Source organism: Quercus suber, unplaced genomic scaffold (genome assembly GCF_002906115.3).
Source record: "Quercus suber isolate HL8 unplaced genomic scaffold, Cork oak 2.0 scaffold_376, whole genome shotgun sequence".
Taxonomy (NCBI): domain Eukaryota; kingdom Viridiplantae; phylum Streptophyta; class Magnoliopsida; order Fagales; family Fagaceae; genus Quercus; species Quercus suber.
The window spans coordinates 46,414-190,592 of NW_027069828.1; the positions used below are offsets into that span (position 1 = coordinate 46,414).

At 33.2% G+C, this 144,179-nt stretch overlaps 12 protein-coding genes, 2 long non-coding RNA genes, 1 other non-coding gene and 2 pseudogenes across 19 annotated transcripts; 9 read left to right on the forward strand and 8 right to left on the reverse strand.

Moving 5' to 3' along the window:
* Positions 1-7,755: 7,755 nt before the first annotated feature.
* Positions 7,756-8,594, reverse strand: LOC136062053 (uncharacterized; annotated as a pseudogene).
* A 54-nt stretch (positions 8,595-8,648) lies between these two features.
* Positions 8,649-13,046, reverse strand: LOC112012254 (protein RETARDED ROOT GROWTH, mitochondrial). The gene is made up of 7 exons (XM_024044633.2): positions 12,647-13,046; positions 12,165-12,276; positions 11,019-11,178; positions 10,604-10,752; positions 10,207-10,358; positions 9,412-9,526; positions 8,649-9,067 (listed from the first exon to the last, which is right to left on the reverse strand). Exons 1-7 carry the CDS (start codon positions 12,940-12,942, stop codon positions 8,927-8,929), a joined length of 1,125 nt encoding a protein of 374 aa, XP_023900401.1. The 5' UTR covers positions 12,943-13,046; the 3' UTR covers positions 8,649-8,926.
* An 11,634-nt stretch (positions 13,047-24,680) lies between these two features.
* On the forward strand, positions 24,681-26,738 carry LOC112022410 (cell division topological specificity factor homolog, chloroplastic). Its single transcript, XM_024055002.2, has 2 exons — positions 24,681-24,881; positions 26,022-26,738. The coding sequence occupies exons 1-2, from the start codon at positions 24,795-24,797 to the stop codon at positions 26,625-26,627; spliced, it is 693 nt and encodes a 230-aa protein (XP_023910770.1). The 5' UTR covers positions 24,681-24,794; the 3' UTR covers positions 26,628-26,738.
* A 2,843-nt stretch (positions 26,739-29,581) lies between these two features.
* TRNAW-CCA (transfer RNA tryptophan (anticodon CCA)) lies at positions 29,582-29,653 on the reverse strand. Its single transcript has one exon. It is a non-coding gene; the product is annotated as a tRNA-Trp (tRNA).
* Positions 29,654-29,797: 144 nt separating this feature from the next.
* Positions 29,798-36,371, forward strand: LOC112009065 (mitotic checkpoint protein BUB3.3). The gene is made up of 9 exons (XM_024041411.2): positions 29,798-30,168; positions 31,868-31,950; positions 32,335-32,586; positions 32,883-32,955; positions 33,804-33,884; positions 33,959-34,040; positions 34,524-34,624; positions 35,465-35,576; positions 35,919-36,371. Exons 1-8 carry the CDS (start codon positions 29,933-29,935, stop codon positions 35,547-35,549), a joined length of 993 nt encoding a protein of 330 aa, XP_023897179.1. The 5' UTR covers positions 29,798-29,932; the 3' UTR covers positions 35,550-35,576; positions 35,919-36,371.
* Positions 36,372-40,199: 3,828 nt separating this feature from the next.
* On the forward strand, positions 40,200-43,603 carry LOC112026312 (eukaryotic translation initiation factor 5A-2). The gene is made up of 5 exons (XM_065760632.1): positions 40,200-40,440; positions 42,221-42,343; positions 42,804-42,860; positions 42,940-43,014; positions 43,180-43,603. Exons 1-5 carry the CDS (start codon positions 40,318-40,320, stop codon positions 43,279-43,281), a joined length of 480 nt encoding a protein of 159 aa, XP_065616704.1. The 5' UTR covers positions 40,200-40,317; the 3' UTR covers positions 43,282-43,603.
* A 418-nt stretch (positions 43,604-44,021) lies between these two features.
* On the reverse strand, positions 44,022-49,853 carry LOC112009068 (isopentenyl phosphate kinase-like; annotated as a pseudogene).
* A 588-nt stretch (positions 49,854-50,441) lies between these two features.
* LOC112009066 (eukaryotic translation initiation factor 5A) lies at positions 50,442-52,553 on the forward strand. Its single transcript, XM_065760636.1, has 5 exons — positions 50,442-50,534; positions 50,906-50,986; positions 51,447-51,503; positions 51,583-51,657; positions 52,131-52,553. Exons 1-5 carry the CDS (start codon positions 50,442-50,444, stop codon positions 52,230-52,232), a joined length of 408 nt encoding a protein of 135 aa, XP_065616708.1. The 3' UTR covers positions 52,233-52,553.
* Positions 52,554-53,634: 1,081 nt separating this feature from the next.
* LOC112009069 (isopentenyl phosphate kinase) lies at positions 53,635-59,901 on the reverse strand. The gene is made up of 12 exons (XM_024041414.2): positions 59,782-59,901; positions 58,754-58,987; positions 58,388-58,485; positions 57,495-57,537; positions 56,852-56,913; positions 56,668-56,724; positions 56,164-56,199; positions 56,004-56,081; positions 55,056-55,122; positions 54,881-54,943; positions 54,055-54,158; positions 53,635-53,967 (listed from the first exon to the last, which is right to left on the reverse strand). Exons 1-12 carry the CDS (start codon positions 59,840-59,842, stop codon positions 53,863-53,865), a joined length of 1,008 nt encoding a protein of 335 aa, XP_023897182.1. The 5' UTR covers positions 59,843-59,901; the 3' UTR covers positions 53,635-53,862.
* A 530-nt stretch (positions 59,902-60,431) lies between these two features.
* Positions 60,432-61,975, reverse strand: LOC136062054 (uncharacterized). Its single transcript, XM_065760649.1, has 2 exons — positions 61,643-61,975; positions 60,432-61,207 (listed from the first exon to the last, which is right to left on the reverse strand). Exons 1-2 carry the CDS (start codon positions 61,973-61,975, stop codon positions 60,677-60,679), a joined length of 864 nt encoding a protein of 287 aa, XP_065616721.1. The 3' UTR covers positions 60,432-60,676.
* A 10,916-nt stretch (positions 61,976-72,891) lies between these two features.
* On the forward strand, positions 72,892-81,839 carry LOC111993378 (probable WRKY transcription factor 3). 5 transcript variants are annotated; one of them, XM_065760657.1, is made up of 5 exons: positions 72,892-73,211; positions 76,510-76,835; positions 79,352-80,052; positions 80,152-80,310; positions 81,177-81,839. In XM_065760657.1, the coding sequence occupies exons 1-5, from the start codon at positions 73,031-73,033 to the stop codon at positions 81,457-81,459; spliced, it is 1,650 nt and encodes a 549-aa protein (XP_065616729.1). In that variant the 5' UTR covers positions 72,892-73,030; the 3' UTR covers positions 81,460-81,839. The 5 variants fall into 5 exon arrangements, 4 of the variants coding, with proteins under 4 accessions (XP_065616729.1, XP_023880982.2, XP_065616728.1 ...); XR_002880970.2 differs by lacking the exon at positions 72,892-73,211 and having other exon boundaries at positions 76,496-76,835; positions 81,177-81,529; positions 81,616-81,839; XM_024025214.2 differs by lacking the exon at positions 72,892-73,211 and having other exon boundaries at positions 76,496-76,835.
* A 2,980-nt stretch (positions 81,840-84,819) lies between these two features.
* LOC136062057 (uncharacterized) lies at positions 84,820-85,816 on the forward strand. Its single transcript, XR_010623881.1, has 2 exons — positions 84,820-85,506; positions 85,593-85,816. It is a non-coding gene; the product is annotated as an uncharacterized LOC136062057 (long non-coding RNA).
* Positions 85,817-95,515: 9,699 nt separating this feature from the next.
* LOC136062044 (uncharacterized) lies at positions 95,516-96,814 on the forward strand. The gene has a single exon (XM_065760637.1). The coding sequence runs from the start codon at positions 95,516-95,518 to the stop codon at positions 96,812-96,814; it is 1,299 nt and encodes a 432-aa protein (XP_065616709.1).
* Positions 96,815-110,772: 13,958 nt separating this feature from the next.
* LOC111988185 (protein GAMETOPHYTE DEFECTIVE 1) lies at positions 110,773-116,573 on the forward strand. Its single transcript, XM_065760650.1, has 6 exons — positions 110,773-111,303; positions 111,387-111,464; positions 111,560-111,640; positions 113,970-114,124; positions 114,214-115,334; positions 116,174-116,573. Exons 1-6 carry the CDS (start codon positions 110,890-110,892, stop codon positions 116,296-116,298), a joined length of 1,974 nt encoding a protein of 657 aa, XP_065616722.1. The 5' UTR covers positions 110,773-110,889; the 3' UTR covers positions 116,299-116,573.
* A 13,582-nt stretch (positions 116,574-130,155) lies between these two features.
* LOC111988179 (probable protein S-acyltransferase 22) lies at positions 130,156-138,128 on the forward strand. The gene is made up of 9 exons (XM_024019961.2): positions 130,156-131,214; positions 131,327-131,440; positions 133,722-134,123; positions 134,464-134,532; positions 134,618-134,689; positions 135,302-135,430; positions 135,653-135,733; positions 136,074-136,262; positions 136,971-138,128. The coding sequence occupies exons 1-9, from the start codon at positions 131,173-131,175 to the stop codon at positions 137,748-137,750; spliced, it is 1,878 nt and encodes a 625-aa protein (XP_023875729.1). The 5' UTR covers positions 130,156-131,172; the 3' UTR covers positions 137,751-138,128.
* Positions 138,129-140,208: 2,080 nt separating this feature from the next.
* Positions 140,209-141,294, reverse strand: LOC136062052 (uncharacterized). The gene is made up of 2 exons (XR_010623873.1): positions 141,110-141,294; positions 140,209-140,534 (listed from the first exon to the last, which is right to left on the reverse strand). It is a non-coding gene; the product is annotated as an uncharacterized LOC136062052 (long non-coding RNA).
* Positions 141,295-142,527: 1,233 nt separating this feature from the next.
* Positions 142,528-143,817, reverse strand: LOC111988180 (uncharacterized). The gene has a single exon (XM_024019962.2). The coding sequence runs from the start codon at positions 143,646-143,648 to the stop codon at positions 142,665-142,667; it is 984 nt and encodes a 327-aa protein (XP_023875730.2). The 5' UTR covers positions 143,649-143,817; the 3' UTR covers positions 142,528-142,664.
* Between the last annotated feature and the right edge of the window lie 362 nt (positions 143,818-144,179).

A 144,179-nucleotide genomic window follows, 5' to 3' on the forward strand; every position in this document is an offset into this window, starting at 1 on the left:
AAACCCATAACATACCTGTTGGGTCTTGTATTGTGTGATCACCACATTTCACGTCCACTTTAGATATTAACAAAATCCATAAGTTTCTTGCATTTCTATAGAAAAATGAAAAGAGGAAAAGTTATCAAATAAATATAAACTACTATTTATACTCAAAGAATTATGATCCTTCAATAGGTACATTTTCATTCAATATGCACATTTTTGGTCAATAAACACATTTTCATTTAATAGGTACATTTTCAGTCAATAGGCACATTTTCATCCAATAGACACATTTAATATATACTAGCCTCTGAGCACGTGCGTGAAGGCTCTTCTATTTTTGGATAAAAATTAATAATTTTCATTTATTATAATTTGGGATTTCTACTTTTTCCAATCACACACACAAAAAAAAAAAAAAAAAGAAGCTAAGGGTATAATGATTTTTTTTTTTTAATTAAAAAAAAAAAAGGAGGACAGAAGAAACAAATATATCGTGATGAAGTAAAAATAAATAAATAATACATGGGGTGAGTTTTGTAGATTGGAGAGTTTTAAAACTAACAAAAAATAATCCTATTTTGTAGGGAGTTAGTGAGTAGAAGTAGAAATTTAAATCAACATTAAAAGTAGAGTTTATTTAAATTAATTATATTTATAAACTCTTCAATAATAACTCAATCATTGGTCACCTTGAAACTTTGCAAGGTATACAAATAAAACGCAATCCAACCACTGCTATTTCAAAATACATCCAATAAAAATTTTCAAGTGATGTTACACCAAACCTTTGAAACTCTCACAATTTTTCACGTCAGCATAATATTTAAATAAAATTCTTTTTGTTTACTCTAAACTTAACAATGGAGTAAAACTCTATCTCTTTGACAATTTCATCTTAAACTCAAACTCATCATTATCATTTTTTTACAAAATTATTTTGTTTAATCCAAACTATAACAAAGAGCGAATCATCTAATTCTTTAATATTTTTTTAGTCTTTCAGAAGTTTTAAAATCTGAATTTTTGAGTTTTTTTTTTTGCACTGTCTGACAAATTTTTTGAAAGNTAAGATAAATGAAAGAGGAAAAGTTATCAAATAAATATAAACTACTATTTATACTCAAAGAATTATGATCTTCAATAGGTACATTTTCATTCAATATGCACATTTTTGGTCAATAAACACATTTTCATTTAATAGGTACATTTTCAGTCAATAGGCACATTTTCATCCAATAGACACATTTAATATATACTAGCCTCTGAGCACGCATGAAGGCTCTTCTATTTTTGGGTAAAAATTAATAATTTTCATTTATTATAATTTGGGATTTCTACTTTTTCCAATCACACACACAAAAAAAAAAAAAAAAAGAAGCTAAGGGTATAATGATTTTTTTTTTTTAATTAAAAAAAAAAAAGGAGGACAGAAGAAACAAATATATCGTGATGAAGTAAAAATAAATAAATAATACATGGGGTGAGTTTTGTAGATTGGAAGAGTTTTAAAACTAACAAAAAAAAATCCTATTTTGTAGGGAGTTAGTGAGTAGAAGTAGAAATTTAAATCAACATAAAAGTATGAGTTTATTTAAATTAATTATATTTATAAACTCTTCAATAATAACTCAATCATTGGTCACCTTGAAACTTTGCAAGGTATACAAATAAAACGCAATCCAACCACTGCTATTTCAAAATACATCCAATAAAAATTTTCAAGTGATGTTACACCAAACCTTTGAAACTCTCACAATTTTTCACGTCAGCATAATATTTAAATAAAATTCTTTTTGTTTACTCTAAACTTAACAATGAGTAAAACTCTATCTCTTTGACAATTTCATCTTAAACTCAAACTCATCATTATCATTTTTTTAAAAAATTATTTTTGTTTAATCCAAACATAACAAAGAGCGAATATCTAATTCTTTAATATTTTTTTAGTCTTTCAGAAGTTTTAAAATCTGAATTTTTGAGTTTTTTTTTTTTTTTTTTTTTTGCAGCATTTGAAATTATCTAACAAATTGTAACACAAATTTAAGTCATATAAGAACAAATCATGCAATGGTGTAGTTTCTTAATCAATTTAAGATTTTGTAAAATTATTTTAGTCAAGTTCCTGTGCATAGCACGGATTAGCGACTAGTCATACTAAATACACAAGAAGGATAACAAAAATCTTTACATAACTCGAGCTTTTCTATTCTCCTTATAATTTCCATTATTCCACTTTTCCATCGTCTCTATTAGTGTTGTCATATCCATGTTCTCTCTTGCGTCAATTTCTTGCATCATTACCTCAATAAGCTCATGCTTTGTTTGTTCATTTCTTAGACTATAACTTGAGCAATCCCTCAGAAGCAACAACAATTCTCTAGCCATGTCCCATGTACACTCAACTATAGTAAAAATCTCATTCAGAGATGAATACATTCGTCTTCTCTTCTCCATTTGGCAGATAATGTCTAAACTATAAATCTTAAATCATTTGCATAAAAGTTCAAATCCAACACTCTTTTAAGAAGCTTATGATGAAAAGGATCATAGGCGAAATAAGGAGAGAGGTAAATGAGAAAAGCAGAAAAAGCAAGTGATACAATGGACGACAACTCTTACTGTGATAGAAAAATGTTTAGATTGACTACATTTGTAAGGAATAACATGATGTGAAAACTAATTAATGACCCCAACCATCCTTTTTTTCTTAAATTTTAATTCCAAACCATCTACGGTATGTTTAAACAAAAATAGGAATTTACTCAATCAAAGCTAAACAAAAGCTTCACACGAGGCTAATTCTATTGTTCAGAATTAAGCAGACACAACCACAGCTTCAAAAGCTGACAAACAGGCAACAGGATGAGAGCAAAGGAGCATCATTCTCTATTTGTCCTAAACTGTAATACCCCAAAATGTACAAGCTAATATCTAGGGGAAAAAAAAAAGACAAAACTATCTTAAAAGCTTCAATGTTTCAAGCTTCCACACCTGAGATATTACACTTAGCAAAAGAATTCTATTATAACATGGATGAATTGCAAAAAGAAAACTAGTAGAGAGAGGATTAATTGCTCGAAGCCCGCTTGAGAATGCTAAAACTGAATCTTGAATTGCTTTGATCCCAATAAAGTCCAATCTCATCGCCTTTCTTCAGACCCCTCCTCCACACAAAATCCGTAGTCCATTTTTCATTGAGGACATAACACCCATTACTTGGCCACTGTTTGAAGGTCAATTGATGTTCAGACTTGGTATCACAATCCCAAACAGCAACTCGTACCCCATTCTTGATGCCTTCAATGCGCCTCGCATCCCATTGTGGCAAAATATGCCCCTTCACCAAATCTGCTGCTAACAAGAGCCTAGCCAAATGGCCAATATCACTTAACCGAATCCTCTTCTTGATAACCCAAGGGTCATGGCCAAGCTTCAACTCCAATGACACACCATTAGGCCCTTTTCCTTTTTCAACTTTATGGCTATTAAGTCGCATTCTTTTGATTCCACAAGCTGTAGATGACAGAGAGAAATTGGCCAAGTTTTCACTTGCTTTCCTCTTATTAGTTATGCAAGAACCATAATCCAACTTCAATTCGGTTGAAACCTCTGCATGTTCATGATGGGTTTTGGTTACAAACACGTTTCCTTGACTGACTTGGAGTTGATCACTCTCAGGAATGGGTATAAAATTGTAGAAGATAGGTTCTTTCCCTGTACTTTCAGAAGCAGAGGAAATAATAACCTCATCAGTTGCGAAATTTTCTTTCTTGGCCTCAAATATTTCCAATGCAAGTTCTCTGTTTTGGCCATCTTTTCCTTCTTGGGTTTTCTTGGTTTGTAGCACACTCCTAGGCTTCACGGCTTCAGTGATTGAAGTGCAGGGCCTTAGGCTTAGAGTTAGAAGACCCTTCATTATGTTGAGAAATAAAGAAAGAAAGGGTTACAGAGGGGTTTTGATTCTTGGAATGAAGAGCAATGAAAGGTAATGGCAGAAAGAAAGGTTTATAGAAGAGGGTTTGTGTTTATTGGAATGAAAGGAAGTGATATATGTAAGGTAATGGCACTTATATTATATATCAGTTTGAGCCTTTTGGGACAAGAAATCCAAAACTATGTAGGATTAAGGTTTCAAATCTGATTGGAATTTCCGATTGCTGTGAGGAGTAACATCAGAAATCCTTTGAATTTTTGCCGCCTATATTGTACAGTGAGGTCTTTTTATGTTGTGGTCGAATATATAAAGGCTGGGTTTATTTTATTTTATTTATTATTTATTTTTGTTTTTCCCTTTTCACTTGCACAACAAATAGATGAAATGGTGAAAATTATTGAATATTCTGAGAGTACCATAAATGCGTACTCTCTCTTTTCACATGAATTGTGGGTCTCACTATAAATTTAATTAGTGAGACTCACAGTTATGCGAAACGAGGGAACACACATTTATGGTATTTCGAGAGTACCCAATAATTTCCCATGAAAGGGTACATCATATATAGTCAAGAACCCGAGGCAGTTGAATAGAAATACATGGAATATAAAGGATTAGGGAGGATATCACCAAAAAAAAAAAAATCATTTAAAGAAGGCCAAAATACATTATTGCTGAATCAATGTTTTTATTTCCTCAAATTTCAAGTGAGTATTATTGGTATTTGAAACTTAAAAAATGAACAGCATTGAGTTTCAATTCCTATATGACTAACGGAGAAAATTGACATGTCATTTTTAAAGTAACATAACATCATTTTTTATTAAGAAATTAAATTTATTTTTACATCTAAAATACCCATGACCCATTAAGATATTTGAAGCCCCAATAGTAGACCCATTTCATAATGGATCTTCCTCAAATTAAATGCCAAAATCTCTAATATGAGAATTGAGAAAGATAGAAACAATAATAAAAAATGAAGGTTGAGGATGTGATCTTTTCCACATATGCACGTGTGTATAGCATTATACATATTAGCCCATAAACAATTTAAAAAAAAAAAAAAAAAAAAAAAACTCAAGTCCCTTGTAAATTAGGACTCCAAAATCCGAATAAATACACAAAAACACAACCCAAACTTCCTAACCTCAAAGATCCACACTTCAGGAGGCTCACTGCCATTTGTATTAAAAAAAAAAAAATTGCTTTTACGCCGCCAGCTGCAACCGAGCAAGTGGCCATGACAGCCACCAACAAATTAGCCCCATTCGACATTTACACCACCTCTACAGCTCCGCCTCCGTTGCAATCTTTGGTCTGGTATGAGTTTCTCACTCTCTATCTATGTTCCGTTGTCTGCATGTCTAAAGTAAAGTAGTTTTTCACTTTTTTGGACTTCACACACTACAAGTCTACAATTCAATAAATGTTTGTACTTTAAGTTTGAAAAGGCAAGACACCACCACCGATGACACTTCATTGCACAACACAACAACACTTAATGGTTTCCAGCTAAGCAACAATCTAATTCAAACCAAAAATTAAATAATAAAAAACCTAAAGCAACCACAGATTGTTTCGCACGGCAGCCTAGTTAACACTTCAATTAAATTTATTATTTAATTTGATAAAAGTAAAATTTTAAATTATTTGTTTAATTAATAGTATTGGCTTGAATAATTAAATTAAATTATTGTTTTTAGACTTGTAAGCTTCATAACAAGACGGACAATGAGTTTTTGAGTAAGTGATTTCTAAAGAATTGAGTTCAAAATCCATTATAAATGATTTTAATGCCATGAAAGATGACACATCTTTATTAATTTATAGTTAATTTGTCAAATAAAGAATGTTTTCAATCATTATTTTTGTTAATACTTAAGAATTTTATTATGTTTACCTTGCCCCTCCTGGAATAAATTCCTGACTCCGCCACTGTTTAGTCTTGTGATTGGGGTCATGGGGCATTGGGGCTTGTCTATTGAATTAGGGGGTGGATGGGGCATGGGGCCGAGTAGTGCAAATGTGCTGTGTGATAGTGCTTGTGCAAGTGTGCAACTAATAATTAAGAAATATGGCTGTGTGTTATGTGTTAGTTGATTAGTTCAACTAATGATTATAAAATATGTAATAAATCACTCTTTTTTAGACTTGGACTTGAGCTATACTGCCTATATATTTTTGTGCTGTGCAATTTATTGACTTTTTTTTTTTTTTTGTTAAGTAATAGTGTGATATTCCAAGTATCAAACAACCATAGTAATTAGTTGAACTAATTAATTTTTTTTTGTTTGGAATATTAATTAACCAATAATTAACTGGGGAAAGTAACTAATAAAAAATAATTAATAATTTAATTAACCAATACATTATATTAGACAAACAAATTAAATTATATTAGGCTAAACAACAATTAATAATTTTTCTATCAAAAAAAATAATAATAATTTTATAATTAATGAAACAACAATATAACAAGTTATAGTTTATAAAAGACAAACAAATTAATGAAACAACTAAAAAACAATACATTTAGGAAAAATTCCTGAAACTGCTACTAGAAAAAAATTATGCTTCATTAAGAAACACCCTGAAAAAAAATCCTGGAGTCGCCACTGCCCACCATGACAATATCTAGTAAACAAACTACCGCAGCCAGCTCGCCGTTTATAAGGGTACCCAACAGCTCCCCTTTCATAAGGGTCCCCAGTGCCAGCGGCAACATCATCTGATATTATAGTTGCCGAGGACCAATAAGCATTTTCTGAATTATCTGTATAGTTTACAGGGTAGGAAACAAGGTTTCCATCGCTCTGCATCCTGAGATAAAAACGACCACTTGAGTGGTCTGATTTCGACACGCTTGACACCAAATCCTTGCCATTAGACACATTCTGACCTCCTAAGATGGTGTCAGTTGGGTATTCAAAACTCTCCCAAATAACATTAGAAGAGTTATCATAGAGCACAAAATTACCAGAATCAAGCATAGAAGCTGAAGCTGCAAGGAGTGACACATCAGCTACAGGATTTTGTTCACCTTCCTCCGGGCGAAAGAGCAGCTTTCCATCCCTTGTTAAGTCCAATGTAGCTTTTGAGGTGACTGGTGAGTTATTTCGATATGCAGTCCAGACAGTTGTGTTTTGTGGTTGATCAACCAGCCATATTCCAATAGCGAAGCCGTTGCCTTGTGGGTAGAAACCAAAGGCAAAAAGGCCAGAAGGTGAGAGCCATGAACGGTTAGCACTAGGGGAGAGCGAAGAGCCTAAGGGGATCATCACATTAATGGAATTGTTTGGTTGGGCTCTTACATCAACAGCAAGTAGAAACGTGGATAGTAGGAAGAGAACATTTATAGATTCCATGGGAGAGTGAGGGAATTGAGATATGAAATAGAAATACCAAGCAATCCTACTTTCGGAATTAGGAAAAAAAAAAAACCCCAAGTTCAAGTAGAATGAAAGAAATTTCCAAGCAACTTCATTAAATTAGTTACAGCTGCCCAAGTACCACTCACTTTAGGGAAAAAAAAAAAAGACCTTTTAAAAACATAAAAAATAATAAATAAATAAAACATAAAAAATTATAATTATAATTATATTAAATAATTATTATAATAATAATCGATAAAAAATTTTGTTTCTTTCCTTTAATTTTTTTCTTTCTACCAAACAAAATAAATGTATATTTATTTTTATCATTCTACTTTTTAATTCATCTTACTAAACATACAAGAAAGATAACAAAAACCGTAGCAAAAATCTTTCTTTCAACCAAACAAAATAAATGTATATTCATTTTTATCATTATACTTTTCTATCCATCTTACTAAATACACAAGAAGGATAATAAAAATCTTAACAAAAATCTTTTTCAAACTCCAACTTTTCTATTCTTCTTATATTTTCCATTGTTCCACTTTTCCATCATCTTTATTAGTGTTGTCATATCCATGTTCTCTCCTGTATCAATTTCTTGCATGATTGCCTCTATAAGCTGAACCTTTGGTTGTTCATTTCTTAAACTATAACTTGAGCAATCCCTCAGAAGCAACAAAAATTCTCTAGCCATATCTTTAGCCCTCCATGTCCCATGTACACTCATCTGAAGTAGCCCTGGCATCACTCCTTCCCTTAAAATCAAACCTCTATATCTTTCTTTATTGCTTTGGCATAAAAGCAAGAGGATTCCCACTGCGTGCTCTTTGCATTGTGGAGAACCATTCTCCATAGTTTTGACCATTGCACAAATGACACCATGTGTGCCAGCAATTTCACAAAGTGCATTTCTTTGATGAGGAAACTATATTCTCAAGTAGCCCCATTACCTTTTCAACCAATTCCGATGACTTTTCCAAGTTGTGGATTAATTGAAGGATGGAAGATAATAAACCAGAAGAGGCAATTGATGGAATAATCTGGTCACAAGTTGAGAGATTGTGGACTCTGGCTATGGTGTCGAGCTTGGCTTTCATGCTAACGCTATTCATGTTGTTAACACCTCCATTGAGAAACTGTATTAAGTGCTGGATGGTCCCAGATGAAGCGATTGCTAGCTTGTTTGGTAATAAACTCAAGCTTATGTTTGAAATAAAATTAAATGAACAGTCCTTATGACATATAGCCCTACAATCCCCCCCTCCCAACATTCTGGGTAAAATTATAGGCATAAGTGATAACAATTATATATAATTAGCAATTAGGCCCTCCAAAGCACCTGTCCAAGATCGAAAATGAACTGCTCCTCAATATAGAAATCTGAATACAACACATTATCAATCATCAGTTCCCTTTGTTGCTGTTCCAATAATTTTACAATTTTAGTTTCTATTTCTCTATATTTATAAAATCAGTATAATAGAATGGGGAATAGACAATTTCCAATGGTAATGTATGAATACTTATTGCATAGACAAATAATGAATGGAATTGCTCAATCAATTGATTGAATTTTGCTATTACTTGAATTAACTGTTACAAGTTTCCTAATCTGCTTGCAAAATTAAAGAGGAACTGTATTTGAATCACGAACAATCTCGTATATTGATATGCAATTCTCAATCGTCAATAGGCCGATGATGCACCATTCCAAGAGATCTGACTTCCTGTTTTGGAGGACTTCTTGAAGGAAATGAATGTTATGCTGTTTTACCACAAAAAAGAAAAAAGAAAAAGAATGTTATACTGCAAAAGGAGAGTTCCAAATTAAAGCATGATTTGTTCCATCAATTATCAGTTAAGTTGCATCATACAGGTGACATAAGTATGGTGCTAACTATAAAGAAACAGCTCTTCTAGGATCACACAATGCCCCAACAAGTTGTGGGATCGGATGTTCTTACAATCACCACAGATTTCATCCTATTTCAATTTCTTTTTACCTCTTGATTGTGTACTCTCTCTTTTTTTAATGAAGTAATTAACCATAGAATTCAAAGGGACCGAGTTATACACTTGCATCAGCGAGGGATATAAGGGCAGACATACCTCTACAAATTTTAATTTAAAATCCAAATTCCCAAAGCGTTGAGTCACCTCATACTCCTCCCGAAGATATTCATATATTTGGGCATATTTTGCATCCCTCCAGGCAATATCAGATCTGAATAATGCGAGAATAAAACAAATATGAGGAGCTGCAAGATTCAAACTTATGAGCCAAAATCATGTACTCAAAATGCTGTAGAAAAGATATAGGAAAAATGTGAATATACATATACTTGAACGTATTCAGAAGAAAGCTATGTTAAGAAACAGATTTTGAGGTTATCCAATCTTTGTAAAGTGAAATTATAGTACATTTACAAAATTCTCAATTTAGTTAGGGTGTTGCTTTGGAAGCCAAAGAAGAAGTTCTAATGACTTCAAAGTCAAGAATCATCATCAGCAGAAACAGCTTTTTGTTCAAGCTTTATGAGCCCAACTCAAACCTAATGGCAAGTTTGTTTAATGAGATAAGAAAAAGCTAGAGTGGGCAGAACTCAAGTAAAGAACTCGAGTTCTTGTATAAATTCAACCAATAAGCGCTTGTGATATTGATATTTCATACTTCAACTTTATCCAAGTATTGAGTTTATTGACCTGTAATTTCTGCTCACTTGGTACAACTTCAACCAACTGAACGGACAAAGCCAATTATAGCTGTTGGGTCTATGCAGTCACAGCCTAGAATAGTAAAAAGTGATATCCCGTAGGCACTCATTATGTGCACAGAGAATAGAGATAACCAGCCACATACTGAAGAATCACAAGAAACAACAAATAGCATCACAATTACATTACCTATCAAAAAGACCAACTTTGAGAATTACATCAGCTAGATTGGAATTAGCCTTCCCAACAAGTTGAAGGAGCTTCTTCTTATCCATGGTAAAAGTTCCAGTTTTCTCCATTCCACGATTTATTTCTGCAAATTCTTGAACCATGCCATCAACCTGAAGACAGATATTAAGGTCATTGAAATTTGAAATTTAGTTTCAATCAAACTTCCTCGCAAATTGATAAGCTGTTCCAAGCAATACAAATTGTGTGGCATATGGACAATTAATCTACATCTTGAATGCTTATATAGAATGGTTCCAACCTAGAGAATCTGTAATGCACCAAAAGCGGTTTAAAAGAAAGAAAGCAAGCAACCCAATGCTCCACTAAAGACGTCACAGAATATATAAGAAATTACCTGTGAAACAAAATAATCCAAAGCAATGCTTTGGCCAAGCACGCTTCCAATAATACGGACACCATCAGTATCCAAAGTTTTAAGAACAATGTAGTCTGGCCCTCCCTTCATGTCCTCATCTAACAGTGGCTTCTCTTTTACAGCATAATCTAATATAAAGACACATAGAGAGCCAAATAGTAAATTACTCACATAGTAGCTAGAAATGAATAAATAAAAGCTTTGGGGAGAATATTTAGGAACTAACATGATGATGAAGATAATGGACACTACAAACTACAGGAAAGCAACTGACATGATCATATAACTACAGAGCAGTAGGTCTTGAGAATAATAAATGAAAACAATTAGAGCATCCTTGTACTAAAGAGTTTCATGTAGTTAAACACTTAATCCCATTCTTAAACAAACTTACCATCTTTCCTCATCTCTGGAAGCAATCCAGAAGAATGTCTTCTAACTAGGTCCAGGTAAGTTTCAACTTCATGATCCTCAATATTAAATAAAACAGCAGATCCATACTGGAAAACAACCATATAACGACAGCTGTTCAGGCTTCCGTTGACTCCAAGGCCCTACATGAAAAGTCTCATGTTATCAAAACAAATGATAAACCAAACATCCCAATCATATTATGAACTTTAATTAGAGTTTGGGAAGATTTTCTTATTAAAGACTAGGTACCATACGTACAAGTCAAGTTAAAATGTGTTTGATGGGCACAACCACATACCTTACTTCTGCTGCATTTACTGGCCAATTAGAAACACTAGATATACATTTCAGGACCCCCAGGGGTGGGTGCTGCATGGGCAGCTTTTTTGTAATTTGGAAAATTATGAGCCTAAGATGTAGCAATCCACCAAACCCCTTAACAAACATAGGCATCTAGGCCAAACTGACAGGGATATTTAATTCAACTGATGAAAGTTTAATATCAAACACTCAACGTTATATATTTCATAACAACTGAGAAGACAGCTTTGCCCAATGAATAGTTATGAACTTTAATATCTGACCATTTGATCACCCATTCAATGAAATTAGACAACCAAATACTGCTATAGTAATTAAAACTAGTCCTATGACATCAAGCAACATCAGCTTTGTACTCATTATTTAAGGTAAAATGTTTGAAATTTCTTGATGCAAAAGGAGATTAGGCAGCATAGCAAGAAGTTCTATTTGAGGCAGATAATTTAAAGGTGACGTTGAGGTTCCATTTTATTATAGATAGAGCCTCAGTGCAACAGTAAGTGCATTCCACCAAAAGCGACAGGTCACAGGTTCGAGTCCGGGAATCAGCCTCTCTAGGCTGTTTGCCATGACCTCTCCCCAAAAAGTGGGAGCTTTGTGCACTAGGTACGAACTTTGAAAAATCTTAAACAAAAATTGGTATAATTGAGTAATCCTGCCTCATATGATTGCCTATAAGAAGGAAAAGTGGATGCATTGCCCGAATAACCAGCATAACATTTTGCATCACGGATTCTAGTTTCTATAAACATAGTAAGAACTTGAAACCAAGTAAAAGCATCCAATTGTTTCTTGATCATCTTACAGCATTTTCTGAAGGGAAATCACAATATCTGAGGGCAATATAATTTGATGAGCGGGAGGAAGGAGGGACTACGTTGCTTAAATTCTCAGCTTGCATACTCTTCAGATTGATACTGCGAAAACCATGAATCTCAAATCAAAAAGAACAAAAACACACCCTTCAAAAAAGTAAAAAGTTCATAAATGAATATATTATAGAGCCAACCCCTATAGAAATCAATTATTTTAACCTTTACATACATAAAATTCACACATATAAGCAAAAACAAAACAAAACATAAAACCCCAGATACTATGATTTCATAAAACCCAACATCAAACACACACACACACTCACACTCACACACACATAAACACAAACACATGGTATTCAATCTTGAATGCATAGAAAAACACAAGATGGAGTCAGACCCACATAGGCAAATCACAAAAGGAGCCAAACCCAATTGAGAAATCAAGGAAAAGGTTGAAACTTGAGCGAACCTAGTACAAAGAAAGTAAGCTTTAATGGGAATCTTTCCAGTTTCCTCGTCTTCCTTAGCCACAAACTCGTTAGTGTACCCATAATCGTAGTCTGTGGTATCGACCAGGACCCGAGATGGGATTGCGGAGAAGGGTCTTGTTGAAGTGAGGAAAACGCGAAGAGTTTGAGTTGAAGGAAGAGAGAGATGGAGAGGTGTGAGTATGAGAGGAAGAGAAGTTTTATTAGGTGTGAGACACTTTGTGGATGCAGTGGATATGTGATTGAGGAGAAGGGAAAAAGCTCTCCATCTCCCCATTCACTGGAAAAAGAAAGAGAACTTTTTTGGGAGTTTGGATTTAAGGACTAAAGTGACACTGTGTTCTCTCTATAATGTATACGATGATGTTTTACCAGGTTCATGGGAAACCTCACTGGCCGTTTGTATCGCTTGCTTCATGCCTAACATTTTTACTTTTCCTCCCTTTTTTTTTTCTTTTCTTTTTTTTTTTTTTTTTTTTTTTTTTTTTTTTTATTTTTTTTTTTTATTCATTTGTTGGAGCTCAAATTTATGATTTATCACCAAATTAGATTGGGTTAAAATTCAATATATTTTCTTGTCAAACAATTTTACTTGCTGCTACTTGATTAACTTATTAATTTGTCATTAACATTCTCAAAAAAAAATGCAGTATTAATTTGTCATTTATATCTTTTTTGTTTTTGAGAAATATTTGTCATTTATATCTATATCTATAGTTTTATCTATATTTTTATCTAAAAACCAAAATAAAAAATTATTGATGTGACAATAAACTAATTTTTTTTATTTTGGTTTTTTGTCAAGATAGCAACTTTCATCCAAAAAATAGCGGTGGTAATTAAATTGACACGACATTAAAAGGTTAAGAACCAAATTAACGTAATTGAAAAATTATAAACTAAATGGAAACATGGTATAAAAAATAGAGATTAAGTACCCGTTTGGATTGCATTTCTAGTCCCCAATGTTTGGCGTTTTGGCCTTTTGTTTTTCTTTTTTCTTTTTAAGAAATCAGTTTTCACGTGATTATACACTGTTCAGTGGATCCCGTGCACTATTCACAGAATCCACAAATCTCTTTTTTCAACAAAACTTTCATTAAAAATGAGTCTCTCAATACTATTCATTTAAAAATTATTTTACTATAGTGTTTTCAGTTTTCAGCAAAATAAATTGTATCCAAACAGACTCTAAACTATGTTAATTAAAATAATTATAACTCATTGTATTTTTAGATAAAGCAACCTAGCACTAAACAATTTCTTATTAGATTTTATCTTCTCTAAAGTCTAAACACATTTTTTAGGAGATCTACTAAACATATCCTAATTAAATTTTGCCAATTTATTTTCTACATATTTATGAATTAACTTTTTATCATTATCACTTAATTATCATACATTCAGCATATATAAAATATTTGACAAAATTGTAGCTTACACTCCTAAAATTTGGGTAATTTGGATTTTACCTCTTAAAATGTCAAAATATAGACTAGTACCTCTAATGTTGTGTTGCATTTGGAAATAACTCATTCTTTTAATAATAAGACTTCTTGAGGTGGTTTTGTTTTAGAGGGAACGCATCATCAACTGAAAAAAACAACATTGTTTTTTTTTTTTTTTTTCAAAACAAAGCCCCCCAAAAATCACTAAACCTCAAGCGAAAACAACATATATTTGCATATCATTTTTTTTTTTTTTTAATTCTTGTGAAGCAAGTACATGATGGTTTATATCTCTTTCGTACAAACGTGATGTTTGGGAATCATTTGAATGGTTGTTAATTGCACTTGGGAGATTAATACACATATACTTGGAATATGCTGGTGACTCGTGAGCACCCACTGATTTAGCTTAGGTGGCTCGTTCTTTTATTTGCCCAGTACACTAGTGACAATGATCTTGGTTAGGTTGATCATGGTGAGAATGCAGTTGGTGATGAGGAGGATAATATTGGTTAAATGACTAAGTTAGAAGATAATTTTTTGAGTAGTGTTATGGTCTAATAGAAGATAGCGTACATGATAGATACTAGACATAAAATTCTAACCCAATACCAATTGAGAAATATATACCTAATCTTAACATCATCTCACCAAAAGCCTTATAACTTAACTGATTAGCAGTTTATAATGTTTCCAAATGAAACACCCAAAGTTCAAATCCTCTCACCCTAAATATTGAACTAAAAAAAAATCATCTCAGTACTAAATTACTGGGGCAATTTTGATATCCTAGGCACACCTCCTTATTCTAAGGATGAGGAGCAGCCAATATACCCTGAATTTAGCGCTAAAATTGATATGCCCAAATGCCTAACCCAGTATTTGAAATGTGGATGGTTTTTAATGACCAATTTGAGTTCAAAGAGGTTGTAAGGGCTTATCTATATCTATATCTATATATTACTAAAAGCTGAAGCGTAGCGTTTAATGCTGCTGCTCTCATGTTGCGCCATATCAGCTGCCACGTCATTTTTTTTTTCTTTTCTTTTTTAAAATATAATTTTCTTACAATTTTTAAATGATTTTTACAATTTTCAGCCCTATAAATGCAACCCACTACTTATTTATTTACTTCCACTATCACCCTATAATAAATCTGTATAATTAATCCAACCCACCTCTTATTTATTTAGTTCCACTATCAAGCCCAACCCAAAGCCTTTTCAGTTTAGCTTTAGGGTTTTGTGTGAGCATTTTCAACTTAAAGGAAGAAAAAAAGAAAAAAAGAAAAAAAAAATACAACGTTGAAGCCTTTCAAGATTTAGGGGTTTTTTTTTTTCCAATTTTCCTATAATTGTTTTTAACATTTATTTTTTTAATATTTACACTTCTCCAACCTTTCTCTCTCCCTTACCATTTCATCTCCCCACTACTTCTTCAATCTTTCTCCCTCTCTTACCTTTTCATCTCTCCACTACCCTCTACATTAATATCATTCTTCCTCTTTCCCTTTATCTTCCTTTATTTTTCTCTCTTCTTATTCACACTCTCTTACTATAAATTTGTCACTATCTCTTCTATTGTATGCATAGTTTTCCCTCACACACAAAAAAAAAAAAAAAAAGGTTCCCTCTCTCTCCATCTCCCTCTCTAAATTTTTTGGTGGATTTTTTTATTTTTCTTGCATCTCTACTTTAGGTTGATAATTTTTTATATTCTTTAAAACTCTATTTTGGGTTAATGCGATTTAGTTTTGTTTTTTAAATTGTGATTTAGTTTTGTTTTTTAAATTGTTTTTTTTTTATTCTCTTTGATTGTTAAATGTTATCCTATTGCATTCTAAAGAATTAAATATAGCATATAAAAATATAATATTACTCTATTACATAGCATGATTTGGATAATTTGGTATTTATTATGTTACATAGTATGAATTTTTATAGTGCTCAATTTAGATGTTAAATTATGAAACTTTACTAATTTTTGTTTATTTTCTAATCATTTGTGGTGGACAAAGAACTCTTAATAGTTGTATTAGAAGTACTTTATAATGCCATTTATTTAAAGAAAAGCAAAGGTTAGTCAAACGAAAATAATCAGATAGGTAACAAATTTTAACTTTTGCAATTTTATTTTAATTATTATTATTTTATAACAATGCATGTATAGAAATTTAATTTTAGATTTTGCTAATAATTGTTTATTTGATAATATGTTTTGGGCGGCTGAAATTATAATTTCTACAAAGAAAATAACCTTAATAGATTATCAAAAACAAAATTTTATCCTAATATTGGTTCAATTAATCATTGTTAAGTTTTATTAATTTTTTTTAGTTTACGTTTTTTTAGGTTTTGGATTGTTCCTATATTACATTTATGATTGTTCCTATAATAAATAAAAATATAATTACGAAATAATTACTCATTATTAGATTAGTTTAAATTGAAAAAAAAATTTAATAAAACCAACATAAAAATAATTATCACGCGCAACGCGCGGGTTCGCGGCTAGTTGTTATAAATGGTGAAGAATGAATTGTGAGGAGTGAGGTATAGGTGTGAAAATTGTGAATGTGATACTAACAAATAAAGAAATTGGTTTCTCCTCATGTGAAAAAAAAAAAAAAAAATGTACGCACCTGTCGAAGGGCCTTTTTATGATTGTATGGCAAGTGCAAGGTGGGTTGCTAATGTGTTCCTTAACACTTTGTTTGGTTACAACTTGCAACTAAGGAAAAAGAAAGGAAAATAAATGAATAAGAAAAGAAAAAAGAGAAAGAAAGGAAAGGAAAACACCTCTCTCACATGTGTTTGAAAATAACAAGAGAAAAAAAAAAACAAGAAGAAGAAGAAGAAGAAGAAGAATTACTATGCTTTCCTTTGTTTGGTTTGTAAAGGGAAGTGAAATGAAAAGAAAGATATATGTTTTTATATTTCTAAACTTGTTTGAACTTAAGAGAGATAAATTTAAAATCTTTTAGAGAAATATAACTACCATGCTTAAAAGGAGACTTAAATTATCACCTAATCAGGAAACATATGAAACATGTATTTTCTATTCATGTTACTTTCTCGTTCCCAATATACATATGAAAAATATCATTATTATCACTCTCACTACCACCAAAATGGACTTCATAAGCACTATCATATTCCTTAATAACCTCATTATTCACTTCTGCCCCCTCTCCCTCCTTTCTATTATTTGTATCTTCTTGCCCAAAGTCATCCAAGAACATCATGTCAACTTCATTGTGCCCTCTAATAATTTTCACCATTTGCACAACATCATTGTCATACACTATATAACAAATGGTATTTCAACACAAGAAACCCTAATAATAATAATAATAATATAACCTATCCTTTAAAAATCCTTCAAATTTGAATATTTAAGGAAAACATCAAATATATTTATTTGTTTACAATTATTGGAATTCAGCCGGTTAAATTTTCTAACTAAATTCTTGTGAGCAAGTTTATAGTTTAATTTATCATATCTAATAATATTGCTCTTTACAATGATTTTTCTTTTTTTCTTTTTTTATAAAATAAAAATAAAAAACCAGATAGAGTAATATTATATTGCCTCAAACTCAATTGTTTTTATATCTTCATTTATTAGTTGGTCCATTAGAGAGCCTTGGGCCTCCTCTACATACAAACTTTTCATTGCACAATGAATAAATTGCTAGCGGCAGTTAGAGTCGCGGAGCTGTTGATATACCCACTCACATCAAGCAATTTTTGTTTTTAGCAAGAACAATCCTTTTATATATATATATATATATATATAACACAAACATACAACAACACGTCAACTCCAAAACTGCTAGCGGCAGTTAGAGTTACGGAGCTATTGATATAGCTACGCACACCAAGTAAACTAGGCAATGTGGGACAAAGCCCACACACAAGTTTTTTTTTATAACACACAAACATACAACAACACACCAACTCCAAAATTGCTAGCGGCAGTTAGACTCACAGAGTTGTTGATATATCCACGCGCACCAAGCAAACTAGGCGATGTGGGACAAAACCCACACACAGGTTTTTTTTTTAATAACACACAAACATACAACAACACGCCAGCTCCAAAACTACTAGCAGCAATTAGAGTCGCGGAGCTGTTGATATACCCACACACACCAAGCAAACTAGGCGATGTGGGAACACTACAAGAAAAAATGTTTATTACAACGAAAAAAACCATTGCAATAACATTAGAATCATTGCAATAGTTGATACAAGATGTTGCAATATAATTTGAGGTAATAGGTTTATGCAACAAAAAATTTTGTTGCAATAAATTCCAAATATTTTAATAATAACTTTAATGCAATGATATATGTATTGTTGCAATAAACAATTTACTATTTCGAATATCTTGTAAGTATAGGTTATTACTTCACGAAACTTGTTGTAATAGATTGTAAATAATTAAACAAAATAAGTCGAATTAAATTACTACAATGATATCTTCATTGTAATAGATAATTAATTCATTTTGTCATTGCGATTGACTATAAAATAATTGATACCAAATTATCGTAATGATATACTCATTGCAGTTACGTGTTTGTCATTACAATAGATTGTAAAAAAATTAATATCAAATTATTACAATGGTAACTTTGATGTAAGGATGGCAATTTTTGCCCAACCCGCGGGTACCCGGTCCAGCCCGATCCTAATGGGTCGGATTTTACCCGGTCCGATAAGGAATAGGGTCGGGTTTGGGTCTTTTAAAAAAAAAACCCGAACCGGGTCCGGGTTTTTATGAAAACCCGGCCCGAACCCGGACCCGACCCGACCCGGTTATATATAACTACTAAAATACCCTTGTGTATATATATTGTTATAAACCCTAACATCTCCCTTCTTCATTTCATTTCAGCTCACTTGCAGCCGCCTCTCCTCTGTACCACTCTCACTCACACAATCTCTCACTCTCTCACTCACAAATCACAATCTCACTCACTCACTCACAAATCTCAATCTCACTCACTCTCAATCTCATCTTTGGCCAACTACCCAACCTCTCACTGCTGGTCTAACTCTTGCTGCCATCCCAAGCTTTCACCGCCGTCCCAAGCTGTGTCAGTGTCACCATTCACCGCCGGTCTCGGTTTGTTTTGTTTGGGTTCATTATGGTTTGGGACCTTTGGGATCGTTAGGGAGTTTGGGTTCCTTTTTTTTTTTTTTTTTTTTTTTTTTTTTTTTTTTGAGAATCTAGTTTGGGTTTGTGATTTCTGTGTTAGGATTTTTGTTTGTGTTTGTGTTTGTGATTTTGAAAGTAAAAATAAAAAATCTGAAATTTTTGTGTTTGTTTTTGGTTTTTAGTTGCTACTCTGTTCCGATTGAAGAATATGATCTGGTTTTTGATTTTGGGTTCTGATCTAGTTTAATGAACATGATCTTGGTGTCTTGGGGTTTTTTTTTTTTTGGGTTTCTGATGAGACTGATCTAGATTGATGAACGTGATCTTGGGTTTTCTTTTTTGGGATTTCTGATCTTGGGGATGAACGTGATCTTGGTTTTCTTTTTGGATTTCTGATCTTGGGCGGGCCGTGGAGCCCGACGGGGCGGGTCTGGGGCGCAGGAAAAAAACCCGTTTATTAAACGGGGCGAGTTCGGGTTTTTGAGACAGACCTGCGGGTCGGGTTTGGGCATTAGGAAACCCGGCCGAACCCAACCCGTTGTCATTCCTACTTTGATGCAATAGCTATTAATTAGAAATTTTCGTTGTAATAGATTGCAAAAACAATTGATATCATTTTATTGTAATGATTCTTTCATTTTAAGTTATTGCAACAATTTTTTCTTATATTAAAGCTTCTATTGCAGCTGAAAATTGTAAGTTATTACAACTTATTATTGTTGATGCAATAATTTAACACTTTTAAATTACTATTGCAACCATTTTAACTTGTAAATGCAATATTTTTATCTAAAACTGCTATATACATATTTTGTTATATTAACACTTGATATAATAGACATTTTTTGATGTAGTGGAAGCAAGAACAGTCATAATCCTTAAAAGTTGCACTGTCAAAATTGGTCTTAAACTCATTAAAATAGTTGCTTCTTTGGCTACATCACGTTGTGGCATGTTCTATTGTTCAAACACCCCTTTGATTTCTGTCACACCATATCCAGCTCTAAGCTATCATGAGAAATGGACATTCTTTGTGCCCCAAAACATGCCACATCGGGGTTGTATGTCTAAAAATATCTACAACCTAACTATAATTTACAAACTAGTGTTAACTTGGATATAAACTTAAAAGATATTATTTTATTCACTAAGCTGACATTACTTACTCAAATTATGAAATTGTGTTTTTAATACTATGTACGTAGGAATCATTACCCTATATTATTATTATTATTATTATTAGCAATAATATTTCAGGATCTCTGATCACCTTTTTTTTATATCAGGTTTTTGAACTGGATTCTACAACTAACAAGTTTCATAGTTTCATTCTTTCCACTCTTCAATCTCCTCCAAATACTAAGTCATTTAATTTAATAGGATAACTTAAGGTATTGAACACAAGAGACCGTACCTAAGTTTTGCCACTATAAGAGCAATTACATTAGTCTATGCAAAGTTGTGCCACTATATGCACGGTTACTATAGCATGTGCATTTAATATTTTAATAATTTCTGGTTCACTCCTTTTTTTTTTTTTCTCTCTTCTCCATTTGCAAAACTAACCCTCCCTCTCATGTTCTTTCTTCCTTTGATACACATACTCCCACAAACCAAAATCAAAAATCAACTAAAAAGTAAAAAATCAACCACAAAATCAACAAAAAAAATCAACCACTGGAACAAAATCGTTGGCTCGGTGATCGGTGATCATGGATCATGGATTGGAGAGGCGATTTGGATCAGTGATGTGGATCGGTGTTGATGGAGATCGGTGTTGATGGAGATCAATGTTGATGGAGATTGGTTTTGATGGAGATCGGTGATGGGTTGACGGAGATCGGTGTTGATGCAAATCAATGTTGATGGAGATCGATTTTGATGGAGATCGGTGTTGATGGAGTGCTTGTAATGGGTTGACGGAGAAAAGGAAAGAAAAAGATTCTCCAAAAAAAAAAAAAGGAGAAGAAAGAAAGGCGGAGATAGAGATAAGGATGGTGTGAAGAAGAAGGGGGTGTATTCAGAGGAAAAAGAAAGGTGTTGATGTAGTGCTTGTGATGGTTGACGGAGAAGAGGAAGGAAAGATTCTCAAAAAAAAAAAAAAAAAAAAGAGAAGAAGAAGAAGAAGAAGAAGAGAAGAAGAAGAGAAGAAAGAGAGGCGGAGATAGAGATAAGGATGGTGTGAAGAAGAATGGGGTGTATTCAGGGGAAAAAGAAGGATTAGGTGGGGGTAAGTGAGAAATAATAATAAAAAAGTGAGGAAAAATATTATTTTAATAAGAAAGTGTGTATAATAGATAAACTATTGCAAGTGTTTTGTAAAAGTGATAGTATAAAATAGAAAAAATAGGTTTTTTTGTAAAATAGACGAAATCTTTTGTACAGATTGATGTAATTGCTCTGAATAATTCACTTATTCCTAGTTTACCTAGCTCACTTTTATGGTGTTTAAACACAAGTGTTACTTATCTACTTGCTCTTCTTCGTCATTTTTTTTTCTTTCCCAACTTGTTTTTTGTTAAATCAAAGAGTTGCTCCATCCCTGAAAGTCTGTGTTGATTTTTAACTTTGGTAAAGGTGTTGTTGTTTAAACACCCAACATTTTATCCTGATCACTCTTTATTTTTTCTCTCTCTCTCTGCAGGACTGAAAGCTAGGGATGGTGAGCACAATGAGTGACTACACCTTGTCCAAGATCATTTGGTTGATCAGTATGGGTAGAGTTTAAAATTTTTACATGTACTGTAGAGTTTAAAACATATGGGTTGCATGTTTTGTTCATCATGTGCATGTGCCTTTAGGTGTGCGTGTGTTTCTTTCTTCTTCTTCTTTTTATTAATTAATTTATTTAAGGATCACTTTATGCATAGACGGCTTAAGATGAACTCATTATTGTTGATGCAATAATTTAACACTTTTAAGTTACTATTGCAATCATTTTACCTTGTAGATGCAATATTTTGTCTAAAACTACTATATACATATTTTGTGTATTAACACTTGATGTAATAGACATTTTTTGATGTAATATGAACAACAAGTTACAAGAGAAAGTCTTATTCTTCTTCCATTAAATCTTCTCTTCCAAATGATTTGTGGACAGAAGTTCTTGGTTATGTTGCCTCAACATCGTTGACTAACTTATTCAATGTCAAATTGAGCTGCAAATATTTTTCCATTAAATCTTCTCTTCCAAATGATTTGTGGATAGAAGTTCCTGGTTATGTTGCCTCAACATTGTTGACTAACTTATTCGATGTCAAATTGAGTTGCAAATATTTTTTGGAGTTGGCAGAGGATTTTAAAAGATTATAATAGATTGCAAAAGAATTAAAATTAAATTATTGCAATGATAACTTCTTTGCAATAAGCTATTAATTCGAAATTTTCATTGAAATAAGTTGCAAAAACAATTGGTATCAATTTATTGTAACGATTTTTTCATTTTAAGTTATTGCAACAACTTTTCCTAATATATTAAAGCTTCTATTGCAGTTGGAAATTATAAGTTATTGCAACTTATTATTGTTGATGCAATAATTTAACACATTTAAGTTACTATTGCAACCATTTTAACTTGTAGATGTGACATTTTGTTCAAAACTACAATATACATATTTTGTTGTATTAACACTTGATGTAATAAACATTTTTTGATGTAGTTGAAGCAAGAACAGTCATAATCCTTAAAAGTTGCAATGTCAAAATTAGTCTTAAACTCATTAAAACAGTTGCTTCTCTGGCTACATCATATTGTGATCAATTCCATTGTTCAAACACCCCTTTGATTTCTGTCACACCATATCCAGCTCCAGGCTGTCATGAGAAATGGACATTCTTTGTGCCCCCAAAACATGCCACATCGGGGTTGTATGTCTAAAAATATATACAACCTAACTATAATTTACAAACTAGTGTTAACTTGGATATAAACTTAAAAAGATATTATTTTATTCACTAAGCTGATATTACTTACTCAAATTATGAAATTATGTTTTTAATACTATGTATGTAGGAATCATACTCTATATATTATTATTATTATTAACAATAATATTTCAGGATCTCTTATCACCTTTTTTTTATGATTGTATGGCAAGTGCAAGGTGGGTTGCTAATGTGTCCCTTAACACTTTGTTTGGTTACAACTTGCAACCGAGGGAAAAGAAAGGAAAATAAATGAATAAGAAAAAAAAAAAGAGAAAGAAAGGAAAGGAAAACACCTCTTTCATGTGTGTTTGGAAATTGGAAGAGAAGGAGAAAAGAAAAGTGAAGAAAGATGTATGTTTTTTTATTTCTAAACTTTTCTGAACTTGAGAGAGATAAATTTAAAATCTTTTAGTGCTTGTTTCCCTTCAATGCTGCTCAACTTGGTGGACAGCAAAAAGTGTGCCCAAGGGAATTTGTGTTCACACTTTTTCAAACGGAGAAAATGATGTGTTTTCCCTTAATTTCTTTTCTTTTCCACCCCCTCCCCCTTTTCCAAATATAGCGTAAGAGTCTATTTGGAACGAAGGGGAATGGAGAAGAGGAGAGGAAATAGGTGATTGGAACCTCCACACCCCTCCTCTTCTCTCCCTCTATCTCCTTCTATCCAAACATATGGCAAAATTTCAGGAAGGATTACATATTGAAACTAGTGGACATAAAAGAAAGTATAAGAGCATACTACCAAGCAGGAGTTTCTATGGACAAAGCATTCAAAGCTAGGCATAGTACAAATGAAACACTCCAAGGAAGTTTTTAAAATCAATTTGAAGGGATTAGAGATTACTATGAAAAACTTAAAGAGCTTCAAATAAGGCAGTATTTGCCATGAATTTATGTATGCCTTGATTTGTGTAGAAAGGGATTTACTTGATGGATGTACACTAGTATTAATCTCTAAGACTTTTTATGGACAACTAGATTAATTATGGACATGAATATAATAACCATTTTGAAAATGAAAGTCAACTTGGTGGGAAAAAAAAATTCAACTTAATTGATCAAAATGAAAATTGTCCAAAACTCTAAGGATTAAAAATATAATTTAATATTGTCAAGAGTCTTGTAACTCAATTGACATATCTTAATATTTTTAAGAGTGGCGTTTATAATTCAAATCTCATATATCAAATAAAAAAAATTTAATCTAAACTTGATCTGGTTTATTTTTGGGAACACAAAAAAAAAAAATTGATAAAATAAATTCAAATCAACGTGTTAACAAAAGGTTGTTTTGTATTATTGTACACTCCCACTTGTCTCGTTTCAAATTTTCAATGGACATCATTATTATGTTTTACAATTTCAAAGATCGTTGCCAATATTAGGTGATAAATTAAGAATAAAATTGAAAACATAAAAATAAAATTGTCGTTCAAGAACAAGTATCAAACGACATCGTTTTCCCCCACAGTGGCAAACACACAATTCACAAACATCACTGTTGTCCAGCTCCTGAAAATCAACGAAGACCCAAAAAGACAGCCACCGAAGTGAGTGAGTGAGGGAGAGAGAGAGAGAGAGAGAAATGGCGATTTGTGGGGATCTAAGGGTCTCTGCAACACTGGGCTCGTACCATGCACACCCTCTTCGAAGCTCTTTGCGCCCTTCTAAGGTTTCAGCTCTTTGCACCCTTTTATTGTTTCTCACTGCTAATTTTCTCTATGTATTTTTGTCCTTTTTTTTTCTTGAATTCTATCTGGGTTTCATGCAATTCATTCTATATCTTCTTTGTTTCTCTGTTTAATTCATGTGAAAGGGTCAAGAAAGAACTGAAAATGTAGGATCTTGTTACTGGTTTGAGGGTTGGAGTTTTAATTTTGAGATTCCTCATTTTATTCTACTTTTCCTTGGGACTTCTTAGGTACCAAACAGAGCTTTGATGATTTGAATTAATGGGTTTTTTTTTTTTTTTTTTTTAAAATAATTTCTGGTTCATATGGTTGTAGCTGAAAGGAATGTTGTATATTTTTGTTAGTGAAGTCAGGGTCTTTTTGATATTTTTATGTGTTATTCTTCAAATTTCAAGTTGAACACACCCACCTGGAAAGAGTATTCAGAGTGAATTTAGAATTTGCTAAGATATTTTGTTCACAGCTAGTCCCAAACCCTGAAAAAAGAGGAGGGTTGCTATAGGTTTAGATTTAGACTAAAATTTAGACACTCTATTATGAATAAATCCACTACAAATACACATTAGCTGTTGGGGCGTCTCCTAAGGTCGACCCTGACTAGATTGTTGATTGTTGAGGAATCGCAGCCAATCCCAAAATTTTGGGACTAAAGCTTGATTGATTGTTGTTATTGTTTTCTGATGGCAGTGTAATATTTAGGGTAGACTAAAGAATATTCTTAACTTGATGAATATTGTGATTGTCATAGTGACAATAATAGTATTGATTAGGTTTTTATTAAAGTCAATATTTTTTCTTCTTCTTCTTCTTCTTTTTTTTTTTTTTTTTTTGGGGGGGGGGGGTACATTTAATGCTATTGGGTAGTACAACTGATTTAATTTTGTAGATGTATGGAAAGTGCATCATTGTTTATCCTTCTGTTTGAGAAGCATCATTATTTTGCAATTTACTGGCAGTCATGGTTCTATGGACTAATAAGGGCGTTGGGGTGAAAGAGATACAAGATGTTCTGTGTTTAAACATGGACATGTTACATATCATGTGTATATAGAGGGTTTATAGATATTATGCAAAGACTTTGACCTGCTTTAAGTCTTCAAAATGTTTTTGCTGTGTAATAGGTAGAGTTCTCTGGTTTCCTGAATGGAGGATCCAGCATATCTGATATCACATCCAAATGGCCCAGCATGGTACTTGATAACCACAATATGCGTGGTCATTCCAAGCAAATTCCGCATGTCACTGGAGATTATAAGCTGTCGCCAAAGTCCATCAGCCAAGCAGCTGAGAGCTTCCTCCTTGATGCCATTAACATGAGCTTCCTTGAGCGTTTAAACTTGGCTTGGAAGATAGTGTTCCCATCACCAACATCTAGGAAGAACTCTAATGCTAGGATTGCCAAGCAGCGCTTGAAGATGATTCTCTTCTCTGACCGATGTGCAGTTAGTGATGAGGCCAAACAAAAGATTGTCAAGAACATTGTGCAGTCTCTATCAGATTTTGTGGAGATAGAATCACGGGATAAAGTTCAGCTGAGTGTCTCTACCGATTCAGATCTTGGAACCATTTATTCTGTCACAGTGCCAGTACGGAGAGTGAAACCAGAATATCAAGATTTGGATGAGGCTGGAACAATAACAAATATTGAGTACAAAGATACTGGAGACACGTCAGGTTCTGTGGATGTTAGGTTTGATTTCTTTATTCCAGATGAAAGGTCCTACTGATTTCTTAGCACAAAAACACTGATGATTGTTGGCTGGTATCAATAAGTTCGTATTTGGATCCATAGCTAGTGAACCAATTTCTGTAAATATATGCTACTTTAAAAGAGTGAAAGTTTTGATGCTTTACAGTCTGTAGTCTAATTTGATGTTTGGCTTAATGACTCTCGGGTGCATATCTGTTCATTGCACATTCCTGTTAGATTTTATTTTTTCACATTTTGATTTCTAATGTGTGTATTTGCTCATCACAGTTACATTAGATTTTAAATGTGCCTGCTTCCAGCTACAATACTAGTCCAACAAATGTTGGTTTCTGGTGTTTATGTCTTTATGAAGGTCTATTGAAATCCTTGAGAGTACTTTGTTACTAACAAATTGTTAGGTTCTATATATATACCTCTCTTTTCTTGTGGTCATATTTTTGGGTTTTTATCATCCATGACTTTTAGCTCAAATAGCACATGTTCTCTTTGTACGAGCACGGGGAAACCTAAGGTTGTGTTAGGTAAGTTTGTGTGTTCAAGGCCTAGTGGCTATTGGGAATGTACAACTTACCAATAAATAAAAATATGGCAATTGTGAACTTATTAATTTCTAGGGACAGTTGGGGTTTATCATGATGGCCAGTATCAGCGTACAAATGTACAAATCTATATAATGGGTGACAGTTTTTCACATTGACAATGTCTATCTCCCATTTGCTGAAAAGCTGTGGACCAATAAAGTGTGGCACTTTCTAAATACAGTCAAGATGAATCCATAGCAAGAATAAGAGATTTGGGGTTCAATGTCTACACCAAAAACTAATTGGTGTTTTGATTTGATGATAAAAAGTTATCATAAGAAGCGGACGTCATAAATTGAAACTCTCTTAAAAAAAATTCATAGCAAGTCAAGGTATAATTTCATGTAGGTGGTCACAAAACAAGGAGGGCCTTGGAGAGGAAATTTTTTTAAGTATCAAATGATACCACGTCAACCATATAAAAATCCAATAATTGAGATACATATGTGTAAAATAACCATCTCATCATTCCATCACCACTTTCCGGAGCTAGAGCTAGCTACGGAGCATCCAGTTTCTTGATAATTTATGGGAATTGCACACTTTGGTTGAATGATATAGCCTACCATCCCCCCCTTTTTTTTTTGTACGTGCATCTTCCTTGCGAATAAGACAGTCAATTACAAGAACATTGTGCAGTCTCTATCAGATTTTGTGGAGATAGAATCACGGGATAAAGTTCAGCTGAGTGTCTCTACCGATTCAGATCTTGGAACCATTTATTCTGTCACAGTGCCAGTACGGAGAGTGAAACCAGAATATCAAGATTTGGATGAGGCTGGAACAATAACAAATATTGAGTACAAAGATACTGGAGACACGTCAGGTTCTGTGGATGTTAGGTTTGATTTCTTTATTCCAGATGAAAGGTCCTACTGATTTCTTAGCACAAAAACACTGATGATTGTTGGCTGGTATCAATAAGTTTGTATTTGGATCCATAGCTAGTGAACCAATTTCTGTAAATATATGCTACTTTAAAAGAGTGAAAGTTTTGATGCTTTACAGTCTGTAGTCTAATTTGATGTTTGGCTTAATGACTCTCAGGTGCATATCTGTTCATTGCACATTCCTGTTAGATTTTATTTTTTCACATTTTGATTTCTAATGTGTATTTGCTCATCACAGTTACATTAGATTTTAAATGTGCCTGCTTCCAGCTACAATACTAGTCCAACAAATGTTGGTTTCTGGTGTTTATGTCTTTATGAAGGTCTATTGAAATCCTTGAGAGTACTTTGTTACTAACAAATTGTTAGGTTCTATATATATACCTCTCTTTTCTTGTGGTCATATTTTTGGGTTTTTATCATCCATGACTTTTAGCTCAAATAGCACATGTTCTCTTTGTACGAGCACGGGGAAACCTAAGGTTGTGTTAGGTAAGTTTGTGTGTTCAAGGCCTAGTGGCTATTGGGAATGTACAACTTACCAATAAATAAAAATATGGCAATTGTGAACTTATTAATTTCTAGGGACAGTTGGGGTTTATCATGATGGCCAGTATCAGCGTACAAATGTACAAATCTATATAATGGGTGACAGTTTTTCACATTGACAATGTCTATCTCCCATTTGCTGAAAAGCTGTGGACCAATAAAGTGTGGCACTTTCTAAATACAGTCAAGATGAATCCATAGCAAGAATAAGAGATTTGGGGTTCAATGTCTACACCAAAAACTAATTGGTGTTTTGATTTGATGATAAAAAGTTATCATAAGAAGCGGACGTCATAAATTGAAACTCTCTTAAAAAAAATTCATAGCAAGTCAAGGTATAATTTCATGTAGGTGGTCACAAAACAAGGAGGGCCTTGGAGAGGAAATTTTTTTAAGTATCAAATGATACCACGTCAACCATATAAAAATCCAATAATTGAGATACATATGTGTAAAATAACCATCTCATCATTCCATCACCACTTTCCGGAGCTAGAGCTAGCTACGGAGCATCCAGTTTCTTGATAATTTATGGGAATTGCACACTTTGGTTGAATGATATAGCCTACCATCCCCCCCTTTTTTTTTTGTACGTGCATCTTCCTTGCGAATAAGACAGTCAATTAGGCCCAAATTGGAGCTTGACAAGCACCCACGGCCTGTCTGTGTTAATCTGTAGTTCCAACTTAAAAAAATAAAGAAAACAAACCAAAATGGGGAAAGTGAAGTGGGGAACCAAAATTTGTACAATGCAACCAATCAAAATCTACGCTCTAAAAAAAAAAACATATTTTTCATGGGTTTTGAAGCCTCGTATCACGGTGTTGGTATGTACTTTCATTCTAAAGAGGCTTTGTCCATTACTGCCTAGCCCACCACTATAATATCCCAAGCCCAAGCCCAAGCCCAAGCCCAAAAGATATAAAATTTGGGGAAAAAAAGTTGGGAATTGAACCCGACGTGAATCGAACACGCAACCTTCTGATCTGGAGTCAGACGCGCTACCATTGCGCCACGGATCCACTTGTTGTGTGAATTCACCAAAAATAAATATTAAACTATAAAGCCAACGGCAATCGAGGACGATTTCGTAATTCAAACTCGAATTTGATTTGATTTTTCCACAATTCCACATCGAGCGGGAACTTTTTCTCTGTACTCTTTCACACTCTCTCTTTCATTCATTCATTCATCTCCTTCAAAAACCTCCGATTTTAATTTCACCTACTCTTCTTGATCCAACGGCTGAGATTCAATTTCCACATAGCACCGAGCACCGAGTTCACTGTTCCGATAAAAAAATGAACGGAACAGCAACCGGTTTGGAAATCGGAGACGCCATTTCTAGAATCCGATTCGCTCCGAAATCCAACAACCTCCTTATTTCTTCTTGGGACTCTGTGAGTCTTCGATTATACGACGTCGTTGGATCTGCGCTCCGATTAGAAGCTCCAAGCGAGGCTGCGCTTCTAGATTGTTGTTTCCGGGATGACGAGTCTGTTGCTTTCGCCGCTGCCTCCGATGGCTGCGTTAGAAGGTGCTTTTGGTTTTTTTATTTTATTTTATTTTTTAGTTTTTGGCATTAAAAGTTCATTTATTACTTCGAAATGCACTTTACCAAAAAAAAAAAAAAAGAGACTTGTTAATGGTGTGTTTAATTTTGGTGAGTTTTATTTATTTGTGTTTAATTTAGTACTTAGTGGTGTTGATTAAATTATGCCAAATGGCCAATTGCTTATTTCTGGTAGTGTATTTGCTACTATTTATGAAAAGATATAGTTTTTTGGTAACTTTTATGCTAGGAAGCACGTGCACTTCATTTAAGGTGTCGTCTAATCAATTCATGTTATAAATTTTCAAAAATTGCTCGTGTTACTGTATTGTACCTATACCCATGTCTGTACTTCCTAGCTTTTATGTTAATTGTGTTACAAAATGCTAAAACCTAGATTTTTTTTACAAAAGAGCTAAAGTCAAAAGGCGGTTTCCAAAAAAAAAAAAAAAACTTTTTTCAACAATTCCCAAATGCACATTAAGGAAATATTATTTTTTTTAATATAAATTTAGTTTATACTATACATTAGGTCATAGATGTTTGGTATAGGACTGTGGATCAATTAAATTATTCCGGGCACAGGCTATTATATTCCTTCCTTTCATGTAAATGTGGGTTCTTGGATTCACATGTGGAGGTGGTATCTCATGTATTAGCTGGGTAGGGTCCAAACAATGTAAGAGAGATGCTGCATATAGCTAGCTGATACATAAAATAATTTTTACTCACATGTGAAGGTGAGGCCTGCCTTTATGTGAGAGTAAGATGTAGTATAGTACACCAGAGGGTATCTCATGCATTTGGTATATTATACCTACTCTCTCACAACATATAGGTGGCCACATCTGTAAGGGTTCATAAGTTGTTAGGGAATGCTGCATATGTCAGATGCATGGCATAATTATTGGTAGTACACTGATTAATTTCATCCGAAGATCAATATAATTATATAAAGAAAAATAGTAATAAGATTTTGTGGATGACGTTTTGGTTGAATTCTTTGTACTCAAATTAGGAAAAAGATTAATACACTATTGATTATCTTTGTAGAATATATAAATGAATAAATAAAGGGGATTCTATTTTTAGGGTCTTGATGCCTCTATTGTCACCCCCTTCATTTTTTAGGGAACTTCACATATATACATACATAATGCGTATGTATGTTGAATAAGAGAGTATTTTGCAAAAAATGGAAGTGGATTAGGGTGGTGAAATGTGATGAGAAGACATGATGGAATTTTATCAATTAGACTCATCCACCATTCTTGGAGAGTACATGCCAATCACACTTGTGACCACCTAGTATATCTTTAGTGTAACTCAGTTATCTTTGGTGAAAATTATATGGCCTTTCTTACACATGCCTCATCAGTCTTGGCTAGTAGCATCTATCTGCTTACTATATATGAGTGTGAGTAATTTGCAGACTCTATCTTTTCTTATTAATTAATGTCATTTATTATCATGTGGGCTGATGGGATTCCCAAATGCCATTCTGTTCTACATTTACCTTTCATGTTTCTTAGTTACCTTATCTTTCTACAATGTTGTACTGCATTTTCAAGTATCACATTATAATTTTTTTTTATTTTTTATTTTGCAACATTGTTGAGTTGTATTGAAAGTTATGCTGATTAGACATTATGTGTGGACTCATAATGGGGCAAACTGTTTTTAGGTATGACTTGCATTCAGGAGTTAATGATACAATTGGAAATCATGATGATATAGCGACGAGTATTGGATATTCTGATGAAACAGGTAAGCTACTATCAGAACCTCGGTCATTGAATTTTTGAACTTTACATGTTTTTCAGTTACTGTTTTAGTTTGCCATCGATCCTGGAAATTTTCAGCATTTTGCTAGGTGATTTTTAGTGTTGAATAAGTCATTTTTTTTTTCTGATTTCTCAAAGACGTATTTGTGTACATGCTTTCTCTTGCATTTATGTAAGACTTGTTATAAAGGAGTGGCTTTATTTATGGGATAGTTCAACCAGTGTTTAATTCCATTTCTTGGAATAAAAAGGGCAACAGTGTAAGTTAAATGGGTGGCTTGGTTGTGAGACATGAGAAAAGCCTGTAGTATCATTCAATCTATCACTCCTTCGGTGTTGCTTATCCCTTTTTTAATGGTCACTCTAGGTCAAGTAATCTCTGCTGGCTTGGACAAGAAGATACTATTCTGGGACATGCGGATGGCGAAGGCTATTGAGTGTTTGACAAACCTAGGTGCAGAGGTGGATTCCATGTCACTCTTTGGATTGAATTTTTTGGTAGCCATTGGATCATCAATACATGAGTATGACTTGCGTAAGTTGGACAAATTGGTTCAATCGAAAGAGTCACACTTGAACATTCGAATTAGATGTGTCAGCTCGATTCCTTATTCTAAAGGTATTATTACAGTAATTAGCTTTTTTTTTGGTTGTAAACCATGTAGTTACTTTGGCTGGAGACAGCTTCAATGGAAAGCAATGTCACTGTCAAAAGTACCAAATACTGGTATATTTATCAGCTAACTGAATATTTGCATACACCTTGTATCCTTCTTTTAAAAAAAAATAAAAATCAATTCAGGGTTTACAATTCCTAAGGTTACCAAGTTTTCTGGATTCCCTTCTAGATCCACTTTACAACCACACCAATATGATACCTTTTAGACATCTCTAAAGTAGGGTTGTTCATTGCAGGATACGCAGTTGGATCAGTGGATGGACGAGTAGCAGTGGAGATGCCCCATCCATCCAATCCAAATGACATTAGGTCGGTTTTCAGATTATAGTGCTTCAGTTCTGTAAGTTATATGCTTTACTTCTTTCAGAAATTTCAACTGGAAGTGATATGCTTTACTTTTTTCAAATTGTAACTGGAAGACCAATATTTTTATTTTAATTAATTATTTTTTAGTACTTAGAGCGTATGATGAACTTGCTTGCTTGCTAAGAGTCTAAAACTTAGAATATGGTCTCTTTTTAGTCTACTCATTTATCCAGCTTTCTTCTAGTAGTATAAAAATTCTCCTTCCTTAATTCAAGAATTTTATAGCCCTGAGATTATTCCTTAAGTATTAGTATCGCTTCTGCAAAATGTGACAGATTAATATGATCATCAGGTATTTATCTGTGTTTCATACTCAAAACTTAAGAAGCTTCACTGTCAAATGCTCTATATATACTTTATTTCTGTGTTCTCTTATCAAAAAAAAAAAAACTTATTTCTGTGTTCTGAATTACAGTTGCATTGTACTTTTTAGTGCTCAGATTCACTGCTTAGAAGTTGCAGGAAAGAAAGGATGTGTAATATTATTTACTATCTGAATTACTCAAGATCCAATTTGATGAACAATTTCTGATTTCCATGTAACCAAAATTTTGTCAACTAAATGCAGGATAATTTCACTAACTGGTAGAAATACAGAACTATAACTACGCCATAGAGAGATTTTTATTGTATGAGTTTGCTTTCAGATCTCAGAATATGTCCTAAAGTTCGAGTCTTGAGCACACAAGTTATTTTGTATTCCTGAACCAGGAAGAAAGCTTTTTGGGTGTGTAGCATAATTCTTTGTTATCAAACTTTCTAACAAAATGCTGCATCAAATTCTCTTATAGTTACATGTTCCGCTGTCATCCAAAATCAAAGGATGGAAGATATCATCTAGCATCGGTGAATGACATTGTTTTCAATCCATTGTAAGTGTATTCCTATTTATAGCTTACCATCTTAGAATTTGACGATTTACTGATTTTATGTTTTTTTTTTTTAGCATCTGTGGTGCTTTTGTTACTGGTGATAATGAGGGTTATGTAACTGCATGGGATGCTCGAAGCAAGAGAAGACTTTTTGGGGTATTATTTCATTCTACTCTAATAGAACTTCCACTTACTGCTACTTGATGTGAATGTAGTTTATGTTTAAATAAATTACTTGTGTTAATGTAATTTTTGGAGAATTAGCAATTTAGCATAACAAGTCACATGCTTTACCATATGAATTTGCATATAATTAGGGTATTATTTTATAAAATTTATTCCTTATAATATCCTTCGATTGGCAATGAAAACAGCCTGATAAATCCTATCAGGAGACCCAGCAGTACACCAGTACCCACTCTAGATTTAAAATTTTAATATAATCTTTTTACAAGTTTTACAGAGCAGTTTGCCTCCTGGTCACAAGGAAGCAAGTAATTATATATTGTCATTTTCTCTCATACCTACGTGTTTGCAGGTGCCAATTATAATCTTGATATACCTCCTTTTACTCTGATGTACTTTTACTCCTAATATATGTTAATATTTTATATCAGTCTAATCCTTTTTTACTTTCAGTTGCCTAGGCTCCCAAATAGTGTGGCATCCTTATCGTACAACCATGATGGACAACTTTTGGCTGTTGCATCAAGCTACACTTACCAAGAAGCTGAAGAAATGTCAGTTGTTCTTCTGTTAACATTTACCTTTTATTTTGTTCTACTACATATGAAACCTTGGTTTATACCAGCATATCATTATCTTATTTGTCATTTCTTAGTCATTCAAAACTTTAATATTACTTGTTATAGTAGGTTTTGAATGTTTGTATTGATGTCTTAGCATTCTTTACAGTCATGAAGCACTTACAAGCCATAGATTATGATTTATGACTGTTAAAGAAGTGTGTAACGAGTGAAAAAAAACTGTGGAAAAAAGAGGATATGCAGAGAGGGGATGTTGTAGCTGTATCTGATGCAATGTTTGTACAAATATTGCTGCTTGCCGTGAGGTCTCTTTCCCTTCATAATTTGACCAGCTTTGGTGCTTGAGGTTGAACCGTTGAAGCTTAAATTTTCCGTTATATACACCAAAGGCTGCACATTCTGATGTGTCTAATCAGCATTTTGTACTGAACACCTTGATCGATCCTGATCTATATCATTGATTTATTCTTTCCTTTCTAATTCATTTGATCTTTATCTGCCTTTCCAAGCACTTCAACTTGAACTAATATACATCTATTTACTGCTGTCATTTGGTTTCTTTGAACATCTCAAACTGTCTCAATTGGTCCTCTCTTTTTTTTTTGGTCACTGATCCAGATTATTTGATCCCTGAGTATCCACCCAGCTATCAAATGAGCATTACTAATTGTAGTGCATATTGCATTGCTTCATAATCTAATTGACAAGTATACTTGAAGTAACATGCAAGAGTAACCAACATGAAAAGTGAAAACATTTTGCTTTGTGATCTTGCCTCAAGTGATTAATATAATTTGTGTGAAACTGTAACAGAGAAGAGCCTCCTCAAGTATTCATTTACAAAATCGATGACAGCTGCATTAGATCAGTGTCTGCTGGAAGTTCAAGTAGGAATTGACAGTACTTGGTACACTATGCAATGAAGGTAATGATTCATATCTATAGTGATATCATGGACTTTATCACTACTTTTTTCTTATGTCAAAGTTACTCTATAGCTTCCTGGCCACCATGCTTAATTGTCTTATTGTTTTTAATCCTGCAACCTTTGTTATTCTGTTCTTACTGGTGCCTGATTCACTATTTGATTATTTACATTTTAAAACCACGATTTAAGAAAAATCTTACCTTCCCAATTTCCAACCTCTCCGCCCTACAAAACAAAAACTAAAGAAGTAAGGAAATGAAAGTGACATACAACTATACAACTCCTTATTAGATTGGTTAAGTTTATTTACAATACCCCTTTATTTTTATGAAATTCCAGATGGGCCACATTAGGTTGAATCAGACTTACTTCAAATATCTTGGACCCTGGAATCAAGTCTTTTGCACTCCAATCCAACTGCTGCTAACTTTGCATAACAAAGTGTAACAATATCTTTTGTCTCTTGATGGCTTCCTTTTGAAGAAAGCAAGGCTCTCTCTACCTGAGGGTGAGGAAACCCTACTCTTGGTGGAGTCGTTTTTGTTATACTAATTATAATCCACAGCCACATGAAAGAGAGGTAGCTAAAAAGGTAGGAATTGCATATGTTGTAGAATGTAATGTAATTGGTTATGTAATTGCTTTGTATTGTAGAATGTCGTTTAATTGTAGAATGTAACTCATACCTCTATTGCCACCCCATTCTTGAAGTCGTAGAAAGTACCATTTGAGATCATGTTGATTGACAATCATTTTTTAAAACATAGTGGAAACACTTGAGAAAATTTCCAATTTTTATGGTTCTCAGCGGCTTGACTATTGCTTCTGATCTACTTATGAGCTGAATTTTTAAATAATGACACCCCCTTGCTGAATTTTCAGGAATGAAATATTTAGTATAATCTTGACTATGAGTAGAACATCTTAACCTTTCCATAAGCTCTTTGGTTTTGAAAATTCGTAACCACAATTAACTAAATATTCTTGGCCCCTTGGCCTGGGAGACACATAAAAGAATCAATCAAAGATTGGGTTCATTGCTTGTGTTGGAATTGTTAACTATGAGTAGAACATCTTAACCTTTCCATAAGCTCTTTGGTTTTGAAAATTCGTAACCACAATTAACTAAATATTCTTGGCCCCTTGGCCTGGGAGACACATAAAAGAATCAATCAAAGATTGGGTTCATTGCTTGTGTTGGAATTGTTATAGTTATGACATGTGTCCACTTTTAACCATGTGTCATGATCTTGATAGCTCTGCTGCACAAGAGCACTAAACTCAAGCCAAGTCTTACAAAATAAGAGGGACTAACTTTATGATCGATTATTCAGTTCCTTTAAATGAGAAATTAAAAAAAGATAATGCATTTAAATCTCCATTATTCCTTAACATATGGGTCTATTTGAGATTTACTTATTTAGCTGAAATTGAAAATTTTTTGCAGAAAGTATTGTAGATAAAGATAAAAGTTAGCTGAAATAATATAATAAGACTCATAAATAATATTAAAAAATAAAAATAAGTTGGCAAAAATAATCTTGCCAAACAAACACTATTGGATTGGTCCGTTTGGATATTGTTTATTTTGCTGAAAACTAAAACACTGTAGCAAAATCATTTTTAAATGTGTAAATAGTGCTGTGAAACTTATTTTTAATAAAAATTTTGTTGAAAAAAGAGGTTTGTGAATTCCGTAAACAGTGCACAGGACCTACATAGGAACTCGGTTAATACTTTTCTCAAAAAAAAAAAAAAGGTGAAACACTGGACGCAGATGCAGACGCAATGTCCAAACGGATACTATATATTGAGAAAGGCTAACGAATGCCCTTAGGTATTGGTTAATAATTCATTTAAAAAAAATTTATGAAAAAAAAATTAATATTTTGAGTTTTTTTTACTTCTCATAAAAATAACATAAAATTTTTTTTAAAATAAATTATTAATAAATGTCCTAAGGAAATGGTTAGCATAAGCCTTGAATAATATCAGTTAAAGATAATTTGGTTGGTGGGTGCGAAGATCAATGGGAGTAAATGCTTAAGGTATTGGCACATTACGACAATTGAAAATTGGCATATATACCCAAAATCTCCAAAGTAAATGCCTTTTAAGAAATGCAATCGCAAATCGCAATCAAGAAAGATACCAAATCGTAGATGTACAGGGCATCAAGGCTATTATTTGCATGTGAGGCAAGTGGCAACAGCACCACAATGCTTATTGGTATTTGGTACATGCACCATAAATAAGACCAGCAGCCAAAATATCTCAATCTAAAATATCTCGCACCCTTGAGGCCTTGACCCTGTTCATAAAAAAAATAAAAATAAAATTGAGGCCTTGAACCCACACTTGAAGTGGGAAAAAAAATTGTTATTAATAAAATTAATATTTTCTAAAAAGTAAAAATCTTAAGAGTAACTCTATAATAGATTTTTAAAAATATTATCCATTCATTTTAAAATAAGAAAATTGAATTTTGTCATGTTAGAGAATAATTTAAATGGATATCAAAATAATGCAATATAATGTTTGAAATATTGATCATTTAACAAAATGTAATTTAGTTATTTTAAAATGTATGGATAGAATTTTAAAAATTCTTAAATGGGTCCATTCTTAAAACTATAGAGAATTTCATTCTATTTAATGAATTTGGTTTAGGTTTAGTGCACTAAACCCGATCAGATAGTGAATATTGGCACATTACGACAATTGAAAATTGGCATATATACCCAAAATCTCCAAAGTAAATGCCTTTTAAGAAATGCAATCGCAAATCGCAATCAAGAAAGATACCAAATCGTAGATGTACAGGGCATCAAGGCTATTATTTGCATGTGAGGCAAGTGGCAACAGCACCACAATGCTTATTGGTATTTGGTACATGCACCATAAATAAGACCAGCAGCCAAAATATCTCAATCTAAAATATCTCGCACCCTTGAGGCCTTGACCCTGTTCATAAAAAAAATAAAAATAAAATTGAGGCCTTGAACCCACACTTGAAGTGGGAAAAAAAATTGTTATTAATAAAATTAATATTTTCTAAAAAGTAAAAATCTTAAGAGTAACTCTATAATAGATTTTTAAAAATATTATCCATTCATTTTAAAATAAGAAAATTGAATTTTGTCATGTTAGAGAATAATTTAAATGGATATCAAAATAATGCAATATAATGTTTGAAATATTGATCATTTAACAAAATGTAATTTAGTTATTTTAAAATGTATGGATAGAATTTTAAAAATTCTTAAATGGGTCCATTCTTAAAACTATAGAGAATTTCATTCTATTTAATGAATTTGGTTTAGGTTTAGTGCACTAAACCCGATCAGATAGTGATACGTATCTAAAAATAGATACATATCACTATCTCAACAGGTCCAATATCACTGAACCTAAACTTGACCCCTATTTATTAATTGGTTCTAAAGGTCTTTAAAAAATAAGAATCCTCAAAAGATAAACACTTTTTAAAGGAATTATCTTTAAATAAATTTACTGCTTAAAAAAAAAAAAAAAAACGATCTTCCTAATTTTGTCTCATAGAAAAAGAGCCGATATACTTAACTAAAGAAAATTACTAAAATTATGTCTTCTTATATATCAGGAACAACTCTTCCTTCTAAAAACTTGAGGAAGTTGGATACAAATGAATATTAGAGACTATACTTTTTTTGGCACGTTAATGAGTGCTCTTAGAGCATTTGTGAATAGAATATTTTAAAAAAGTTTAAGGAAAATGCTAACAGATACTATAAGGTGCTAGAAATATGGCTAAAGTGATAAGTGTAACTCAAAAAATTGACTCAACATCCTGTAAAACTAGTAAAAATTTGATATAATGCAATTTCTTAACAGGTAAGGTACTCCCATTAACACTATCCAAGTTTTAATACTATTTTCATAGAAAATATAAAAACTGTCAAAAGAATTAGTAAATATTTTTTTTCCCACTAAAAATTTCTAAAAATAGTTCATAAACTGATTCACTCAAGACATTCATTTAACTTTTAACCTTTTTTTTTTTTTATAAACATATCAAACACTGTACTAAAAACTACATGTAAGTTGTTTTTTACGGTTCAATTTTAAATTAAAAAAAAAATTAGGTTAGGTCATACTACAAAGAATAATACTACAAGTACAAACTATTTTATAACATTTTTATAAATTGTTATTATGGCCAACTTCTTACTGGTTCTTGTCTAAGCCCACCAATCACCACTAACATCACATTTTCATTTGTCAATAACTACTAATCAAATTAGTAGTTTATAAAAATTTTTTGGTAAAAGAATTTGTATTTCTAACATTTTTCTAATGCAAAATGGTAAATACCTTTTACTAAAAATTGAAATGTCATGGATTAGACAACAAAAATAAGCCTTTCTAAAAAAGTTGAAAGCAAAGACTTCCTACTAATTAGAAATTACTACCTCTCACAAACCCTATAAAAATGAGAGTTTGATTAATTTTTGGATGTGAAATTAAAATTTAAAAAAAAAAAAAAAATGGACGTGAGAGGCTTTAAAAATTGAATTGTATAAAAACCCCTAAAGTCTCTCACGCTTTTAAACCCAAACAGGGGCTATATATATAAAATGCCATTTCTATGATATATATATCTCTCTCTCTTTTTTCTATTTCACTGCGCTGCGTTTTCGAAGCTCCTCTCTTTTGTCTCTCTTTTTTTTTCTCTCTGCGAAGCTTTTAGGTCGAAGCCATGTCCGACGAGGAGCACCAGTTCGAGTCGAAGGCCGACGCCGGAGCTTCGAAGACGTACCCACAGCAAGCCGGAACCATCCGCAAGAACGGTTACATTGTCATCAAAGGCAGGCCTTGCAAGGTTAACCTAGATCCATCTCTTTATTTTTTTTTTCTTTTTTTAATTTTTTTTTTGACTGCATATATCGTAGAATCTGAAAATATCTGATCGTATTTGTGTTGGACGCGGTTCAAATTATTATTTTTTTAATTTTTTGTTTTTGATTTCATGGATATCGTTGTTTGAATTTCTCATGTATGTGAAAGTTTTTTTTTTTTGTGTGTTTATATATATATGTATGTATGTATCCTGTTTTTAATTTAATGGTAATTGTGTGTGTATATATATATGTATGTATGTATCCTGTTTTTAATTTAATGTTAATTGTTATAGTGGCATGTATATCGATTTTGATTTGATAAGCTTGCTTTCAAGGGGGAATATCATATTGTAGCTTGAATTTCAGAAATTTGTGAATATAATGTTTGAATTTCTTATGTATGTGAAAGAAAAAAAAATTGTGCACACACACACACACACATATATATATATATATATTATATATAAAAAACATTTTCGATCAATTTGATCAAATTAGTTAGATGTTATTTACTAATCAATGCATAAATATCAGAAATTTGTTAATAAAATGTTTGAGTTTCTCATACATGTGAAAGAAAAAAAAAATTGTGCATATATATATGTGTGTATGTGTGTGTGTGTGTAACATTCTCGATCAAATTGCATATTAGTTGGAAGTTATTTACTATTTGATGCGTAAGCATGTTTTGTGTATAATTTTAAAATGCAAAATACTTCAAATGTGAATAATTTTGATAAATGAGATAGTTATTGATATATGTTTATCTTGGAATTTTGCAAGTATGGGGGTTGTGAGGAGAAAATGTTGAATTTGTTAAAATATGCATCTAATAGAAGCTTATTAAGCGGTGAAAAATTAACAAGTGGGCAAGAGCCTTGTGGCTTAATGGGCACTTCCTGGTGCTTTTGACCTAGATGTCTACGGTTCAAATTACTCTCCCCTGTTATTGTAACTATGTTGAATGATCAAAAAAGTGGTGTGAAATTAACAAGTTTAACTTGAATGCTTGCCCTTGGAGATAGAACTGCCAAACCCACCCCCCCCCCCCCCACCTCCCCCTGTTTATAAACATGATTTGTGTATAATTTTAAAATGCGAAATACTTCAAATGTGAATAATTTTTATAAATGAGATAGTTCTTGATATATGTTTATCTTGGAATTTTGCAAGTATGGGGGTTGTGAGGAGAAAATGTTGGATTTGTTAAAATATGCATCTAATAGAAACTAATTAAGCCACAAAACATTAATAAGTGGGCAAGAGCCTTGTGGCTTAACAGGCACTTCTTGATGCTTTCGACCTAGATGTCTATGGTTCAAATCCCCCCTCCCCCGTTATTGTAACTATGTTGAATGATCAAAAAAGTGGTGTGAAATTAACAAGTTTAACTTGAATGCCCGCCCTGTCGTATGTATGATTGGATGTCTGCTTTGAGTGGTCACTCATTTTCCAGATTCGAGGAATTTATAGATACCTTTCAATGATGTTTGTAGCTTCCCTAAGGAAACTTCTTGTGTACATGAGGACCACTTTTTTCTCTTTTCAGTAATTCTTTTTAAGTGTAACTTGAACTCAACCTACACCCCCAAACACACATTTTTATATATATGCTGAATTTTCATTTTTGTTTCCTGGTTTATTTATTCTATAACAACCTGTAGCTATTGTGCTTGAATTGTGGATTTAATCGTTATGTTGTAGATAAATTTTTTGTTAGTTAGAAAATATAGAAAGTTAATATCTTTGTCTTTATTGCAGGTTGTGGAGGTTTCAACTTCCAAAACTGGCAAGCACGGTCATGCAAAGTGTCACTTTGTTGCTATTGACATCTTCAATGGGAAGAAGCTTGAGGATATTGTTCCCTCATCCCACAACTGTGACGTAAGCCCTTTATATATTTATAGGGAGAGACTATGATAGGGTGGTGCCTGTTGAAGTTGATGAATTTAAACTCTTATTTATGTATAATAATTATGTTAGTTATAGATCCAATCTGTTTAAACAAATCTATAAAGCGTGACAATAGACTTAGTTTGAATCAGTGAAACAAAGTGATCTACATCTTTACTTATTTCAAAAAAATGTGTTGAATTTATAATTTTCACTTGGTTATCTGGCATATAAGAGTTGTGTGTAACTCATTAAATGATCTAAATAACTAGAAAACTTCACCATTATGTACAAAAAATTAGTATGGCCCCATTGACTTTTTTGATGAGGTGTTGCTCTATTGTGTGTGTGTGTTTTTTATTTTTCATTCATTTGGATCTATGTTATTGCTGTTAGTCTTTTGTATTTGTGGTATTTCTGAGATGTTGACATGTATATTGTTGTATTACAGGTTCCTCATGTCAACCGTACTGACTATCAGCTGATTGATATATCTGAGGATGGATTTGTATGAAAAATATCTCTTTGATTACTTTCTAAGATTTAAGTAAACCTGTAAGTGTAATATTTAGTGTTAAATGCTTCAGGTGAGTCTGCTGACTGAGAATGGTAATACTAAGGATGACCTGAGGCTTCCAACCGATGACAGTCTGCTGACGCAGGTTAGTGACTTGGTTTTTTCCCTCTCTGATATGCTAGAGCAAGTGTTTTTGTTTGTGTTAAGTTTGAACCTTAGTAGTATGTTTCAAAAAAGTTGTTGGCACTACTTTTTCCTAATGAATTATGAATTGTTATATTATCTCATTTATTTGGATTTTATTATGCAGATCAAGGATGGATTTGGTGATGGAAAAGATTTGGTTGTTTCAGTGATGTCTGCTATGGGAGAAGAGCAGATCTGTGGCCTCAAGGACATTGGCCCCAAGTAATTGTCCTTCATGAATTGTGAATGCTTCAAGACCGGGACTTTAAACAAAAACACATAATAGTAGCTTACTTTAGGGGTCACTTATTTCAGAAGTGTTCTTATTAAAATGTGGCCTCTACCTATCACTAGACTTTGCCATTATGAATTAGGTTTTTATAATCACTATTTCGTTCTGTTTGATTAGTACTGAACCATTTCCTGGGTCTTGGTGTGGAGAAGTTATATATTCCAGCAAAGACTGTATATACACTTCTTAGCGCCTCATGTTGTTTCCAAGTTGCCATTTAAAGTTCTTTCATATTCAAATAGATTGGTTCTCATAATTGTGGTTTTTTCCTTAATTGCATTTGAATTTATCTGTGCTGAAAATGTTTATGCTATTTATGTGCTTTTAGACGGTGTGAATAAGTACAGAAATGGATGGATGATTGTTTTTGCTGAAGGATTTTAGTTGGCCTTTTGATTTTGTCATCCCTTGATAACACGTATCTTTTTTTTCTTTTTCTTTTTTTCAAACCTCATTCTGCACTCGCTTTCAGTGGCAGTTTGATGGTTTTTATTGAGTTTGTGGATCCAAGGATCCATCCATTTTGGACTTTTTACTGTAATTAAAAAAAATGAATGGCACAATTTGAGGGTCTAGATTTTCTGACACATTCATATCATAGTGTAAAAGAATGGCTGATCAGAATGTTACAACATTATACAAGGTGGTCTTAGCTGCCAATCTCAGCTCACGAATCAAATGACTCTGTCCGACCAATCATCAGGAATGTTGTCTCTCTCTCAGTTCTCCGCTTAAGGCCTTTAATGGGTGGTTTGTGGCTGCTTGCACCCAGCATAATCTTAATCACTACAAACTCTCAAAACATAAATTGAAAAAGATTAAATAAAATTGTAACAAAGGAGTCATTACTTTCACAATGTAAACGTCAATTCCAAGTCTTGCAATCATTGCAGCTTCTGCTATTTTGGTCTCCATACCCCAGTTGTGTCATGAGCAGCTGCAGTTGTTTTAACTGTTGACAGAATATGAGAAAACATCTATTAAACTTTGGTGCTCTGGTCTAAAACAGCAGATCCATATTCTTGTGCCTGTTTAAAATCTTATGTTTCTAAAGGTAAGTTAACACGTAGGAGTAATTTTATAGGATGCTCAGCTTTTCTCAATATTTGTAAATCTAAATCCACCATTATATCAACAAACACGGCACATAAAAGTTTTTTTTTTTTTTTTTTTAATTGTAAAAAAAAAAAATATATATATATATATATTTTGGCTTTTAGTCACTTCAAAGTCAAAAGTCAAATAGATTCTTTTGGTCATTCTAAAGATTACTATTGCTCTATACATTAATGAAGTCATTTCAAAATCTTCTACATGATAGTGTTTTGAATATTCTTTTGGCTTTTTGTCTTTCCAAACTTTCTTTGGTTTGAAGAATTAGACAATGCCCCAATTATTGAAGATTTTAAGTCAAAAAAGTTTTAAAAAAGTACTGTTCATGGATTACTGTTCACTGTTCACTCCAAAATTTTGCCTATTTAAGGAGGGTTGTCCCTTAAGTTTAGGATAGAATTCTCTTCTTCAAAAAATCTTCTTTCTTTTAGAAGCCTTCCTTTGAGTAAAAGAGTTTCCTACTACCACTATTTCCCTACAAATCTTGTAACTAGGACTAGTTCAAGTTTTGTAACTGTTAACCTGTAACCTATTCTATTGAGATCTTGTAACTACTACTATAAGTGTTTGTTCTACTTTCAATAATAAGTATTTTTAGCTTTCTGTTTAATATACTACTTGTTGCTACCGCTCTCTTGGACGATTCTAAATTGCTTTGATATATGCTGCTTGGCTAGTTCTACTGCCTTACTATTGTTTTATATAACTTTGATTTTAATACCCATTGTTTGAATCTCCCTAGTTTAAGTTAACACAAAGGAGTAATTTTACAAGATGCTCAGCTTTTCTCAATATTTGTATATCTAAATCCATCATTATATCAACAAACACAGCACAAAAAAGATTTTTTTTTTTTTTTAAACGTATATATATATATATATACACCCATTGTTTGAATCTCCCCAGTTTACCCGTTTATGTTGAGCTAGACATAAAGGCATGTAGAAGCAACCAGCATTTAAAGCTATGGTTTTAGCATTCCATCACGAGTCATGCTGAAGCAAAATCCGATACTGAAAACATAGCGAAAGTTTGTACATGCAATGAAAATCAATTTGATTCATCTAGCTTTATGTTGATGCTGCTCCCCCTGTAGATGGAAGAAGAAAAATCCTCGAACATCCTATAAGCTGATACTAAAAACAAGTGGTGAAGCAGATGTACCTCCTAGTAAACTGTCACCATAAAACAGTGGACCTTTATATTGCCATGCAAAGATGAGATAAAACACATATACACTCAGATTAGGTTAGAGCAGAAATTATATCTTGTATATTAAAAAAAAAAGAAAAAAAGATGAAATAAAACATCTCAATTATTTTCTCACTAACCTCCCTGCTTATCCATGTTCTGAGGCACTGGTTTCACAACAGACCACTTCCCATCTTTGCCAACATCTGCCATAATGGGAAAATTTTCCATGCCCATTCAGTCAACATTTAACAAGCCAACTGAACTCGTTAAGATACCATGCATGTGTAAGATCAAGGTTTTATAACAAGTACTCACCAATCTCCCTCAAGAGTACTGCATTAGGTTCTATCTGTGGACGGTCATATACACCCAAAACATCTGTCTTTAATCCACATTAATTGGATAACCGCATAGAATGTCATTTGATACATATTAATCAGATAGTAAATTTAACTCTTGCTAAGTATTAGATGCGTCAAGTGTGAAGATTGGGAAAACCAACTTCACAAACATATCTTGATACATAATGTCAGAAAAGTTATATCTGTGTTCTTAATAGAACATAATAAATAATTCCAAAGATCAGTTTAGTAACAGAAACAAATTATTTAGGCTAAAATGCACTTTACATCCCTTAACTTTGGGGTCACTTCAAACTTGGTTTTTTGACTTTCAAAATTTGTAATTTCAACTATTACAACAATGTCAATATGCCCTTTTCCATTATGGTTTGTCACATATTCGCCGTTAATCTACCTAAAAGCAACATCAATTTTTTTTTCCTATCCTAAACAATGTCAATTATGGATGGGTAAATAACAAGATCCTAAGAGATGTTGAAGGAAGGGGCACGTTGACAATATTGTAAAACTTAACACTGTAATTACAGGTTTTCATACTCAATTGACCGATTTAGAAGGAACCCCAAACTTAGGGTGTTTAAAGTATTTTAGCCAATTATTGTTTTCTCCCCTCAAAAACCATATCATCACCCTTAATCGTTTCACTGAAATTTATACGTGACAAGAAGTGAAGGCTGTTTTCATCAGTGCTTTGGAGCTTTGATTAAGAGACAAGATATACCAAGATAGTAAAAAGGATTGTTAAAACCATTCACTTTCAATAACATTTATCAGGTAAAAACACTGAAGATCTGGTTCTAATTTTTCTAGAATGAATAAAAGAATCTTATGTTTATAGTATTCTAAGCATGAAAAGAACTTATAAAAATTAGTGGATACAAGAAAAACAACATATTCAGGCTTTAAGTGCGCCGCAAGATGACTTATGATAACATCTCCACTCAATATGGTGCAGCCCTGATTTTATAAAGCAAATGAATGAGGTTATTAACAATTAATAACTAACAAAGGTGATAGACATGTCTCACAGGGACCAAACCTGTAATTCATCAAGCACTGCATCTCCATGTAGAACCTAGAAGGCAGATAAGAATAAACATCTTTAGTAGCTATAACATGTACAATTAGTTGCAAAAGAATGATCCTCTCTGTATGACATTGGCCACCTCCTTTATCTCAAAAATTATATGATTCTGCACTTTTAGTAATCTTCATCTATTTATCTAAATATCTTCCTAAATAAGAACTAATAACGAGATAATACTTACTCAACAAAAAGGTTTTCAAAAAGTTTAATAATATTCACAAAATTCCCTTTTAGTGGCTTAAGCTTGAGTATAGCTGATGTTTAAGATGATTATTTACTTGACAAACAAGGTAAAGCACTTGTGTGTGTGGTGATAAGTTTAACCAGTAACTACTCAATACAGATGATTGTTCACTTTCCCTAGAAAATTTGATTTTCAAGAGAACAGGAGGACTTATTATAATTTCAAGCTTTGAAGTATTATTATCATAAATCAAATAATTCGAACTTACAGGTTTGAAACCAGAGTCAATAGCCTTAGCCACTGCAGCCGAGTCCACTGAGGTTATCTGTAAAAGATATGAGAGTTCAGACTTAGGAAGAGGAGACAGAATCTCCAGAAATGAAAGAATCTAAAAATAAAAAACAAGCCTCCATTATTGGTGCATATAGTGAAACAACAGTCTTTCTGGAGGCCTCTTAACATTTTTCTCATAGTTGACTATCCACATGAAAATGGAGACATTCCAATTGAAGGAATACCCTCTGCAAGAAAAGAAAAACTTTGCTAAGGGCAATTGCTTTACTTCCCATTTCTAAAAGGCTTGCAAGGCCAAAAATTCAAATGTCTGCTGAAATTGTAATTTTTTATTCTCTGTCAATGCAAATTTTACCATATTATCTTACTTCAAAGAATAGAATCAAGCATGAACAAAAGATTGCAAGAAAAAGAGAATTACAAATAATGAGGCAAGAAGAAACTATCACAAGTTGGCAAATTCTCAACCTCAATAACTTTGCAATATGAACTTTATGGAAGCTGGTGACATGGTTGTCAAATTGCCAACTTGGTTATGATAAAGTTGTCAGGAGCAAGGAATGTTATAAAGATATATGTATGGCATTCTTTCACTTTTGATACACAAACGTTGACTTGCATTACAGACCTAGACTTGATGGAGAGGAAGATATGCAGATATATAAAATATAGAATTAAGAGATAACAATGATTTTTTTTTGGATAAGTAGAGTTAAGAGAAAACATGCATAAAAGTTGAATTGTAACAACTAAATTAGTACCTCTGTCTAATGCTCTAACAACTTCAAGATTGAGAGTTGTAACCAGGGAAAAAAAAAATGGAAACAAAACAAAGAAAAGGATAAATAAGGTAAAAGAAAAGATCCTTGACTCCTTGTTCACCAATATTCTATATAGTAGACCAACTAATTGTTGAAGTAATGGATCTAACCAGAGAATTCTGACATCACAATTGCCTAATTTTATATAATTGAACACCAAATAAGTTTAGATTAATGAATGTGGAGAATCTTTTTTGTCAGTCAATACCTTCTTAGAATTTGAGATTTGGCTCCGATATAGCTTTTGAACTAATTCCAAAACAAAATCAGGCCAAGAGAAACAAGGGCTCAAAAAAACTATAGTAGGTTGACATGAAAAACAGCATAATACTTCAAAAGGAGATCTTTTTTTTCATCTCTCTTCCCTAATGTTGATTGTTGAACTGCAATCATGGTAGCCCAATTAATCAAGGACTCAAACAATTCCATATATAAAAATACTCCAAACAATATGGCATCTAAACAGGGTTAACAAAAACCTTAATCAGGTGAAACAGTTCTGGTAGATACAAGGAAAGGTGCATGGGTACAAAATTTCAAGTTTTATATAAATTGGCATCCATATCAACTATACTCAGTTGCCCAATTCTTTTCTACTTACTTCTATCATTCTAAAAATATATTCAATCCATATTCACAAACTCAATTGGCTAAAGTGCAGAAAAGTTCTACACAATTGCTGAAATCAAAAGCTAAGAAGTAAAAAATAAAGAAATAACAAATACAAAAAATCAGCTCATCTTACAGAAATTCGTGTAGCAACAAAACCAGCCTTGACAAGAGATTGGTCCAATCCTCCTTTATGAACCCCAGATTTACTGGCTTGAAAGTGCCCAAAAGAACCTAAACCACCATAATAGATTATAAATTGAACTGCCACATACTTTATAAAAACTATATAAACAACTTCAAAGCATCAAATCCTGAAAGAATACAGGTAACTTGTCCTGCAGTATAAAGCAAATGACCGTGTTCTTTATACTCAAAAACATTATTATCATTGTTTATGCAATACTATTAATTAGCATCATAACCATATTTCAATTCAGTGTCTTCAATGCTTATCATAAAGAATCATTTCCCAATTCGTGAATGGATCCATGTTACTAACCTGCTCCATGAACGACAACAAAACGACTAGAATCTACAGTTGCATTGTCTACAAAATCATCTAAGTTACATGAAACCTCTGATTCCCCGTGTCTCTTGCTCCAATCCATCCCAAGAACCTTCATAGAAGGAGACCACCCTTGCATCATTGCTTGCCTCAGCTGAGATGACAATATGACAATGTTTTCTTCATTTATCTTCTCAAGTTCATTTTTGCAAGTAATTGCCGCACCTCCTTCACAAGATAAAGCACATTTCTTAATATTTTTATCATAAGAATTATTTGTGTATTCCTTTTGTTTATTCTCGAAAAATATTTAACCATGAAGTACATTTTGCATGACATTTCTTTGCTCATTTTACATGAAAACCTTTAACTTTCTTGGTATTCAAGCAGGGATTTATTTTAAACATGGGTTGAAATGAAATTTTTACCCGTGTTTAAAATATAGTAATGCCAATGGACTTGTATAAACATTGTTTGCTCAAGCAGCATTCTAGCTTATTGGTAAAACTAATAAAAGATAATTAAGGTGAAATGAGCAACAACACTGGTGTAATAACTAATAAAAATTGTGCATATATATATATATATATATATGTAACATTCTCGATCAAATTGCACATTAGTTGGATGTTATTTACAATTCGATGCATAAATATGTTTTGTGTATAATTTTAAAATACAAAAGACTTCAAATGTGAGTAAGTTTATAAATGAGATAGTTATTGATATATGTTTATCTTGTAATTTTGCAAGTATGAGGGTTGTAAGGAGAAAATGTTGTTAAAATACACATCTAATAGAAACTTATTAAGCAGCATAACTTTAACAAGTGGGCAAGAGCCTTGTGTCTCAACAAGCACTTCCTGGTGCTTTCGACCTAGATGTCTACTGTTCAAATTTCTCGGTCCCCGTTATTGTAACTATGTTGAATGATCAAAAAGGTGGTGTGAAATTAACAAGGGTAACTTGTACGCTTGCCCTTGGAGATAAAACTGCTACCTCCCGCAGCCCCATCGTATGTATGATTGGATGTCTGCTTTGAGTGGTCACTCGTTTTCCAGATTGGAGGAATTTATAGATACGTTTAGATGATGTTTGTAGCTTCCCTATGGAAACTTCCTGTGTACATGGGGACCACTTTTTTCTCTTTTCAATTTTTTTTTTTTTTTTTACGTGTAACTTGAACCCAACCTACACCACGTACAAGCACATGTTTTTATATATATGCTGAATTTTCATTTTTGTTTTCTGGTTTATTTATTCTTTAACAACCTGTAGCTATTGTGCTTGAATTGTGGATTTAATCGTTATGTTGTAGATAAATTGTTTTTATTTTTTATTTTTGTATGTGTTGTAAATAAATTGTTTGTTAGTTAGAAAATATAGAATGTTAATATCTTTGTTGCTGTTGACATCTTCAATGGGAAGAAGCTTGAGGGTATTGTTCCCTCATCCCACAACTGTGATGTAAGCCCTTTATATATTTATAGGGAGAGACTATGATAGGGTGGTGCTTGTTGAAGTTGATGAATTTAAAGTCTTATTTATGTATAATAATCATGTTAGTTATAGATCCAGTCTGTTTAAACAAATCTATGAAGCGTGACGATAGACTTTGTTTGAATCAGTGAAACAAAGTGATCTACATCTTTACTTATTTCGTAAAAAAATGTGTTGAATTTATAATTTTCACTTGGTTATCTGGCATATAAGAGTTGTGTAACTCATTAAATGATCTAAATAACTAGAAAACTTCACCATTATGTACAAAAAATTAGTATGGCCCCATTGACTTTTTTGATGAGGTGTTGCTCTGTTGTGTGTGTGTGTTTTTTATTTTTCATTCATTTGGATCTATGTTATTGCTGTTAGTCTTTTGTATTTGTGGTATTTCTGAGATATTGACATGTATATTGTTGTATTACAGGTTCCTCATGTCAACCGTACTGACTATCAGCTGATTGATATCTCTGAGGATGGATTTGTATGAAAAATATCTCTTTGATTACTTTCTAAGATTTAAGTAAACCTGTAAGTGTAATATTTAGTGTTAAATGCTTCAGGTGAGTCTGCTGACTGAGAATGGTAATACTAAGGATGAACTGAGGCTTCCAACCGATGACAATCTGCTTACGCAGGTTAGTGACTTGGTTTTTCCCCTCTCTGATATGCTAGAGCAAGTGTTTTTGTTTGTGTTAAGTTTGAACCTTAGTATTCCCCCCCACCTGTATTTATTACAAATACAAACAAAACCTACACCTTGCTGGAACTGTGTAATGATCTTTCTGATTACTATGATCTGGTGGTGCATTGCTAATTTTATTTCTTCACGTATAACTTCTGGTTATTTATATGTGTTTTTGGTTGCTGCACTGAGTGGTAGGTCGCCTCAGATATGATCCTTTCATGTTTCTCCAAATATGTTTCCAATTTGCTCTTTGGCAACAGGAGGATGTGGCAACCTAAACTTTTATTTGATTTTTCTGACAGCTTGAAATTTTTTGTTACTTGACAATTATTAGGCAATCTATAATAGATTCTATGAAATATGTTTCAAAAAAGTTGTTGCCACTACTGTTTCTTAATGGATTATTTGGATTCTATTATGCAGATCAAGAATGGATTTGGTGATGGAAAAGATTTGGTTGTTTCAGTGATGTCTGCAATGGGAGAAGAGCAGATCTGTGACCTCAAGGACATCGGCCCCAAGTAATTGTCCTTCATGAATGGGGAATGCTTCAAGACCGGGACTTTAAACAGAACCACATAATAGTAGCTTACTTTAGGGGTCACTTATTTCAGAAATGTTCTTATTGAAATGTGGCCTCTACCTATCACTAGACTTTGCCATTATGAATTAGGTTTTTATAATCACTATTTCCTTCTGCTTGATTAGTACCGAACCATTTCCTGGGTCTTGGTGTGGAGAAGTTATATATTCCAGCAAAGACTGTATGTACACTTCTTAGCGCCTCATGTTGTTTCCAAGTTGCCATTTAAAGTTCTTCATATTCAAATAGATTGGTTCTCATAATTGTGGTTTTTTTCTTAATTGCATTTGAAAATATCTGTGCTGAAAATGTTTATACTATTTATGTGCTTTTAGACTGAGTGAATAAGTACAGAAATGGATGGATGATTGTTTTTCCTGTAGGATTTTAGGCGGCCTTTTGATTTTGTCATCCCTTGATAATACGGATCTTTTTTCTTTTTTTTTTTTCAAACCTCATTCTGCAGTCGCTTTCAGTGGCATTTTGATGGTTTTTATTGAGTTTGTGGATCCAAGGATCGATCCATTTTGGACTTTTTACTGTAATTAAAAAAAAAAAATGAAAATGTTGTGTTGGTTTTTTCTTTTTTTTTTGGGAATACGGGAAATATTGTATTGGTGAATAGCTTCTTCATGTGAAATAGGTACCTCATGCATTTTATAAATGTATATATGTATCATTTCATATATAAATGTATTGTCCCTCATAGTGTAAATTTTATAACCGTTTAGGATCTACATGTGAGAGAGAAGGTATCTCATACATTTAATATGTGCTCTGCTCATGTAGGATCCACACATTGTGAGAGAGGGTGCCTAGATTAGGGAATAGGAAAAAGACTCTTGTGCAAGTTACACGCGCATGAGTTTTTATAACTGAAAACATGATTTTACATCACATTTTCAGTTTATAAAATCACACATTTGTGTGAAAGAAACAGTTTATAAATAACACATTTGTGTGAAAGAAACAAAATAATGGGTATAGAATCCAAGGAGGAACGGTAAATTGTATTTTTGATATGAATCGTTTATGCAAGTGTGATTGCACAGCATGCACAAGTAATTTGTGCATCTGGTGTATCCTCATAAATGTATTATCTATCGGTTTAAAACAAACTATTTTCAAAATAAGCCAGTGCTGAATTGGATTTTCCTTGCATAGAATTTACTGTTTCTGGCTTGGAGCCCTCAACAGAATGAATAATGAGGCCAAATGAGTCTTGGAGGATAAGATTGGAGTACGACTCTAAAGAAACACACTGCCTCAATTGGCAATTGAAACATGACCTATATAGTATACCCTCTGGCAAGCAAACTGGACCACAGGATAATAAACAAGCCCTGCATGAATGTCAGTTTTCCACTGAAAGCCGAAAACATTGAATGTTAAGAGATTACAAATTTCAATTTACGAGCATTTCCAGGGTTATCAATGAGCGTCTGTGCTAAAACAATTTCGAACTCAAATCAATTTGAGGGTCTAGATTTTCTGACACATTCATATCATAGTGTAAAAGAATGACTGATCAGAATGTCACAACATTATACAAGGTGGTCTTAGCTGCCAATCTCAGCTCACGAATCGGATGACTGTCCCCAACCAATCATCAGGAATGTTGTCTCTCTTGTCTCTCAGTTCTCCGCTTAAGGCCCTTAATGCGTGGTTTGTGGCTGCCTGCATCCAGCTTAATCTTAATCACTACAAGCTCTCAAAACATAAATTGAAAAAGATTAAGTAAAATTGTAACAAAGGAGTCGTTACTTTCACAATGTAAACGTCAATTCCAAGTCTTGCAATCATTGCAGCTTCTGCTATTTTGGTCTCCATACCCCCAGTTGTATCATGAGCAGCTACAGTTGTTTCAACTGTTGACAGAATATGAGAAAACATCTATTAAATTTTGGAGCTCTGGTCTAAAGCCACAGATCCATATTCTTGTGCCTGTTTAAAATCCTATGTTTCCAAAGATAAGTTAACAAAAAGGAGTAACTTTACAAGATGCTCAGCTTTTCTCAATATTTGAATATCTAAATCCACCATTATATCAACAAACACAGCACAGAAAAGATTTTTTTAAAATGTAAATATATACACACCCATTGTTTGAATCTCCCCAGTTTAAGTTAACACAAAGGAGTAGCTTTACAAGATTCTCCGCTTTTCTCAATATTTGTAAATCTAAATCCACCATTATATCAACAAACACAGAACAGAAAATATATATATATATATATATATTTTTAAATGTAAATATATATACTCCCATTGTTTGAATCTCCCCAGTTTACCCGTTTATGTTGAGCTAGGCATAGAAGCATGTAGACGCAACCAGCATTTAAAGCTATAGTTTTAACATTCCATCAGAAGAGTCATGCTGAACTGCTGAAGCAAAATCCGATACTGAAACATAGTGAAAGTTTGTACATGCAATGAAAATCAATTTGATTCATTTAGTTTCATGTTGATGCTGCTCTCACTGTAGATGGAAAATTCCTTGAATATCCTATAAACTGTCACTATAAAACAATGGACCTTTATATTGCCATGTAAAGCTGAGATAAAACATCTCAATTCTTTTCTCACTAACCTTGCTTATCCATGTTCTGAAGCTCTGGTTTCACAACTGACCACTTCCCATCTTTGCCAACAGCTACCATAATGGGAACATTTGCCATGCTCTTTCAGTCAACATTTAACAAGCCAACTGAACTCGTTAAGATACCATGCATGTATAAGATCAAGGTTTTATAACAAGTACTCACCGATCTCCCTCAAGAGTACTGCATTGGGTTCTGTCGGTGGACGGTCATATACACCGAAAACATCTGTCTTTAATCCACATTAATTGGATAACAGCATAGAATGTCATTTGATACATATAAATCAGAGAGGTAATTTAACTCTAGCTAAGTATAAGATGCGTCAAATGTGAATATTGGGAAAACCAACTTCACATACATATATTGATACATAATGTCATAAAAGTTATATTCGTGTTCTTAATATAACATAATAAATAATTCCAATAATCCATTTAGTAACAGAAACAAATTACTTAGGCTAAAATGCACTTTACATCCCTTAACTTTGGGGTCACTTCAAACTTGGTTCTTTGACTTTCAAAATTGCAATTTCAACCCTCAACTATTACAATAATGTCAATATGCCCTTTTCCGTTATGGTGTGTCACATCACATTTTCGTCATTACCTAAAAGCAACATCAATTTTTTTTCTTTTTTTTCCTATCCAAAACAATGTCATTTATGGATGGGCAAATAACAAGATCCTAAGAGATGTTGATGGAAGGGGCATGTTGACATTATTGTAATACTTAACACAGTAATTACAGGTTTTCATACTCAATTGACTGATTTAGAAGGAACCCCAAACTTAGGGTGTTTAAAATATTTTAGCCAATTATTATTTTCCCCTCAAAAACCATGTCATCACCCTTAATCGTTTTGCTGAAATTTATACGTGACAAATGAAGGCAGCTTTCATCAGTGCTTTGGAGCTTTGATTAAGAGACAAGATATACCAAGATAGTAAAATGGATTGTAAAAGCCGTTCACTTTCAATAACATTTATCAGGTAAAAACACTGAAGACCCATCTGCAAGCCATCTGATTCTAATTTTGCTAGAATGAATAAAAGAATCTTATGTTTAGTATTCTAAGCATGAAAAGAACTTATAAAAATTAGTGGATACAAGAAAAACAACATATTCAGGCTTTAAGTGCGCTGCAAGATGACGTATGATAACATCTCCACTCAATATGCTGCAGCCCTGATTTTATAAAGTAAATGAATGAGGTTATTAACAATTAATAACTAACAAACGTGATAAACATGTCTCACAGGGACCAAACCTGTAATTTATCAAGCACTGCATCTCCATGCAGAACCTAGAAGGCAGATAAGAATAAACATCTTCAGTAGCTAAAACATTTACTACTAGTTGCAAAAGAATGATCCTCTCTGTATGACATAGGCCACTTCCTTTATCTAAAAAATTATATGATTCTACACCTTCAGTAATCTTCATCTATTTATCTAATGATCTTCCTAACTAAGAACTAATAATGAGATAATTTTTTACTTACTCAACAAAAAGGTTTTCAGAAAGTTAAATTATATTCAGAAAACTCCCTTTTAGTGGCTTAAGCTTTTGAGTATAGCTGATGTTTAATATGGTTATTTACTGGACAAACAAGGTAAAGCACCTGAGTATGTGGTGATAAATTTAACCAGTTGCTACTCAATACAGATGATTGTTTACTTTGCCTAGAAAAGATGATGTTCAAGAGAACAGGACTTATTATAATTTCAAGCTTTGAAGTATTATTATCATAGATCAAACAATTCAAACTTACAGGTATGAAACCAGAGTCAATAGCCTTATCCACCGCAGCCAAATCTGCTGAGGCTATCTGTAAGAGATATGAGAGTTCAAACTTAGGAAGAGGAGACAGCATCTCTAGAAATGAAAGAATAAAAAAACAAGCCTCCATTATTGGTGCATATAGTGAAACAACAGTCTTTCTGGAGGCTCCTAACATTTTTCTCTTTGGTTGACCAGCCACACGAAAATGGAGACATTCCAATTGAAGGAATACCCTCTGCAAGAAAAGACAAAACTTTGCTAAGGGTAATTGCTTTACTTCCCATTTCTAAAAGACATGCAAGGCAGAAAATTGGGTTGTCTAACATAATAATAAGATAGCATTCTCACAAAAATTCAAATGTCTGCTGAAATTGTAATATTTGTATTCTCTGTCAATGTAAATTTTACCATATTATCTTCCTTCAAGAAATAATATCAAGCATGAACAAAAGATTGCAAGAAAAAGAGAATTACAAATAATGAGGCAACAAGAAACTATCACAAGTTGGCAAATTCTCAACCCCAATAACTTTGCAATAAGAACTTCATGGAAGCTGGTGACATGGCTTGTCAAATTGTTTACTTGGTTATGATAAAATTGTCAGGAGCAAAGTATGCTTATAAAGAAATATGTATGGCATTCTTTCACATCTGATACATAAACGTTGACTTGCATTACAGACCTAGACTTGATGGAGAGGAAGACATGCAGATATATAAAATATAGAACTAAAAGAAAACTTTTTTTTTTTTTTGGATAAGTAGAGTTAGGAGAAAACATGCATAAAAGTCGAATTGTAACAACTAAATTAGTACCTCTGGCTAATGCTCTAACAACTTCAAGATTGAGGGTTGTAACCTGAAAAAAAAAATGGAAACAAAACAAAGAAAAGGATAAATAAGGTAAAGGAAAAGATCCTTGTTCACCAATATTCTATATGGTAGACCAACTAATTGTTGAAGTAAAGGATCTAACCAGAGAATTCTGACATCACAATTGCCTAATTTTATATAATTGAACACCAAATAAGTGTAGATTAATGAATGTGGAGAATCTTCAACGTCTTCTTAGTATCTGAGATTTGGCTCCCATATAGCTTTTGTACTAATTCCAAAACAAAATCAGGCCAAGAGAAACAAGGGCTCAAAAAAACTATAGTAGGTTGACATGAAATACAGCATCATACTTCAGAAGGCAATCAAATTTTTTTTTTTTTTTTTTTTTTTGCATCTCTCTTCCCTAATGTTGATTGTTAGACATGAAATACAGCATCATACTTCAGAAGGCAATCAATTTTTTTTTTTTTTTTTTTTTTTTGCATCTCTCTTCCCTAATGTTGATTGTTGAACTGCAATCATGGTAGCCCAATTAATCAAGGACTCAAACAACTCAATACACAAAAATTCTCCAAATGATATGGCATCTAAACAGGGTTAACAAAAACCTTAATCAGGTGAAACAGTTCTGGTTGATACAAGGAAGGGTGCATGGGTACAAAATTTCAAGTTTTATATAAATTAGCATCCATATCAACTATACTCAGTTGCCCAATTCTTTTCAACTTACTTCTGTCATTCTAAAAATATATCCAATCCATCTTCACAAACTCAACCGACTAAAGTGCAGAAAATTCACACAATTGCTGAAATCAAAAGCTAAGAAATAAAAAATCAAGATATAACAAATACAAAAAATCAGTTCATCTTACAGAAATTCGTGTAGCGACAAAACCAGCCTTGACAAGAGATTGGTCCAATCCTCCTTTATGAACCCCAGATTTACTGGCTTGAAAGTGACCAAAAGAACCTAAACCCCCATTATAGATTATAAATTGAACTGCCGCATACTCTATAAAAACTATATAAACAACTTCAAAGAATCAAATCCTGAAAGAATACAGGGAAATTGTCCTGCAGCATAAAGAAAATGACCATGTTCTTTATACCCAAAAGCTTCATTCTCATTGTTTATGCAACGCTATGAATTAGCATCATAATCATATTTCAATTCAGTGTCTTAAATGCTTATCATCAAGAATCATTTCCCAATTCATGAATGGATCCATGTTACTGACCTGCCCCATGAATGACAACAAAACGACTAGAATCTACATTTGCATTGTGTACAAAATCATCTATGTTACACGAAACCTCTGATTCCCCATGTCTCTTGCTCCAATCCATCCCAAGAACCTTCATAGAAGGAGACCGCCCCGGCATCATTGCTTGCCTTAGCTGAGAAGACACTACGTCAAGGTTTTCTTCATTTATCTTCTCAAGTTCATTTTTGCAAGTAATTGCCGCACCTCCTTCACAACTCAAAGCACATTTCTTAATAGTTTGCTCATAAGAATTATTTTTGTATTCCATTTGTAGATCCTCAAAAAAATATTTAACCATAGAGTCAATTTTGCATGACATTTATTTGCTCATTTTACATGAAAGCCTCAAACTTTCTTGGTATTAAAGCAGGGATTAATTTTAAACATGGGTTGAAATGACATTTAATAGGAACCCGTTAATTTTAGTACTGCCAATGAACTTGTATAAATATTGTTTGCTCAAGCAGCATTCTGGCTTCTTGGTAAAACTAATAAACAACAATTAAGGTAGACACAAGCATATAAAGGTGAAATGAGCAACAATGCTGTAGTGTAATAACTAATAAACTTGGTTAAGGTTATAGAGAAAAAGTACATAACAGTTCTTTTCTTATTCCTTTTGGCTATCCTCTAAATATTTTTAACCATAAATTACACATTCTTTGCTCATTTCACATCAAAGTCTCTAACTTGCTGGGTATTCCAACATGGGTGAAACACAGTTTTAATAATAGACACCCTTTAATCTATTATTGCCAATGGACTTGTGTAAACATGTTTGCTCAAGTTAGCTTTCTGGGTTTTTTGGTAAAAGCTAATAAACGATCAAGAAATTAAATGTGATAATATCAAGTTGGAAAAAGCAACCGGACTTGTAGTGTAAAATATCAAAGTTTACCAATTTACAAGTGATTTAAATTTTTGTTACCGTTTTAGAGAAGAAAACAAAAAAAGATGGGATTTTTATATCAAAGAAAAAAGAAAAAAGAAAAAAGACATACCCAGTTTGACAATGCAACGGATTGGCTTGATACGGTGAATTTCTTGCTTCTCTCCCTTCATTGAATTCTGAGCTCCTCTACTGTTTGCTTTGCCCAAATCATTGGTCAGAGGAGTGTTTATTAACTAGACTAAAAGCGATTTGTTATTATTATTATTATTATTATTATTGAGTTGATGCACGTGATTTTTATTTTTCATATTTTAAAAAACAATGTTTTTCAATTTAAGGCTGTGTTTGTTTCGCGTAAAACGTTTTCCGAAAAATACATATTTTCCGGAAATGCTATTTTCCGGAAAAGGAAAATGTATTGAGGTTGTTTGGCTGTCTCGGAAATCGATTTACGGAAAATCAATTCCGGTGTTTGGTTCGGTCAAATATTTTACGGAAAATGCTTTACGGAAAATCAATTTTTATGTTTGGTGCAAGTAAACATTTTACGGAAAATAAAATCCATTTTTTCCGGAAAATCAATGTTCATGTTTGGTTTGTGAATTAATTTTACGGAAAATGCCTTACAAATTTCAACTCCTTTGTCATCTAGACAAACCTGTAATAATTAGAACCTAATCATTCACTTCAACATACACCTGCATTGCGTATACATATCTGTAACAGTACAAAAATAATCATCCACTTCAACATAAAAAATAATCATTTAAATATACCGATAATATTAATATAAAAATAGCCACATTCATCGTTCACCATTGTCATTACACCTCCATGGTGTACAAAAATGATACCTACTCGTGGTATCTGAATAGTACAAATACATAACTGTATTGTCCCAATAATACAAAGTACTACATATAATACAATAGTAGGTTAATACTAGTTCTACAACAACAGTGAATCCATAAAGCTACCATCACAGTCTACATGAAACAGGCAAGTCAAAGTTGTGAGAAAAAAAAACCATCCAACCACAGCTTTCGCAGCCTAGCATTCTTAGCCAGAAATCCCCGTGCTACCTTCTCATTTTCACACAGATGGTCAAACGCAGTTGCAAGCATTTCTTCACTATACCCATCCGCCATCATAGCCATAACCTCATTATAAAGAGATGTATAATCTATCGGGCCCCGATTGATTTCTTTAAGAGCCGTAGCTATATCCTTCAACTGATCAGACAGATCAGTCAACACGCTATCATCAGCAGTAGAATGTGCACGACCTCTTTTACGGGATTTTGAAATTCCCGACCCAGTTGTGGAGGACTCCACTACATTCTTACCTTTTTCCACCACATCTTCCTCCACATTATCAGCAACAAATTCAGCACTGTCGCCATTATCTGGCTCATTTTCATAATCTATATAGGACTTTGAAAAGCCACCTGTGGCTGTGTCCTTGCCCACAACAAGAGCTAACTCATCATACATCTCTATTTTCTTGTTTAAAAACTCCGCATGCTTTCGATGCGCCTGTAAAGGAGAAAGGAACATATACTAACAATGCAATAATTACTTCACGCATAAATTCAATATTCAATGCATTATTCATGCCAATAAACAAAAAAAACTGTTATTACATGAAAAATAAAGTGGGTGTCCATCCTTGTCAAATTAAACATAATCATGGTGTGGAATAGATGCTGCATTTAAACATCTAGCTATGGTAGTGTGACATTACTCTAGGACTAAAACTTAATAAATCATGATAAAGTTTACTTCACACCATTATATAATTTACTAAAACTTCATCTAACCTCTAACATTTATTCATAGATGTCTTCTTTGGAACTATGAATATCTTTTCAAATAAATTCTTTGCCTTCAATTTCCAAACTAAAAATTTCAATTTATGGACAAAAACATATATTAGCATTTATATCCGGAAAATATAATTGTAAGGCATACCATGACTTCTTCTTGGTACGTCTTTGCGTCGCATGTTATCATTTTGAGATTATCATCCCAACCGAAGCCACTCTTCTTTCGAAGTTTCTCAATAGTGGACCACATGGTCCTTAGAGTTCGCATCCGATTATCAACATATGATGGGTGGCACTCAACCCCAAATTGGGCAGTTATCTCCTTTGCTACAAGAGCGAAGGAGCCTGCCTTGAAGGTGCTAGAGGGCTTGTTGCCCTTTGCAGCCTCTTGTGCAAGTATCCTCAGCATCGTTTCATGCATGGGAGGCAGCCACCTGAATTGCTTATTGCTGGTTACCTTCTCTTTGCCCTTTGACATTACTACATATGAAAATTGTATAGTTAGAGTAGCATTTAAAAATGAGAGTAGCATATAGTAATTACGCTCGGAATATGAACAACAAATCAAACACACATACAACCATACTTATAAATTTGCACAACAAAATGAAACATGCTAACCCTCAAAATGACAATGTAATACCATCAAATAACAATGTAATGCTAAAAATACTTTTCCAGTACACCACCAAAAGTCTATAGTAAATACATTGTCTTAATAAAAAAAAAAATACATATTACAATCATAGAAATCTAAATAAAGTACTACTCTCCACTCCTGATATAATCAGACCACATAGCTTGACATATCTCATCTCTCTTAGCATTCCACAATCTACTGTCTTCAAAGCAGAAACCAATTTCCATTGACCAAATTTTCCCAAGCACCCAAACGCATCAATTTTCCGAAAATTGATTTCCAGAAGTGATTTGAAGTTGAAACAAACGGACCCTAAAACTCTTCAAACTCTTTGCATATCTTTTATTGTATGTAAATTTTAAAAGTTTAATAATTAAATTGTATATTCATTATATTCTTAATATGTATGTCAAATTTTATTCAAAACATATGTTATTTACTATTTGATTAATAAATTTATTTTTTATACATAATTTTATATCACAAAAACTTGAAATTTGAACATTTAATTGATAATATTGCAATTGATCTTTAATTTTCTTGAAATTTTACAAACATTGAGGATATAAGAAGCACATACAATTCAACTATTAGATTTTCAAATTTCATACCCAATAATAAAACATAAAGAGCATTTTGAAGAGAAATATATATATATATATATATTTCTATTTTAGATGTAATGCCTAGCCGATGATAGAGAAAGACAAAGAAAACTTTTATCTTTTGGTGTTACCTCTATTTGATCCTTGTTTTGGAATTATCATTTTGACCATATATGTTTAATTTGGTAGGGGTGGCAAATGAGCGAGTTAGGTCATAAATGGGTTGGGTGTGTAATTACTTATTTATCAATTTATGACCCGTTTATATATAAATTAATTATCCATTACCAACCCAACCCATTTAATTAGTAACCCACCCATTTAACCCAATATGACCCAAATACTTCTAAAACTACTTGAATACCCTCTTGACCTCCAAAATGACCAAAATACCCTTAAATACCTGAAATGAAACAAATACCCCTACACTTTCAAAATTACCAATATACCCTTGGACATCCAAAATTATCCCCAAAATCTTTAAAATGAGCAAAATACCCATGAAATCTTTAAAATGACTAAAATACCCCCGATATCTCTAAAATCACCATATATGCTTAAAACCCACTAAAATGACCAAAATACCTCCAAAATCTCTAAAATGACCAAAATACCCCCTAAAACCCAAAAAATAATCAAAATACCCCTGAAACCTAAAAATTACCAAAATACCCCCAAAACCTAAAAATTACCAAAATACCCCCAAAACCTAAAAAATGACCAAAATACATCTAAAACCTAAAAATAACCAAAATATCCCAAAACCCAAAAAAAGAAAAAATACTCTCGAAACCCAAAAAATGACTAAAATACCCCCAAAACCTAAAAAAGACCAAAATACTTCCAAAACCCAAAAAATGACCAAAATACTCTCGAAACCTAAAAAATGACCAAAATACTCCCGAAACCTAAAAATGATCAAAATACTTCCAAAACCCAAAAAATGACCAAAATAACCCCGAAACCCAAAAAATGACCAAAATACTCCTAAAACCTAAAAAATGACCAAAATACTCCTAAAACCTAAAAAATGACCAAAATATCCCTAAAACCTAAAAATGACCAAAATACTTCCAAAACCCAGAAAATGACCCACATACCCCCCGAAACCCAAAAAATGACCAAAATACTCCCGAAATTCAAAAAATGACCAAAATACTTCCGAAACCCAAAAAATAACCAAAATACCCACGAAACTCCAAAATGACCAAAATACCCCCAAAACTCAAAAAATGACCAAAATACCCCCAAAACCCAAAAATGATCAAAATACTCCCGAAACCTAAAAATGACCAAAATACCCCCCAAACCCAAAAAATGACTAAAATACCCCCAAACCTAAAAATGACCAAAATACCCTTGAAACCTAAAAATGATTAAAATACCCCCGAAACCTAAAAAATGACCAAAATACCCCCCCCCAAAACCCAAAAAATGACCAAAATACCCCCAAAACCCAAAAATGATCAAAATACTCCCGAAACCTAAAAATGACCAAAATACCCCCCAAACCCAAAAAATGACTAAAATACCCCCAAACCTAAAAATGACCAAAATACCCTTGAAACCTAAAAATGATTAAAATACCCCCGAAACCTAAAAAATGACCAAAATACCCCCCCCCAAAACCCAAAAAATGACCAAAATACCCCCAAAACCCAAAAATTACCAAAATAACCACGAAACCTACAAAATAACCAAAATATCCCCGAAACCCAAATAAATGACCAAAATATCCTCGAAACCCAAGTAAATGACCAAAATACCCCCAAAACCCAAAAAATGACCAAAATACCCCTAAAACCCAAAAATGAACAAAATACCCCCGAAACCTAAAAAATGACCAAAATACTCCTGAAACATAAAAAATGACCAAAATACCCCTGAACCCAAAAAATGACCAAAATACCCTTAAAACCCAAAAAAAGACCAAAATACCCCTCGAAACCTAAAAATTGCCAAAATAATCTCGAAATCTACAAAATGACCAAAATGCCACTGGAACCCAAAAAATGACCAAAATACCCCTTAACCTAAAAATGACCAAAATACCTCCAAAACCCAAAAAATTACCAAAATACCCCCGAAACCTAAAAATAACCAAAATACCCCATAAACCCAAAAAAATGTCCAAAATACCTCCGAAACCCAAAANTTTTTTTAGGTTTCAAGGTATTTTAGTCATTTTTTAAGTTTAGGGGGGTATTTTGGTAATTTTATGGGTTTCGAAGGTATTTTAGTCATTTTTTAGGTTACGAGGTAATTTGGTATTTTTTTTTAGGTTTCGGGGGTATTTTAGTCATTTCATAGGTTTCAGAGGTATTTTGGTCATGTTTTGGGTTTCAGGGGTATTTTGGTCATTTTCTGAATTTTGAGGGTATTTTGGTCATTTTTAGGTTTCAAGGGTATTTGGTCATTTTTTGCTAATTTTTAGGTTTTGAGGGTATTTTTGGTCATTTTTTATGTTTCAAGGGGGTATTTTAGTCCTTTTATTAGGTTTCAGGGTATTTCAATAATTTTTTAAGTTTAGGGGGTATTTTGGTAATTTTATGGGTTTCGGATGTATTTTAGTCATTTTATAGGTTTCAGCGATATTTTGGTCATTTTTTAGGTTTTGGGGGTATTTTAGTCATTTTATAGGTTTTAGAGGTATTTTGGTCATTTTTTGGGTTTAGGGGTATTTTGGTCATTTTTTGGGTTTTAAAGGTATTTTGGTCATTTTTAGGTTTCTGGGATATTTTGGTAATTTTTAGGTTTTGGAGGTATTTTGATCATTTTTAGGTTTTGGAGGTATTTTGGCCTTTTTTTGGGTTTTTTGGGTATTTTGGTAATTTTTAGGTTTTGGGGGTATTTTGTTCACTTTTTAGGTTTTGGGGGTATTTTTGGTTATTTGTTAGATTTCAGGGGTATTTTGGTTATTTTTTGGGTTTTGAGAGTATTTTGTCATTTTTAGGTTTCGAGGGTATTTTGGTCATTTTTTGGTAATTTTTCGGTTTTCAGGGTATTTTGGTCATTTTTTGGGTTTTGGAGGTATTTTGGTCATTTGTTGGGTTTTCGGGTGTTTTGGTCATTTTTTGGGTTTTTGGGGTATTTTGGTAATTTTTTTAGGTTTGTGGGTATTTTGGTCATTTTTTGGGTTTTGGAGGTATTTTGGTAATTTTTTGAATTTTTAGAGTATTTTGGTCATTTATTAGGTTTCAAGAGCATTTTGGTCTTTTTTTTTTGTTTTGAGGGTATTTTGGTAATTTTTTTAGGTTTCTTGGGTATTTTGGTCATTTTTTGGGTTTTGGAGGTATTTTGGTAATTTTTTGAATTTTGGGAGTATTTTTGTCATTTATTAGGTTTCAAGTGTATTTTGGTCATTTTTCGGGTTTTGGAGGTATTTTGGTAATTTTTTAAATTTTGGGAGTATTTTGGTCATTTATTAGATTTCAAGAGTATTTTGGTCATTTTTTAGAAATTTAGATTTTATGTTGTTTATTTCAATTTTAGATGGGTTTATTGGGTATTAGTGAATTTATCCATTTAGACCCATCTAATTAAATAACCAAATGCTTCTCAAAAAAAAAAAAAAAATTTAAATAACCAAATGGGTCTTTACCCATTTAACCCAAATATTCAAATGGGTTGAGTTAAAACTTATCCAAATAAGGTGAGTAATGTATGGATTCATGAATATAGGTAAAAATTATCACTCCTACTTATAGGATGCTATTTATTTGGCACTTGCAGTTGATTACTAACAAAAATGAACGATGTGATCAATATGAAAGTAGAATCAAACAAGGAGTACCAAAATGAAAATTTTGAAATGTAAACGACTCCAAAAAAAAAAAAAACCCACAAACTTATGGCAAAAAAATATACTTTACTCATGCCTAAATATATTTTAAACAAGAATACACCTTACATCCTATAACTTTAATCAAGTGTCAATTTAATCCACTAAGTTTAAAAGTTTTTTTTTTTCCATTAAAAAAAAAAGTTTAAAAGTTTTTATTTTACTCCATTAAATTTGAACATTTATCATTTTAATTTGCTAATTTAAAAGATGATTTTTTTTTTTGGTTTAAGTAAATTAATAAAATATGGGAAATGAAATTGTTTTAACTCTTAAGGGAGTTGACAAAAACTTTTTAATGTCAATGGACGGAAGGACTAAAAGACATTAACGTTAATGGACTAAAATGATTTTTTTTTAAAACTTAATGGACTAAAATGAATTTTTTTTAAACTTAATGGACTATAATGGTGATTGATCAAAGTCATAGGATGTAAAGTATATTTTTGCTTATATTTTATGTCCTCCAAGGTTAGGATAACTATCTCAATTGTAAAAACTTATAATTTAAACTCTCTTTTTTTTTTCTTTTTTAAATTAAATTGAACTTTTGTATTGATTTTATGATGATTGTGTTTTACCATCCTGTCTAAACAAAAATTAATTTCCTTTTGAGAGATTTGTTTTCATGTTTCTTATTTGACGACAAAAGACATTTCCGATTGATTTAGCTAAAACTCATAATCCACAACTATTACAACAACGTCAACATGCATAATCTTCTATTATAGTCTTCCATTGTTTCTGGTTAATGACAAATTAATGCTAACAGATTGTAATATTCGATAGTGTAAATTATAAGTTTCATAGTTAAGGGATCCATACCAAAGGGGGTTAAAAAGTATTGTAGCCTTAAAAAAATTCTAACTTTTGCTATGATACTTGACACTAAAAACTCACACTTTTTCCCTCCATCTTATGTAAAATAAGTCTACAAATTTGAGTGTTTGATATTTTATAAGAAAGAGAAGAAAAGATGAAGATCACTCGCATCATTTAATCCATAATTGTTAATTTTTTGGATGAAGCTTAATATATGTAGACTAAAATTTTCTCCTTTTTACATTGGATAATAATTCAGTGTTTATACACAAACATATTTTTCATTTTCAAAGTATCTACATAAAAAGAAAAGTTGAGCACATCTTCAAAAGGAGAGCCATTGAATTGAATTGGAACCTATCATTTTATGAGGGGTCAAAGAAACCCATGAGATTTTTGACATTGTCTAAATTCCACCATTCTTCTAAGGTTGGATTTGATTTTATAGGTTTCTTTTTATCAATTTATCAAGATATCAATGAGTTTTTTTCAATCTTATTAAATCTCTCATTAAAAGTTTAAAGACATGTGAGTTAGCCAACAACTCACAAGTTTATGATAAACAAATTAAGTTTTATTTTCATGGTCACGTGTAATTGATTACCTAATTATCATGCTGTACTTCTATTAATGATTTTCACATGAAACACGTTTTATGGAGTACCATTGGTTTTGATTGGTAAAGTAACTCAGAGACTCTCATGGCAATAGATAAAGGGGTCACCTATCACACTATCTTATCTTCTATGGAGGTCAAGATGTCATAATCAAAGTTATAAATATTGTTGATCGTTTGAATTTGTTAACTCAAACGAAATATTATATACATACCAATTTTGAATTATTGTTATGATTTATGAATATGTTAATAAACTAAAAAAAACTTCATTTAACCTATTATTATATGAAGAATGGATTTATAACAACTTGTTTTAAAGTCAAAGAATATCAATTTTAACAAACTAATCTTAAAATTTGAAAAATTTTATTATCCTCCAATCACTTGAAAGAACGTGGGCTCACCTTATGGTTAGTCTACATAAATTAAGTAAGAAAGGGAAATTGATGATGCACAAGGCCAAAAAATTAGAGTAAGACAAAATTTTATCAATAATGAACAATCCTATGTCCCTTTTTTAAGAATTTGTTAAGCCTATGGCCTAGAAGCTTATGTTATTGTTCAAGACTTTTTCTCTCCCTCTCTTGTTTTTACTAGTATTTTCAATGTTCAAACAGGCACTATGGTTTCAGATTGAACTAGATAACAAATTAAATGATGTTTGTTTGTTTTTTTTTTTTTTTTTGAGGGGGATTAGATGTTTGTTAGTGTATATTGTTGGGAGATTAACACCTCGGAGCCTTGAATCAAATAGTTTATAATACTTAAATAACATATAGAAACATCATTTAATTCAAAAGTTCTCTCTTTAACAGATGTCAATGGAGCCCATTGTAGTGTGTGGCACGATGTTCAAGTTCTCTTTCGCAGATGGAGGAAGGATAAGTCCCTTTCACAATTGGAATAAGGATAAGATACACATATTTGGAGCCCTCATAAATATGAATCACACTGAGCAAGCTCATAAAGTCCACACAAATAATCTTGGCAAAAAAATGCCCACAAATGAGAATTACCAATGGTTCTAAATAATGGTGCAATGTGAAGTTCCCATGGACATGGACGTGCAAGTTGGCAAGGGCGGTGCCACCTTAAGGTTAGGGTGGTCCCAGGACCACCCTGACCTAAAAAAAAATATATATATATATATATATAATAATTTAAAAAATTTTATTTGTCTACCCTTCAAAAAAAATTTGGAAACATCCTCAAATTTTTTTATGCCAATAAAATTAAATTTTGCTCCATAATTTGTTCTACATTCAGTGGATGAATGATTACTTGATTGTGTACATTGAAAGAAATATAGCTTGTAGCATTGATAATGAGAATATCATGCAACGATTTCAAAATATGAAAACTCATAGAAGATAATTGTAAAATTTAAGTATTTGCATGTTTTTTTTATTATTGTTGTTGTTAATATATGAATTTATCTTTTTATTAGATTATATAATTTATTCTTATTAAGGAACACTCTGAGAAAGATTTCTAGAGCTGCCACTGCAAGTTGGTTTCCATTGATAAGCGTGTGGGATTAATACTTGGTCCCTACGAATGGCTAATGAAAAGGCTCCTGAATGACATGATGACGATGGAAAAAGGCTATAGGCAAGGGGTGCTAGTAGGACTTGTTAGTGGCCCATGCAGAGGAATAAACTCACACATGAAAGAGAAATTGTTAAGTATACACATGTATGTGAAGTCTCACACTGAATAATAATGAAAATAGAGAGTGATTAATATAGTTATATAACATAGTTAGACCCAAACTCATAAACTTAAGTTTTTGAGTTAAGTAATGTCCCTAATCTTAATATATTATATTAACTACTCAATTTATCCTATTGGGGTTTAACCCCACTTTAGTTTTTTTACAATGCACTAATAAAACTTCCTATATAAAGGCATTGTACTGTTTATTCTCAAGAAATACAACATAATTATTTCATAATTCTAACAATGTTAATAAAATGCACTTTTTTGTATTCAACTTTATACTTCACCAAGCACAATTTTTTCTTTATAAATGACTATATTTAAGAAAAAGAAAAAAAAAAAAAGAAGCAAACACACAATATACTACAATGGATGAAATATAAAGCGGAATATGGAAGTGAAATAAATGATTTCTATTCGTTATAAAACATGTTAGTTGCCTTCTTTTAAAGCCAATTTTGGCACATTCAATTCATGGACTTGGCAAATTGTGTTTATCTTAATCTAACCATGGGGATTATGTTTTGAAGGAATATGAGGAGGAATGTGGTTTGAAGGATTTTTTTTTTAGAAAATGGTTTGAAGGAAATTGAGGCATATACCACATTGTGTCTACATATGTTTAAAATTCACATCTTAAATTAATCATGATTCTACACATGTTTTCCTTGTTGAATAACGTGTCTCAAGGTCATATGAGACACTTGTCATTTTGATCATTAACATATCCCTTAAACCCTCACCTATAAATGATCTGAGGATTGAAGCATTTTCATATCTCGTTGAAATAGGCAAAACAAGGTCAAGAAAAGTGAACCAATTCATTCCATGTGTGATCAACCCAACAACTCAACAACGTTATTTGACTGCATCTAATATTTCCCATTTCCCCTTTTGGTCTCAGTAGTTTTCATTTGTCTTATCATTTCACTTAATATTTTCCTCTCATATGAAGCAATGATGGTAAAACTTAACGTTATATAGTCAGTAACCAAAATAGAAAAATATAATTAATTTTTCTTTTTAGTCAAATTCATACCATTCATAAACAACTCAATTCATTTACGAATCTAGCAATTAAACGAATTGTTGCAGTCGGTCATTTTTTTTGTCTTGCCACATGTTGTATTTAGATGAGCTTAGTTCTTAGATCCAAAGTTCAAGATGGTGACTCGAGCATACTCACATCAACACTTGTAGGTGGTGATAGACTGATAGCTGGTGGTAAACTGGTAATGTGGTATGTCTAGGAAATTTTCACAAATAAGTTCTCACAAATTAAGTGTTAAATGCAAAATTTACTAGTAGTCACTCACAACTTACCCCATATTGGTATTATTATTTTTGCATGAGCCACCTATATTGGCCTAAGGTAAAAAAACAAAACATTTATGGACTAGGTTGAAGGGATAGGAGTTCGGGTTCAAGTAGCAGTATGATATTCTTTTTATTGGGTCCCGTTAACGGGTGACTGCATTTGTTAATTGACCACTTTATGAAAATTTTAATATCACTTACATGAAAAATATATAAAACTGGAATTTCGGCAAAACATTTCTAAAAATATTTTTTAAATCGATGGGCATCTATTAACACGTTTGGAACATTTCAAACTAATATAAATAAATAAAAGAAATAAATACAATTATGAAGCACCATGCCCCTTTACCTAAGTTGATAAAAAGCAAACTCATTAAATGAAATCATAAGTGAGTTCCAGTTAATTCAACTGATAAAATCTCTGATAGTTGAATAAAAGATTTAGAGTTTAATCTTCGCTTACACTAAAACCAATTAATGTTTTAGTCTGATGATAAAAAACTATCACCAGAAGTAAACAGACGCATTGGATGAAAGTCTCTCAAAGAAAAAAGTAAACGGACACATTGGATGAAAGTCTCTCAAAAAAAAAAAAAAAAAACAAAAAAAAACAAAGTTGAAACTCTCTCTCTCTCTCTGCTTAGTAGTCTCAAATAGGGCGTGCAAGCCTAACTCTTTTTTGAGTAGGTGATTCACTACCAAGGAGAAGAAAACGCTAGATCAAGAGAAGGGAGTAGTACTACAAGCCCTTTGCCCCACGTATCAAACTAGCACGCATGGTCCACCCACTTTGTTTTAGAATTAGAAAGAAAAAAGTATGACAAAACTCTTTAAATGGCACACGTAATATTCTTTCGTTAAATTCAATTATGTGATTAGATTAACCAATAATTTTAAAAAAAGATAGCATTGTTTGCATAAGTTTTGCCCCAAAAAGTAATATCTTAAAATCTTAGAAGATTTTAATCCAAAAGATAGAGAGTTAAATAAGTGTATTTAGAAAATATGCTTTTTATAAATTTTATTCGTACACATTTAAAAGCAAACGAGGCTGGTTACCTAAAATTACACACTTCCATAAGATATTCAAATAATTATAGATTGAATTTTTACCCATCTACTTTCCTCACTTTGTGACTTTTAGCTATTAAAAAAAAAACAATAATTCAATAATAAAAAAAGTAACGTAGCTATAAACTATTTTACAACATTACAAAATGTTGATGTGACTAACATCTTATTGATTTTCATCGAGGCCTACTGTTAATATCACTTTTTCATTTACTAATATTTACTCACCATATCAACTGTTTGTAAAATATTTTATAAAATAGTTTGTACTTTTAGTATTATTCATAAAAAAAAAAAAAAAAAAAAAAAAAAAAAAAAAAAAACTCAAACAATAGGCAAAGAGTGACAACTCACAAGCTATTATGACCATTTAAAAAAAAAATACAACTAATATAGTATATATATATATATATATATAAAACTTGACCAATAATTTTTGCCACATCATAGACTTCATCACCAATAAACTCACCCGCTTCATGCTGCCATACCATTTCTACACATGGCAATTTCACATCAACTTTCCCTTCCCATTAAGTCTCCGAGGACTAATCAGTCATTTCACTCACTCCTTTTTTATTTTTTCCTTCTAGTAAGTCCATTTTTTAAATAACCAATTAGATTGCAACCAATTAGATTGCAACTAAATTGATTCTCAAAAAAAAAAAAGATTGCAACTAAATTTTTATTAAATAAAAAAAAAATTATAAAATGGCATTTTTTTTTTCCGTATCTGCGGCCTGCGGCGTGGACTTTTTGCTGAAATTCAGATCCAAAAAAGCAAAGAGCTTTTCCCCACAAAAAAAAAAAACAAACAGACACATATGATATGAGAGAGTTCTGAGATTTTAAAGTTGTTGTTTGAGGTTTCTTTTATTTTTGTTGGAAAAAATCAAATGGGAGAGAGAGAAGCAGAGCCACCACTACCGTCAACGACGTCGTTTTCTTCTTCTTCTTCTTCTTCAACTTCTTTACCGTTAAAACTAACGGCGTCTTCTTCTTCTTCTTCTTCTTCGTTACGCCCCACGATTACTCTTCCGCCGCGAACTTCAATAGAAACGTTATTCAACGGTGGCGGCGGCGGTGGCGGGAATAGTAGTGGGTCGGGTTTGGGTCTTAGTGGACTGGGCTTNTCCCTCTCTCGTTTTCCTTTGCCCACACAATGACTCTGTGACCCAACGTGCACAGCACGAACACTGCAGGTTGCCATCAATGGACAACCGAACACTTAAATTGCAATTACCACTTGGGGTCGACAGCTACATACCCCAATGACACAAATATATATTAGTATTAAACTCAATTTAAAAATTAAGTATAATCCGTTGCCATCAATGGACAACCGAGCACTTAAATTGCAATTACCACTTGGGTCGACAGCTACATGCCCCAATGACACAAATATATATTAGTATTAAACTCAATTTAAAAATTAAGTATAATCCTTTACCATTTTGTCCTTGCATATTATACACCTTGCTAACCATTTAAATCACAAAAATGTGTAACATTGTGAGGGTGGTTTGGGCTAGACAATAGAAGTGTCGGTGTAAAGACACCACGTTGGTACTGTCTTCTTCTTTAAAGAGATACATACATTGTGTGCTTGCTATTTTGCCGACGATGATACGGGAATCAAAGCTTGCCTTTACTTTTTATTTGGTTGGTACTGTTTTTTTGGCAGCTTACTTAGGATGGTCCTAGTCCTAGACACACCCAAATCTTGGTCCTATTTTGTTGCCACTTTCCCCAGGTACCATATGTACTTTGGATATACTCACATTAATCTTTTAAGTAATAATTTTTGTTTTGGGTTAAATGTACTTTACATCATTTAAATTGGGAGATCATTCACTTGAAAATTATATTTTATACCTTTAAATGTTAAATAGCATTCATATTAATCTGTGTATAATTATGTAAATTTACAAATTTATTATAGTGATCACATAATTTTTGCATTTAGTTGTTTATTATTTCTTTACGTATCCTGAGGATGAAGAAAAATAATGAAAAATGATTGTTGTGTGTGAAGAAAGAGAAACAATTAAAAAAAATCAAGAAAAATTGATATTTTAATTAAATGTAGTGTAAAATATATAAACGGATGTGAGGAGTTTTAAAAAGTGAATATGTAAAATAGAAAAAGTAGATTCTTATGCTAAAATAGACATGAATTTTTGCATAAGCCAATGTGAATACTCTACTAAGAGTTATGACAATGTTAACATGTTCATTCCATTTATCTGCTACATTCTTATAGACACGACTCAAGTCATGTACTCTTGTAAACTAGACTCGATCAATAGGACGCTTACACGTGTCTAACACTTGTTATATGTCTGTATTCTATTATGTCCATTGCACAAGAACGCTAGACCTAAGACTTGCTCCATTCTTATTGTCAACCTACTATTAAATGATATCGTATAGTCTTTTTCTAAAATTTTCAACAACTAAAAAAAACCTTTAAAAAAAAAAAAAATGAAGGATTCGTGTACTAGACCTAGTGGTCCAATCTTATGAGGTTATTACTTGTTTAGCACATCCTTCCATCCTAGGAAAACGACATTGCTCACTCAAAATCCTCACCCCTCGATCTAACTTCTTGATTAGTCTATTTAAATAGTGTTACTTGATTTTTTTTTGTACACGAAATGTGATAAAGATCCTTTATATTTATGTCCAAATAATATTTGTCATATTCCTATTTTTTTATTATTAAAACAAGATAGCTTTTTTTTTTCCATGTATATTTACAAAGACATTTTGGCCACTATGCCTTTAGTCATGGCACAAGTTTTGGCTTTTATAGTTTGCCCAACAATGACAAAAAAATAGTACCTGATATTTTCTGGTCCTTTGAGTTGTGACATGTGTGAACTTTGTGATTGTGATTGTTTAATATAAGGGTATTGAGCTCCATACTTATATAATTAACACCCCTATTTTGGAATGAAGCACACCATTTTATTTATTAAACTCAACATGTCTTTTTATAGTAATTGATTTGTCCTTGAGATCTGCTTGTCTGCCTGCAACCATGTTTGTTCAAAGGGGTTTTGATATATTGCCTACAAAAAATTAGCTGGATATGAATATTTTTAAGTAGTTCTTGTTCATTGTAAAACTTACCTTCACAAATTTTTGTTTAAAAACAGTGGTAAAATTTGATTTTCATAGTTAAATTTTTTTTTTTTTTGATGACCTGATTTTCATAGTTAATACTAACCCATATTGATATAGTCATATAGCCAACACCAAGTTCACTTCATCTAACACTTGCTTAGCTTTTTTTTAATAGATACAGTTCAATTTGGAAAGGTCAAGAAAGAGAGAGAATGACTTCAGCTTGATTTTCCCAAAAAACAATCAACCCGTATATTAATCATGTAAAATCATGCCTACATTTACAATCGTTATATCTTATAAACTATTACAACAAAGATTTAAAAATTGATGGCCTATAAAGTTCTTTACTTCTTCTTCTCAAATTCTTTACTTCTTTATCATAAAATGATTTGGAAACATCAAACCAAGGTACACACATTGAGATTATTTAAAAAAATAAAAAACTCTACTAGTTCCTAGAACAAATAATACTTACTAACTTAAGCATAGGAAGATTAGCAATTGACACATTACCAATGTTCCTCATATCACCCCTTTTTTTTTTTTTTTTTGCATTTGTCCATTGTCCACAAAAAGAAAAAACCACATCCTTAATAGGTGAATGTTTATGCTTAGTAGTCTCAAATAGGGCGTGCAAGCCTAACTCTTTTTTGAGTAGGTGATTCACTACCAAGGAGAAGAAAAGCTAGATCAAGAGAAGGGAGTAGTACTACAAGCCCTTTGCCCCACGTATCAAACTAGCACGCATGGTCCACCCACTTTGTTTTAGAATTAGAAAGAAAAAAGTATGACAAAACTCTTTAAATGGCACACGTAATATTCTTTCGTTAAATTCAATTATGTGATTAGATTAACCAATAATTTTAAAAAAAGATAGCATTGTTTGCATAAGTTTTGCCCCAAAAAGTAATATCTTAAAATCTTAGAAGATTTTAATCCAAAAGATAGAGAGTTAAATAAGTGTATTTAGAAAATATGCTTTTTATAAATTTTATTCGTACACATTTAAAAGCAAACGAGGCTGGTTACCTAAAATTACACACTTCCATAAGATATTCAAATAATTATAGATTGAATTTTTACCCATCTACTTTCCTCACTTTGTGACTTTTAGCTATTAAAAAAAAAACAATAATTCAATAATAAAAAAAGTAACGTAGCTATAAACTATTTTACAACATTACAAAATGTTGATGTGACTAACATCTTATTGATTTTCATCGGGGTTTGGGTCTTAGTGGACTGGGCTTTAGCCCGGGGCCCATGACTCTTGTTTCCAGCTTTTTCAACGATAACGATGACTGCAAGTCTTTCTCTCAGCTCCTCGCCGGAGCTATGACTTCTCCGGCGACTCAGCGGCCGAGTTTGCCGCCTCCTACGGCTGTCGAAGATGTTGGAGGTGGTGGCAGCGGTGGAAAAGACGATGACAAGTCCTTCTCCGGCGGCGGTGGAGAGGAAGAGTTCCGGTTTCAGCAGAACCGGCCGACGGGTTTGGCGATATCGCCGTCGTCGATTTTCACAGTTCCGCCGGGACTCAGCCCCGCTGGCTTCCTTGACTCGCCGGGTCAGGTAATTCTCAGTGTTTTGAGATTTTTTTTTTTTTTTTTTGTGGCAGTTTGTGTAATTTAGTTTACTTTCGGTAGGGTAGTTTGGGAAAGTTATTTGATTTTGTAGAAATGGTTTTTGTACTTTTTTAGTATGTTTGTTACTTTTTCCTGTTTGTTTGCCGAGAAAATTTGAACTTCTTGGAATTTGATATCTTGGGAAATGGATTGGATTTTTATTATTATATATATTATTGTCTAGGATAATGAATTCGTTAATCAGTTCATAAAATCCTATCCATTCATAATTAAATGAATGGTTCAGATTTTGTCACATCATCAACATCTTAAACTGGAAAATCAAAATAGTGGTGTGATAATCAAAATTTGTTTAAATAATTATGAGGTGGAAAAATCTGAACCCTTTATTTGAAGGGTAAAAGCTTGGGTTCAATGTTCTTGTGCACTGGACCTGACACGATGTGAACACGTGTCTACATCGTATCGGGTCCAATGCATTGGAGCACTGAACTCAAGTTATGTCCTTATTTAAACTATGAATAGTTAGGAGTGTAGTTTACCCAAATTTGCTAGAGGAAGATGGAAGGAATCCAAAAATAGTTAGTTTTTGTGACCATTTTTTCATTGAGTCAGTCTGACAATTTTTGGTCCATTGTGTTGATTGAAATCACTTTGTAGCCGGCCATATTCTAGCTCTAATACCTTGACAAGTTGTAGAAGATGAACGGAGAGAAAGAGAGAATTTAGAAGGAATTGAATTAAAGCTCAGCTTTTACCCAAAGAAAGAAAAAGAAAACTCAGAATTAATTGCTTCAGAGGCTCAAAAGGCCTATTTATACACAAAAGTCTGTGAACTGATTGAACCAATCCTATAACTGATTAGCCTAATTAATCATCTAAAAATTTCTGCTAGACTCTGATAATTACTCGTGCATAACTGAAACGGTTATTGCCTATTGCCTAAGCAACTTTTAGCATGTGCTGCTAACTTAAGCACCTTTAACACGTGCTGTAAAACAGTTGCACTGAATGAACTTCAGGACTGAATGCGCTGCAATGTATAACTCTAACAGATGTTGGAGTCATATTTCCATGTCCAAATTAAAATTGGATTATTTTGTTTTTGCTTCGTATGCATATGTGACATTGTAATGGGGATCTCTAATATGTCCTTGAAATCCTAATTTTGCTACTTTACCATAGCCTTTCATTCTGTGCAAAGATCCTATTGAAGTTGTACATCGGAGGATTTGATATGGAATCTGAATAGAATTTGAATTCTTAGGTAACAAACATGTTCATTAATTTAGTGAATGGTATAATTTTTTTTTTCCTAGTAGATGAACCTAAGTTATCTCTTTGTGATTTTTTTTCAACTCCCAAGATAAGCACTTCAACTTAAGCTGACGAGGCTAACTTCCAATATATTCTTCTGATATTTGAGACTATGAGTGATGGTTAGGCTTATATTGATTTTGCTTTCTAAGTATTAAGATCTTTTCTTTAGAATCATCAATGCCTAACCCTTACCCAAAAAGAAGAACATATGAATTCAAATGAATGTTTGTGAAGTTATTCATGTGTAAGAGGTTTGTATGGTTTATATTAAGGGTCTGGTCCATTTTAGGAAACTTATTATGGGAAATTGAAAAAGCAGTTAAAAAAGTTAGTCACTTTTTCATTTTCCCATAAAAAGTTTCCTAAAATGGTTTACTAATGTATGCCTAAGGGCATACGTTAGTAAAACCCTTATATTAATGCATTTTGAATGAGGATAAATCTATTTTTCATAAAAATAAAAAAATAAAAACTTTTTCATGACGAAGCTGTTTAATTTGTTGTATAAAGAACCGGCATGGATATGGTATAAAGGTAAAACATGATACAGATATAATGATACTGCATTTTTGGAAATATCGAGGATACATTCTTATAGGGACACATTAATTAATTAATATATAATTTTTAAAGCATGTATTCTGCTAATTTTTAGTTTAAAAGATAAATGAAGATCAAAAGGTATAAAAATTGCCCCTGGCTGCTTGTGTAACTCATCAATAAAAAAGACATAAGATAATCAAGCTAATTTAAAATTTATAAATTTAAAAAGAACACATGGCCCATGATCCATGCCTGATAGTTGTAGAAATTTGAAGGTTTTTTAGCTGTCTAACATACTAGATCTTGTATTCTACTTTTGGATTACTTTTTCCTTTTTGTCCTTTAGAAAGTTCACTTTTCATCCCCAAATGTAGTCATCCCATATCCAAGCATATCCTAAGCTGTATCCCAACTTTATTGTGGAAAAAAAGAAGAAGGAGAATTTTCTTATTTTTGGATACCTATCCAATACACCTCCATACTAGATACTTTCAAATACAAGTTCCTTTGGCCATTTTGAAGTATGTGCTTCTTAGATTGTGCTTTATAACCTCCAATCATTCCAAATATATTACTATTTAGAAGTCAAAACTCATTCTCGTAGTGGCTTCTTATTTTTGTGATTCATGAGACGAGTAGGGACCCTTTGGGATGACACACCAGCAAGCTCTGGCTCAGGTCACAGCTCAGGCTGCACAAGCTCATACCCATGTGCATATTCAAGCTGATTATTCATCTTCATTATCAGCAGCGCCTGCTACATCATTAACACAGCTTCCAGCCTTTACTACCAATACAACTGCACATCAGCAGGTGCCACCTTCAATACCAGACTCTGGTGTTGCGAATCAATCATCTGATTTCTCTCATTTTGATCAGAGATCCCAACCTTCTACATTTGCTGTTGATAAGCCTGCTGATGATGGCTACAACTGGCGGAAATATGGGCAGAAGCAAGTGAAAGGTAGTGAATTTCCTCGAAGCTATTACAAATGCACATTTTCAGGTTGTCCCGTCAAGAAAAAGGTTGAGCGCTCTCTTGATGGCCAAGTAACTGAAATAATTTACAAGGGGCAGCACAACCATCAACCACCTCAAAAGCGTGCAAAAGATACTGGAAATTCTAATCAGGGAAATCCAGACTTTGCTAGCCAAGTTCAAAGTGGGAATTTGAACAAATTGAAAGAAGGGACAGGTCTTTATTTAATGTCAAAGAAGGATCAGGAATCGAGCCAAGCTACACCTGAGCACTTATCTGGTACGAGTGACAGCGAGGAAGTCGGTGATGCTGAAACTGGAGTAGATGAAAAAGATGAAGATGAACCTGAAGCAAAGAGACAGTAAGTCTAACTCTCTCTCTTTAAAAATCTAAATATCGATCTGCTTCTGCCCAAATGGCAATTGTTTTAATTTCTAAACGATCTTTGTTCCTTGTGCAGGAGTACAGAGGTCAGGGTTTCAGAGGCAGCTTCTTCACATAGGACTGTCACAGAGCCTAGGATCATTGTGCAGACAACTAGTGAAGTGGATCTTTTAGATGATGGGTATAGGTGGCGCAAATATGGACAGAAAGTTGTCAAAGGAAATCCTTATCCAAGGTAATATTACTTGTCTTATCTTTAATTGCTATCTCTTGATAGAACTCCAGTGTTTGCTGATTCTAAGATCTGTGCACACCATCCTTCTGAAGATGATTATAAATTGATAATATAGATGTTCTGTTAAAAATTGTCAATGAGAAAAAAATGGTTTTTATAATTTATTCAAGCTTTCAGCCACCCCCTAACACTTCCAAAAACTCAGCCACAAGTTTATATCACTGTTCCTCTCTTTCATCAACTCTTATGATTGCTTTCTTAAAAAAAATAGGTAGAGAAAGAAGGAATATGTGGGACTGCCAGTAATAGGAAGGGGAAAAGAGAGGGAGTTAGGGGTGGTTGGGGGTGAGGGAGAGGGAGAGATCTTATGATTGCTTTCTTAAACTCCACTCCCTAACATTTCAGAACTCTTAGCCATAAGTTTGTATTACTGTTATTATTCATGCTTGTTTAGTGTGCGTGTGTGGGTTGAGGATCCATAGCTAACCCAAAATTTTTTGGGAGTCGAGAATAAGGCTTGGTTATTGTTGTGTACACTAGGGTATTTATTCCTGGCCCATTTGAGTTTAATCCCCATTGATGTATGTGTAAACTGCAAACTATGTGCATCACCTCATCCTGAGGGACTCAGATCAATGTCTCAACCGAATCATTTACCTAAATTGGTAGGAAAACAACAATTTGGATTTTTCTAGAGTATTTAGTTTTTGTTTCATGAGAGCTCTTTAGTTGCTTTTTTGTATTCGGTTGATGTGAAGTGTGTTTCTGTTGTACCTAATTAATTTATCCTTAATGATTGTGTTATTTCCTTGCTGCCTGGATTGTTTATCCAGAAATTCCTCATGCATCTTTTTTCTGATCTGCAGAAGCTATTATAAATGCACAACTGTAGGATGCAACGTCCGCAAACACGTTGAGAGGGCTTCATCAGATCCTAAAGCTGTCATTACAACATATGAGGGCAAACATAATCATGACATACCAGCTGCTAAAACTAGCAGCCACAACACAGCCAACAGCATTGCATCACAGTCAAAACCAGACAAAGTTCTGCCTGAGAAGCATTCCTTAATTAACAATATGGGTCTTGGGAACAATGAACAACAGCCTATAGCACGTTTACGATTGAAAGAAGAACAGATAACTTAGTTTCTGTTGTGAACATGGAGAGCAGTGGGCGACAAATGACATGAAATTTTGCCATTCTCAGGCAAAAGCTGTAAGTTATCTTTTATTTAGATCTGATTTTTCACACTCTTGAGGCCTTAATTTTGATGAAGGTCCACCTTTCCAACTGCCATATAGAAAGAGAGGATAATGGAAAGAAGAAGGAGAAATCGGTTGAAGACAAGACTTGCTTGGGTTGAGGCTGTAATTGTTGTATGTAAACTAGTGTAAGCAGCAGTATTCTATTGCAATTCTATATTTCCGTGCATTCTTTTGTACATGAAAATATAAGTATTTTTCTTCCATATAGTTGCCTGTGCATTATTGATATTTTAATGAATGAATGTTCAAGGATTTTTTTCTCTCTTTGATTTTTTAAAATTTTGGTGTCTGTGTCCTTAAATTTGCTCTGCTTCCTGTTTGTTGTGAGTTTGTAGGTCTGTTTGGTGTTCCCTTTGATCTACATGGTCTCCAATCTTTTCATTTCTAAATTGACTGGATAAGATGAAATTGTAGAATAGTTAATGGAGTGCAGTGCACAGAGGACTTATAAGACTGAATTTGCAATACGTTTTTCTTCATCTCCTCCCAGCTTAATTTCAGGCAATAAGGCGAGTCCCTGCAGCAGCATAATCTTGCATATCTTTTACCATATGATGCATAAATCTTATTTTTGGGCTGATTCAAGGATCAACAGGAGGCCTAGCTTCATCACATTTAACCAATACGAAATCCTTGGATGTTACAATTAACTATATCTCTTTGCAATTGTTTGAATATGATTTTTTTTTAATAAAAAAATTGTCATTATTTCATTTATGGTATATGGCATTTGCATCATATGAGACCTTAAGCTGGTGAGAGAAGAGATGATAGTAAAATATGTGGTGCAGAGTCTGATAACAAGGAGGTGGTATTATTATTATTATTATTACTGATCGGAAATGCACGTGATCCATGGTAAAATGTAATATAATTATTTTATAAGAATATAATGTAAAATTTGTAGGTTAAATAGTGCATGATTATTTAATTTTCTATTTTTATAAGTTTGGAATAATGTATTTTGCATTTAGCAACAATATATAGTGATATATATATATATATATATATGAAAAACTTAATTTTATAACAGAACCTTAAAATATGCATACAATAGAATGAAAACCAATCATAATGAAAACAAAACGATGAAACCTGAATGCAAAATTTCATTTTAACTTAAAAACGTCAGCAAACTTTGAAAAACATAACTTTCTATACAAATACATTTCTATCTGATTCTCTTTTTGCATCATTGCCAATATACGTATGTATATATTGAAAAAGATAAAAAGAAACAGAGAGACACCTGACGTAAATGAAGAAGGTGGTAATTCATACGTGAATGATAGAGGAATCGTCGTTCCAACTCAGGAACTCGGATTCCTCTCTGTTTTTTTTATTACTCTGTTTTCCTCTCTGTCTGTGTGAAAAAGTCAATGGAGAAGTGGTAACAAATTCCAGAGAGAAATGAAAATGAAGAGAGAACAAGAGAGAGAAAGGCACGCAGAGACACACAAACACAAAAGAAAGTCTCCGCTTATATGGTATCCTATTTGTCTATTTGCTTAGTTTACGCGCTCCTTTTAAATCTCTCTCTGTTTTAGGTAGAAATTTGTTTTGCTTTATAATAATAAGATCACTTTGATTTTTGGCTCTTTAAATAGATTATTCTTTCTTTTCTTTTCTTTTTTTTGAGAAAAAGATTATTCTATTTTGAATGGAAAGGATTTTTGTTTCTATTTTAAATGGAGGTATTTCATTTTCATGGTTCATTTTACAAATCTCTCTTTAATATGTTACCATATGAAATACTTTAAGGAGTTTTTAAAACTATTTATGTAATAACTTTTTTCTCTAAAAAAGAAAAAAAAAAAAAACGCAATAAATAAGTTTTAGTATTGTTCAAACCTAAATACCTTAGTCTTCTAACTAAGATCGTCATGTTTGTTCTTTTTCCGTTCTATCCTATTCTCACAATGCTTTCGTTCACTTGAATTGAATCAAAATCATTGTTATTTGCACACGACCTAATCATCTTAAGCATTTTATCCTTATATTTTCATTAATAAGAACATCCCAAACATATAGTTTTATAAATTTTAGTTTTTTGTTTCTTCCTTTGCTTTTGTGCTTATTTCACTTGAGATATTGCATAGGTAAATGACATTATAACATAGTTTTATTTTAATACAACTATGTCACTCAAAGTTATCAATTTTGTACCATACCAATCAATACAAAGATTTTGTAATTTTACCTTGCCCCAATTACATTCATTTGTTTTCTTATAATATAATAACTAAATGAATTTTTATATTGGTGTTATTAATGTTGATGCTATGAGCTTTGAATAATTTGTTTTGAATAGAGATTATAAAAACTTCTTGATCCAATTGGAACAACTTTCAATAAGGTATATAACTTTGTGTATAATACTCCTGGTCTTCCTCCCATGTGTCTACATTTATGAAAACAGAAGTTTAGAATTAGAGACTGTTCACTCATTAATCATGATTGTTTTCTTTTAATTAGATTGTTTTTTTTAGAATCACTTTTAATTAGATTATGATTATAATTATACTCTAGTTGTAGTATTTTAATCACACGTGGCTCGTATTCTTAAACGTGTAGAATGGCACTTTCGATTCTGAGGCCATGTTCATTGAATGTTGATTAACACGATTTTAATTGTGAACTTAAAACTTATCTTCTTGATTCCATGGTAACTTTATTAAATATTTTATTTGTTCCTTATTATACTATATATTAGTATATAATAGATTAATAGTAATACCTTCGCAACTAAGTTTCCATTGCATATATTCTCAAAAAAAAAAAAAAATTTTCCATTACATTAGGATTTTTTTTTTGGAGCCATTTGTAATAAAATCATCTAGTCGTCTACCTTTAAAAATAATTATATCAAATACATAGATGATACCTTCAACCAAACTGTATAACAAACCAGTGGCGAGCCAGGAATTTAGGTCAGGGGGGGCAAGATTAAAGACAAGATTGGAAGTAAAAAATTAATCGGTATAATAACAAAATAAGTAAACAACTATATGATTACGTAATTGTTATACAGAATTTAACATAAAATGTAAAATTAAATTTATTTTTTCACATCTAGCTTATTTTACTCAATTGCCTTGGCGATTTTTTATATTTTGAAACCGCTGCATAATTTATTCACACTCAATAGTCTTGAATATATCTTTCTCAATATATGTGACTAAGCAATCATTCATCACCTGATCTCCTATTCNTCGAGAATAAGGCTTGGTTATTGTTGTGTACACTAGGGTATTTATTCCTGGCCCATTTGAGTTTAATCCCCATTGATGTATGTGTAAACTGCAAACTATGTGCATCACCTCATCCTGAGGGACTCAGATCAATGTCTCAACCGAATCATTTACCTAAATTGGTAGGAAAACAACAATTTGGATTTTTCTAGAGTATTTAGTTTTTGTTTCATGAGAGCTCTTTAGTTGCTTTTTTGTATTCGGTTGATGTGAAGTGTGTTTCTGTTGTACCTAATTAATTTATCCTTAATGATTGTGTTATTTCCTTGCTGCCTGGATTGTTTATCCAGAAATTCCTCATGCATCTTTTTTCTGATCTGCAGAAGCTATTATAAATGCACAACTGTAGGATGCAACGTCCGCAAACACGTTGAGAGGGCTTCATCAGATCCTAAAGCTGTCATTACAACATATGAGGGCAAACATAATCATGACATACCAGCTGCTAAAACTAGCAGCCACAACACAGCCAACAGCATTGCATCACAGTCAAAACCAGACAAAGTTCTGCCTGAGAAGCATTCCTTAATTAACAATATGGGTCTTGGGAACAATGAACAACAGCCTATAGCACGTTTACGATTGAAAGAAGAACAGATAACTTAGTTTCTGTTGTGAACATGGAGAGCAGTGGGCGACAAATGACATGAAATTTTGCCATTCTCAGGCAAAAGCTGTAAGTTATCTTTTATTTAGATCTGATTTTTCACACTCTTGAGGCCTTAATTTTGATGAAGGTCCACCTTTCCAACTGCCATATAGAAAGAGAGGATAATGGAAAGAAGAAGGAGAAATCGGTTGAAGACAAGACTTGCTTGGGTTGAGGCTGTAATTGTTGTATGTAAACTAGTGTAAGCAGCAGTATTCTATTGCAATTCTATATTTCCGTGCATTCTTTTGTACATGAAAATATAAGTATTTTTCTTCCATATAGTTGCCTGTGCATTATTGATATTTTAATGAATGAATGTTCAAGGATTTTTTTCTCTCTTTGATTTTTTAAAATTTTGGTGTCTGTGTCCTTAAATTTGCTCTGCTTCCTGTTTGTTGTGAGTTTGTAGGTCTGTTTGGTGTTCCCTTTGATCTACATGGTCTCCAATCTTTTCATTTCTAAATTGACTGGATAAGATGAAATTGTAGAATAGTTAATGGAGTGCAGTGCACAGAGGACTTATAAGACTGAATTTGCAATACGTTTTTCTTCATCTCCTCCCAGCTTAATTTCAGGCAATAAGGCGAGTCCCTGCAGCAGCATAATCTTGCATATCTTTTACCATATGATGCATAAATCTTATTTTTGGGCTGATTCAAGGATCAACAGGAGGCCTAGCTTCATCACATTTAACCAATACGAAATCCTTGGATGTTACAATTAACTATATCTCTTTGCAATTGTTTGAATATGATTTTTTTTTAATAAAAAAATTGTCATTATTTCATTTATGGTATATGGCATTTGCATCATATGAGACCTTAAGCTGGTGAGAGAAGAGATGATAGTAAAATATGTGGTGCAGAGTCTGATAACAAGGAGGTGGTATTATTATTATTATTATTACTGATCGGAAATGCACGTGATCCATGGTAAAATGTAATATAATTATTTTATAAGAATATAATGTAAAATTTGTAGGTTAAATAGTGCATGATTATTTAATTTTCTATTTTTATAAGTTTGGAATAATGTATTTTGCATTTAGCAACAATATATAGTGATATATATATATATATATATATGAAAAACTTAATTTTATAAAAAAAAAATAAATTACATAATTATAATATTGTTATATGTAAATGGAGAAGACATTATTAAAGGATTTTTTTTTTTAAATATACCATAATCGGTTTACTAATATCAAATATATATATATATATATTTTTAAGTTCACCCACATTCCATATTACAGTAAGTTTAAATTATTGTTTAGAATTGTAGATTTTTTTTTCTTTGCAAATGTAAGTATAATGCCTATATTATTGAAACTTGAATTTTAAGGGTTTGTATTTTTAATTTCTAATGTCTATTTTGTTTGTATTTTTTAGCCCAAAACTAAAGAGTTTGATCCAAATAAAATAAAATTTCATACTTTTCAACTCAAAAATTAAGGAAAAAATAAATAAGAGAGAGAAAACTAAAACATTAATAGTGTTTTATTAAAAGAAGAAAATGTCCCTTTTTTTTTAAAAAAAAAGTGTAAATGCTGGAGACCCAAATAATCTTACAAACTCTGTGGGAAGTGTTGATGTGGTGAGGTCCACATTAGCTTTTCAAAATAATTATTGAATAATATTTTTATTTATCAAAATGATATTTACATTTTTATTTTAGTAGGCATGAAACAAGCCTGTCTATATCAATTAAAACATTACGGAATTTTCAAATTTGTAAACACATAGTATGATCAAATTATTACACCACTCTTATTATCTTTCTATTTTGTCTATAAAATAGAACTGTGGGGATAATTTTTGCTTCAAGGCCAAGGGCTAGATTATGTTATAACATAGGCAATTTTGTTGTTTTGTAAACACATAGCATGATCAAATTATTACACCACTCTTATTATCTTTCTATTTTTTCTATAAAATAGAACTGTGGGGACAATTTTTGCTTCAAGGCAAAGGGCTAGACCATGTTGTAACCTAGACAATTTTGTTGTCCCACATGGAAAAGAAAGTCTCCCTCTTCATGCCATATAAGGGATGAGCCAATGAGAAAGAGTACCACTAGTTTGTTAATATTATTGAAATATTAGATGAAATTAACAAAATGCACCGCACATCATGCGAGAATTCGACTAATTGTAGTGCAAAATTCTCCATTTACAAACTTGACAGTGCATGGCCACCAAACCAAACACACATAAACACAAACACAACACCCTTTGATCTGATCGCTCTTTTCTCTCTCTATCTTATTTCAAAGCCCCGAATTTATCTTTTCTACTCGCATTCACCTTTTTTTTTTTTTGGGTTCAAAAAACGGAAACAAACATGCACTTAATTGACATTTCAGAGATAGACTAGAGTCAATGACAAATCATGAAATAAGTGCTTTACCTTTGAGAATTTAGAATTATAATATTGAAAAATTTAAGGTGAATTTCCTAAGCTCTATAAATAAATCTGCCCTATAAACATGGGTGATTTGTAAAAGTGCATTAGAATCACTGTAGGCCAATAATGAGACCAAAAAACAAATTCACTAATAACCATGTAGCACGAATAACTAAAGATTAGAGTAGTTTCGAACTTGAACATGATTTAAGAACATCCATTAAAAAAAAAATGATTGCGTAAATTGATTTTTAATTATGTTCATTACTGAAAAAGTTCTTTCAACAGTAGCTATTGTAACTGGTAAGATCAATGCCAAAGTCACTAATGAGTAAACCAATGGATATGAAACATTCTTTTTCATTTTTACCATCTTTTTAGCAAGCTATCCAATTCTTTTAACTGCTAAAAACTCTTTAGTGGACTGCATGTCATGGATGTATGTCTCAAGTTGGCTATCCAAGAAAAAAACTTGACACATAAAAAAATTTCTACAAGTGGCTTTGTCTAGTCCATCAAGTTTACTAAGTGTGATTCATTAATTTTATATATAGAATTGTACTAGGAGTAAAATTCATTAATTTTTTTTTTTGTCTTTTGTGTAACAAAGTTTATTAAATTTTTTATCATTTTTATTAGCAATGTAAAAACTAACTGCATCTTCCACAAATTATATTTATATGTATAATTTTTTTTTTTTCTTCTCTAAATCATAACCACACATCCACCTCTGAGCCATAAATGTTAATACTTAGATATTTGGGGATTTCTTTTATAATAATAATAAATAAAATAAGATATTTTAGTGATTGTGTAATGAAAGGGTCTATGCTGAATTATTGGTAATTAATTCAATCGATTGCATACCTAAAATACAGAAAGAAAAGAAGTGCACCAAGAGAAATTAATTAGGATGTTTTGCATAAATTTGACTAAGTTTTTTTTTTGGGAGAAGAATAAAGTTGACTAAGTTGATTTAATGTACACAAAGAAAATGATAACAAAAAAAGTTTCACTGTGTCTCCTAAGGGCTTTGCAACTAGTGTATAGAGTCTTATAGTGGAAAGTGAGTCGTTGACAATTGTTCGATCCATGCAATCATTAGATTAGAATTTCTCAAGTGTGAGAGTAACATACTATTGAAGAAGCCAAAGAAAGAAGAGATGAGAAATTTCAACAGATTGGAAAAAAAAATTCCACAAAATTGGGCTCATACCCTTACAAGAACACAGTCAACATAAAGTCTGAATGCATATTATTCACTGTGTCTCCTAAGGGCTTTGCAACTAGTGTATAGAGTCTTATAGTGGAAAGTGAGTCGTTGACAATTGTTCGATCCATGCAATCATTAGATTAGAATTTCTCAAGTGTGAGAGTAACATACTATTGAAGAAGCCAAAGAAAGAAGAGATGAGAAATTTCAACAGATTGGAAAAAAAAATTCCACAAAATTGGGCTCATACCCTTACAAGAACACAGTCAACATAAAGTCTGAATGCATATTCTGGCTTGAAAATATGGACCGAATTTTGTTCAACTTTTAGCCGAAATAGTAAGGGTAATAGTAATAAATTATATACAATATTCCTCTCACATGCAATGAATTCTATATTTATATAAGAGTGATATTGCATGTAACTGTTACATAAAATAATAAATAAATTTTAACATCTACACCAAAGTTAAAGGTCTTTTCCTATTAACTATCGTATACCCTTGGTACGATGGTTACTCTACAAGTATAAGTGTTTGTGGGATGTGAGGGCAAGGATTGGAGTTTAAGTCTTCAGGAGGAAATTTCACACATATATACGCTCTATTTGTTTCAGCATTAATATTTTTTAGAAAATAGATCATTTTCTAAAAAGTATTTTCTGAAAAACTATCTCATTTTTCAGTGTTTGGTAATGACCTTGAAAATAAGCTTGAGATTTTTTTTTTTTTTTGAGAGATGCTTGAGATTGTTTTTTCTTGTTTGGTATTTGGTATGCACAAAATTTTTATAACTTTTCTTGTATAATATAAAACATATATCATGTGTATTGTGTAAACCCAATTAATGTAATCAATATAAATAAAAAGTTGATTCTCAACAAAATTGTATATATATATATATATAGACATTCGCACAAAAAAGAGACAGATGTTACTTGGGTGGTCATAGAGCGAAGCCAACTTCACCATCTGCAGCCTATTCCGTTCAATGGCTAAGCCACTCAAAAATACCTCATCATCTTGTCCTGTTACCGAAGGTGGTTATTGGCGTTCATCTAAAGCTGAAAAATTCCCTTAAGATTTAATCCCTACAACCTACTTCACTTATCAAATTTCATGCCAAACCTCTGGTTGCTCTTTAAGGAGTGGCGTGACAATCTTATAAAGGAATATTCTAATTCTGGAAGACTGGAACCCAAATTTTTCGAAGTGCAATTGTTTATTTTGCACCCAAAATTTTCCCACCCAGTGATGATAAAGGTTACCAGTTCAAAGCCAGCTATGATTACTATGGAAGCAAGGACGTTACAGCCATTGCTGAACAAGCTTTGCTCTATGACCAACCTAGTGTGAAATTAATTTTTCTTTCCTGCGCACAAAAGAATAGAATTATTTATAGGAGTGATGAAGTGCATAAGAGAGAGATTGTTTTCCGAATATTTTTTTTCTGGAAAACAACCTATAGAAAATAAGTCTTATTTTCGTTAGGGTTTTCCATTGACTAATTAAAGATAGTTTTTCATTTACCAATTTTTTTTTGTACTACCAAATGCCGGAAAATGTGAAAAACTATCTTTATAGAAGGTTTTTCATCGAAACAAACAGATCGTGGGAACTTAAATTAGTTTGAAAGTGATGAAATAAGTGTCTAAAATTTCAATACCTAATCTAGTTGCTATGACTTATAAGACATATATGATAGCTTCTTCATTTGATTCTTTCTTCAATTGGTTGGTGGGATAAGGACAAACCAACCTTGACCAATACCAAATCCCCTTATTGCCTAACCACTAAGACCACACGGATTCAACCAGTCTTCAACTATAATAATACAATGCCTAATCACAGCCTAAAACCACCTAACCATTGTCTTCAAATTTGGTGGACTCACCATATTCCTATTCCAAGGACCCCCACTTTATAACTTTGCATTAATGCTTATTAAAGTAATCTTGTATTGTCTTGTGTTTATATTTAAGAGTCTTGTAGCAGAAATTGTATTTTTTAGTGTTTACAATAGAGATATTCAAAGTTCAAATATTCCATCACTCAAATATTGAATTATAAAAAAAATTAACTTTAAGAATCATGTTAGGGACGTAAATATTTTTTACAACTGTCGACATGACTTATTTTTGTGATTGAAACATCACTTTGTTTACCTGGATCCACTACTGAGACAATTTAATTATGAATCAATTGCAACTGATCATGTCAACAATATAAAAAAACGTTATAAAGAATATTGTATATTGTATACCTAAAGTTATTATATATTTAAATATGCACACATGCACCATTTATGAAGAGGGGCCATTTGTTCACTTGTTCACAGACAACGGACCATGCTTTTCATGCTAAACATTTTGAAGGGCAAAAGTGAAAGCTATGTGATTTTTCTAGTTCTTTCTTTTCTTAGGTGTTCAATGATGCAAAAGCACAGCTATAAAAGAACTTTATCTTCATAGAGATGAAAAGTTGAAAACAATGGACGTGTGCGGTGTCTATTGCCATGCAATCTTTATATTATATTATATTTGAATTGAGAATTTACTTAAAAATTCAAATTAGATTTTAATTTTAAGTGTCATTCTAATTAACCAGCTATGATTACTATGGAAGCAAGGACGTTACAGCCATTGCTGAACAAGCTTTGCTCTATGACCAACCTAGTGTGAAATTAATTTTTCTTTCCTGCGCACAAAAGAATAGAATTATTTATAGGAGTGATGAAGTGCATAAGAGAGAGATTGTTTTTCAAATTTTTTTTTTCTGGAAAACAACCTACAGAAAATAAGTCTTATTTTCGTTAGGGTTTTTCATTGACTAATTAAAGATAGTTTTCCATTTACCAATTTTTTTTTATATTACCAAATGCCGGAAAATGTGAAAAACTATCTTTACAAAAGATTCTTTATCGAAACAAACAGATCGTATGAACTTAAATTAGTTTGAAAGTGATGAAATAAGTGTCTAAAATTTCAATACCTAATCTAGTTGCTATGACTTATAAGACATATATGATAGCTTCTTCATTTGATTCTTTCTTCAATTGGTTGGTGGGATAAGGACAAACCAACCTTGACCAATACCAAATCCCCTTATTGCCTAACCACTAAGACCACACGGATTCAACCAGTCTTCAACTATAATAATACAATGCCTAATCACAGCCTAAAACCACCTAACCATTGTCTTCAAATTTGGTGGACTCACCATATTCCTATTCCAAGGACCCCCACTTTATAACTTTGCATTAATGCTTATTAAAGTAATCTTGTATTGTCTTATGTTTATATTTAAGAGTCTTGTAGCAGAACTTGTATTTTTTAGTGTTTACAATAGAGATATTCAAAGTTCAAATATTCCGTCACTCAAATATTGAAATTAACTTTAAGAATCATGTTAGGAACGTAAATATTTTTTACAACTGTCGACATGACTTATTTTTGTGATTGAAACATCACTTTGTTTACCTGGATCCACTACTGAGACAATTTAATTATGAATCAATTGCAACTGATCATGTCAACAATATAAAAAAACGTTATAAAGAATATTGTATATTGTATACCTAAAGTTATTATATATTTAAATATGCACACATGCACCATTTATGAAGAGGGGCCATTTGTTCACTTGTTCACAGATAACGGACCATGCTTTTCATGCTAAACATTTTGAAGGGCAAAAGTGAAAGCTATGTGATTTTTCTAGTTCTTTCTTTTCTTAGGTGTTCAATGATGCAAAAGCACAGCTATAAAAGAACTTTATCTTCATAGAGATGAAAAGTTGAAAACAATGGACGTGTGCGGTGTCTATTGCCATGCAATCTTTATATTATATTATATTTGAATTGAGAATTTACTTAAAAATTCAAATTAGATTTTAATTTTATAGTGTCATTCTAATTATGCACTAATTTGATGTCAAACATTTTTAAAAATTTTAAATATACTCAAATTTTATGTCAAGTATTCTCTAATTACATTCTAATTTTGTGTTAAGTGTTTTCTACGTATAACCATTATTTAAATATTAAAAATATAAAATTAAAGATTAAATTAAAATTTATTATACTTCTATGTAATATATACTATAAATGTATACAATTCATTACTTACAAAAGAAAAATATTTCGTTTATATATGTATATGATTATGGTTATTCTTTACGTAAGAATTATAAACTAGTTATGTGTTAAATGATGATTAAAAATATCAAAACCCAAAAGATTTCATGATTCCATGAAATACTCAAAACCCAACTTTACAAATTTTCTTTCCTCTCCCAATCTTCTCTCTACCATCTATTTTCCCCCATAAAGAAGAGTGAGAACACGATAGAAAAAATGTGAATTGATTTGGATTTGTGTTTTGGGGGGTTTTTGAAACCAACAAAAGTGATGAACTGAGCTTAATTACAAAAAGAAGGCAAATTAAAGTCTCCAAATGGGTAATGACAAATAGATACGTATCTAATCAGTAATCAATTCACATTTTTCATACTCCATATATATCAGTTTATGAATACAAAAATAGCACTAATGTTTTGTATTTTTATGGCCTTTATTAGAAGTTGTACGTGGGGTGTCAAAATCAATAGGAATTCTTTTATTCATTGAGGGAGCCACATATTGAGACAAGCCGAGTTTAATTTAGTCTGATGCCAGCTAAAAGATCATTGCTTATAATTCTCAGGATGAGAGGTTGAGGGTGCCATTATATAATCAAATCAAATTAATGGGCCTTTAGAAAGAGACATTATTGTCACCTATCTGCCGCACGCAGAGAGAACTGAAATTAAAGTTTGATTACTTGCCGCCTTGCTATGATGGTGACCTTCAATGCTTATTGTTCTACAAATATTTCATGGTTTGTTGAGCTAACTTTAAATTTTGATTTGTTCATGAACTTTCTTGGAAATCAAATAATTGTATAAGATACAATAGTTTTTTTAGGTGGAAGAAACATACACTAGTTTTTTTTTAATAAAAAAGATTTTTTTTTATAAGATAAAATTTCTACTCTAATTTAATCTAAGTGTAATAGTGTTCAACTATGTAATATAGCCAAACAAAATAATTAACTAGCTATATATTATATATATTAGACCTAAGGCCTAAGGGTTTGTCTGATTGTAACTTTTCTAAATGATTGTGGGCTAATAACAAAAATTTAGGTTAACTCTACTAGTAATGAAACTGTGGGGCCAAAAAATCAGGCAGCCTTGGCCCACTCCAAGCCAGGCCCAGGGGCCCGCGCCGAGAATGCATGAGGGTTCCGAGGATGAAAGCGCGAGGACCGGCCCCCGAGGAACATATCCGAGGATGGCCCCGTCCTCGGGCATCCGAGATCTCGGAAGAACACGAGCACCACCCCACCAAAGAGGGGTCTTCTTGAATATCCGAGGAGGAGAGGGTCTAGTGCCACGCGTCGGCGAAGGAGCAAGCCTTAGGCGAGTTGTCACCTCTGCATTGAATGCCCTCAACTAACGTCCTGGCCGCATTAATGAGAACAGGACTCCTAAACAGTGCTGCCTTGGGTGCTGCAACCCACTGGAGGAATGTGGATGCGGCTGATGGGACAGGCTCTCAAGTGGTGGCCTGACTGATCAACAAATGGATGGTTAGGATCAATTTAGAGAGGTATATAACGTAAGGAGTCTCTCCTGAAAGGGGGACGAGAGATCGGCATTAAGAAGTTCTGTAGTGACCTGTGCCCTCTGAACCTTTGTAATCGATCTTAAAAGAAGTAATAAGAACATCAAGCCTTGGAAGACCAGTCCGAGGAGCATCATTGTGCATCCCAATCCATGTTTAAGTTGATAAATTCACATGCAACCATGCAGGGCAGTTGTACCCCTTACTTGGGCCTAGTTCTTGAGCCCACTCTCTATAAATTCATTGAAGGGCAAGCTGAGCTTGGGTCCACTCTCTCAACTTGAAGAAGTGTCCCAAATCTGGTCCCTACAATTAGCGCCGTCTGTAGGAAGAACTCGTGCGTCAGTAAGGACAATAGCCAGGCATGGTAGGGTCAGACCCTCACCAAGGGAGTTCCTATCGACATGAACCAGCAAGACCCCAATGTCCGAACGACTATGGCGACACGGGGCATGGCCAGAACAAGGAGAACGGACGATTCCGAGAAGGAAGCGTGCACACCTCTTAAACTAGCGAAAGCCATACGCATAGAAGCGGCCGCGTGCCCCAGGGAGGCGATAACGACCCAGCTGCGAGACTGCGGGAGGATAAGAGTCACGCCTTTCAGAGGCAGGAAGATAAGGTGGCCATGCAGCGAGAGATAGATGATCTCAAGAGAAAGTTGCGCCATGCATAGTGAAAGCGACCCGAACCCAGCCTTGACTTACCCTCTGACGACGAAAGTGATGACGACTACAGGCAAAGGTCGATGACACCCCCGAGTGAAGTTTTCTCCCACGAGGATGAGCGCTATCGGAGGCGTAGGCGTGGCAGCCCCACCCCTAAGGGCTTGGGAAGTGACGCCATGAGCAGGGCGCTGGACCGGCTCTCCAAGTCGCCCTTTACGCGTCTCATAGACGAGGCGGTGCTCCTTCGGAGGTTCCAACAGCCGACCTTCACCGTTTACAATGGCAAAACGGACCCTGTGGAGCACGTGAGCCAGTTCAATCAGAGGATGACCGTTCACTCTAAGAACGAGGCGCTGATGTGCAAAGTCTTCCCGTCCAGCTTGGGGCCTGTGGCAATGAGGTGGTTCAACGGCTTGAGGACGAATTCCGTAGACTCGTACAGACAGTTGACCCAGGCCTTCGGTTCCCGTTTTGTCACGAACAGCAGACCTCCTCGGCCCATGAGAGCGTTGCTGTTCCTGACCATGCGCGATGACGAGACCCTCAAGGCTTACTCGGACAAGTATTGGGAGATTTACAACGAGTTGGACAGCAAGTACGATGATGTCGCCATCAACACGTTCAAGAACGGGCTCCCGATGGGGCACGGCCTGAGGAAGTCCTTAACTGGTAAGCCCGCCACCAACGTGCGGCAGCTAATGGACCGGATCGACAAATACAAACGGGTGGAGGAAGACTTGTTACAGGGCAAGGGGAAGGAGAAGGCTATCCCTCAGGAGAGGAGGGATTCCAAGTCGGACCGATATAACAACGCCTGTCTGAGAAGAGATTTCATAGGGCAACCTGGGGCAATAAACGCCCAGGCTGTCGGCGCTGTGTTCCGAGAACCGGTGCACAGGGTGCTGGAAAAGATCAAGAACGAACCATATTTCAAGTGGCCGAATAAGATGTCGGGGGACCCCGAGAAGCGTAATCAGGACCGCTACTGCCAGTATCACCGGGACCACGGGCATGCTACGAAGGACTGTAGGAATCTCTGGAACTATCTGGACCAGTTAGTCCGGGAAAGGCGGCTGAAGCATCTCCTGCACCATTCCAGTAGCCAACAGGGCCAGACCTACCAAGAGCCACGGAGGGACACAGCCATGGGGCAGCCCGCTGGAACGATTAATGTGATCTTGGCTACGCCAGGAAGAACAGGCATGCGCCCCTCGCGGGTGCTGTCCGTAGCCCTGATGGCCACCGGGGAGTCCCAGTTAGAGCCAAAGAGGGCCAGAAGAGGTTGTCACCCGACCCTGACTTTTTTCGAGGAGGACAAGGACGGAACCATCCAACCCCACGACGACGCTTTGGTGATCACCCTCAGAATTGAGGGCTAAAGGGTGATGGTGGACAGTGGCAGCGCGGCGGAGGTCAGGTACCCCAACCTCTATAAGGGGCTGGGGTTAAAGCCCGAGGACTTGTCGCCCTATGGCTCCCCCTTGATGAGCTTCGATGGGAAGCTAGTCACCCTAGAGGGCATGATCAGGCTGCCCATCCAGACCGGCCCGGAAGTAGTGGAGGTGGACTTTATAGTGGTGAACACGTACTCCCCCCTACACTGCCATTTTGGGAAGGCCTTGGCTCCACACCTTAAGAGGTGTCGCCTCTTCCTTGCACCAGAAAGTGAAATTCCTGTCTAGAAACCGAATCCTCGAGATCCGAGCGTGCCAGTCCACGGCAAGGCGGTGCATGGTCGCGGCCACCTCACGTCCGCGAGATATGGAGTCTTCGGCCACCAAGGCCGAAAACTTATAGCAGCTAACCACCTTGGGGGCACCAGCTGACACAGCCGTCGAGGAAGCAAGGCTCGAAGGCCTAGAGAAAGTGGTCATCAATGATGACCAGGAGAGGTTCTTTCAGGTTGGAACCCAACTGCCTCCCCGAGAGAATGAGGAGTTGCTTGAGTTTTTCAAGAGTAACCTAGACGTGTTTGCATGGGACCCCTGCGATGTCCCAGGGATTGACCCATCCTTCATATGTCACCGCCTCAACGTCAACCCTTCTGTGACCTCCAGGAAGCAGCCACCCCGACGCCCATCAAAGGAACACGCCGAGGCAGTTAAGGAAGAGGTCAACAAACTTAAGTGTGCGCGGGCACTATTAAAGAGGTATTCTACCCCGAGTGGTTAGCCAACACTGTGGTGGTCAAGAAGGAAAGTGGGAAATGGAGAGTTAGGATCAGTTTAGAGAGGTATATAACGTAAGGAGTCTCTCCTGAAAGGGGGACGGGAGATCGGCATTAAGAAATTCTGTAGTGACTTGTGCCCTCTGAACCTTTGTAATCGATCTTAAAAGAAGTAATAAGAACATCAAGCCTCGAAAGACCAGTCCGAGGAGCATCATTGTGCATCCCAATCCATGTTTAAGTTGATAAATCCACATGCAACCATGCAGGGCAGTTGTACCCCTTACTAGGGCCTAGTTCTTGAGCCCACACTCTACAAATTCATTGAAGGGCAAGCTAGGCTTAGGTCCACTCTCTCAACCTGAAGAAGTGTCCGAAATCTGGTCCTTACAGAAACTATGATTTCACTTTTCTATTAAGTCACTTTAATTTCTTAGGTGTGACTTATGTCCAGTGCTCCAGTGCACTGGACCCACACCGATTGTGACACATGTCCATTTTGGACACGTGTCACAATCGCAACGCATCCAGTGCACAGGAGTATTGGACATAAGCTGCATCCTAATTTCTTTGGGTTTAAATTTTTTTTTTTAACTTAAAATTAATCCTACCTTAAGGACTCATTCTTTTAGATACAACTCTAAAAATTCAATTTTCTATAAAGTGACTTTAATTCTTTGGGTTTAATTATAAAAAAAAATAAAAATAAAAAATAAAATAAAATAAAAAAACTTAAAATCCTACTCTTAAAGAGTACTCATTCTTTTAGATACAACTATATTTTGGCATATCTTATTTTTTATACAAAACAAATCAGTATAAATAAGCTCAACGAACGCACTTCTTAGCCCATTTATTTACTTTTTTCTCTTTTTCAAGTGCACCTATAGTTTATGCGATCGAATATCCAATGAAAATGATATTATTAAGCAAATAATATCCTTGCTATGTCCAAACACATTTGGGGGACAAAGTATATATAAAATTCAAGGGAAGAATCTGAAAATATTTCTTTAATCTTCTGTTGCAATAAGTTTTTAGAGTTCTAAACCAAAAGATTGGCTCTTCTAAGTTTTAAATGTTATTGAGAGGAGTAAGTGGAGTGTCAACTTATAACTCATTATTAGTATATGTTACATGGTATCCTTAGATATTAGGAACCATAAAGTGAACCAAACTTAACTTTGATATTGTTTTTTTTTAATTCAATCATTGTGTTTTGGGCCTTTGGCACTCAGCCTCTGGAACACTCGACCACTTGTAAACATGTTACCTGCACTTCCACTACGACCTAGTGCGGAAAGATAAATTATTTAACTCTATATTCTTAGAGGAAATACATTTATCTTATCTGTCTAATTATGTTAATCATTACTATCTTTTCGCCGAGAGAGCTTTATAGCACACTTTGCATCTCAAGAGTTTTCAACGAAGATGTTTTGAATTCAAATCTCTCTCTTCCATTGTATTTATCAGATTATCAATTATAAAAGTTATTACCATCTTTTTAACCTTCCATAACTTATTTTGCATCCACTTCTTCCTACCCAACAAAGAATTCAAATAAATAATTAAATACAGTAATAAAAATTTTTAAATATTATCTTCATCTAATAAAATACTAAGTGAGTGCCTGAGTTGGGATTAGTGTAGGGAATTCAACCGAAATTCCAACCTATGAGAAACAAAAAATAGAGAAAACATATGTCAAAGAAAAACAATCACACGCACAAGACAGTATTTACATGGTTCGACAATTTGCCTACGTCCACGGAGTTGCAGGGATTTCACTATTATCAAGGAAAAATACAAAATGCAGCAGTATAGTGTTTTTTCTCTCTCTAAAACATGACAATAATAAAACCCTAATCATCAAGCTACGTTTTCTACATCCTGCGCACAGGATACACAATGGGCTACAAAACGGGCCAAATTTTTTTTCCCGATGGCACTAAGTCTCAAAAAATCTCCCATTAAAAAACACACAACATTATTCGGGTCGGGTCGTCAACCGAATCAAACACAACTAGGCTCCACAAAACCCAACAATTAGTGCCTCCAAGTTTCCATCTATAGGGATTGTTTAACTTGGGGAATTCAATCATCAATGGTATCATAGAAATTTACTCAATTTAGAGTGTTTAGTAATCTTTTGTATACATTTTTCAAATCGATAAAATTTCCTTCACTTATACAAAAAATTATTCATCAAAAGTCATTAAATGAGGGGCTGCAAATTCGACTAATTTAGTAATTTTCATAACCTGCAGTTTAACCTGCCACTAATAAATTGGTAATAAAGTCAAGACTGTCCTAGAGGTAATAAATTTATTCTTGTTGTGACAAAATGCGAGGCACTTTAATAATAGTATAATGTAGCTCTATGACCATGTCCAATGGTTATATGTACACAAGCAATAAAAAAATCTCTTACGGCATAAATTCTGATCTATATTGATTTGAAAATTTGAAAAACTATATATGTTCCCTTAAAATGGAAGCAAGTACTTGATTCATTGATTGCAACATTAAAATATGGACACTTCGATTTTGGCACATAGAAATGTAGGGTCAATGGATTTACCATCGCTAGGCAAAGAGCTTGGCATAATAAATATCAAAATCAAAACCTAGAAAACAGAAATATTTAAAGCGCAGTGGCCTCATATATGGCAAGAATTAAAAATTTAATTATCAATGTAGTTGAAATTTATAGCTAACTGGTAACATATGTTGGGAGCTCTCTTTTCAAATTATTAGGCTTTGTACTATGTGATTCAAAAAAAAAAAAAAAAAAACTATTTTGTGATACATCAATATATAATTGAGCGTTGAAATATTTGAACTTTAGATTTATTCATTGAAAACACCAAAAGATATGATTAAGTTATAAGGCTTTTCTTCTCAAAAAAAAGTTATAAGACTTTTGGTCTTGATTCAAAATAAAAACATTTAAAGCACGGTGACCTCATTGATGATAAGAATAAAAAATTTAATTATTCATGCCGTTGAAATTTATAGCTAACTGGTAACATGTAGGGAGATCTCTTTGAAATTTAATTTAAATATTTCAACTTTCTTTTTGATACATCCATAATTGGACGTAAGAAAATTTAAATATTGTATGTTTCCATTGAAAATACTAAAATATGCCAATTGAATTATAAGGCACTTGGCTTAAACATTTCAACTTGATTTGATATAACTTTTTTTTTAAAATATTTTACTTCTAAAATAAATTGAAAAAAAATGTAATTATAGTAAAATAAATTGAAAATACTAAAATATGCCAATTGAATTACAAGGCACTTGGCTTAAACATTTCAACTTGATTTGATATAACTTTTTTTTTAAATATTTTACTTCTAAAATAAATTGAAAAAAATGTAATTATAGTAAAATAAATTGAAAATACTAAAATATGCCAGTTGAATTACAAGGCACTTGGCTTAAACATTTCAACTTGATTTGATATAACTTTTTAAAAAAAATATTTTACTTCTAAAATAAATTGAAAAAAATATAATTATGTAAAATAAAAGTGAGGTTTTAAAAACTTATACATAAATTAATTAAATTATAAAAAATAAAAAATAAATAAATAAACCAACCAAGCCCTTCATGTAGCCTGTGTTACTGTTTATTGATTTAGGACATACATAAAGGTAGCCTAGAGCCCGTAAATTGTTGCCTATTGGCAGCGGAACCACATGGCTGCAAACTGGGATCAATACTTGGCAATTCATATACATTTTATAATGTTTGTATTTGCTTATTTAAAATTACTAGATAGTCAGCTTACAAATTGGTAATATGTAAGGTAGCTAGCATGGAACTCGTTAGTTTTTGCTTATTAATGTAAACACCCCACATGATGCTTGTAAATGAAAAATAATATATAAGTTTGGAAATCAAGCAATAAAATAAAATTTTACAAATGTAAATTTTGGTTTATAAATTAGTGGGTACAATTCTTTATATTTATCTAATGTTATAAAATAATAATGTTCTTATTCAATCTCATTGAAAAGTCTTTGATTCACAAATTGTGCCAATCGTTTGAACACAAAATCTACTCACTTTGATTAAAAAACAAATAGAACAATCTTTACAATGAAATTGGGATCAATTACCTTTGCACTAGCTAGTTAGAGGCCCTTTATTCTTCGCGTTCTTCACGCTTCGATATATTCGAAAGTTTGAGGGTGGAATTTCTTTGGACTATAGGGCTTGAATCTAACTAAGCTTCGATGATTAAAATTCTTGGAGTTTCCAGAATCACCAAACCTAATGTTAGAAGAAACCATTAGGCTTTGAAAATTTGTATAAATGAGCCTTATTTTAATTTTATTCTAATTTAAAGATTTGGATGTGAAAGTTCTTTGGGCTTGAATCCAGTAGAGTTTTGACATTTGAAGTTCTTGAGTTTGATTTCACAGAGCTCAAAAACTTTTGACAAATGACTTCCAACACAAAATTAGTGGATGCCTTTATTTACAAAAGTCTTAAAGAGGTTTAATAACATACAACTAGTTTAGATTGGCAACATGAAGGTGTTATAATTTAATTGTGACTTCGTGTATTAATCTCCTAGAGTCAAGTGGCAGTATTTGAATTGCCAAATAAAATACTATAAATTGAAGTAACAAATGATGGTGTAAAATTAATTAATTGGGTTGCCTATGCTACATTACATTAAAATACTAAAATGTATATACATACGATTGGTCACTCATGAGTATATCATATATTATTTCTATTTTGATTGGTCAAAATTTCTCACTATAAATGCCCTTTTCCAAGAGAATGTATCTCATAAAATGGCTTTATAAGATAATTCTCATGGTAGAACCCATATAATGTGAGAGGATGACTTCATAAAGCAGTCTCATAAAATAATTTTCTCAAATACTAGGGTTTTAATGTGCAAGACATCATTTTTATTTCTTTTTGGAATGTGCAAGCCATGATGTTACCCTCCTTTGATATGTTACCCTCTTTTGAGTACCTCACACATGACAATTTACCATGGCTTTATTTTTTTACGTCTTATAAATTATAAAATAACTAAAATTTAAAGTAAAATAAAAATTAAATAGATAGCATATCAGATTGATGAAACATAGAATGAAACACTGTATAAGGCAAGATTAATATTTGTGCCATGCCCATTTGTTTCACATGTTATTACAATTTTTTTATTATTAACACTTGGCACCTTGAGAGATTGAAAACACTGAATGAGGCGGTGCTGTTTTCCTTCTCATGTATGTATTAGGTTTTTTAATTTTCAACTCCTATTCCGAAAGGCATGCAAACCTATATATATAAAAAGCACACATGCATACATATTTACCTCCTCACAAATAAGGTGGCCGTCACTCATAGCGAAGGTAATATATTTGCTGCTTCTTCTTTTTATCCCCTCTTCAAGAGGGCCTCTTGGTTTTCCTCTGTATCTTCTTATTGCTGCATGCAAGGAGGGCATGCACAAAGTACAATATATCATACTGTAGCTGCTTTTTTTTTTTTTTCAATAACTGCTCCTCACGTATGTGCATATATGGTTTAGACTATATACTATAGATCGAGACCTTATTTCATATATTTTATGGTTCTGATCTTCTTGTGTTCCTGAGTGTAGGTGTTTCTTGAAGATTATTGCTGTCAGCAAGAGAATCCTAAACACGAATTAGTAATTGGCTAAGAGTAAGTAGGTACATATATATATATATATATATAAATTTCTCTTCTTGGATTAGGTCATGTGTGGCTGGCTTTAGAATTATTCTTTTTGTTTGTTAATTTTGTTTCATTCTTTTTTCACCAATGCACCAGTTTTAACCATGGTTAATTTAAACTTGAGATTGATGTTTTTATTGTTGTACTAAGGCACCAATTTGTTTGATTTGAAGCTTTCACCAGTTCCTTTAACTTGCTTTTCACCTTCACGTTGCTCATGCATGCAATAAATCTTATTACTTGCTATCACATATTAAAGCTTTAATTATTATTATTTTCCCTCTCTGGTGCATGGAACATATGTTTCAAGAGAAGTTCCTAAGTGAATTTTTTCTTACTATAAGTAGTAAAAAAACACACCCCACTGCTTTTTCTTGTTTTTTTCTTGGCTTGTGTTGTCTTATTATTATTATTATTATTATTATTATTTGTGATAATAAAGTGTGTTGTCTAATTTGCACTTTTTTTAAAAAATATATATAAATTAAGTAGTTGAAGAACTTCGTAAGCTAGGTCTAATATGAGAAACTACTAGCATGAGTCCCAGTCGTGTAATAATTAAAAATAAAAAATAAAATAAAAATAAAAAGACAAACAGAACCTTAAATAGTTGGAATCGGCCCTTTCGGACCCAAAGGATCCGGAGCCCATGTGGGCAGCCCACAAAATGGGAAAAACCCTAGCTCTTATTAGGGTTTGCATGATTGTAAATATATATATATATATATATGTATGTATGTTGTTTTACGTGAAAAACACATAGCTCGTGCCTCCTAGAGTCCTAGGGTTTGAAAATACCTTAGGTTTGTTTTGTTTGTTTGTTTTTTTTTTTTTTTTTTTATTATTACAGATTTCATTGAATTTCCAATAAAACAACTTGGAGCGATCCTATTTCAATATCTAAGAGGTATTTGGCTATTCTAGAACCGAATTTTAAACTGAAACTCTTAGTCAGATACTTGGTGGCCGGGCAACCATCCCTATATATTGTCTTCTTTAATTTACTTATGCATGTGTTTATTGTGTGTCTTTTTTTTTCTTTGTTTTTGGTACCACTTAGATGGCCAAGCTCACAAATCATGTTTAGGATTCCATATGAGTATTTTTCATTATTTTCAAGCACTTTTAAATTTATTATATATTTGTAATTATTACATGGATTATGTTTGAATATGATTCTGTGTGGATATTTGATTAATTAGAAGATGTTTCGTAGCAAAGAATGATCAATGCTTCTATATTCTTAGGTTTGGGTTGTGTGTCAGAACTTAGGAGCCCAATTTAATTTGTTCTAGCTAGATTGTACTAAAAAAGAAAAGGGAAAAAAAAAAAAAAAATAGTGCTTATACATAAAAGTGTAATTTAAAAAAAAAAAAAAAACTCTGCATTGCATATTAAGATTTTGATATATTGTACCCTTTAATCGGAATGATGATGGATTCAACAAGCATAAATGGTTGCCAAATAGCTTGGTTAGATGGCTTGAATGAGGAAAAGATATCACGAATCCTATATGATTATGGGGTCACATAGTGAGAGAGGAGATACATACATCAGGATCATTAAATAATTATCGTTGAATGAGAATATTTGTACTTATGTGATGACAAATATATAATACATTGTAGTAAATAAATCTCTAATATTCCTAATAACCTATTAACATTGTTTCAGGTTATTTGTAGCTGTCCTCAATGGCCGATTATCCAATCAAAGAATGGTTTACCCAAGATCCAAAGCCATACCCAGTGATTATAGCTATAGGAGTGGTGCTAATCTTAGCAATCATCAAGCCATGGTGCATGGTTTTTGATTACTTCACTATATATGCTCCAGCTGAGTTCAAGCTTGCTGCCTTGGGCATCTTACTCATTGGGGATTTCTTGCATGGCATATGGATAGCTTGCATACCTTCTTTTCGAGTTGTCCAACCAGTGGTGTCAATCGGGCAAGCCAATACCTTGACAAGGATTCTATCATGAAAATTGTTTTTTCGTGGTTGTTTCTATTATGCTGGTTTTCATTGGACAACATCACAGAGCGTTCATAGTGATTGGTATTAGATAATAGTATATTATATTAACATTGCTACTTTATTAATCAGGATAGGTTTTGTTAGATACTCTTTTAGTATTCTGTTGCGTAATTGAGGAACAAAGGCTCAATAAATTTTGGAATTGAGAAGTAGTTTTTCCTATATCATATATTTTTAATTTTTAATTGATTAGCTATGTGTGATTACTAAAATCTGGTCATTAATTTAAGAAAGTAGATTATAATTCGTGGAAATACATTATTGGATTCCGAAAGATTATATGTTGAGTGTTTTTAGAGCTATGTTTTCTAACCAAAAAAGTAAAAATAAAATTGAGTGCTTTTGTGATATTTGAAGTTAATGAGTGTATCTCAAAAAAAAAAAAAAAAAAAAAGAAAAGAAAGAAAGAGAAGTTAATGAGTGTTTTTAGTGCTTAAAGTTTAAAAAATAAACAATATTACTCTTTCCATCTACTTCCGTTAATTTTTTAGTATACATGTCTAATGAAACAATAATGTGACATTTTTCTAATGATGTATAAATTTTTCTTTTATTATTAAAATAAACAAGTTAAGCATCCACCTCATCCAAATCATCCATAGCACATTAGCACCCTTCAAAGCCTCCTGCACCTTCTCCAACTTCACAGCTATCTCCATCTCCTCCTTGAACGCCCTCACAAACTCCTTCCCCACAGTCCTACTCATCCAAAGTCCCAAACCTCAATCTCTTGGCTTAAAAATGCAATCATTTTCTATTTTATCAATAGGCTAACCATGGGTGGAGGAATTTCTTTATGATGTGCACTAGAAAAGTTACCTTGCTAAGGTGTGTATATAGGCTAGCTTGAATTCACAAAGTGATAATTTCTAGTGCACATTGATAAAAGAAAGCACACACGATGATTAATTAGTCTAGCTAGTGAATTTCTAGTACCAAAAGAAAGCACACACGATGCTCTATTTGATGGAATAGAAACTAAATTGTTAGTTTTTAGTAGTTAACCTCGAATCTACAAGAGATTCCTTAAATCCACAAGAGATTCCTTAAATCCATGTGAGAGATCACCAAAATTGGGGGTGCCCTTCAAAAAGGAGATTCGGGTGTTTTTAAGGGCATCTCTTTTTTTGGGTAAGTGGTATGGAGTCGTCACTTATTTTTTTATACAAAAAAATAAGAAAAAACTAAATACAAAAATACATGATCTAAATACTTTATTTTCATTGATTGAATAATGATATAAATTACAATCTTGGTAAATTGAATCTTACAAGGCTTTGAGTCCTAGTTACATTCTATACAAAAGAATACATAGTTTTTTGTCTTAGTTACATTCTACCTAAAATAAAAAGAAAGACAAAGCACAAATCTACCTATCCAAAATGAACTAAGTTCGGAGGCTAGGTTACGGAATGGGAAGGTGTTAGGCACCCATTCCGCCTAGACAGAATCTGATCTTCTACACTCTAATGACCAATATACCCTTTTTGCATGATTTGAATGATATACATGACACACTTAACCAAAACTAACTCACATAAATCTATCTTATGAATGTATCTTCTCTCTTTTTTAGAAAAATTCAGATCTATTTTTGTGGATTAAAAAAAATTAGTTTGATCTATTAAAAAGAAACTAGATCTATTTTTGTGTAAATAAAAAAAAAAAATTGTTTTGTAAAGAAAATCATATCTATTTTTATGTAAAGAAAGAACAAGGTTTTTGCTAAAAAATATCAGATCTGTTTTGGAGCAAAGTTAAAAAAAATAGTGATTTCCATCAAGAAAAATCAAATATGTTTTGTGAATAAGAAAATCTAGATTTGTAGAGAAAAAAAAAATCAGATCTGTTTTTTATGAATAAAATAATAAAAAGACATTTTTAGAAGGGGAATTACACTCATGAGATAAATCTATGTTACATGCATCAATCAAAAATTATCTCAACTTTTGACTTCTTCTCTTAAATTTCACTATAATTTTTGTGTCAAAGAAAACCTTTCTAAAATAAATCAAATATGTATTTAATGAAAATACAAATCAGTTTGGTGTGTTAAAAAAAAAAAAATTAGACCTGTATTTAGTGAAAATACAGATAAGTTTTACGTGTTAAAAAAAATCAGATTTGTATTTAATGAAAATACAAATCAATTTTATGTGTTAAAAAAATCAGATCTACATTTAATGAAAATACATATCAATTTTATGCGTTTTTTAAAAAAATCTTTGATAGCATATTTTGAGATTTGAAAGAAAAAATCACAACAAACAATCATCTAAGAACATATTTAAAGAAAGAAAAACAATTTGAACAAAACATGGCAATTATATCAAGAATCAAAAATAATAAAATATCCTAAACCTATTCATGCATCATCAATCAAAATTAATAAAGAAGAATAGAAAAAGAAAAGAAATTAACTACCTCTTGCATGCGTGCTCTTCTCAGTGAAATGATATTTTAGGATTCAAAGAAATTTAGGGTCTGTTTGGATATAACTTATTGTTACTGAAAATAGTGTAACAAAATAATTTTTAAATATATGGATAGTACCGTGGGACTCATTTTTAATATTTTTTAATGCGTGAACAGTGCACGCACTGTTCATGTACAGTACTTTTTGTCTCCCAAAGTCAACAAATTTGGGCCAAAAAAAAAAAAAGGAGAAAACGCAACGCAGGAAAACTCTCTATCCAAACCCTCACTTATTCAACTCTCTGAAGCCTAAAATATTTTGCTTACAGAAAAGAAATTCTTAAGGCAAGAGCCTTCAGAACGTCTTTTTCGTAAGAGAGAATTGAAAAGAAGGGAAGAGCCAGAAAGAGGGGGGGGGGGGGGGAGGGGGGTCAGAAAGCGTGAAAAAGTGTCCTGAATTTTGAGAGGCATCCTCTATTTATAGAAGTTGGGATGTTTGAAAAATTAGCTGAATGATCATAATACGAACTGAGACACGTCCTCATCTCTAAAAAATCGTAAAAGGTAAGGTTTATTTCAATCCAAAAGCCCTCAGGCCAGGCCCCACATTTGTGCCAATCGGCACTTGAAAAGTGCCAAATGGCCCTCTTGGGTGCTGGACCCGCGTTTGAGTTTTAGTCCATTTTAGACTCTTGTTTTGAGCCTTTTTTATTCGGGACTTGCACTTAGACGCATTTTTAATCCATATTCTAAAAATTAAACTCCTTTTTTGATGATTCAGGTCTTTCCAGCAATGAGTATCTTGTAGATAAATACTTCAAAAAGTCTTGATTATCCACAATTTTGTTGTTATCTGATTATTCTCTTTATTCTCATGCATGCAAGCCTATTTTTGACACTAACTAACATCCAATCACAAAATTATTTAATTAATTTTAATTGCGTAACCAATCAGAATTAATTAAAATTAATCATGCGTGGTTGGTTCCACCCAAACGAAATGCATGTAGTATGTGCAAACTTGATCATACTATATCTTTCAATCTGACGGTCCGATTTGGAAATTGGACACACCGTCACGACCGCTAGAATCCTAAAATCATTTTTATGATATGCAATGAATGAATTAATGCATGTAATGCAATCATAAATTTTGGATATATGAATGGTCATTCTAGCCATCTTTTTTAATTAAATTATAGGTGTAAATCCGAGTGTCTACAGTCCACAAGGTAATCTGAAATCCACAAGAGAAAGAAATAGAAAAAGTCTGAATTTTTATTAATAATAATCTCTATTGCTATTGGAGGCTAAAATGCATTTAAATGGTAAAAATAAAACCTATAGTGGTTCAGAAAACCTTCACAATCCTAATTTGACAAAACAACCTTAAAAACAAGGAAATAATAACCCTAATTCTAAAATAATGAAAATTGTATAAGAGTAATAAAATTAATAAATTACAAAAATTAAATAGTAGATTTTTTCCTACGTTATTTAATTGCTAATTAAGACGAGGATAGAGAGGATGATCAGTTCTATTTAGCCTTTAGTAATATAAGTTGCTTGGTTTGACTCCAATCCGACCTCAAAAATCCTAAACTTCTCCCTTTTATGATTCTCTGATCAGTTTGGTCCGAGTTTGATAACCATAATAAAGAGGTCGACAATTAAAACCGACCACATTGTCGGTACCTTTATTCAAAAATTGGTATTAATAGTTCATGATTTATTTATACCAAAAAAAAATTAATAGTAACGTGAAACAAGAAGCTCAACAGAACATTATAGCTCGTTTGATACATGTATTTAAAAACTAAAAATTATTATTTAAAAACATTTATAAAAATACATATAAATAAAAAATATATTAAAAAAATATATATAATATTATTTAAATACTAAAAATAGTTGATTTATAGGTATTGCTGCTACTACTACAATCTATAAATCAGATTCTTCAATGAGTGTGGGACATGCAGGACACTCTATTAACCGTGAAGTCTAGTTAAATACACCATTGTGCAAATGTCAGTATGAAAACTTCAACCTTCAACCGTTATTTTCACAAATTACATTACAATTATAAAACAAACAAATACAAATAAATTTGTCATGAAATTAGCCAAAACTCATAAATCCTAATAGTTTTATCCAAATGATTTTTCAACGGTTTAACATATCCAAACTGGTCTGGTGTTATTGAAGGAAACAACAAGGAACAATCAATGCATGCATTACCAATAACCCCAGAAAAAAGAGAGTCCTTACTTTTTGTGAGGTAATCGGAGCGACGAAGCGAGGCGGAGACAGAGCGACGAGAGCGAGAGGCAGTGACAGTGACGGAGATGGAGCGAGAGGCAGCGACGGCGACGGAGCGAGAGGGACTGAGCAACACCGACAGCGACAAAGCGAGATGACTGAGCGAGAGACTGAGAGTGAGAGTGTGAGAGCGACAAAGACGAGATTGAGAGTGAGAGCGACTGAGAGTGTTTTGAAACATAGTTTTTTCTTTTTGAACGGGATTGAGAGTGACAAAGACGGCGACGACGACGGAGAGGTGACTGAGAGTGAGAGTGATCAACTGAGAGTGTGAGAGAGACTGAGTGAGAGGCGTGACAGAGGTGTGTTTTGAACTTTTTAAGTTTTTGAACTTCAGTTTTTCTTGTAGGGCGCGATGAGGGACGCATGTGTTCTAGGTTTAGAAAAGACTACTGGAGCTGTGTACAGTGCTTAAAAAAATGACTCCAGTAGAGTCGTTTTCTAGTAAAAACGACTCCACTGGAGTCGTTTTCTGATTTACATTACCCACTCATCTACTGTTTAAAACAGGAAAATTGAGTCCAATCCAGTCGATTTTGTAACCCAAAAATTGACCACACTGAAGTCAAATTGTTAGAAAGGAAATATGTTTAAAACATTGCTTAACTAATAATATTGATTGAGATTGACGGTTATTTTATAAAAAAAAATCCCAGAAACCCAATAGTAACCCAACGAGAAAAAATAATTTAATAGTAACATATACAAACCTCAATTTATTCGTAAAACCCTAAACCCTCTGTGTCTGTGACACTGTCACTTGAGTCTCAGCCATGGGTTTCTTCGACCTGAACATACCGTACCTCGATTCTTCACAATCCAACAAAACCACGCGCACAAAGCTCGTAGTCAAAGCCATGGAGCTGGGCTACACTGGGATCGCTTACAACCGTACGATCAAAGGCGTGATGTCCGATCACGACCGTTGCTCCATCTCTCCCCTCACTCTCTCCTCTCTCCTCAACCTCGTACCTTCTCTCTCTCTCTCCGTCAACCTCCACCGCGATCTCCTCGGCGTCCCACGCGCCACCCCTTTCCGCCAGTACACGCGACTCACTGTTGTCGCCGAAAACCACTCCCAGAGCTTGGCTCTCAACTCCGGTAACCCTGTTTTGAAAACCTACGACTTGGTCGCTGTCAAGCCCTTGGACCAGACCGTGTTCGATGATGCTTGTGATAAATCCGAGGTGAGTTCCTTCGTGGTTTCCTAAAGTTTTGATTTGTGTTTTGTTTTGAGGTTTGGTTTTAATGTTTGTGTTGTTTTTTTTAGGTAGATATAATTGCGATTGATTTTTCGGAGAGGTTGCCTTTTCGATTGAAGCAGGCTAAGGTTAAAGCTGCCATTGAGGTTTGTTTGTTTGTTCTTCAATGATTTGAATTTTCGTTTTCTCTGTTTATTGGTTTTGTTCATAAGTAATTTTTGTGGGCTTTTTGGATTTCCAGCGTGGAGTTTATTTTGAGATCACGTATTCGGATCTTATCGTGGATGTACAAACAAGGAGGCAAATGATATCCAATGCTAAGGTGAGAATTGCTAAATTTCTCTGTTGATAATTTGGTGGGACATTTTGTTTGGGCTTAAATGTGGAGTTGGTTCCTAATGTTTAGTGCATGACCGAGTTTAGTCTCTGAAGTTCAAAGTTTTAACCTTCAGTCCCGATACCAAACTAAAAACTCACGTGTCATCACTATGTAGGGGCTAAAAGTGATCACTTTAAGCTTATTAGAGACTAAGATTGATCAGTTTAATTTTATTGGGACTAGAATCGATTACTTTAAGATTTATAAGGACTAAAAGCGATTACTTTAAGTTTTGTAGGGACTAAAATCAGTTACTTTAAGTTTTGTAGGGACTAAAAGCAATCACTTTAAGTATGTTAGTGACTTGAAGCAATCACTTTAAGTTTGTTAGGATTAGAAACGGTCACTGTAAACTTCAAGAACTAAAATCATTCATAAGTTGAAGTTTAGGGACAATGGTGTAGTTTGGCCTTTTGTATATCTCATTGTTATTTGATGCATAATAAGTTTCTCATCATTGGAGAGAGAGACAGAGAGAGTTACCATAGTACATGGGAATTCATTTTGTATATCTCCTTCTTAGACAATACTTGATTTCTGCAAAGGACCACCCCATACGTTCTTCCTAACTTTTGTGTTTCATATTTGATTGCCTTTGAGGAAAACTTGGTGGCCCCTCACATTGTTATGGCACTCATTTTCCATTTTGGGAACATAGAAATCTTAATTGCTTTCTTCACTCTTTGCAAGTAGACCTTGTTTTCATCTCTTTCAATAATAAGAGTTTTGTATTTCCAAAATTTTTATGTTAGTTTTCATATTTATTTTACACAAAAATGTTAAAGTAAGAGCATCTGTCTCAAAAAGAGAAGTTTTTTAATATTTGTTATTGAACTAGTTTGGCATGTTTCTGATTAGGTGCCATAGTGTGTGTTATTCTTGGATGATGATGATGCATGTGTGTGCGTTTTACAATAAAATTTGAGTTATTGATATGTGGGTGTACAGTAGCTTTGAAGAAAAACGTTATGGTTGAACACATATAGATAAATTCACAGCTAGGCATGATATGTTATATTATGAAGAGTATGATTTGCAAAGCGCAAAGAAACATATAATTCTTGCTTAGATTTAGAAAAGTAATAGCATTAGGCTGAAGGTCCTCAAATATAACTTCATTTCTATGAGTCCATAGTGCGCAAAGGGTGGCTACAAAAGTGTTCATGATTTGGATAGTGTCTTATTTGACCCTAGAAATTTTCTCCAATTAGCTGGTGATCCAAGAGCAGATCAAAGGAGATTCAAGGAACTCGGTAGGCAGAATGAAATCTGAGCCAAACCATGCTGCCTTGGCCACTTCACAGCCAAGGAAAAGATGATCAATGAACTCTTCATCTTTCAAGCATATGGATATAACTATATGCCTCTTTGCCAATTCACGTAACTGGAAGTCTATTAATTAAGACTTAGAGTTTCCTAATGAAAATAATTAATTTGAAGGGAAGCTTAAATTTCCAGAGCAAGTGCCAAATACAGTTACTCTCTCCATTCATAAGCTGGTTTGTGGCAGCATATGAATTGCAGCCGTTATGACATTGCCAATATGCTTTCTTCACTTCAAAAGATCCTGACTTGTAGTGTGGCCCAAATTAATCTATCAGGATTTCCAATCTTAGAAATGGTTAAACTAAGAATCTTTTTAGCCACCGCCTGACCTGAGGTGCATAAAGCCTTCTGATCAAAGCTGAATTACACCTGGCCAAATATTGGTCTATCAGATTGCTTGCCCTTGAAATATTGATTGGGCCAGATCTAGTAGCTTGTGGCTTAAAGTTTGGCCAATAATGGTTATTTGGAATAGGTTTCCCATATCCAATTTGTTATATCGCATCTAGTTCCTACATGACAGAATACTCCTCCATGCCCACAAGGCATTATAAAGCAGCTTGCAATTAAAGGGAGAAGAGTGTTTTATATATTTTTGTGCCAAGATATAGCAAGCAGAGAGGGTAGGATTTTGAACCACAGGACAGATCTAGTAGCTTGAGGCTTTGTCTTTCCTTTTATATGCAGTTAAGACATGTCTGGTATTTTGATGGACTTTTATGTTTTGTAGCAAATGATGCAATAGCTTCCAAAGTCAATACCTTGTAAATTAATCATGTTGGAAAATCCTTCATGATTTTATAGGTTCCAAGGCCTGTGGATGAGTTCCTAAGATCTAAATGTACCTTTTTTTCTTTTATAAACATTATGTGTTGATTTATTCTTGTATCTAAGTTATTGATGGATCTGCCAATTGATTAAGTTGGACTACTGGTCATATTTTCAGTTGCTGGTGGATTGGACTCGAGGAAAAAATCTCATTTTCTCAAGTGCTGCCCCTTCTGTAAATGAACTTAGAGGGCCGTATGATGTTGCAAATTTGTCATCATTGCTTGGGCTCTCTATGGAACGAGCTAAAGCAGCTATTTCCAAAAATTGTAGGTATGAACGCTTTTTGAAACCTCACAGCATTCAGTGACACTTAGATGATGTTGATAAATGTCAGAAAATCTTTTCACCAATGTTTGCAGGACTCTTATAGCCAATGCTTTAAGGAAAAAACAATTTTTCAAGGATGCAATCAGAGTCGAAGCAATACCTTCAGGTGCACAATTAGATTTCAACAAAACTTTGGCTAGCGATTGGTTTAAATGGGATCCCATCTCTAGTGGTGAAGGTGACTTGCCATTAGAGGACATGGTGAAGTCTTTTTCTGCCTCCAGTAAAGTATCAAAAACCATTAAAGCCATTGATTTTGCTTCAGTTATTGACAGCATGCCATCACATGGTTTTCAAGTGAAGCCTTTGATGTCTCAGACTGAGGCTGTGCCCCAACCTCCAGATAATGGAACAATCTCTTTATCTGCTCCTGAAATAGTTGAGGTACCTGCCACAGCTAGTGGACAACCTGAGCAGCTTGGCAGTCTTGATCTTCCAAAATCAGATCAAAATTTAGCGTATGATACTCCATTAATACATCAAGCCTCTGGCTGTGAAAATTCTCAAAACTTATACCCACCAGATGATACTGCAAAAGGTTTGACAAACTCTGAGGAAATTAAAACCCCTACAACCACCAACAAAGTAGAAAAGGATAATACAAATGGGTCAGATGTTAATCTTCCCTTGGATGTAGCAGAAAAGCAAGATTTGAAATTACAAAAATGTTTCTCTAGTTGTGAATCACAGATTGCTCTACCAAATGAAAATGTAATATTTCATGCATTGACTCATGACTTGGAGTTAGATGTTCCTTGTGATGTTGATGCTAAACGAGAAATTTTGACACTGTCGGAGGATGTTGGTCTTCCTGCTACTACAAATGAAGAGCCTAAGAGTACAAAAATTTTGGATGAAGTATTAGGTATTTCAATGGAGGTAGATACGACAAATCAAGAAAATACATGTTTGGCCTTAAATGATCCGCCTTTGCCAGAGCATTTTTTGGAGGGAGAACAATTTAGGGAGCCAGGGAATGAGGTGGCTATTCTTGCTGATCCCATTCCAATTCCAGAGTCTCAAATTGAGATGACAATTGTAGATGATTCCTCAGTTGCAAATCATGAGTCAACAGAGGTCACAATGGAAGAGCAAAGGCATGGAGAAGCGGATGCCTGTGTTCATGGCCCAACCAGCAGTCAATCTATATCTGGTAAAACTTTTAATTAGTGTTTAGTATTGACCACATACCACCCATATTTATGCTTAGTTTTGCATTATGATAATTTTATGAATAGCAAACATATTTAAACCATGCCATTCTTAAATTTAATCCGTTCTGAACTATTTTCTTTCGTTCTTTTTCTTTTAAACAAAACTCTAGAAGCATCTATTCTTTGGTTATTAATCTGCTAGCATGGCCATGGACAGTGATGATATTGTGAACTAGTTTGTAAAAATTTCTTGTATATTGTGACAGCTGTGAATTCTTGGCGTAACATTTTGAAAGAATTTTACTGAAGACTGTCATGGGCTGTCATTGCTGTTCTTAGATTTATTTCAGACTGCCTTATAATTTAACTTTTAATTCTACCAACTTTGAAGCTTGTATTAGGCTTTTTAACTCACAGGTAGTAGATCCATTTTTAAAGAATGAGACTTGTGTGCACAGCTACAATTTGGCATGAAATTGTGATTGTATTGTAAGCTGTACTGGTCTTGTTTCTTTAAGTTTTTCATGTCTTTTAATTTTTCTTTTTTTTTGCTCATAGGATGTCACTGCCAAGAGCCTTATAAGCTTAGTTACATTGTCTGGTCTCCTTTGTAAGGAGAATCAGGATTCGAATCCCCACTTCCCCCACTTGTTGTAAAAATTGAATTATCAAAAATTTTGTAGATTGTCATGGTCCTTGGTTGATTGACTGAGTCTCATTATTGGGGTTTCTTGATGCTTGTATAAAATGCGCAATCTAGCTCTCTTTCAGTACTTTTTTTTGGGGTTTGTAATCTAGCCATACTAATACTTTACTGATGAACTCTTACTGAATGCAGGGAAATCAAGGCCAAGACAGAGAATATCTCACCGAGCAGCTTTATTTCCTTTCAAGCGTTTGTTGACTCCTGTAACTTTCAAGAAAAGAACTAAGAAAATGAAAAGCAGGGTTCAGATGCTGTAACTGTGCAATGATTTTTTTATTTCTCTAATTATAATTGTTGATCGGCAGGCATGTGTAAAATAGTTGAGTGTTGTTTAGCACCAATGTTTTCTAGCCATAATTCTTAACCATTCATGCTAATGTTGGTAAATTCTGTCAACAACTTTTTATTGATATCCAATTTTTGATACTGGAAACAATTTGGGCATGATTAGAAAGAAGATGAAAGTAGTGAAATTTCTCCAAAATCTGCCATTGTTCTGGATTCAGTTAATACTCAAAGTTGTTTTGTGTATCACTTTGCACTCTACCGTTAGTTGGGATGTTAACTTGAATGAAAAAGCATGTCATGTGTGACTCACGTGCCCTCTACGTACGTGGCACCACATGAAAAGACCGAATTACTTGTAATAACATGTAATTTTAAGAGTTAATTCTCCTAAAAAGGAGGAAATTTTACAATGATCTATGCTGCTGCTTTTAAAATTTAAATGGCATAAGAAGCATTTGTGGGAGTCTTGGCAGTTTTTTTTTATTCTTTTTAAATGTCATTTGGGAAATACCTAGGTTTGAAGTTTCAACACATTTTTTTTTTTTAATTATGAACTCTTACTGAATGCAGGGAAATCAAGGCCAAGACAGAGAATATCTCACCGAGCAGCTTTATTTCCTTTCAAGCGTTTGTTGACTCCTGTAACTTTCAAGAAAAGAACTAAGAAAATGAAAAGCAGGGTTCAGATGCTGTAACTGTGCAATGATTTTTTTATTTCTCTAATTATAATTGTTGATCGGCAGGCATGTGTAAAATAGTTGAGTGTTGTTTAGCACCAATGTTTTCTAGCCATAATTCTTAACCATTCATGCTAATGTTGGTAAATTCTGTCAACTTTTTATTGATATCCAATTTTTGATACTGGAAACAATTTTGGGCATGATTAGAAAGAAGATGAAAGTAGTGAAATTTCTCCAAAATCTGCCATTGTTCTGGATTCAGTTAATACTCAAAGTCGTTTTGTGTATCACTTTGCACTCTACCGTTAGTTGGGCTGTTAACTTGAATGAAAAAGCATGTCATGTGTGACTCACGTGACCTCTACATACGTGGCACCACATGAAAAGACCGAATTACTTGTAATGACATGTAATTTTAAGAGTTAATTCTCCTAAAAAGGAGGAAATTTTACAATGATCTATGCTGCTTCTTTTAAAATTTAAATGGCATAAGAAGCATTTGTGGGAGTCTTGGCAGTTTTTTTTATTCTTTTTAAATGTCATTTGGGAAATACCTAGGTTTGAAGTTTCAACACACTTTTTTTTTTTTTTTAATACAAGATAGAAATTCTACTCTATTCTAATATAAGTGTATATGTGTGGGAAGTTCTCTCCTGCAGACTTGAACCCTAATCTTTGCCCCTCACACCCCACACCTCACAAGCTCTTAATATTTATAGAGTGACCATCACACCAAAGGTGTGCAGTGTTAAGTTTCAACACACTTTGAAGCAATGTTTTTTTTGCCGCACTTTGTGATTTAATTTTATGACAAAATTTATGTACAGTATTTTAGATATTGTTCTTTAGGTTTCCTTCTTAAAATTCTGTCACGTAGCTACTTAACTAAAAAATACACTTTCATCCTATGAGAAAAAAAAAACCACATGATAGAATTTTAAAAAAATAATCTAAGGAATAACACCTTAATACTATACTTAAGTCTTGCCTTTAATTCCACAGTTGAGATTACATGCATGCGAATCAAATATTCTTGGGCCTAAAAAGCCGCTTTTTTGTTGGGCCATTTGGGAGGTACTGTTCCTTTCAATACAAAAGTCGCTTTTTTTTCTGACCAAAAAAAGTGTTTCTAAATTTTGTTGTCTATAATAGGCAAGAATGATTTGTTTAGCCCATGCCTGTGGCTGTGATATAAATGAGGTTTCAGATGGGTGTGCCCACTCTTCTGTGATCTTTAGGCTTTTGAAATGAGTAATTGGCATTAGAAAAAATCACACTTCCAGATTGCAAATGCTGAGGAATTCACAAATGTTTAAACAACATTATATGTATTTTCACATATTTTTTTACCCACACATATTTTCAAAAAATACAAACAACATTATTAGAATAATTTTACCAAATCGCCCTAAGTTTTTGGCTCCAAAATTATCTGTGTATTTGAATTCTTTACTCATTTGAACCCACCAAAAAAAGAAATACAGTGTAAACTTGCATATTGCTTAAAATAAATGAAACAGAAAAATAAATTAGCTATTAAATGTTGAGAAACTTCGCACGCAGCATGAGGCACTGTAAGCAAAAGCTATAAGAAATGCTGGGGACCGTGGGGCACTTGAGAGTTTTAGGTATAATTAATTGAATCACATGTTTGTCTAAAGTAACATAATGAATGACACCCACCCATTCCATCTTTTATATTTCCCATCATGTAAAAAAGTAAAGAGTGACCCAGGGCTTTTAATTTCTGATGACCCTACTGCACTAATGAACTCTTACTGAATGCAGGGAAATCAAGGCCAAGACAGAGAATATCTCACCGAGCAGCTTTATTTCCTTTCAAGCGTTTGTTGACTCCTGTAACTTTCAAGAAAAGAACTAAGAAAATGAAAAGCAGGGTTCAGATGCTGTAACTGTGCAATGATTTTTTTATTTCTCTAATTATAATTGTTGATCGGCAGGCATGTGTAAAATAGTTGAGTGTTGTTTAGCACCAATGTTTTCTAGCCATAATTCTTAACCATTCATGCTAATGTTGGTAAATTCTGTCAACAACTTTTTATTGATATCCAATTTTTGATACTGGAAACAATTTGGGCATGATTAGAAAGAAGATGAAAGTAGTGAAATTTCTCCAAAATCTGCCATTGTTCTGGATTCAGTTAATACTCAAAGTTGTTTTGTGTATCACTTTGCACTCTACCGTTAGTTGGGATGTTAACTTGAATGAAAAAGCATGTCATGTGTGACTCACGTGCCCTCTACGTACGTGGCACCACATGAAAAGACCGAATTACTTGTAATAACATGTAATTTTAAGAGTTAATTCTCCTAAAAAGGAGGAAATTTTACAATGATCTATGCTGCTGCTTTTAAAATTTAAATGGCATAAGAAGCATTTGTGGGAGTCTTGGCAGTTTTTTTTTATTCTTTTTAAATGTCATTTGGGAAATACCTAGGTTTGAAGTTTCAACACATTTTTTTTTTTTAATTTTTTAATACAAGATAGAAATTTTACTCTATTTTAATATAAGTGTATATGTGTGCGAAGTTCTCTCCTGCAGACTTGAACCCTGATCCTTGCCCCTCAAACTCCACACCTCATAAGCTCTTAATATTTATAGAGTGACCATCGCACCAAAAGTATGCAGTGTTAAGTTTCAACACACTTTGAAGCAATGTTTTTTTTGCCGCACTTTGTGATTTAATTTTATGACAAAATTTATGTACAGATCTTAGATATTGTTCTTTAGGTTTCCTTTTTAAAATTCTGTCACGTGGCTACTTAACTAAAATATACACTTTCATCCTATGAGAAAAAAAAAAGCCACATGATAGAATTTAAAAAAAATAATCTAAAGAATAACACTTTAGTACTATACTTAAGTCTTGCCTTTAATTCCATGGATGAGATTACATGCATGCGAATCAAATATTCTTGGGCCTAAAATGCCGCTTTTTTGTTGGACCATTTGGGAGGTACTGTTCCTTTCAATACAAAAGTCGCTTTTTTTTTCTGACCAAAAAAAGTGTTTCTAAATTTTGTTGTCTATAACAGGCAAGAATGATTTGTTTGGCCCATGCCTGTGGCTGTGATATAAATGAGGTTTCAGATGGGTGTGCCCACTCTTCTGTGATCTTTAGGCTTTTGAAATGAGTAATTGGCATTAGAAAAAATCACACTTCCAGATTGCAAATGCTGAGGAATTCACAAATGTTTAAACAACATTATATGTATTTTCACATAATTTTTTTACTCACACATATTTTCAAAAAATACAAACAACATTATTAGAATAATGTTACCAAACGGCCCTGAGTTTTTGGCTCCAAAATTATCTGTGTATTTGAATTCTTTACTCATTTGAACCCACCAAAAAAAGAAATACAGTGTAAACTTGCATATTGCTCAAAATAAATGAAATAGAAAAATAAATTAGGTATTAAATGTTGAGAAACTTCGTACGCAGCATGAGGCACTGTAAGCAAAAGCTATAAGAAATGCTGGGGACCGTGGGGCACTTGAGAGTTTTAGGTATAATTAATTGAATCACATGTTTGTCTAAAGTAACATAATGAATGACACCCACCCATTCCATCTTTTATATTTCCCATCATGTAAAAAAGTAAAGAGTGACCCAGGGCTTTTAATTTCTGATGACCCTACTGCACTACTTAATGAGTGAGACTCTGAGAGAGAGACACACAGAGCAATTACAAATGTAATGAAACAGAAAAATTGTGCAATTCTTAATCGTAACATGTTTTCTACGTTGTAGTAAATATGCGCATGATTATTATAGTTTGAACTATAAATACCTATTTGATTTGCTCTTTTATTCAATATTTATAGTGGGTCAATCAAACTACAAAATTATATAGTGTTATAAGCCCCTCCAAACACATCCTGTGCATGCTCAGAAAATGGAAAAGAAAGTTAAAGACAATCACTTGATTCGTTGCAAGTTAGCAAAGATTTAGAGTTATTTGTGGGAAGTTAATGAATAAAAATCTAGCAGAGTGTAAGAGATTAATATATTATTTTTGCTTTCTAAATTTTAGTGTGTGTTTGGCATTAGCTTAAAAAATCAGTTTTTTTTACTATTCAGCTTATTTTTACAATTATTTATAGGTTTTATTGCACTTTTTGGTATTATTTATGAGTCTCACCGTACTATTTCAGCTACCTTCTATCTTTATCTACAGTATTTTCAGCTAAAAAGTTTTTTATTTGAACTCAGCTAGTAAGCAAAATAGGAGAGTAAGTAATCCAAGGATCTTGGCAAAATTAGGTGAATTTCAAATAGAAAAAAATATGTATTATATAAGTATTATAGCGAACTATTTTTTTTTTCTTTTTTAAGAATTATAGAGAACTACATTTTATGACAAAAATTTATGGCTTAGTCAATGGCCTTTCGAGTCTTCGACCTCCATCATTGTCGATGAAAAATGTATGGAATTCTATCACTTAACCTTCATTTTGCAACCAAATAAAAAAATAATAATAATTTCTTCTAGTTATAACTTATATGAACTATACGACAAAAGAGTTTATATATATATATTAAATATTCTTCTTTTAGTATAATTAAGATTTTATTTTATAATTTAATAATTACAAGGGGAATAAGGATTTAAGTAGTGGATGTCAAGAAAATATTAAAAGGTGTCACCCAAGCGAACTACAAGTCTCTTGCCAATATGAGTCTGGAATTCAATCTCATGTATCTTGTATCTTTTCTTGATAAAATACTGATATGAGTTGTATAAATTAACATATGACAAATTTTGAAACTAACCAAAATTTTGAAACTAATTCTTGATTATTATGTTCATGATCTAACTTTATTGATCAAGTTCAATGTACTAACTATACCTGATTGACAGTTATTTGCATTCTTCCATCCTTAACTCACGTGTTTATGTTTTATTATGAAGAAAACTAAACTCAACCCGATCTACCTAGCTTTAGTCAACACCAAACCAAAACCTAGTGGGATCAGCTAAACCCCTAAAATACAACATGGCACGCAAGACAACTTGACAAAAACTCTGAAAGTTGCGGTCGAAAGTCTCCAATATATGCATTATTTGCATTGTTGTTACTATGCAAGGGAATTCTTAGACCACATATCTCTTGAAAGTGATTCCCATTTATGACAAACTCACAAAGACTTGTTTGGTAAAGATTGGTAATAACTCGGTTTGGCTTTCGTCTAATGCACAACATAGACACAACACGTGTATCAAACTCGATCGTATATTGTCTAGTACATAGAAGTCGTGGACAAAGGTTCAAAAAAAAAAAAAAAAGTCTTGGACAAAAATCTTGCATACNTAGATGGAATAACTCGGTTTGGCTTTCGTCTAATGCACAACATAGACACAACACGTGTATCAAACTCGATCGTATATTGTCTAGTACATAGAAGTCGTGGACAAAGTTAAAAAAAAAAAAAAAAAGTCTTGGACAAAAATCTTGCATACAAAATAAAGATTCTAATGTGATAAAAAATAAAAAAAAAAAATAAAAATCTTTTTGTATTTCTATTCCTCCAATTGCCATCTACTGCATGTTTCTCACTTTTGGATCAACCAATTGTCAGTTAGGAAATTAATCGAGAATAGACATAAAAGTTTAAAAGTTGTAATCTCACTTTCGGTTTCACTTTCACATAACTAATAACATTAATTTTGTATATTAAATGTTGTTCTAGAAATTGGATAAACTCAATGATTTGTGGCTTCCTTGTTCTTCAGTCTTTCTTTCTTTTCTCCCAATTAAAGCAACTTGTTTAAATTATGAGCCTTTTGGTCATGTTGACTTTTGCGTTAAAATCATGTCCTCCTCTTTCTCTAATTCTGGGTCCACCTTATCAGATTATATGGGTGTGAACCAAATTTAGATTAGGTATAAATGAAAAAAAAAAAAAAAACAAAAGAAAAAAGAAAGAAAGTAAAAGTATAAAACAAATTACGTATAGAAACAATTTTAGAAATCAATCAATCAAGTTTTTGATCCCTCAAGTTTGACATGAAGAAAGAAACCAAGGGCCCGAAATATGGACACGTTAACATTGATCACAAAAAGGACTTCTTACAATACAGCTACATGTGTAAGAATTTAATGAATACAGACAAACAATAAAAGTAAAATGTTAGGTTTAAGCATGTGTACTCTAAACATCACGAGCAAAACTGAACATTATTACAACCCATAGTACATGCAAGTCTTCATCTGTTTATAAAAAAAAAAAAGGATTTAGGGTTTTTTTTTTTGGTTGACAAATGTGGGTGTCGGTGTATGCAGTTCTTCTGTTTTATACTCACTAGATTATTACAAGAAAAAATTTCATAAGAGTGGCTTTAAGATACTAAATGCAAGATGTTTCGAGCTCAGGATTTTATTAATATTACGAGGCTCTAGAAATTACTAAGCCAGCCTCTTGGGATTAAGATTTAGGTTTCTATATCTCTAATGTAACATTAGGTGTTAACAAAAACTTAATTAGTCTTAAACTTAGAATTTATAGTAAACATTTACTCGTCATGGTTTAGGCATAAAACTTTGTATTTTCTATCAAACAACATATTGGGGCACAAGCTCAATAGAAGCAAGATGTATCAAGGTTCACTATTGAATATCACCACAACATATTATTGGGATATCAAAATGTTAACTGAATCACATTCAACCTATTTTAAGAAGTCAAGAGTTTTATAACTTCATGACATTAACTTATCTCATTTATAAGAAGTACCATTATTCAAATTCTCCCTCCCCACTTGTTGTAACAATTTATTAAAAAAATATAAATAAAAACAGTCTTAAGAAAACAAAAGTCTAGTTAAGCGAAGCTAAATTCTTACACTTGTTCAAATTTCTTCAGGTACATACTACAGCCCAAAATGGATATATGTATACATTTGTAGGTCCATCTCTTAGTTTAATATATGGTGTGTTTTCTCGAGTAGAGTAGAAATGTAGCATTAAAATATAAGAATACAATAATATATAGTTTATGGCCGGTTTTAATTGAAGAAGACAAGAAAAAGAGTAAAAGAAAGTAGAATAGAGTTGATCGGAACTTCTCTTTGTTCCCTTCTATCCAAATGGACCATTAGTAAATCTGTCCAATCTTATTTACGAGAACAAAAACTTAAAATTGGAATCCCCATACATTGGAATAAGAAAATTAGCACAGCATTAGATTGAAAATTTGGTGTTTATGTAAAACAATATTTCTAAGAAGAAGCAATGTGTGATCGGGTGAATGTGTCATTGGCGGACAAGGGCATTGAGTATAGGTCACGGGTATCAATATTGTGCCGCCAAAGAGTCATAAAAGAAAAGGGAAAAGAAAGAGGGTGTTCACGGGTCAAATCTCTTTTCTCTAATGTTTGGTGCGAAAGTGATATATATATTTTTTTTCGCTGAATGCGAAAGTGATATATTATAAACTAAACTTTATAACAAGACAGCCCAAAAAACAAAACATTAAAACTATATAATACAACTTTACAATTTCTAGCTTCATTTTTAAGAAACTAAACAAATATATATATATATATATATATAATTTTAAGTTTTTTTTTGTTGATAAAACTGTCATTTTTTTTTTTCTGGTCCCGAATCTTGGTTGTTCAAAGTTCAAAACCTAACGCAAATCAAAGAATTGGTTATTGTTGAAATTTGATACTACTTCTTCACCCACCCATATTTTATTCATCCCAATGTGTTTTCTTCTCTTCTGTTCCATTATGCAAACGTAATATTCCTCCTCTACTTAATTAATTAATTTGCAAAAGTAACAATTTTTTAAGCAATACGGATTGATTGTGACTTTATCCTTAATATTATAGCATATTCATATAGTGCTTATTGTTTATGAGAACAAACTTTAGAGTTTCAAACACTTATCTGACGATTCTGACCGCCATAGAGAAATTTGAACCTTGAAGTGTTCACTGAGTTACATGGCTCACGGCGCTTGTTAGGTTATTTAACTTAGTTTTGCATTAACGCCTTAGTCGTGCTTGAGTTTAAATCAATCCTCCCAAGTCTTACATCCAGCTCATTTTAATGTTTTCAATATATATATAGTTAGAGTGAAGGGATTTGATTCCTGATATATGTTTACATTAAAAATAGTAAGAAGTACCAACTAATTGAGCTACAATACTCTTAGCAATTTAATTTTTTCAACTAAACTCAATTTTCGGGATCTAAGCCTTTTAATGAGCATAAGTGAAACTTGTTTTGTTTATTTTGTAATTGATAATCCATGTTTTTAGGTAGCTTACAATAATAGTTATTTAAGCACTGTATATTAAGTTTTTTTAATTAAATTCAAACACTTAAGTAATATTGATTAATGAATTATAGACAGTACAAAGAACTTAATGTACTCTTCATAAAATTTTACAGTATTTTATGTAAAATGATACAAAATGATTTGTTTGAAGTGCTGTCTTCTGTAATGTATGCACTTAACTCGCATGCTGGCATACACATGGGCATAGGTCCTATAGGAAAGTGACATTGCAATTTCTAGTTTCTACGTAAAATCATAATGATCATTAGAAATTTGAGGCATCAATCTTCTAAACTATTAGCTAGCTTCCAATGTGAACTCCATTACTTTGTCAATTTTGTCTCTTAATTTCCACGAGCCCATGGTTTGAGATAGTAGAAAAAATAATTAAATAAAAGAATAAAAATGAAACAGTATGGAAAATTAGAGACAATGATTTCTGTTGTCTGTTCACGTTGAGTGTCTGTGGAAATATGCAAGTGAATTTTTTTTCCCTTTGTTTTTTTTATCATTTTCTTAAATCATGAGACTATTACTTGCATTTTAAGATAATAACCGTGTGTTTGGGGAGAGTAATTTGAAATTTGTTAACAGTAAGAGAACGACATAATCAACATAATTTGACTCAATAGAGTAATGAGCCGATTGCTCAAATTTTAAATTTAATGAGTTATTAGTCATTGCAATAACCTAATAGTCTATGACTATGATAGGAAGAAAAAAAAATACAGTCTATATCATAGAAAAAAGTGGGTTAGGGGGTTAGGGTTTTTCTTTTCTTTAACTTGTCAATAAATAAATTTAAAGAATCTTTATGTGGGGCTTCCTCATTTAATGTATCTTGAAAAATTAAAGGTAAGAGATTCGATTGGATAATTCTAACTTATATTTATATAATAAAAATAAAATAAAATCGTATGACTTTTTTTAATTCATTGTCACGTAAATATACCCACACATGTATAATAGGATTTAAAATATTTGATGTCTATGCCAGGATTATTACTCTTTTATCATCGTGCAAAAATATCATTGTGTTTCTTTTTTAGTGTAGTGTACTAGGGATTAAACTCATGTCTCTTATTTGACGACCATAAATGCCACATTGGTATTTTGTTTTTGAAATTTCACATTTTTGAAAATTATAATTATAATATGTATTAATCAAGTTTTTTAATTTTGAAAAGCTTTAAAAATAATAAATTATTAAATATCAATTAAAAATAATTAGGACTTTGTTGTGCTATTAGAATAAAAACAACTCAATATTAAATGAATTATATTTAAATTACGTTTAGCATTCTTTTAATAAGCGCCTGTTTTGGTATTCCATAATTTTTGATAACTTATTTGCATATTGTTTATCCAAAAATATAGTTTTATGCTAAATGTGTGACAAAAAACTAAGTAGTCTAATTAAAAATAATATAAAAACTAAGACAAAAATTAAAAAGTTATGGCAAATGGACAATAAATATGATGAAATGCGCTTTCATCATTTAAGTTCATAATTGCTTTTAAATAATATCATAACTATGAAATTTTGCAATTTATATCTCCAAGTGTTACAATAATTTTTTTTAATATAAGATAGAAATTTTACTATAACCTAATTTAAGTGTATATGTATGTGAAACTCCTTCTTGGAGATTTGAATCCTGGCCCTTGCTGCCCCCACACCCTACATGTATTTATACTTATGAAGTGACCATCGCACCAAACATCCATTATAATCTTACCATTAATTTACCTGTGGATGACATTGTTTTAAGGCGAATTAATGACGAATATAACCAAAGTGCGTTCACATTTTTGTAAATAATGTAGATTACAAGTTTTGAAAGACAAGGGACAAATTCAGAAGTGATACTAGGCATAGATAGGGGAAAGTTCATTTACTTTTAATTCTTTTTTTATATTATTTGATTTAAATGTTTATGAAATTCCAAGTTTATATATTTCCCGGCTTAACTACCCATTCTTAGTTAATTTATTTGGTTATTAGACAAGATAGTTAGTTAGCACGAGATTTAAATAAAAAATAAACTATCATAATCATACATAAACAGAGTCAAAAGCTTGATTAAAACAAAAACAAATAGAGAGACAGTTATTTGTTCATGAAGTGAAATCCCTTGTAGGAACACGTACCACAAATACACTTTGGGATTAGAGACTCCTAAAAGCAAATCTTGTAAAAGGTTGTTACAGTACAATTAACCCCTATTCATATATATGGCATTATCGTACATGTTGACACTCTATTGTACATATGCTTCATCATCTTGCTAACAATTGTAAACTCCTGTATTGTTCCTTTTATACGATTCGTTTCTCAAATGATCTCCACTTAAAAACCAACCCATTGGTCACTTTAATAGCTCCTTGTCAGTATGCGTAATTGAAGACATCTTTATGTTTTCAATGATACTCATATGTGAGAGTTCAAGTTATTTGACTCAATGACTTTTTAAGGACATTCAATGGAGAGGTTTGGAAAAACAATAGAATTTTCTTTTAATAGTTCTCTCCATTATTGTAGTGTCCTTCATCTATAGAAGTAGGTTAAAGCTTAAAGTTATGTTTTTATAGGGAGGGGATTAGGGTTGCAGTGGTTACAATATTTCCCTTACAAGGTAAGTTCATAACTTCTAAAAAAAGTTTCACTCAAGCGAGGATAAAACTTTATGATATGATTTTCGATTTTGCTTGAGGGAGCTCTTCAGTCTTGCATAACAAACAAGATAAAGAGGCTACATTTCTCCTTAAATATGATTTACTGAGGTGACATTAACAAATTAATCATTCTTTTTTTAGGATAATAATTAATCATTGCAAAAATAGATTATGAGATATGATGCATGTGAGTTGTGACACTTGGATTTATTCAATTAAAAAATACACATGTAGATAATCATAATCCTCGTGAACATGGCAAGAAAGTGAGCTGCCACGTGTAACAAAGAAACTATCTACTACAGCAAACAAAGCTGTACACCAACATGATGTGGATAAGTTCTAACCTTCTGATCCCATCATCAAACACACAAACAAGTGTACTTTCCATCAATATCAACGGTTGTACGAATATGCAGGGTCAACGTGACTAGAAAGTAGAAAAGAGGGTATAGTTGGGTTGGAATGCGTGAGATAATAGGAGCATATATACTGAAAGCCTTTTGAGGAACGAGACGCAGAGAGATCCAAAGTTATTTAATGCAGTTCATCAACTCTGTCAGACTCTCTACGTAATCTGTACTACTCTATATATATTATATATATTTTTTTTTACTTTTACTTTATATATATATAATAAAAAACTCTTACTTCAATAAGTTATTTACTTTTTTTTTTTGCTGAAGAAAAAGTACCCAACTGGCCAAATCCCACATGTTTTTCTGTAAATATATATTATGCTGTAGTGTTAAATTATTGTAAATTATTAAATTTTTTCCAAAATAATAGTAAGCTGTCAATGTGATGATATGTATCTATATATTAAGAAGCAAATTTCATATAAAAATAGCACCATTCAAAAGCTTGTATACAATAATAATACTAAGACAAATAATACTACTAATGGGATTTTTCATTTTTGTATATTTTTATTCTTAGTTTTTTGGGAGTGAGAAAGCATAAATGTAACCTTGTTGCATGTATAGCTTTAAATTATGGTTTCCAAATCTGAGGATCTCGAGGAGAATCTCAGTATGGTGAATTTAGACAAAAAGGTACACTGTGGCTCAAGATATATGAAATCAAATGGTTGAAATGTGGGAGTTATTTTTATTTTCACTTTCTCATCAAGTCCAATATCTGACAAGAAAATGCCAAATGCAATTTCACAACGTTTAAGAAACGAATTCTTGCTTGGAATGGTCCTACTACACACCATTCTTATAAATTTGTACCCAATCTGTTCTCTTTGTTGTGTCACTCTCCCTCGTTAATTTGTTGGAAGGGAATCCACATTGTCATAGATTAGACTCTCATAATCTTTGGCACATTTGATTGATCATTTTCTTTCTGTTTACCTAATTGGTTTACTTCATTTCTCAAAAAAAAAAAAATTGGTTTACTTCAAAAAGCTTCTTCTACAAAGTAGCTAAACTAATCGGAGGTATTGGTGAGCTTTATTTTCCCCATTTCCAGTAAGCTGTCACCCATGTATAGTAACTCTTGTAATAATTTAAATGAAAGTGGTACTATTAGACATTAGTGAGTTAAAGTGAAAATAATATTATTTTAATTATAACTTTGACACATCAACAATTGTGATAAATTTTGTGGCTTTGATAGTCCTCTTTTATTAATGACCTCTATGTCAAATGATTTTTTTTTTTGGTGGTATTTGACTATTTTCAATATAAATATTCGAAGTTCAAAGTTCAAATTCATATTCTTCTTTTTTGGCTTGGAATTATGTTATTAACTAGAATTGATTTCTCATTAATGCAGTTAAAAATTCAAATACAAGAGTACATAATGTGCAATAATAGAAGAAGATGTGTATATAAGCACCCAAAATAAAGAAAAGGAGAAGAAGAAGAGGAAGACCCACTAGGCATATAATTGTCCAAACAATTTTGCTAGTTTGGTTAAAGAGTCACCCTTAAAATAGTTGCCCTTTTAAGCAATTGATCAAAAAGCTAATAGCTCTTTACCATTGTAAAACAAACAGGGTGCAACCAAGCATTTATCCATACAAAGGAGAGATAAAAAGTTGTAGCTAAAAACCTATATCAACCTATGCAAATGGTCACATATAGGCATGGATTCAGAGACCATCTAAAAATTTCAGCTTCTTCTAGGTATCAACTACCCATTTAGATATTTCCCAAAGAACTAACATTTAATATAGTAGGTATTTGTCCAATTCTTCCAAAGAAGGCGTTGGCTCAAAAAGCATGCTACATCAAGGAATGATAGCTACAGTAGCTTAAAAGGAGAAATGGCACTGGTGTGAGGGGTCATAAATTCACAATTGCCTCCAATTGTTCCTCACTCCCTCGCTGTGTCATTCCTTTCCACACAAGAAAAGAGGGTATTCAATTGCAAAGCTTGTAAACAAACCGCACTAGTAGGCTAGGCTTGTCATTTCCTGTGTTAATACTTCCCCCCCATATACAAATACAAAGGATAAGAAGCAAGTAAAGCAGAGAGAGAGAGAGGGCAATTTCAAAAAGGTTTTAAAGAAGGGTTGTTGGCAATTAACAAAAGCAGAACCAAACAACTGTCTGTTACACTGGCCTGTGACACATGATTTGCCAAGGGAAAAAAGTATCGCTAGAAACAAGAAAAAAGTAAAAGGAGGTTTGCCAAATTAATTATAGGCATGAAAAGAAAACCAGACCAATATCTCTCTCTCTCTTCTCTCTCTATTACATTCACAGATCTCTGCCCAAGTAAAAGGTTTGTAAGAAACAAGAAAAACCAAAACCCAGTTCCCATCTTGCTTTGTTTTATATTTTTCACCTTCCATGTCCTGAGGCTATGATTGAGTGAACCAGACAAAGTTTCCTTACTGTCCCATTTTCTCTCTTACACCCACTAGCTCTACCCCTCCATTTAGTCATATCTATCTCCAAGTTCCAAGCTTTTTCTCTCTTTTGATGCCTTTTCTCCCACATTTTCCTCTGGCTTTAATTAGTGATTAGACCACAAGAAGAATGCCCTTGTAAACCATTGTTTGGTTGGCTTCTACTGTGACACATCTTTCCTGGAAACATGAGGGAAAGGGTCAGAAAATAAGTACAACCAAACAAGAAAAAGAGATACCCACCAAGTTACCATCTTTATTGCATTCATTTCTGGTTTCTTCAGCCTTCAGACTTCAGAAAGTAAAATGAGGAAGAATGGATGGCAACTTCCTTATCACCCTCTTCAGGTTCAGTTTAAAAATTGTTCCTTTATTTCCTTCTCTCTAAGTGGTGAGCATTTTGTTGTTGTTGTTATTGTTCAAAGTTTCATTTTTGGAGTGTTTTTTACTCTTTGTGAAGGTGGTGGCTGTTGCTGTATTTTTGGCATTGGGGTTTGCTTTCTATGTGTTCTTTGCTCCTTTTGTTGGGAAGAAACTCTTTCAGTATATTGTGATGGGACTCTATACTCCTCTTGTAAGCCCTCTCTCTCTTTCTATGAGTACTTTTTTTTGGGTCGGTTGAAGAACTGAGATCTATTCTTTCTCTGCTGTTGGTTTCTCATTCATGTTTGGTTATAAGATTTATTTTTCTTTTCCCAAGTGGATTCCTTTTACTTTCTGGGGTTTGTTATTATCACAAAATATATTCTTTGTTGTTGGTCCTTTAAATTGTAAATTATTAGCTCTCACTTAGTTGGTAATAGCAAATGCCTTGCTTTGTCTATGAGTTTCTTCCCGTATCTTTTAAGGGCTAATAGAAGTCCATCACTCAAACAACTCGTGAATTTTTTATTGTATTGATTGTGGATTTGGAAATTTAGGTACCAATCAACTGTTCTGATTGCTTTTTCTTTTGCTTGAGATATTACTCTGTCTTTCATGTGCTTGAGAATCCTGACTAACATGTTAATTTAGTGTTACCGTTGTAATCTGAGTGGTAAACTATTTAGAATGAACCATATTTTGCACAGTCAAAGCTATAAGCAAGCTAATAAGCTTTTATTATGGGATCATAGGATAAGATGATAATAGGCCCTTGAATACAGACTTTCATAATTTGATATGCAATCCAGTGGTTCCAAATGGTATTTTTCGTGTGTTATGATCAACTGCTTAGTCATTAGGTATTATGTACCTTCTCTTCAAACAAGCACACACCCTGGTCATAAACTGTCCTACCAATTGCCAATTTGCCATTATTTCAGTTTGGTCTGAACCACTCTAGTAAATTGTTGGTACTAGTTATGAAAAGGGTGTCAAAATAATTCTTTGAAGCCTAAATATCAGTAATCCACGAGTTGTGCAGTTTGGATGCTAATTGGTGTCGCAAGTTATTTTAATTTCTGCATATTGTTGATGGTTAATATTAGTAGGTAATGTAAAAAAGGTGGTTAAAAAATTATTTGAAATCTTAATATCAGTAATCCAAGTGTTGTATAGTTTGGATGCTAATTGGTGAAGCAATTTCTTTTAAGTTCTGTATCTTATCTTATGTATGTTTTATAATAAGATTCAAGTATGGTAGTAGCCTGTTATTTACATATTTTAGGTTTCTCTATGGCGATGAATAATTCTTTTAATTAAACATTCCTCAGTGTTGCTTTGTGTGGTCATTAGTACACACTCATGTGCCGTCGGTGCAAACTTGCACAAAGTTAAAATTTTGTGAAATGGGAGATCTCTGATAGTTGATTCCTTAAACAATTTCTAAGGCAAAGCAAATCAAAATGGTTGTCACAAATGTCTGCCACATTTATGGTAGGAGTTCATTGTATTGTACACTATTTATTTTTGGTTATTATTTATAATAGGGTAAATTAACTTTAGTATCGAACTATATTACAAAACATATAAGAAAGGCCATAGCTAGTGCACAAAATTCTCACCTTTGTGGGGATCTGGAGAGGTGGTTGGTAGGCAGCCTCACCCTTAATTTTTGGATAGGCTGATTCCTGGATACATAAATTCCTGGAGCTCTCCCTTTTGGGATTATAGTCCATGCATCAAGAAATTGTTAATTGTGGCTGCAGTCTCTTACTAGAAAGAATTTTCTTTACAACCTAAAAGAAGGAAGCTGTTTCTTCTTCACTGCAAGATTCCATGCCTGCATTAAACATTGTGACAGTCATTGCAAAAATTCAATGTCCATTCTATTCCTTTTTTTTTTCTTTTTTTTAAAGAAAAGAAAAGAACAGAAAAAAAAACTTTAGAGACTAAATAATTATGCTCCCCCAAATTTTGGATAAATGAATGTTTAGTAAGAAACAATCTAAGAAATGATAAGTTATCACTTGACAGATATGTCATCTGTCTATATTAACTTAGCTAATTGCCACAGCCCTAGACAATGGCTGAGTTACTAATTTTGAAAAAGTAAATTTCTGTGACTTAATATTTTTGGTTTATAGTTTATGATAGTACGTTGTTTTCGTGAAACATTTTGTGGAGTAAATGTAATTTTTTCTTGAACTTTTTATTTTGAAATTGTAATTACCGCTAGGTTGTCTATCTACCACAAGTACAAATCATAAGTGAAAAGTAATTAAGTTTCAGAATGGTAAATTCTAAAATGCATTTTGGATATCATGTGGTATGTGCTTGGCATTTCTGAGTGTAAACATGCAGGCTTATTTGTTACAAGTTTGGCTAAATATGACTTAGTGAGATAAGTTCTGTTGCCAGTAGTTGTGCTCTCATTTTATATTATTATATACTCTCAAGTCTCAATGGAATTAAATAACATCTTTCATTTTTAGATCACATGTGTCTTCGGCCTATATGTTTGGTGTGCGGCAGCTGATCCTGCGGACCCAGGAGTTTTTAGGTCCAAAAAATATCTAAATATTCCAGACCATGAAAAGCTTTCACAACCGAAGGATTCTAAATTGGGCGGGGAATCAACGTCTTCCATACCTGATGCTAATACCACAACAGTTGGGGGAAAACCTATGGATAAGGATGCAGTAGGCAAAGATGCAACTATGAAAGACCATACTGCTGAAATTGAGAAGAATGCATCAACAAAGAATTCATCTTGTCTCCTATTGGTTTGCTCTCCTTGTGCTTTCATCTGCAACAGCTGTGGTTCAAGTGAGGAGTCTTCTGAACAACAAATGAGCGAAGAAGGCATGTTCTATTGCAGTTTGTGTGAAGTTGAGGTGAGTGGAAGCATTTGAAATTAACAAAGCTTACACTTCCATTCATAAATAGGTTAGACGCTGATCTAGAATGTGAATGTGAAAGGTCTAGCTGAATAGATCCTGACAATTATCATTTCAATGAAATAGCATGTACTAGTCAGGCATGCCTTTTTTGGTTTTCACCATGTAAACCCCCTACTTTAGAAAGTGACATGTTGAGTGATCATTCCACACTAGACATGTTATCAAGCTCACATGGCTAGCATTCATCTGATTATCGCTTTAAAGGTTTTTTTTATTTGACTTTTCATTCAATAGTCTGTGAAATTTATGAATTCAAATTGTTCTTTGGATTTAGGTTTTCAAGTACAGCAAGCACTGTCGAGTTTGTGATAAATGTGTTGACCGTTTTGATCATCATTGCAGGGTATGGCAAAACTTAAGTTGTGAAAATTTACTTTCCTTGTTCATTGATTATTCTTCTAATTCCCTTTTAATCTTGACTTTTGTAGTGGCTCAACAACTGTATAGGCAAAAAGAACTACCGGCAATTTTTCACCCTCATGGTTACTTCTCTCCTCTTGGTAAGCATGAGATTCCACACTTTGCCTTGGCTCTTTCTACTGTCTTACATTATTATCAACATACTATCTTCATAAATTCTGATGAACCTTAACCAGCCCCTTCGAATTTAATTCACACCAGGTCATCTAGGTTCTAGAATTCTCTGTATCCTTACTTCTATCCTTGTGCAAGCATCCTTGATCCTCCATATTGTGCTCAATAGAATGAATAAATTTCAGTCAGCATCCTGATACGCTTTATTGCCTATCATTTTGTGATTAATTAATTATCCTTACACAAAAAATTTAGAAGTCCCTATGTAGGAAAAAGAACTTTACAGCAGCGAAAATCTCTTGTACTTTCTAGAGGTCATTGCTCACTCAGTGAGCCCCTTGATAGCCATATGGCTTCCTTAACCGTTTGCACAATGGTCTTTGGATCAATCATTGAATTCTTGAACCATTCCTTGAGTCATGTATTTATTCCTTTCTGAATTTGCTGCTACAAGTCCCACAAGCTACATGCCAGAACCTGAAGATCACCCCAGAGTAAGCATTTTATTTTCAAGTCATTTTCATTTTAATTGATTATTGACAGGTATATACATGGTTCCCTTGGGCTTGAGATTGCAGCTTATTCTACAATGGACAACTGGAATCGTCGTGCTTATCTGCTGTTTTCTTGAGAGGAAGCGGTTTTCTGCGGATATATCTACCAAGTTAGGAAGCAGTTTCTCTCTGGTGCCCTTCATTATTGTAGTGGTGAGTGTTCTGTGAACTTTTCTATGTTTTTAACCATTTAGGTCTTTCTATTTCTGTTTTGATTGAACTTTTTCTTTGGTGTCTTTTTTAATTATTTTTCTTCTGTTGCAATTTTTGTTGGCTTAAAAGAGTTATTGGGGGACACAAAATTAATTCATTAGTTTGTGTCTGTTGTGTATTGTTTCTATCCTCCTAATTAACCATAAGCTGACTTTTTCATAGGCATTGTGCACCATTTTGGCTATGATTGCTACCCTACCACTAGCTCAGCTATTCTTCTTTCACATCCTCCTCATAAAGAAGGTAAGATTGAGATCAGTCTTACATATCATCACGAGTTGTTATTGTTTTATAAGTAGCCCTATCTTTTATTTATTTATTTCGACTGGATTTTTCTTTTGGTGGTATTAGGGATTGGTATTTAATATTTTTCATTTGTTTTTCTTGTTGTTTAATGTGAAAAAGGATTTTTTTTTTTTTTTATTGGGGGGGGGGGGGGTGGGCATATGGGTTTAACCTTCTGGATACACAAAATCTGTTTGTTGACTAGCATTTGTTATTTTTGTCATGCATTTTGTTATTGTACATGAATCAAACAAGAAAAGCTAATGAGCCATTAACATAATTCCTGTGTCTGGCACAGGGAATCAGTACATATGATTACATCATAGCTCTGAGGGAACAGGAGCAAGAGCAACAAGGAATCGGTGTTCAGCAAAGCCCCCAAATGTCTCCTGCCAGCTCACTCACTGGATTAAGCAGTGCAAGCTCGTTTACAACTTTCCACCGTGGTGCATGGTGCACACCTCCACGCCTGTTTCTTGAAGATCAGGTAATTTTGACCAATCTACACTTCCTTTATTGGAGATACTAGTTGTTGCGGATCTGCTTATACATTAGTAGTTCAAACACAAAAAATGGCTTGTCCTCACTAGTGACAGACTTTTCTCTTGTATTTCTTTGGTTTCCAACTGCCTAGCATGCTCTCTGAGTGTAGAAAGAAAAGTAGAAGCAAAACAGTTTGGGCTGGTTACAACAATCTTACTTGCTAAAACGTGCATATAGTTTTACATCAACAGTTTTGGTTTAGAAGCCTCAGATGGATTAAGTTATTCAATGTGGATTTCCTTTGAATGAGAAACTTTGTTTGTTAGGATGGTCATTGCAAATTAGTTAAGGTTTCCTGATTATTTTTCATTGGAGAAAAAAGGAATATCAAGTAGCCTTTTTTTAGTAGTGGACAGAAACAGCTATAGCTTGTTTGAATGGAATGTAATAACAACATAATTTCCCTTCGAATTCTGGTAAAAACATGGTAGACATATTGAATTATATGTGATACCTGAAGTCCCTTAATCTTCTAGAATACTGTGAAGTTAGGCATCATACACTTTGTGGCTTGTCTCATATATTGGGTATGCAGCACTCTAATTGGAAACACATTGATTATCACAATGACTATGAGAACATGATTTTATGATGCGCTTAAATCATATGGTTTTGTTTGTTGATGCTACTGTAATTAATGTATTTCTTGCAGTTTGATGTAGTTCCTCCAGAAACTGGATCTGTAAGTTCGTTAGGGAAAAGGATGGGGGGAGAGGAACTAAGTAAGAAAAAAAATCCTGGAGCAGTAAAGATCAGTCCATGGACATTAGCTCGATTAAATGCAGAAGAGGTTTCAAAGGCCGCCGCAGAGGCAAGAAAAAAATCCAGAATTTTGCAGCCCGTAATAAGACGGGATGCCCCTTTTGGTCTAGAACCTGACAGTAGCTTTGGCAGCAGTGGTCGCCGGATGGTTCCAAGGCCTGACAATAATAGAAGGCGAGCTAATAAGCGGGTGCGCCTCCCAGCTGACCTGCCTGTGGAGCCCCTGCCAACAGTTTCAGCTAAAGCACTTGACAAAGGTTTCAGTGAGACATCAACTAGTTTGGCCCCTCTTCAGCTTGAAGCGCGTAGTGCTTTCCAAACAAGCCGAGCAATGTCAAGCTCTGCTGGGATTGTTGCTTCTTCACCTGAGAGCAGTTTAGACTCACCTGATATTCACCCATTCCGGGTCTCTTCCTCAGGAGCTGAAGAGGCAAGGCAGCTCACAAGTCTGTCAGCTGCTGCTGCAGTTGCTCAGAGAGGACTCCCACTGTCAAGGTCAACTAGTGATGGGTATGAAGCTTCTGGTGGGGAAGATAGTGACAGAGTTCCTTCTAGAATTATTCAAAGGTCAACAAACTGGAGTAACCTTCTCTTTGGCACGGATCATGATGAGAGGGTTATTAGACTGAATGCTTCATCTTCTAGCCAGGCTAACAATAGAAAGCTTTGACCAATTGTGAATTGATGAAGTTTGGTTCATTTTGATCCATTAAAGGGAATAGTTCAACATTCTTTCATTTGTTGGCCAAGATGTTTCAGGCACCAAGTGACCGTCGTCTGGTATGCCAAATTGAACTGGTGGGATCCCCAAAACTGTGCTTAATGCAGAAGACATGTATGAGGCTGTAGTTGTACAGAAAGTTTAGAATTTGGTTCCCATCAAGATGCATATATTTTGTGCTCTGCATGAGCTTCATTGAAGCCTGTGGTGGACTTCAGGAATTGACAAGATGGTAATTTTTGCTTTTGTACTGCATATGATACTGGATTTGTCATCCTCGTGTGGTTTTTATTAGAAATGAATTCCTCATGGATGGCTTCTGTTCAATTTATTTGTTACTTCCAACTTTTAATTGTAGTCCGTTGTCTTCCATCATGATCAAAGTTCATGCTGGCCCAAATCAAAGTTCGCCTAATTGAATGTTGTGAAACTTTTGTGCTACTACCTCTCTGTGAATCTGTTGGCAAGGATGGATTAGTTTTAGTAAAACAAGAGAGATGTAAGGTTCAAGAGCATTGAGACGAGTGCTGACTCTATATGCATGTGTACTAACTACATGCACAGCTTAGAAGCATATAACCAGCAATTACAATGCACATGCAGAGAGCCTTCTATTACTAGAATGACTTTTTTTCTTTTCTTTTTTAATGGGAAACTAGAATGAATTATTAGAAACCAAAATATGTTGTAGAGGAAATGACAATCACTGTACCCTCATAAAGATCAAGTTTTCAGTTTGAATAAATGTAACAGGATGAAGCTGGTAAGTAATAAACGCATTGGCATTCTCATGTGCAATCCCTTCATGCACAGCCTTGCAAATGCATGTATGTATAAGAAACGATTCACAAAGGAACTAGAAGCATCAGCATAATGTGAGGGGTGAAGTCACCACAGCTTGCAGAGCAGATGCCCCAAACTTCTCCAACCATCACTGTTTAAGTAGGATTCAGACTCAGAAAATTTTAAGCTTCTATTAAAGAAAAAAGAACTAATAGATCTTGTAGGATTCTCAAGAATTTTTAGACTTCTTCTAGAAGCAAACAATGAAACTTAAAATGATAACAAAGGAATGGTTCATCCCGTCATTCCCTAATTAAACAAGAGAGTTGGTTCCCTAATTAAACAAGCGTGTTGGTTTTAGAACCAAAATAGTAATAATTATCTCATGCATCCGATATGTTTATCACCTCTGTCTCACAACATATGAGTCTCACACAGTTGTAGGTCTCATATGTGAGAAAAAAATGATACATATACTTGATACACAATATATCTTTCGAAACACTTTTTTCTAATGTGTCATTCTCCCAAAATAGGGTCTCGGAAATTGTTTCACCCAAAGCCTTTTTTTCACAATGTTTGCATGCTAGTGGCGATGGATAATAGTAAGAAGAACCAAAAACCTCATAACTTCTAATTCTGCGATAAGGTTTTTTAAGCTTGATCAATGATAACATAATTCCGGAGTCCTAGATAGCACTTTAGTAGTTTCTCACACAACACAATGACCTCATTTCTGTGTTGTTTTTAGTCCCATTATAAACGATAATGTATTTTCTATCATTCTCTGCATTTTATCTAACCAAAAACATGATAGTATTTTCAATTTCCGTTTCTCCAAATAAATGACCTCATTTCCCTTTGTCATTTGTAACCATGTCTGATTTATTACAATTGAGACAGGCCAAATTTTGAATTTCATTCCTTTCAGAAAAATAAAGATTTTATTGCACTGACAGGTTTTGAATTCTCAATCTCGTCCTTTACTATTACAAGAGTAAGAAGTGTCATTTCATTTTAGTTACAACTCATTGATCATGTTTCATGGTTAAGCAATGGAGACATTGAATTCACCATCCAATCAGAAATCATGGTAGATTCATAGCTCATGGATGAGATGAATCCAAAAATCAAGCCCATATTATTCTTCTTTATTTTTTGGCTGACATGGTTTATGTCCATACCCCAAAAGTAAAGATGAAGCTTAATTCAAGGTCTACATCAATGGTTACCTCCTAGCCAGCCTAACTTGGAGACACCCAAGCCCTATCCAATGAGAACCATGAGATAAATATAAAAGCAATCAGTGACAAGGTGCCCCTTAGATGAAGCTGACGTCAAACCCCCTTAAAAAGAATGAAAAACATTAGCCTATAATTTATGTCAAACATTATTATGTAACACTGTAAAACAGATACAGAGTTCTGATTTCAAGCTCTAAGTGTGAGTACCAAACAGCTAATTCATTTTTTTTTCTTTTTGCTAATTCTCAATCCATACTAAAGCTAAATTTCATCAAGCTTGCGTACAACTCATGGGCAATCTTCAATTGCAGCTGCTCAAAGCCTTAAAATTGTAGAGTATGAGGAGTGATAAAAAAGCTTAATGATTTAATCTGGTGTAATTTAAGTAATGTAACAACATTCAGCTTATCTCATTAGAGTATGCAAGGAAGTCTAGCACCCCCCAAGTCAGAATGAAGGCATGGTTTAATTAGCAAAGCTCAGAAAGACAAGACTAAAGCTTGCAATGCTAAGTCTTATATCAATGTTAGAATCAACAGTGTTTAATCTACAAAATACTTACTTTCTGCTGCATGCCTAAGCAAAATAAATATTATAGATTTCAAGGAATGATGAATGGTAGCCAAGAGACTTGTAGCTTAACGGGCAACTCTTGGCATTTCCAATGAAGATGTCCAGGGTTCGAGTCCCTCCTCTCCCATTGTATCTATTGAATTATCAAAAAAAGAATGGTAATTTTCTTAAGCCAGTAGAAAATGCAGGCCCAATGCTTACCCTTAAATTCATAGAATTTTGATGTTTGTGCTGCAATATGTAAATAGAATCATCTTTTTTTTTTTTTTTTTTTTTTAAGACTAACTAAATTCACAAATTTACATGACACCAACTTCTTTTTCCATTACTTTCAGAATGTGGAAATAAACCCAGCAACCTATTCTTTAACTTTAATTTCAGCTCGGTCAAGCACAGTTGAGTTGATGGCTTATTGTTCAAGACCGCAGAGCAATATGGAGTTGAGGACCACATGCAATAAAATAAAATTAAAAAAAAGTTGGAACAATGAGCCACAAACAGAAAAATGTAGACAATGAACCAAATATTCCTTCTCTTTTCTACAAAAGAACAAATAACTTGATCATCTATTCTGCCTCTACCTAATTATCAAGCCATATTTGACAGCACCCATACCAAACTGCAAAACTCCTTCACTCTTAGTTACCCATAAATCATTCCCAAGGTTCATATGAGGCAAGACCTCATGAATGATGTTTAGCTACTTACCACAAAGGAAAAGAAGGCTGTTTAGCTGAATCTGATTCCAAATCATCTGAATGACAATCCTAGAAAGAGCCCATTCAACCAATATGATAGTGGAAGAAAACATATTGATTAATTAAATTAATATTGCTAATGCTAGTAACTAAAAGTTAATGGTAAATTACTCATCAATTTTTACTTATAACCAAAAAAAAAAAAAAAAAAATAGAGTTGCTAACTCATTTTCTCCATACTATTTCACAGCATTCTGCATAGAATTATCAACAAAAAGATATGACTGTACACACACACAATGTGCAGTCTAGGTTTGAGATGTGGTAAACAATTGGTAAGTGCCAGCAAACTGTCTATCCAATAGTAATGCTAAGGAGTCACAGGGGACTAGAGACTTAGGAATTCAAAGGTATTGTAAATCATAATTACCACTTGTGTGTGAAAGGGTAGTTTTGTTTATACATACTTAGTTCCTTTTTTTTTTTTTTTTGATAGGTATATATACTTAGTTCTTTAAATATCAAAGATGCATAAGCCCTTTCAAAATGAAGAAGACATCACATATGTAGTAGCAATCACTAAGAGCTGAATGCATGCTTATCCACTAAACATAACTGCTTCCCCACCACAAAATCATCCTCAGGGTGTCCCAAACTGTGCTAAGGGTCTCTCTTGATACAAAGAATGTCTGAATCATCTGGCTTAAACTTCCTAAAGTTACTCTCTCAAGGAATCCATGCTTCACTGAGTTGGAGAATAAATTGATATGCATGGAAGCACTAGACTGTAAAACTTATGATTTTTTTTATGTCTACGTGCTCAAGCTCGTTAAAAGCCAATAAGGCACTGAACAATCTTTGCTATTTTGGAACACTAATTAAGTACAACTTAAGAATTTATTTTCTATTATCTGGTTCTTTGTTTACTTATCTACTTTGAACTTTACTTTGAAGCCAGTATTGTTTGAACAGGGTCTTACAATGCCATTCATTCTTTATGTGAGGGCTTAAGCTGATGCTATAATGTTCAATTCAGTGCTTCATCTGCGGGCTAATCTAGGATTATATAATACAAAAGACCATCTACACACATGTAAGTCCACCAACCGTGTTAATCTGAAAGGGTCACAAGGTCTTTTATGGATTCAATCAGTAAATTAAACACTTTTGGTTAAAGCAGTGATTTTTACTTCATCAGGAGAGATCACAATAATTACAAACTAAATTGAAATAAAATCTCATTTCAATCCTTAAATGCAGTTACTTTAAGCAAGTATTATGAAAGACGATGGAAAGAAAGTGGGACCCAACTCAAATCATAGTATCCTACTTCAAACACAATCAAGCCATTAATTTTCTATAGAAATGCAACACACCATAATAGGAAACAAAATTGAACTACACTTTTGTCCAACAAATAACACCAAATTTAGAGAAGGGTATTGACAAGTTTCATAATTTTCCCAATTATTCACATGTCTTTGATGCTATATATACACAAAGTTTCATAAACTAGAAACAACTGCAGCAAGAAGAAAAGACACCCTCACTAACCTCATTCTAAATCAACCTACGACAACTGAAATAACATGAGGGACTTTCCCATCATCAAAGGGCAAGCTAACATACTCCCTTGCAAACTCCTCAGCTATCTCCATAGCTAACTCTCCATGAAGAGCCTTGCAATACATATACAGCACAGTGTTTGCCGCAGCATTATAAAGCAACAAAAGCATAAGAAAAGTTGAAGTCACAACAATCTGCACAACAAAACCCCAACTTTTCCACCCATAACTGTCTCCAATATCCAATTCAGAAACAGCACCACAAGTCCACACCAAAATCCCACCAGAACCCCCAAAAAACAAAAACAAAGAAAGCCCCAACTTTCTCATCCCTCTCATCAAACTCGCACTCCTCCTCAACGGTTCAAAACCCCACCTTGATTCCACCACCACAACCACACACGCCAAAGTCCAATTCACTTGCAAATACCCCAAGACCAGAACCAACAAAACCCCACCAAAAATCACAAGGTAATTTGAGTAAAGCTCAAAATTTTTCGTCACCAACAAGAAGAACCCCCCGAAAGCAACAACAATCAGAGAAAACACGACCTGGGTTATGACCACCGTGACGAAAAGAGGCAAGAATGAAAGGAAAACGGACTTGATAGCCGAGATGAGCTTGACGGGTCGGCCATAGAAGCCATGGAAGACACTGAAAGTGATGGAACCAGTGGCTAAGATAGAGAAAGCGAAAACGAAAAGAGAGTAGAGGATTGAGAGGAACAGGGTGTCTGAGAAAATGGGTTGGTCTTGTTCTCGGGGATGAAAATCGAGGAAACCGCGGAGGAGGACTTTGGGGTTGTCTGAAGGTGGGTGAGTGATGAGGTTGAGAAGGGTTGGGTAGACAACGAGAGAGAAAGAGAGAGGGAGAAGGAAGAGGACACAGAGAGCGAGGAAATGGCGAGAGTGAGCGTTGAGGATGCGCTTTGATTCGGAGAGAATGGAAAAGAGGCTTGGGTTCGGTGACGAGAGAGTTGCCATGGTAGTACGATTGAATTGAATCGTTTGTGTTTGATGAAATGTCAGAGAGAGACAATATATCGAAGAAGATGAAGAAGAAGAAAGTATTAGTCGTGGCTTGTGGTAGTGGATTGGGGATCTAGTTGTGTGAGTCTTTGGCTTGGATTTTTTTTTTTTGTTTCTCTCTTGTTTTTATTTTTTTTTTTTTTTTTTTTTTTTTGGCCGCTTTGTTTGACTTTGGAGGCAAAAAAATCGGTGCATGAACAGGGCGTATACGGTTTACATACTGTTTATGCACTATTTATATAATAAAAAATATTAAAAATAGGTTCATGGAACTATTTATACATTTAAAAATTATTTTGCTACAGTGTTTTCAGTTTGCAATTTTCAGTTTCAGCAACAATAAGTTCAATCCAAACGGATCCTTTGAGTCGGATATGGACATATTTCTTTTTCGATAACTAGACTAGTGTTGTACAAAAAACAGAAAATTATTTCCCATGCAGTGTATTATCGTGTAGTGCCTGCAAGTCCAATTCCAATCTAAGC

Coding starts and splice junctions, on each gene's coding strand:
- LOC111993378 (XM_065760657.1), top strand. CDS start 73,031: ATGGGAGAGAGAGAAGCAGAGCCACCACTACCGTCAACGACGTCGTTT. Junction 76,836..79,351: donor TCCTTGACTCGCCGGGTCAG/GTAATTCTCAGT, acceptor TGAGACGAGTAG/GGACCCTTTGGGATGACACA. Junction 80,311..81,176: donor AAAGGAAATCCTTATCCAAG/GTAATATTACTT, acceptor TCTGATCTGCAG/AAGCTATTATAAATGCACAA.
- LOC112022410 (XM_024055002.2), top strand. CDS start 24,795: ATGGCGATTTGTGGGGATCTAAGGGTCTCTGCAACACTGGGCTCGTAC. Junction 24,882..26,021: donor GCTCTTTGCGCCCTTCTAAG/GTTTCAGCTCTT, acceptor GCTGTGTAATAG/GTAGAGTTCTCTGGTTTCCT.
- LOC112012254 (XM_024044633.2), bottom strand. CDS start 12,942: ATGGGGAGATGGAGAGCTTTTTCCCTTCTCCTCAATCACATATCCACT. Junction 10,359..10,603: donor TGGATTATTTTGTTTCACAG/GTAATTTCTTAT, acceptor ATCTGTCTTCAG/GTTGATGGCATGGTTCAAGA. Junction 9,527..10,206: donor AAAGTTGGTCTTTTTGATAG/GTAATGTAATTG, acceptor CGCATTATTCAG/ATCTGATATTGCCTGGAGGG.
- LOC112009065 (XM_024041411.2), top strand. CDS start 29,933: ATGAACGGAACAGCAACCGGTTTGGAAATCGGAGACGCCATTTCTAGA. Junction 32,956..33,803: donor TCCAATCCAAATGACATTAG/GTCGGTTTTCAG, acceptor ATTCTCTTATAG/TTACATGTTCCGCTGTCATC. Junction 34,041..34,523: donor GCAAGAGAAGACTTTTTGGG/GTATTATTTCAT, acceptor TTTTACTTTCAG/TTGCCTAGGCTCCCAAATAG.
- LOC136062054 (XM_065760649.1), bottom strand. CDS start 61,975: ATGTCAAAGGGCAAAGAGAAGGTAACCAGCAATAAGCAATTCAGGTGG. Junction 61,208..61,642: donor CGTACCAAGAAGAAGTCATG/GTATGCCTTACA, acceptor TCTCCTTTACAG/GCGCATCGAAAGCATGCGGA.
- LOC112009066 (XM_065760636.1), top strand. CDS start 50,442: ATGTTGAATGATCAAAAAGGTGGTGTGAAATTAACAAGGGTAACTTGT. Junction 50,535..50,905: donor CTACCTCCCGCAGCCCCATC/GTATGTATGATT, acceptor TAGAAAATATAG/AATGTTAATATCTTTGTTGC. Junction 51,658..52,130: donor ATGACAATCTGCTTACGCAG/GTTAGTGACTTG, acceptor TCTATTATGCAG/ATCAAGAATGGATTTGGTGA.
- LOC112026312 (XM_065760632.1), top strand. CDS start 40,318: ATGTCCGACGAGGAGCACCAGTTCGAGTCGAAGGCCGACGCCGGAGCT. Junction 40,441..42,220: donor TCAAAGGCAGGCCTTGCAAG/GTTAACCTAGAT, acceptor TCTTTATTGCAG/GTTGTGGAGGTTTCAACTTC. Junction 42,344..42,803: donor CCTCATCCCACAACTGTGAC/GTAAGCCCTTTA, acceptor GTTGTATTACAG/GTTCCTCATGTCAACCGTAC.
- LOC112009069 (XM_024041414.2), bottom strand. CDS start 59,842: ATGAAGGGAGAGAAGCAAGAAATTCACCGTATCAAGCCAATCCGTTGC. Junction 56,200..56,667: donor TTGACTCTGGTTTCATACCT/GTAAGTTTGAAT, acceptor TCTGCCTTCTAG/GTTCTGCATGGAGATGCAGT. Junction 54,159..54,880: donor TCAGAACATGGATAAGCAAG/GTTAGTGAGAAA, acceptor TTCTGTCAACAG/TTGAAACAACTGTAGCTGCT.
- LOC136062044 (XM_065760637.1), top strand. CDS start 95,516: ATGACACCCCCGAGTGAAGTTTTCTCCCACGAGGATGAGCGCTATCGG.
- LOC111988185 (XM_065760650.1), top strand. CDS start 110,890: ATGGGTTTCTTCGACCTGAACATACCGTACCTCGATTCTTCACAATCC. Junction 111,304..111,386: donor ATGCTTGTGATAAATCCGAG/GTGAGTTCCTTC, acceptor TGTTTTTTTTAG/GTAGATATAATTGCGATTGA. Junction 115,335..116,173: donor CAGCAGTCAATCTATATCTG/GTAAAACTTTTA, acceptor TACTGAATGCAG/GGAAATCAAGGCCAAGACAG.
- LOC111988179 (XM_024019961.2), top strand. CDS start 131,173: ATGAGGAAGAATGGATGGCAACTTCCTTATCACCCTCTTCAG. Junction 131,215..131,326: donor TTCCTTATCACCCTCTTCAG/GTTCAGTTTAAA, acceptor CTCTTTGTGAAG/GTGGTGGCTGTTGCTGTATT. Junction 131,441..133,721: donor TGGGACTCTATACTCCTCTT/GTAAGCCCTCTC, acceptor TTTCATTTTTAG/ATCACATGTGTCTTCGGCCT.
- LOC111988180 (XM_024019962.2), bottom strand. CDS start 143,648: ATGGCAACTCTCTCGTCACCGAACCCAAGCCTCTTTTCCATTCTCTCC.